This window comes from Mustela lutreola, chromosome 6 (genome assembly GCF_030435805.1).
Source record: "Mustela lutreola isolate mMusLut2 chromosome 6, mMusLut2.pri, whole genome shotgun sequence".
Classification (NCBI taxonomy): Eukaryota; Metazoa; Chordata; class Mammalia; order Carnivora; family Mustelidae; genus Mustela; species Mustela lutreola.
The window spans coordinates 78,056,306-78,200,484 of NC_081295.1; the positions used below are offsets into that span (position 1 = coordinate 78,056,306).

The following is a 144,179-nucleotide window of genomic DNA, read 5'->3' on the forward strand; positions in this document are numbered from 1 at the left end:
TTACAATGAGGAAGCCTTCATGATAGAGACAACAGTGGTTCAGACTAATTTCCACATCCATCTGCTTTCTCTGAAGGCTGAGGTCTGAAATGCTATTTCTTAAGCAACACCAAAAACCCAAAACCAAAATGTGAAGAACCTTTGATCTGAGGAAAGATTGCTTTTGTTAGGTTGCTAACTAGGGTAAGTTGGATTGGTAAGAATTAGATTAAGTGTTGTGGGAGGGAAATCCCTGAATGCTGAACAGTCATTTGTATGGACTGAGGGTTCTTACAGCTTCCAGATCTGGTTCTGATGGGGTGATCTGCTTGACAGATTCAGCTAGTTTGGGTTAGTTGCCGCCCATTTCTCATCTAAGAATGGAGCATAAATATTTTCATTTCTATAACCTAAAGTTGTTTGATAATTTTCGTCTTATGGCTTCCCTACTCAAAACAACAAACAAAAAACACCCTTTGAAGTGAGTTGCTATTGACTGGGTAGGAGCCAGATGACTTGGCCTGCCTTTCCCACGTTTCTAGAATCTGTCCCGAATCTCATTTCTGATCTTATTTCCCGTATCTCCCACTACTCTCTGCACCTCAAGGCCAACCACACCAGCCCATTTCTCTCCAGCTATGCCGTGTGCATTGCTGTCTCCTCTCAGTCTTTGGTGATGACTGGAATGCTCTTCCCATTCCACCAATCACATTGTCCATCATTTGCAGCTGGACCCATATTCAGGGAGCCAGGAGATACGCTGCAAAGAGCATCCAGAAAGGTAGCCAGTGAGGTTTTCCCTCCTCTCTTCTCTGACCATTGTTGCCAACAACTGCAAATTCCAGAGCCATTTAAGGATAGGGACCAGATGAGGTGAGGAGTCATTGATTATTCAAGTGGTGAAAGTCTTAAGAAAAAGAGAAGGATGTCCTTATGGTCACTGGCCACTCAGATGACAGATGGCTCCTTCCCAGGTGTAACTTTGTGTGACACCACATTTAGAGGGCTTCTAAATAACTTCGTTCTACGTATAGGAAAACCAGAATTCCAATAAATAAAGAATGCTTTTATTTGAAAAGAACCTGTCAATGAAAAAGAACCTCTTTTGGAGGTTCTTTTGGAGGTTTTCTGTCCCTTCTGGTGACAGACTCATCCAGCCAAGGTCCTCACTTTCTGCTAGTAGGTGAAGTACCTGCTAAACAGTGACCTTGGGTCTACAACTGTGATGAACCACCTGCCCCAACAAACCCTCACAGGATCTCCTAAGCAACCATCCACACCATTTCTGCAAGGAAGCAGTGGTTCTCACTGGCAGAGTGGGGTCATTCATTTTGTCACTTACCAGGGAGGGGACAAACATTTGGGAAGGGGCCCCAAGGCCATCTTAGCTGGAGGTAGGAATGGGTAAAGGAAGACTGGTAGGAAGACAGCATGTATGGAGGGCAGGCTGGAGGTGAGAAGAAGATAGGCTTATAGGAGGCTGCCCTAGAACTTTGGTCCGAAAGCAGTACTCTCTCAGCACACAGCGCTCAGCAGAGGACATTAGCGTTTCTTGCTCTCCTTATTGAGGGTGATCTTTTTAGGAAAACCCCAGTGGAGACAAGAAACATAAACAAAACAACAACAACAACAAAACTACTTCATCCACATACCTAGACCAAAACTACCAAAAGAGTCAGTGGGACTCGGGGACAGCCTGGAGGCGGTGGCATCATGGAGGTCAAAGGACCCCAGGGAAAAGGAGCTCAGGGTTCCATTCTGCAGCTGCCAAGCATTCTTAAAATGGACTTTGTTTTAAAATCTTGCTTTTAAGCACACCCTTGACTTCAATAACTATCTTAAACATTTTACTTGTCTGTGCCTCAGTTTCTTCAGTTGTAAAATGGGACGATAATGCATGCATCAGGGTTATGAGAATTAAGAGAGTATACATGGGCAAAGCACTCAGAAAAGTACCTGGCATATAGTAAGCACTGAGTTTGCTCTCCCTTTGAGAAGAGGGTATAATTCGTGGTTACAAGCACAGATACTGGTTTCCTGTCTGCTTTAGTTTGAACCTTGGCTTTGCCATTTACTAGTGTGATCTTGGGCAAGGACTTCTCTGGCCTGTTTTTTCATATGTTGTGCTGTTAAGAGAAATGAACACACAGAAAACACTGGTAACTGTCCTTAATGTACTGTTACATTAACTCTTAATGCATAGTAAGCAGTATCTCTCCCTTCCCTTCTCTACTACTCACCCACATGTGGCCTGTCACCCAATCTGGAACTTGTGTCCAGTGACAACACTCCAGAGGTATCAAGAAGCTGTGCTCAGGGCCTCTTACACCCAGCAGGGACCTTGCCAAGACTACTTGGCCAGCGTCCCCTTTGTGCACTCAACTTTCCCACACAACATGCAAGGAAGTTATGGGAAAAGGTTTCTCTGCTTCCCTTCCTGCCCTCGGGAGACCAGGAATAATCACTTAGTTAACCCACATTCTAGTTTCACGAGACACATCTTTATATGTCAGGAGAAACTCTGAAGTGTTGGAAGGTGTTTTTAATTAAATCAAGAAGAAAGCCACATATTCATAAGCCATTCACTTGATTGGGCTCAAGCTGCCAGGGGCTTTTCAAAGTCTCAAAGTCACAACTGAAAATAGTACTTTTAAGTTTAAAAAACATCAAAGGCCAATTCTGAATCCAAGATTGTAAGAGAATTCAAAACTGTTTTTAACTCGATTTTAATGACTAAGACATTTGTTCATAACCACATTAGATTTTTAAAAAAGAAAGCCATTCAGTCAACCCTGTTGTACAGAAAAAAAGAACTCTTTGTTGCATGGAAGAAAACGTTGTAGCCTTATTTCTAAGAAGTGTATTTTTAAGATGTATTAGAGCACCCTCTTTTGGTACCTAAGAACATGGGTGTCCTAAAAATTCAATAGCCAGAGATAGCACACTTTCTTAGCCCATAATTTCCTTTCTAAACTATCTCAGAAAAATTGTGTCTGAAATACTGTATTTTTTGTTTTTATTGTTTTATTTGCTTTTGCAATAATCCTGAACACCACACAGAGCAGAACTGATAAAGCCAAACAAAACAAAACAAATTGGAAACCTTGGGAAAACGGATTAAATTTGACGCCTGTGAAATCAGTAAGAAATATGGTGCTTGGCGCCACCTCGTGTCAATTTTAAGTAATTCTTGCACATTAAAAAAAAAAAAAAATTACCCCAAGGAATATAATTTAGGTTTTATTTAGGTCACAATTTTTTTTTTTAATTTTATTTTTTTTTCAGTGTTCCAAGATTTATTGTTTATACATCACACCCAGTGCTCCATGAAATACGTGCCCTCCTTAATATCCACCACGAGGCTCACCTAACCACCTACCCACCTTCCCTCCAAAACCCTGTTTGTTTCTCAGAGTCCACGGTCTCTCATGGCTCATCTCCCACTCTGATTTCCACCAACTCACTTCTCTCCTTCACCCAATGTCCTCCATGTTTTTCCTTATGCTCCACAAGTAACTGAAACCATACAATAATTAACTCTCTGCTTGTTAGGTCACAATTCATCAACCAAATTCAGATTTATTGACTGACACCTCCCTTCTCTTTTTCCATTGTTCTCTACAATCTTTATAATACCAAATAACGGAAATATTTTTAAAAAATATTTTTTTTTCACTAACAGAAATCCAATTTAGGTGAAAATTTTATTATAAACCGGGAGCATTTGGATGTCTACTATGTCTAAACTGCCATGAGACCCTTCAAAGAGCTATCAAAGCTATCAAAGTACATTCCATACACTCTAAGGTGAGGCCAGACTTTTTTGGTGTGAGGAACTTTTCAGTGCAGCCTGATTGCCCCTGCCTCATTTCTTAGGTACTACCTCCCACCCAAAAGAGCCATAAGCTCCTCACCAATTTCTGTGCCTCAGAGTCCGGCAGGTTACTATGAATTAAACGGCAGTTGCACTTGCCATATCTTTTCTGGAATAAGTTAAAATATAAATGAATAAATGAATAAATGCCAAACAAAATTCCTGTTGTTAAGACAGAAATGTCTCATGATGGCTAATGTGCTATGCTACCTAGATACAACTTCTCTGTACTTTTTAGGAACCCTGAGTGGAATTCAGAACAACTTAATAAGACCGGCAGATGAGATGGTTTGAACAGTGTGCCTTTTTGTGCCAGAGGGGCAGGGCACATCCTGGCTCTGAGACCCTCACCCCAGGTCACTGTTGCTACTTTCTCAATTGTGTGAATTCCCCAAAGGCACTTCCTGAAACAATTTTCTTCATCTGTAAAATGGGTAACATTAGCGCCTGTTTTGTATGATCATGTATGCTACTTTCTCAATTGTGTGAATTCCCCAAAGGCACTTCCTGAAACAATTTTCTTCATCTGTAAAATGGGTAACATTAGCGCCTGTTTTGTATGATCATTATCTGAAGCTTCAGAGAATCTTCTAGGCTACTTAGTAAGCATCACTCAAAGAATGGCTACATAATAATAATTGTTATTATCATTATTCCTATTAGTATGTGTGCTCAATAAGAAATCTGTCCTAGAATTTTAACAGAGAGCAACAACATCTTCCCAACCTTTTGTTTGAGCCAATGCTTCCATTTTTAAATAGCTGCAGATTATCAATGTCCAGTAAGAATTATCATTAATAACTCTGGAAAAAATGGGATCCATTGTGATTAATCTATCCTGGTTTTAGCTAAAGAGGTGCTGCTCATGGAAAGAAAAGAGAACAAAGAAATAGGAGGAAAATGTACTTTGGCAAATAACATAGAAAAGAACATTCACCTTAAAGTTTCTGCCACTCTTTATGCTCAGGAAATTAACAATAATTTTGATAATAATAACAGGTGTTCTATATATCAGGCACTTTCCTTAGCACTCTACTAGCGTTCACGCATTTGATTTGCATAATTCACCATTTTACACGCTGAAGAAATTGAAGCACAGAGACTAAAATAACAAAGTCATGACAGCAAATGGCGGAACTGTAATTTGAATTTGAGGTGTTGGATAAGGCAATAGGCTAGTGTGCTTTGGTAACTCTTCCTTCCCCCTCTCTCTCCCTCTCTCTCTCTCTACCACCATCATCTCTCCAAAGTGGCCAAAGCCAACTGAGCTGGCAAAACTGAAGCTAACATACCATTTCCTTTTGCAAATAGGACACCGTGCTGTGTAGTCACTCACATTCTAAGACAGTTCCAACCTTTCCAGCCCAGAACACAGAAAGATCTCTTAGCACATGGAATAGAATTTTTTTTTGTTCTTGTTGTTCTGCTTTCTCCACCTAAACTTCAAGTTTCCAACTAGCCACTTTATAGCTTTATCATTCCCTCCTGTTCTGGTTTATCTGACAGTATTAAGGAAGACTTTACAGCTATTGACTAAAGCAAGTGGCTTATAAATAGACAACAGCAAAAATGGGCTTCGAGATTTTCTTTAGTGAGCCTCAGCTAGATAGTTTTGTTGACACTGTCTTTGACAGCAAAGGTTCTCCCAAAAGAACTTGATTTTTTCAAAAAGTAAGTAGGCAAATTCAATTTTGCCTTTAAACTACAACAGACCTCCCATTCTCCTTTGTCTGGACTCCATCTTAGCAAATAAATAATAATAACAATAAATCCTTTCATTAGTAAATACTCAACAAGCCTGATACCTTCTGTAACACAAAATACAAATATGTATATAATGGGACATGTATGTGTGCATTGCGATGAATAAGTGATTTAGGATATAAATTTTGGAATGTGTATCATTACCAGCAATAGTGAGGAAAGATATGGCTTCATTTCTTGTCTTCTAATTCTAAATGAGAAATAAATGCTATATAATACTATGACCAAGAGTTGTTAAATTTTTTTCCTTCTACATTTTCATGGAATAAGTTACTCATTTAAATAAACACTCAAAATTCTGTTTGGTTGCAGTAACTGTCATAAAACATTAGTGAGGTGACTCATTGTTAAAGGATAATACTTATCACCTGTCAGCAGCTCGTTAATGTGTCTGAATTGGCATTAACGTGGTAATTACTATGAATCATCAATTTCCCTTATAGTGTCTTCTCCTAGCACCAAGAACTGGGATGTTTGTGAAATCACACAGGAAGGCACAAAATAGCCAAATTAACGAGTTCAGTTGCCCACTACCTCTTCCATCAAAGAATAATAGCAAAGCATCTGGAATAAAAATGATGATGATGTTAACCAATATTTATTGAACAAATCTTTGCCTGGCATTTCCCAAGTGTCTTACATATATTATCTCACTTACTACTTCCACTCACCCTACAATGTATGTGCTATTCTTAATATCATTCTGAAGAGGATAAAGCTGAGACTTGGAAATGTATAGATATTTTTCCAAAGAAGACATACAGTTGGCCAACAGACATGAAAAAATGCTCAGCATCACTCATCATTAGGGAAATACAAATCAAAACTACAATGAGATAGCAGCTCACACTGGTCAGAATGGCTAAAATCAACAGTAAGAGAAACAGCAGGTGTTGGTGAGGATGTCGAGAAAGGGGAACCCTCTTGCACTGTTGGTAGGAATGCAAGCTGGTGCAGCCCTGTAGAAAACAGTATGGAGGTTCCTCAAAAAGTTAAAAATAGAGCTACCCTATGACCCAGCAATTGCACCACTAGGTATTTACCCAAAGAATACAAAAATACGAATTCAAAAGGATACATGCACCCCAATATTTATAGCAGCATTATCTATAATAGCCCAAGCATCCATTGACTGATGAAAGGATACATATATATATATACATATACATGTATATATATATATACATATACATATACATTCTAACATATATATATGTTAGAATATTACTGAGCCATAACTAAGAATGAAATCTTGCCATTTGCAATGACATGGATAGAGCTAGAGAGTATTATGCTAAGCAAACTAAGTCAAAGAAAGACAATTACCTTATTATTTCACTCATGTGAAACAAAACAAATGAGCAAAGGGAAAAAAGAGAGATTCAGGCTCTATACTTCGGAGAACAAACTGATGTTACCAGAGGGGAGGTGGGTGGGGGATGGGTAAAACAGGTCATGAGGATGGAGGAGGCACTTGTGATGAGCGTGGGGTATTGTATGGAAGTGTTGAATCACTATATGGTACACTGGAAACTAATACGACACTATATGTTAACTAACCAGGATTTAAATAAAAAGTTTAAAAAAAGAATGAGGCAGAAACAATACTTATTTCAGAAAATGAGCCTTTATAAATGTAAGAAAACAGGGGAGCTATGAAGATTCAATTTGATGCTGGCCATCATGTTTTTATAAAGAATTCAATGTGTATAATTCCCTCACACAGATCAAGAAATTATTGTATAAATACTAAACATTTGGACAAGAGGACGATCTAACAATTCATAGACAATGAAGTACTAATGCTTAATAAAAAAAAATCCACATGCTTAGCAGTTTACTCCAGGGTTTCTCAAGCTCAGCACTATGGACACACATAGTCAGATAATTCTTTGTGGGGAGTGTCTACCCACCCAGGATTGAATGATGCTTGGCCGCTTAGCACCATCTCTAGTCTCTGCCCACCAGATGGCAATAGCGCTTTCTCTCCCCCGCCCCCACACTAGTAGAGGCAGTCAAAAATATCTCCAGATATTGCCAAATGTCCTTTATAAGGCCAAATTGTCACTGTCCCGCAAGTTATAAAGTATTGTTATACTCTAATACTCTTTATACTGTTTGCATAATAGCATGTCATTTCATTCCATAATGCTCTGAAATACAGTTTTAATGGCTATATTTTATTGAAAATTTAGTGCTACACTGAAGATATTAATTTAGATTTTTCTATTAAAAAATTGTATTTGAGAAAACAATTGAGTTCTTTAAAATCTCCCCCTCTGGTGTATATAAGACATTAAGTTAGACTTTGTCAATGAAATAATACATAGGAGGTGATTTATACTGTAAAGTTTACTAACTTCCTCCTTTTAAATGTGTTGCCAATTTTCAGTTGGTATACTTGAGAAGACAAAATTAAAAAGACTTGTCTCAGTAGCAAATTTCTTGAACAGTGAAGAGTTTATTTGATAACTATATACAGACATGGCCTAAGTCAACAATCAAATAAAATATAACAGCATGCATATGTATCTGAAAATGAAAATAAATTTGTTAGCCCATTTTTAAAAAATACAGAATTTTGTTATTTCCTAAAATGTCTAATAAATCAAAATTTACTAAAACTTTGGTTTTGTTTTTGTCTTTCAAAATATATGCTTAAATATATATTAAAAGCAGATATTTTGCTATTTTTACCTACAACATTCACTAAATAGTTAGGTATTATGTTAGCTACTTTAGGAAAGATATAAAAATGAAGGTATGCATTCCTGAGGAAATCATTTTAGAAACATGTCACAATACACAAAAGCCCTAAGAATTAAAAAAAAAAAGACAGTATAAAATGATTAGTAAAGTGTTTTGTATTGTATAATTAATATTAAAGAAAGACATATGCATACACATACAGCCAAGTTAAGGAAGATAGTGAAATTCATTTAATAGTTATGTTCTATATAAACAATCTGTCACAAACTTTGTGTTCTAAGAGTCCACATGAAAGAAATCACAGTATGTATAGACTAGAAACAAAATGCATCAAACAAAAACATCCTAGAGATATTTAGGTTGTCCAACTTCTGTAATTTTTCTAAATCCTTTTAGGGTTTGGGGAAAAATGGTATATTTCTGGTTAGAAAACAAACACTCTCTATGTGTTTTCGACCATTATTCCTTCCTACCAAAAAACCATAATGTCCTAGAAATTCCAATAATTTTTAAATGAATGGTGTTTGCTTTATATTTACTAAGAAATAAGTCATCCATTACCATAAAAATGGAATTAAAAATACATCTGGCTAAGTAAATCCAAAAGAGAGCAGTGGATTTTGTGTTTCTAGATAATGATACGGATTTAAGTGACCATACATTCTTAGCCTTTTCCTTGGGTGCAATTTGGAAGTAATATGCTTTTTAATAACCTACACTGGACATCATGGTTGCATTCCAAGTGAGTAGCATCACAACGAAATTTTCTAATACATACATGTTGCTTAGGGCTACAATGTTACCATAGTTACTACCAGATCAAATATCTCAGGAATGCAGAGCCACTAAGTCTTTCAATGTACAGAAATTCAGTACTTTTGATAGTTTTTGAGCCTTCATTTTTCTTCTTTCTTCGGCGTTTCCAATTGCCTTTGTGTTGTTTCTTCATTTTTCTTTTGCACATCTAAAAAAATAAATAATCTCATTCACTTATAGCATATAGTGAAATATATTTCATATTATACCGTAATGAAACAGTTGGGATTTCCTTCATGAACCTTAATCATTTTCTCCTTGATTCAGACATGCTTTCCCCTCAATATAGATATGGACACTACACGAAGAAAAGACATAGGCATCGTTTGGGGAATCTACATTCTCCTAGTTACCTTTCTCTCCGACTCTCCAGAAGCATTACATACCAAGCAGTCTCCCGAGGTGGTATTACAATCTCCATTTATAGACTGGCCCATCAAAGCACAGACAGGTTAAGTGACTTACTCCAAGTCACAGAGCTTGTAAGCACAGACACACAATTTGGACCTTGCCAAATGGTTCCATAGCCCACCCCGTTAATGATCTCCCCATAGTGTATCACACTCTCTCCCACTTCCTCACACTTCTAACTCCATGGCTCTTAGGAGATGATCTGACTTTTTACTTCACAGGGGTAAAAATATCATTCAGGTTTATCATCAACTCCCTCGACTTTCTGCCAACAAACCTTTAAAACCCATGGTCTGTACTTATTCCTACTACCCTTCCTCCTATTACAGTGGAAAAGGTGAACCTCAGGACCAGCTACACAATTTATGGGGGCCCTGTGCAAAGTGGAAATGCAGCACCTCTTGTTCAAAAAACGTGGACAAACAACTTCAAGACAGGAACAGTAGAGCGTGACACCAAGTGCAAATCTCCTCTGAGCCCAGGGCCCTGTGCAACCGCACTCACCCACACCTGTGGAGCTGGTCCTGGTGCTGCTCAGACGTTCCAGGTCTATTCTTTCATGATGGGGGATCCTATCCGTCTCTGCCTCATCAGGAAGCTGCCTCTATCAATCATCCCCGCCTCCCTTTCACCTGACTCTCCCTTCTCCCGACTCCTCCTTTCCGTGAGTCACTACCAACCTCACACTAACAAGGCCTTCTTTCAACCGCAATTCCACAGGCTGTCTTGTCCTATGTGCTTTAAAATGTATTATTGTTTGCTGTCTCTGTTTTAAATGGAAATGATTAAGTTTCTACTGCTTCTCCAAAAGTGCTTACTAAAATCATCACTGGCATCTCTGAAGTTTAATCTGATGGACTCTATTCAGTTCTTCAACTTTCCCTCAGGAAATACGTGTGAAGCACGTATTATGTACCAAGCAGTTGAGCAGGGGGTGGGCGGGGATTTCAGCTCTCAGGAGACGTCTAATGAAGGACATGAGGAACAAAGAGAACAGGTAAAATGTGTGGTGTGTGAGGTGTCCTGAGTGCTACGGAGGAAATTAAAGAATAGGAGTTGTCCAGAAGTCTTGGGGCCTGGAGGTTACGGCTTTACGTAGGATTGGCTGGGGAGAAAGGGCATGCGAGCGAAGCATGTGAAGACCTGAGAAGGGGAGGGGTGAGCGATGTCAGTAGCAGGGAGAGTGCCCATCCCAAGCAGAGGGAACAGCAATTTCAAAGGCATCAGTGTGCAGGAAGAAACTGCAAGTGGACCAGAAGGGAGAAAAAAGACTGGAAGATAAAGTCAGAGAGGTACCAAGAGACCTTATATTTTAGGTGAAAAATGGCACCTGTCTGGACAAATGTGAAAGTAGAGCTGACAAGGTTTGCAGACAGATTAGATACAAAGTTGAGAGAAAGGGGACACAAGGATAATCCCAAGGTTTTGGCTCTAGCCACTGGACGCGTCAAACTCCCATTCACCAAGATGGAGAAGAGGCAAGAAGAGCAGGTGTCGGGGAGAATATCCGGAGTTCTCCTTCCTGCCCAAGAAGTTGGAGATTCCTGTTAGATAGCCAAGCAGAGAGGTCAAGTAGGCAGATGGACTTATGGGCGTGAAGTCTGAGGAGCTTCTGGATAGAGATAACAAATCTGTGAGTAATCAGGAAGAGGATATTATCCCAGTGAAATCAAGTGATACCTCAAGAGGAGGCAATGCTGATAGAGAAGAGGTCAAAGAGTGAGTTCTGGTACCATCTAATTCATTCAGAGGTAGGGGACATAAAGAACCAGCAGCAGGAATAAGAACAGTCAGTGAAGCAGGGAGAAATGTGGGAGAGGGGAGGGTCCAGGAAGCCAAGGGAAGATGGTGTGATCCACCAAGACACAATTCCCAGGAGATCACGTAGGGTGGAGACTAAGAACAGATCACTGATTGCATCCCAGACAATGTCATTTGTGATCTTGAAATAGAGGTGGTGTGGTGAGGATCAGAGAGAGAGAGAGAGAGAGACAAAGGATTTGGAGGCATGTCCACTCTAAGAGCTTTTTACCAGCTGCTCCTTCTGCCAAGACCACGCTTACTGCTGATCGTCATGTGCCTGCTGCTCCCTTCAGTTGTGATTCAAAACACACCTTTTTCATTCCAGTTTCCGTTAGGGCTGCCCTCATTTCTCAGTCTAAAGCCATGCTGTAACTCTACCCCCAAATCCTACTTAAATCTCTGATAGAACATATCACCGCTGACATATATTTACTTGTTGATAATTTTACTGTTCCACTGGAGATATAAGATCCATGACAGCAAGACTTTGTCTGGTTTACCACTACACTGTTAGTTTTTAGAATGGTGCTTAGCACCTGTTGGACATTAAATTATAACGATGGATCAAATAAATAGTGACAAAGGGTGTTAAGACCCTTGTCATGTGCACCCGAATGTTTATAGCAGCAATGTCCACAATAGCCAAACTATTTATGTAGTAAATAGTTTTCACTATTTACTACGTAAATAGGACTGGCTCCACAGGTGTGGGTGAGTGCGGTTGCACAGGGCCCTGCGCTCAGAGGAGATTTGCACTTGGTGTCATGCTCTACTGTTCCTGTCTTGAAGTTGTTTGTCCATGTTTTTTGAACAAACTATTTATGTATTTCCAGCCAAACTGGAAAGAGCCTAGATGTCCGTCAACAGATGAATGGATAAAGAAGATGTGGTATGTATACACAATGGAATACTATGCAGCCATCAAAAGAAATGAAATCTTGCCATTTGCGATGACATGGATGGAACTAGAGGGTATTATGCTGAAGAAAAAAAGTCAATCAGAGAAAGACAATTATCATATGATCTCCCTGAAATGAGGAATTTGAGAGGCAGGGAAGGCTGTCCTGGGGGTTATGGAAGGAAAAAATGAAACAAAATGGGATCTTAAGATTAAGGGACTCAATCTCACAAAACAAACTGAGGGTTGCAGGTCGGGGGGGAGGTGGTCATAGGGATAGGGTGGCTGGAAGATGGACATTGGGGAGGGTATGTGCTATGGTGAGTGCTATGCGTTGTGTAAGACTGATGATTCACAGACCTAGACCCCTGGGGCAAAGAATACATTATATGATAATAAAAATAATTTTTAAAAAAAGGCCCTTTGTGACATTTACAACTGTCACCCTCTGTCACTTTTTGCTGATATGTTATCAGGCATCATTGTCCTCCCTATCATGGTTGTTAATTTATAAGAGATAGATTAAGACAAATTATGGGAGACAAATTTTAGGTAGGTTAATTTCATGCAGGATACAGGACCTTTGAGATTCTACAGATCTTCCCACCTAAAAATCCTTATCAAAAACAACACCAAAAACCAAAGCGGACAGATCTGATGGAAACCACCTAATAGCCACATAGTAATCCACCTAATAATCCCCTTTCCCTTCCCTCTAAGGGCATGTGATCTCGCTTGGAACAATCCTTTCTTTCCTTTTGCTAGTAACTTCCCTGCTCCACTCCTTTTCCATTTGTACAGCTCCTCAGGGCTCTCCTCTGTTTGCTAGATAGAATGCTGCCCGATTCATGAACCCCTTTATAAAGCCAATTAGGTCTTCAAATTTACTTAGTTGAATTTTTGTTCTTTAACATATAAAAATAGTGACAATATTCTTTCAGATAACAGTCTCTTTAGTGGCCAAAAAAAATAATGAAGACTACTAACTCTCCCACAGAATATTTTTTTTCTGTTTCACTTAATGAGGTAATGTCAAGAATCAGTAAGGTTTTGTGTGTGTGTCCAGGAAATGGACACTTTAATTAGGCCTGTCTTACTAACAGGTAACTTAGCTTCTCTGCCACTCTAGTTGAGGATGGCCCTTCAACAGCAACATCACAGTCTGATAACCACATTCCATTTTCAGACTTAAAAGGCCAAAACCATTACACACATTTTTTATTTATTTTCTTTCTTTCTTTCCCTTTTCTCATCTTGTAATAGTTTGTATGGACATAGGCACTTTTTTGCTCTTATTTGTAGGGTCTTATATGAGAAAGGCAATGACCTCTGGGAACACATGAGGTGTGCCTGGACAAAGACATCCACATTTCCTAGGGATCAAACAAGGAACATCTGTAACTTTACCAGGTAACAAATAATGTCCTGAGGCAGAGGACCAAGAGCCTTCTTCTGGCACCTGCATGAACAGAGTGGGCGTGCAGCAGCTGCTAGCCTCTTTTGCCTCCTTGGCAGTGGCAATAAATTTCTACTCATACTAAAGTCCACCTTGGACTAAATGGGGCACAAGGCCCAGGTATCTTGGTAATGACTTGGAACTGAAATTTTCTTTAACCTCCATGAATGTTTTCTGACTAAAAAGACTTCTTTAAAACTCTATTGAAAGTATCTTTATGTTTATTTCCAGAAGACTGGATTCTGGAAGCTAGATGAACTATATATAAGCAATGAGGGGACAAACCCAAGTTTTCCTCCATCGGTTTGACAGCTCCCCTTTGTCCTTAATGCAACTTTTCCCACTGAAGAATGGTTACCTTTTATACAAATACTTGCCTTCAAGCTCTCATCTTTAACTGACCATAAACTTCTTAGATCTGAGACGTAGAAGGGCTCATAGAATACTATAGCAAAGCACACGCCTCCAGAGCGGTTTGCTAAGGGGATGATAGGAGGGAAACTACTTTATTTCGGAGCATTTCTCAATGAATTTAAGTTTATTGAGGGAAGGAATTATATTTGTTCACATTTTATCTCCGATTTCGAGCACGGTGCGTGACTAGACATGTCCAACAAATACATAAATGTTCAGCTTGCACATACACATCGGGAGAGAAAAAGATAAAACTGTTCACTTTCAGAAAGCCTAAAAAATGACACTTAGCCTGCAACAAAAACAGAGGTGTTAGTCCACACGTAAGAAAAAAAGAGCACTTATAACCAGTTATAAGAGAGACTGCTCCAGAGGCAAGGAGAGAACTTGGGCATTACCTTCCTTCATGGACAGGGCCTCCAGTTTGAGGGGCAGCTCTGCGGACCCGCCCATCCCGGCCGAGCCCTGGATGTCCGGCACGGCATTCCGGCGGCCAGTCCTGGCCGAAGAGGCAAAATTGTTGACCACAGACTCCACATCAGTCATCTCGGACGAATCTGTCCTCATAGCAACATCTGCAAATAGAAGGTGCACATGAAGAGGAGAATGAGCCTATTGGGAGGTAAAGGTTCACAGAGGTGGCAAAGGCATGGCCGGACCGAAACCACTACAGGCCTGCGAACGGAGTCGTTGGTCACACCTTGCATTGATGCCTCTGTTTGCACGTTCCACATTCGCGGCTTAGACCCTGGCGTGCTCAGTGTGAGCCGGCTCGCTATAAATAACCCCTGAGCCGAGCAAGCCACTAGGATGCTTTAGGGGGCAGTGATCTCTTGCTTTTTGTTCTATTTTTCTGCGGATGCATCAGCCCAACCAGGGCTTGGAAGGAAATGAAAACTGACTTGTTGGGCCACTCCTGTAGAGAGCCTGCCTGCCAGGATTTGTTTGTGGTGCTTGTTCAGGCTGAAATCAAATCACTATAATTTGCAGGCCCCCAACAAAACACACTCGGCTTCAACTCCTTAGAAATAAGAAATCCAACTTCATCTCAAAGGTGTTGTGCCCCAGTGACAGCTGTGTATTTCGGTCTGCTCGAGTCTCACAGCTAATTTTCAACAGCCTCATGTTCGTGTTTAGGAGAGTAGAACCTGTATCGCCTTCTCTCGCATTTAAGGGGACCTGGTAATTACTAGTACTTTCCAAAGCATCCTTTATCTTTCTAGTAATTGTCTCTGTGAAAGAAGTCTTGGGAAACCATTTATGGTATGGGTAGGCAGGGAGCCAGCAGACACAGTTTATTCTAAAACTAACCCTCGTTCGTAGGTTGTTTTCTAACGAATCTTCCCTAAGAAGTCAATGCTATCACAAATGATATCACAAAAGCAGCAGCAGCAGGGACAAGCATCTATGGAGAACCTATGAAGCCCTCGGCTCTCCGCCGGGCCCGGAGAGTACAAAGGGACACTAGACTCTCCGTTTTTAGGGGACTTGTGCTCTCAAAGAGAAGAAAGAAGGTACACATGCGAAGACATACCATCATGCCACAGAATATGCTGAGTATCAACCCAGGGATGGAGACAATCACTTATGGTGCTTGAGGGCAGAAATAGCTAAGTCTTGACCTATACAGAGCAAACCAAGCTTTTCACCATTATTGGAAGGGAGCCCTTTCCAACTGCTTAACTTCGATTCAGGAAATGCTAAAAATAAAGTGAAATAGTCACAAAACACGGTGCGTTTCGTATTAGAATTACAACTCCTTTGGTTCTGCAGACCCAAGAAATGCATGCTGAGCTTAGCGTGGCACTCGGGAGTCCAGGAGTAGGCGAGGCTCCTTCCCCAAATAGGCGCATTTTTGCAGGAACCTGGGAAATTTGAGAACACAGCTAGATTTTCAGACACAACTTTGGAACCAATTAGACTTCTCTCTGTTTAGTATTTGCCAACTGTCTGGCATTGACAGACAGCATAGAGTAATGTAAAGAGCACTGGACTGTTAGTCAAAAAGAACTTCATTCCATTACAGGCTAGCAGGTGATACTAATTCACTTAATTTCTCTGAGTCACAGTTCCTCCCTGTGTAATGGGTGTAAAAATATTAGCCTGATTCACAGTATTCTTGTGAAGAACTAATAAAATAAAGCATATTGAAATTCCTCGTAATTCTAAAACCATGTTTGTTTATTGGTATCATCATTCACGTTGCAAAGTTTTATTTACCCCACCGCCATTCTATGTATCCCTTTAATCCTACCAAGAAACATCTTCATAGTGGAAGACCATTTAAGTTTCCCAAGAGGGAAACTAGGTTTATTCAATTCAACATGAACATTTTATATCTATTATCTCATTTTAAACCTCCTAATAATCCTATGAGGTAATAAGGAACAACCCTCCCTACATGGATATGGAGCCCAGGGCTCAAGGTTAAATGATTAACTGGGAGTCGCGCAACTGCTACTGTAGCACACAAGCAAGCAAATCCAGTTTCACATCACTGTTAAGGCAAGATGACATGGATTACCACAAAATTATCTTTCCAAATCCCTGTGATAGGTATAGACAAGACATACAAGAGCTACTTATGATTCTGTCCTTCATTACTCTTTAAATAGGGAAAATTATGTATATGCATATATATGTACATGTGTGGGTTTGTGAGGGAGAGAGAAGGAGGGAGAGATTCCCTATCTCTTCATAGGTATTCCTTTCTGGCTTAAATGTTTAGTTATCTATAATACAGGAATGTCAGTTATAGAGCTCTTCTCTATAGTTCGTGAGAGGTGCCTGACACCAAGTTTGGAAAGAGACCCCATTTAAAGGCTTCTAGTGTGTCCTCAGCCAGTTAACAGCACATCAGGAGCCATGGCCATGATCAAATGTTTATTTCTGTGGAGTACTTTCCTGTACACAAGTAAGTTAACTATGCTAAAACTCGAGGACCAGTTATATGAATACTTTGATGACTACTGACCTGAGAGTCTAAAATCTTAAAGTTGAAGATAACAACACATATAAAGATATTAAGATATGCTATTTAGAATACTTAAATGCTATATATTTTATATTAAACGAAGTGAGGAAACTTCTTTAGTAAGAAGGTCTATGTTAAAGAAGTATTAAAGAAGTATTAAAGTATTAAAGAAGTATTGAATTAGAATTTGTATATCAAAAGGGAACTTCCAAAAGGTGACCTGTAGAGTAGACATGGAAGAAGAAATTCTGGTCTCCAAATTTATATCAAGGCTTCTTGGCTATTGGCTGCTATCTTAGAAGTTTTGTTCTTACCTTTACATTATTACTTCAGACATGGTCTTTCTAAATGACTCCTTTTTTGCCTATTAGTGTTAGAAAATAAGATCATCACAAAACTCTCTAAAAGTCTGTCAATTTATATTCGTTAACTACCATTTTAAGATCAGAAACAGAATTGGATGTGCGGGGAGGCCAAGCCATGGGAGCCTGCTTTACCCCAGAGTTTTACTTTGTCATTTCAAAGCTCTCCCTCTTCCCAGGATGCTCTTCCTTTCAGAGCCTGCCACTGACACCAGGGCTAAGTGGTGCCACTTAGCATCCTGACACCCAGGATGCCAGGCTCCTCCACAAAACAGCAGTTCACCCAGCCCGGCCCTCCAGGGCTGTGGGGAGACGGAGATGTCTGCTGTGAAAAGTCATCTCATCTTCCTGACAGAACGTGTCCATCACTTAGAGATCACTGCGTGGCGGGAACTCTGGAACCCACAAGGTCATTCTCAAATGGGCTCTTCTGATTTCTCTGGCAAGGAGATTTACTGTAGCACTGGAAATAATCTAAAAGTCTGTGAGGGAAGAATGGTTGAATAAACTATGTTGTGTTATGGAACATTATACAGCTACAAAGAATGTGCTAAGTTTAGTTAGATCTACCTACAGAGATGTGTCCATGACACATTGCAAAATGAAGCAAATTTTAGAAGTGTGGGGGAGGGGAAGCAATGAATGCAATATGATCTCAACTTTGTAAAAGTTTGTAAAAAGAATAAAAAATCCTAGTTGAAAAGGTAAGAGAGAACAAGAAGAATGTTAACCATTTGTTGGTACTTCCTTACATATGTTAACTTGTAATAATGAGCATATATTATTATTGTAACTTAAAAGTACTGAAATACAGTCACCTGACAAAATTAAGAATACACAGGTATTCTAGCACAGAAAGTCTCTAAAAGTCACACGTTGACAATTTAACTGAAAATAGTGTATCTGTAAGTGTAAGTTTCTTCCTGTAACAAAGAGTCATCTTATCTGCCTGTCATTATTGTTTTATGCAACATTGATTACATATGTCTGATTTTTTTTTAGAGGCATGATTATATACATTGTAAAAGAAGATTTCAAAATAGAGCAAGCAAGCCTAGTTAAGAGAGTCTCCTTTAAAATAGGGTTGTTAGGGGGCACCTGGGTGGCTCAGTGGGTTAAAGCCTCTGCCTTCGGCTCAGGTCATGATCTCAGGGTTCTGGGATGGAGCCCCGTGTTGGGCTCTGTGCTCAGCAGGGAGCCTGCTTCCTCCTCTCTCTCTGCCTGCCTCTCTGCCTACTTGTGATCTCTATCTGTCAAATAAATAAATAAGTAAAAATCTTTAAAAAAAATAAAATAGGGTTGTTAGGAGGCCATATGAGGAGAGGAATTTACGCACACCCTCAACAGAGAAACTATGAAATTTTTCTTAAAAATTTATTTATTTATTTGACAGAGAGAGTGTGAGAGCACAAGTAGGCAGAGCACCAGGAGGGAGAGGGAGAAGCAGACTCCCCACTGGGCAGGGAGCCCCACGCAAGGCTCTATCCCCCAGTACCCTGGGATCAAACCTGAGCCAAAGGCAGTCACTTAACTAACTGAGCCACCCAGGTGCCCAAACTTTCTGAGCTTTAAAGCCAGCTGCAAGCCCTCAGCGTGGACTTAACTTCCTTCAAACCATAGCAACTGGATCACCCGTGGTACTTCACTTCTAAAGGAGCCAATTCGGTTTAAAAAGCTCGGTCCTTCATTTGCATACACAACCAATCCCAGTTAATTTTTCAATTCCTCTTTTGCACAGAGGACCTAAATGAAAGCTACACTCCTATCCTTCCATCTTTATATCTCTGCCCTCCCCCACCTTTGTCTTCCTTGGAACGCAAGTTAGGTGTCTACCTGAATCTGTGTTTCCTGAATTGCAATTCTAACTGCCCAAGTAAATGTCTGTTTGCTTTCATTTTTGGTGAATCCTTTCTTGGTCAACGTTATAGGGAGAGAGAACTGCTCTCTTCAAATGCTTTGTAACATAACCCATAGAAAGATGAGGAAATAGTACTAATAAACACAGAAGAGAGATTAACTTCCAAGTTCTTCTAATTTTCTGGGCTTGAAAAGCTAATTATGTTTATGTTTGCTAACTAAGGCAGCTGACTCACTAGCGACTCTTCCTCTTTTTCTTCTACAGAATTAGTAGGGAATCTGGATGAGTTCTGCTTTGTCAACTGTGGATGATTACAAGAGTGGAAACCATTTGGACATTTGGAGATTTCACAGAAGTCCTTGCATGCCCCTAGAAAGGTGATGTAATTTTCATCTCTTTCATCTCTTTTGGAAATACACAATTTTCAAGGTGCCTTAACAAAAGCCCATTACCCAGTCATAGATACACACATGCCAGCATCTTCAGCTCTGTCAAATCGAAAATGCAACATCAGCATGAAAAGGATAACAATGTTCAAGCTAAATAAAGCACTGGAAGAATACATATCTATAAGACATGTGTACTTATATATATGCATGTAGGTATGCATGTGTATTTATGTATATAAAATCACTGGTCAGCTCGCAGTGAGCTAAGAAAGGAGTGTGTTAGTAGGTTAAAAGCATAACCAGGAACCAAAGTTTTTGCAGCCTCTTTCTCTCCAGCCTCAAAGCTCACACTCACTCTCTTCTCAAGTTCCCTTACTTGAACCGGAGACTGCAAGGAGCTGGTTACCTTTTCTCTAATCTCTGGATCAGTATCACTCACTTCACCTCCTACAGCGAAACTCATTCTGCATATATGACTTGAAATAAACTTCTTACCTGTTAATCAGTTCCCTGGAGGTGTGAGTCAGGCTCTCTGAAAAAAGCACTTAGAGTAACAATGAAGAACATATATTTTGGAAAATTCGTGCTTTTCCTGGTCATAAGAAAGAGAGGATGAGATAGAGCGAGACACAGACTGGTCTCCGTTGATGTCTCTCTCTCTTCAGGTTTCAGCACCTTAATACTTCATGCTATATTTCTTCAGTTCTCTGCCTACAGCTCTTATTTTGCAAGATTTTCTGTTCTGGAGTGTGAAAACTTCTTCCAAACAAGGTCAGAGAAACCTAGTAATTGCCTCTTAATGTGGACCAACAAAAACAGATAATTATTTATTCATCCAGTCGACATTTATCAAGCTCCTGCTAAATTATTAAGTGCCAGGCCCTGTGCTAGGCCCACAAGCTACAAAGAGGAACCCACAGTCTGGTGAGATCAAACACATTCTAATCTTTTCAGTAGCTTTCCTGACCTCAAATCCTGTTCTTTGAAATTAAGTAAAAGTATCCACCTCTAAAAATGGGAATCCTAACACATTTACTCACCTAAGTACTAAGACCATTTTAGGCTAAACAGAGCTAACATGAAACATATACCTGTATTAAAATGATTTTTTTTTTAAACTTAGAGACCTTCCTTTTTTTTGGTAATTCCTCCACATAGGGAGTTTCTGTGCCTCAAGTACAAGCCAAAGGAAATTCAGCTTCTTGTCTGTTGACACACATACTATTTTTCATGCTTAGACTCTTTCCTGATAATGAGTTAAACATAAACAAATGATTAAACCCTTCAATATACATTTGTAGGCACATGAAAACTATTTCTACCATGAAGAATTTTTGGACAACTGAAACCTATAAAATTCTAAATATAAAGGCAAATTGACTTTCCAATAATCTTCCAGATAAAGTAATTCACATATCTGAATACCCTTCTGACACAATGACATTGTTATGCTAAGATAGGGTCACTTAGAATAATAATGTGGACTGATATGGATAAAGATAAGAACCTCAACTTGACTAAGCACTCAGCCTCCTTGAGTGGAGGGGTCCACATTTAACTGGTCATCCTACTTTTTCATTTCCTGCTAGAAAAATTTACCGGAAACACACCTTCCATCAGGACTATAGGGAGTTCGCTTGCCACAGGCCTCCCCATGCCCCTTGCAGCTTCCCCAAAAGACCATTCCACATAAATGGTATAGACCCAGACACTTGAGTGGTTTACCATAACGCAGCCAGTTTGTGTCAAAATCTTTTCTAAGGCCAGACAGTCCTCTTTCTGCCATTATCATGACTCCCCCTGCTCCTCTCCAAAACAGATTTCCCTAATTATCAGTACATCATCTTGGGTAGCACATCTGTGCATGTGGGTGTTATGCGTGCTGGGTGGTATCCAGGACACACAGGGATATTTTCAGTTCTCCTTTAGATGAACGTCATTCTAAATGGTTGTAAGTTGTAGCAGAGCATCCCTCCTATCTTATGTCTGACGTAGTTTGGCCTTTTACTTCCCACCTTTTTATTTCCATCTTTCTGAGTGATCAGAATTGAGACCATTTAGCTTGAATTAGAACAAACCTTTCTCATTTTTTCCTCCACTTTACATCACACCCTGCCTGTGCTCCTTCATTCTCACGTATTTCTCACATTCTCCTTTCTATTCAAGGGACACAAATATCGTTGTTTTCTTAGTTTATTAAGGTACTGCAGGCTACAAAAGGAAGTACTTGTATTCAACTCAGAACGTACTTATTTAACACCAACTGTGTGCAAAGCACTCTGCTGCTTGCCACAGTAAGGATTTCCCATGCCTTAGCTGGAGACCTGGAAAGGCCACAAGCCAGGCAGCTCTGGGACGCACACAGGGGAGGGAGTGGTTAGTTCCAAAAGAGAGGATGTGGCAGAACTGCAGAGGGGGGTCCGAGAGAGAGAGAGAGAGAGAGAGAGAGAGAGAGAGCGCGCGCAAATTCCAGCAAGAGACTGCCTCTCATCTTCGCCTTTTCCAACCGTTTTAGGACACAAAGTGTTCTTAGATTTCAAAAAAGGCATAAAGAGGGGCGCCTGGGTGGCTCAGTGGGTTAAAGCCTCTGCCTTCAGCTCAGGTCATGATCCCGGGGTCCTGGGATCGAGCCCTGAGTCGGGGTCTCTGCTCGGCGGGGAGCCTGCTTCCTCCTCTCTTTCTCTCTCTGCTTGCCTCTCTGAATACTTGTGATCTCTGTCTGTCAAATAAAAAATAAAATCTTTTTAAAAAAAAAAGGCACAAAGATTCTCCAAACTCACAAAAGCCCAAGGACTGAATTTGCACTACTGAGAAAATGAATTTTGAGGATTCTATGGTTTGCGTGCCCCATTCCCATGTCAGAGTGAACACAATCTGTGCAGGGGGGTTCAAAGGAAGTTCTAAGAAGTCAGTTCCTCTTTTAATGAGACAGTGGTTTTAAAATGTCAAGTGACTTTTGATGACATCAATAGGAAGGAGAAAAAGGGAAGTTAATCTGACCAACATGGTCGTGGTAGAAATGCCGTTGTATCCCTCTACCTAGTACATGGGCTGACACATAGTTATCTAATAAATTCAGTAAATACTGAATTAATAGCTGATATCTATAAATTTTGGGCAGGCAAACATAGCTAGTGATCATGCTTTTAATTATTAATATTCTTAATAAAAACTGAAAGTTCAGTTAATCATATACTAAAATGAATTTTATGACATTACCAATAAAGTAGCTTTAGAGGCAGGATGTAGCCTAGTGGCAAATACAATGCTTTGCCATGTGAGTAACATCAATTGTCACATGCAGAGCAGAAGTTAATGCAAAAACTCTTCTGGAATCACCCTCATCCAAGGCATCTGAATAGTTACACTCTTCAGACTCTGGGTCTCTGGAAGGGATTCATAAACATTAAACTGAAGACTGCCCTACCAAAGTCGGTTAGACACAATTCTATCAGCTTTCCCTCGTGCAAATATGCAGTCCTCTAACACTTTTTTTTTTTTTTAGGATTTTATATATTTATTTGACAGAGATAGAGATCTCAAGCAGGCAGAAGACAGACAGAAAGAGACAGAGAAGCAGGCTCCCCGCTGAGCAGAGAGCCTGATGTGGGGCTCGATCCCAGGACCCTGAGATCATGACCTGAGCCGAAGGCAGAGGCTTAACCCATTGAGCCACCCAGGGGCTCCAGTCCTCTAACACTTTAAATAGCCCAGATCCTATAATTTTAACTCATTCAACAAATTCTCTTTTACCATTTTCATTCTCAACAAGGGGGAAAATAGAGCCTATTATCCTCTGGGCTTATTTACTTTCCTGGGATTATTATTGAGAGTGGTACATCTATGACAAAAAATAGTTCTATAATTTTTCTTCAGTGTGAAGGTCATCTAAAGGAATAGCTTAAGCTTGGACAATTTATTACTTTTTAAAAGATTTTATTTGTTTATTTGACAGAGAGAGAGAAAGAGAGCACAAGCAGAGCAGCAGGCAGAGGGAGAGGGAGAAGCGGGCTATCCCCAGAGCAAGGAGCCCTATGTAGGGCCAGATCCCAGGACCCTGGGCAGACATTTAACCAGTGAAGCCACCCAGGCACCCCAAGCTTGGACACTTTAAACTGCATGCTTTTATTTCAGAAAATTTTTGTATATATGCTCATTTGTCTTCAAAAGGAAAAATGCAGTGATACAAAAGAACTAATTTTACTAACGTATACAAATGTTATATATTTATGTGTGTGTGTGTGTGTGTGTATGTGCACCATATTCATCAAAACCATTCCTTTAGGAAGCTACACATGTATTCCACCACCTAAAGTATTTTTGTGATTTCATCAGTGCAACCCACTTTATACTCTTATCTAATATAATGGAAGAATAATGCTACATTTAAAATATAACATTATATTTTTACAGTAAACTGTTTTAGTTAAAACCTATCCCAACTGGGGTGCCTGGGTGGCTCAGTGGGTTAAAGCCTCTGCCTTTGGCTCGGGTCACAGTCCCAGAGTCCTGGGATTGAGCCCCGCATTGGGCTCTCTGCTCGGCGGGGAGCCTGCTTCCTCCTCTTCTCTGCCTACTTGTGATCTCTGTCAAATGAATAAACAAACTGATCACACAGTTTTTTGTACAGAAATGACTTCAGGTTTTTTTCAAAGCTTCCTTAAGTAATTTAAATTTGCATATACTCAAAAGAATTCTATTTTGAAATTTCAAAGCAGAGGTTTGAGCAATGACAGCATTACTGAACTACCTTAATATACCCTTGGAATGACTGCCCTTAAATTAGTCCTCATATTTATTAAGCAGTCCAAATGGCGCAATGGAAATTTGGTCACCTAAAAGTGAGCATGTAGTGGAATCTTGCATTGCCTTTTAATAAACTTGCAACTTTCAATAAGACATTTAACTTCTCTGTTAATTAAGTTTCCACATTTATCAAAAGTAGAATTAATATTACCTATTTTACTACCTTGGAACCCAGCAAACTAATGGATATAAATGTGCTCAGTTAACGACCACACAAATGAAATTTGTTTAGTAATCGATCATATCAATTCATAGGCACTATAATAGATTATCATTATAAACATTGATTATCCTGTTAAAGTAGGCTTTTCCTTTGGCTCTAGAAACAGCCTCTGACATTGTAAGTTATAAAGACAAGAAAAGATTAACGCAGAGATATTTCCAGAAATTTGGTGTTTAGGCTGGGAAAAGAGCATAAAAAATTACATTCTGCTCCCCGAAGCCCCTCCAAGTTGGCTACCTTTCTGCAATATCTGTTCTAGATAAGCCACCTGTCACAGAAGACCAAATCTCCCTTACACCATTCATCATGGTTTCTCCCTAAGGGTGAACATTTTGTGTAATTCCAGCAACAAACCATGTTTGAGTGTTTCAGAAGTTAAGATGTGATTGGAATTATCAATTTCTTCATGACACCTGAAAAACAAGTCTTAATCTGAGTAATAACATAATGACACTATATGGTGAGGAAAGAAGAATCACAAAATTCGTGAGACAATTCTGCTTTCTCAGTAAGCCTCCTCAGCCCATTTGAAACTGTCTTCTCCCTGTTGCTCCTAACCTCCCTTAACTTGCTCTACTTTCCCTTGGCACTTAGTAGCTTGAACGCATATTATAACTTGCTGTGATTGCACTGCTGCCTTCTGACTCTCTCCCTCTACTACAATGTAAGTCCCATTAAGGCATAGGTTTCTGTAAGCACAGGTTTTGTAGGCATAGGTTTTTACAGGTTTTTTACTGATGTACCCACAGCACTAAGTCATGCCTGTCATTCACTCAGTAGGTACTGATACAGAGTTTGTTTGCTGAATGAAACCATTCTCCTTCCTTGTCTCTCTTTCAAAAGGAATTATTTTCTTTTTGCATATGAAAATAATATATGCTCATTGTTGGGGAAAAATGATAATTTTTCTGGAAGGAAAAAAAGGAAGTTGCCTTTTACCCATTATCCAGTGACAGCATGATTATAATTCTGGCGCATATCTTCCCAGAATTTTTTCAGCATTCACATATATAGATGGACCAAATATCATACAGGTCTGTATTTTGAAGTTAGAATATATTTATTTTATCTCATTTTTTCATATCTTCTATAAATCATTTGATCATATCTCTTAAAAATATAATTGTTTTCAGGCCAACACAATTCTGAATTTTCAAAGTTTGAAAAAAGAAAATTTTCTAGAAAACCAACATTCCAGGGCATATACCAACTATTTAAAATAGACAGAGCCACAAGCTCAAACATGAAAAACATGACTGAGGCTGAAATCATTCACAGACCTTTCCTTAATTAAATTGGATAAAGTTGATTTATAGGTAAGATGCTTTTTTAAATGTAAACAACTTAAAAAGTTCCAGTAATGTCTTTTTCTCCTAAAAAAATTTTTTTTGGGATGTCTTTTAGTCCCTTTTTGAATAGATTTCATTTTCATCTCTTTTTTTTTTTCTTCCAACTGAGAAAAATGAGAAAATGATTGGGCCTTTTCAAGCTCTGATTTGTTTCCTAAGTTCTTTTCAGTATTTTATTTTTCTTTGCAGAAGAAGAAATCATTTTAGTGTTTCATCAAGCAAAAAATTCAATCAAAATCACAGTAGCAAAAATTTTTAAGCTGTTTTGAGGATTTTCTGGGTCATATAGGCAAAAGAAAATTCCCAACCAAATAGCGAGTAACTTCAGAAAGAAAAGTTATACCATTGAAATATTTTTGTTCATCAAATTATGTATATTGATGTTTGTCTACAATTAATTTAATAGAGGTGAAATTATTTATATGGATGCATCTAACTTTTTACAAAAGCCTTTTGAAAAAATGATACATTCTGTTACTATGTTTCTTTAATATTATATAAGTTCATTAGAAAAAAAATAAATCTTCATGAAAAATGGTATCTAAAATATATTCAATGGGCATAATAAAAAAGTTCAAAGCCAGTATATACAATAATTCTCAAAACAGTTGCACAGAAAAACATGATAAGGGAAATATCCAAAATTTTAACAGTAGTTCTTTGTGAGTGGTGTTATTCTACATGATTTCTATTCTCTTATTTAACTTTGTGTTTTCTAAATTTCCTATGATGAAGATTTTCATTATGTGAAAAAAGGCATAAGCAAGTTTTGAGCACACACCATTTTAAATCACTTTAGTGAGATACAACACATGTGATTCTGTACCGTGGGGTAATCAATATTATCTTTGTTTTAAAGGTAAGAAAACTGAGGATCATAAAAATGAAATGATTTGGCTAAGGAACGGAGCTAGCGAGTGACAGAGGCAAGACTAGAACCCATTTTATCTGACACCTTATACATTGCTCCTTCTATTACATCTCATCAAATATTTGTTGAACAGAGACTCAGCCTTCACTCAGTCAACTGTTATTGAGCATCCTTCATTCAGTGCAAGATACTAGAGAAATAAGACCAAACACTGTAATTACCAGAGTGGGACACACACAAAAAGCATGATGCATGGTCTTTACTCTGAAAAAGTATGTGACCTCACTGTACAGATGAAATACATGTACATGAAAGGGAATGTAAAAACAGAAGTCCACATATGATATATCCACATAAATAGTATAAATGAAAAGCGCCATGGAAGTATAAAAGGGAAATGGCTATTGAATTTTGATAATTAAGAGAAACTTCATAGAAGCTATAGAACACACATCGGACCCTAATATCTGGGAGGGGTTCATACAGATTAAAAAAAAAAAAAAACATGAAAGACTTATCAAGCCAGGGAAATAATTTAAGCTAACTCATGAAGAAGTGAGTATACAAAGCAACTTCTAAGTAAAGGAAAAGGAAACATCTAGCTCTGATGGAATGTCAAGCCACATAGAGTTGGAAAAATAAGTTGGAGCACAGTTAATCACTGGAACCCAGATTGCAAAGAAAATGAATGTCATTTAAAAGGAAATTGTGGGAGCACCTGGGTGGCTAAGTTGGTTAAGTATATTCCTCACTCTTGATTTCAGCTCAGGTTATGATCTCAGGGTCATGAGTTCAAGCCCTGTGTTAGGCTCCATGCTCAGCAGGGAGTCTGCCTTTCTCTCCTCTCTCTCTCTCCCTCTCCTTATGCCCCCACCCCAACCATCGCTCACATATACAAGCTCTCTTTCTCCCTCAAAATAATAAATAAATCTTAAAAAAAAAAAAAAAGAGGAGATTGTGTTTGTCCCTCTGATCACTGAGGAACCAGGAACATTTCTATGTCACATAATAAAAGTATGCATAAGATGCACTATGTTAGAGACTACTGTGAAGGAGTCTTGTTCGAAGGCTATTAAAAATGGAAATTCTGTAAGCAAATCCACCGCATGAGTGATATGCTGATTATAAAATTTATATGTAAATGCAACATACCCAAGAATAACTTCTTATTTAAAAAGGAAGGAAAAAGGTAAAAGGACTTACAATGAGGACTCATTATAAAGTTTAAGGACTTAGATCATCAGATATAAAGATTCATTATAAATATTAGGTATTAAGATAGAGTGGCATTCTTCAAGGATAAACAGCATAATAGAATAAAATAGAGATTCCAGAAATAGACACATATACACATGGGTCCTTGATTGCTGAAAAAAGCAAAGCTAGTGATGTGGTCACTGAACTACTGCTGGTGATCTTGGAGGATTCACAGAGAGGAAACACCAGAAAACTAGATATTGACATTGATGGGAAGATTGTTCATCATGGAAAAAACAGATGGGGCTTATAATAATTTGTGACAAAATTCTAGGATTATTAAATCAGGGACTTCAAGTTATGGTGTCTTCCCTTGAATTTTGTATTTAAATACTGTCATATAGATAAGTTGAAAGAACAGTGTGTAACCTCCATTTGATTTCAAGAATTGTTAACAGCTATATTTACTCTTTCTCTGTAAACATACAACAATTTTTGTCAGTCATTTGAAAGGAAGCTTCTGATAAAACACTCACATCAAATATTTCAGCATGTATTTAAGAACTACTGTCTTCTTTATATCCATATTTCCACTGTATTTCCATGACATTTTTTTTATATACATTGCAATTCTGAGATAATTCCCCCTTTCCCTAAAAGTGTTGCTTTTAGAAATTCCTTTGGGGAAACCAATGGTTTTGTATGTCTGAAAAGATCTATTTTATCCTCATCTTCATGCACTATTGCAGGCTGAAGTTACCTTCTCCAGGCACTTCACAATATTAACACACTTTATTCCATTTTTGTTGTTGAGAAGTTGTGGAATAAGATAATTTTATGTGGCAACTTGGCTCAGCCATAGGGTTCCTAGTGGTTCAAACAATATTCTGGGTATGACTGTGAGGGTGTTTCTGGAATTAACATTTGGGTCAACAGACTGAGTAAAGAAGATTACCTCTCCAATGTGGATGGTCATCGTCCAATCCACTGAATTCCTCTATATAATAAAAGACTAAGTAAGGAAGAGTTTTCTCTCTCTGCCTGTCTCAGGCCCCAGCTAAGGCATCAGTCTCTCTGCTGTCTTTACACTCAGCCTGGGACTGAAACTTAAATCATCACTCTTCTGCTTCTCAGGCAATTCAGACTTGGAAGGGAACTATACTATTGTCTCTCCTGGGTGTCTAGCTTGCTGACTACAGACCTTGGAATTTCTCAATATCCATAATAGCATGAGCCAATTCTTTATAATAAATATATACCCGATTGATTCTGTTTTTCTAGAGAACCCTAATATACTGATGGTATAATTGGTATACCATTTTTTGTATAATGGTATACCATTTTTGGTAGTTTTTTATTTTTTATTTTTTATTTTTTTAAGATATTTATTTATTTATTTGATAGAGATCACAAGTAGGCAGAGAGGCAGGCAGAGAGAGAGGAAGGTAAGCAGGCTCCCTGCCGAACAGAGAACCCGATGCGGGGCTTGATTTCAGGACCCTGGGATCATGACCTGAGCTGAAGGCAGAGGCTTTAACCCACTGAGCCACCCAGGCACCCCCCATTTTTGGTAGTTTGTGGAGTCTATTTTTGTGGCTTATTTTGAGGATTTACTCTTTGGTGTCCTGAAATGTCATACAAGGTGCCTATGAACCTTTATTTTTAATCCTTCTTAAGATTTGTTAGTATTCCTGAATTTAAGACTTTCATCGATTCTGGAAAATTCTCAGGTGGTATTTATTTGAATACCACTTTAATCCTTTATTATTTCCTTGGGAATTCCAATTAGACACATGAGATAGACAGTCTATTAACCATGCCTCTCAGCCTTTCATAGTTTCCCTTTCTTTCGTTTCTATGGGCTATATTCTGCATAATGTCTTCCGACCTATCTTCCCATTCACTAGTTATCACTTCCTCTGTGTCTAACCTGCTACATAAACTACACATCAAGTTTTAATCTATATTTTCCATTTATAGACAACCTGTTTTGCCTTTTTTCAAGTCTGCCTCACTGTATTATATTTTGATCTTTATTCACACATAAATACCCTCATTTATCTTTTCAAATATATTGTCTATTTTTAAAAAAATTTTTATGAATAATCCTAATATCTGAATTCTTTATACTGTGATTGTGTTGTGTAATCTGTAAACTGTATAATCTAAACTGTAATTATGCTGTATAATCTACAAACTGCATAATCTATCTCATTGTAACTTATTTCCTTGCATGTTTAATGATTTATGGTTGTAAACTTACATTTTTAAAAAACTTTTTCCTAGAAATTACCTGAGACCCTAATTAAAGTGTTTTCCTTTATACAGGCTCTGAATTTGCCTCTACTGGGGTCTGGGAGCACTACCAAATTGGTCAGCCTTAAATTCTCAGCATGAAATTTTTCACACTACAAAGTTGCAAACCTGCAACCCCTTGTAATAAGTGATCAAGAGAATTTTCCCTCCTTTTCCACACAAGTCAAGGACAAGACTGGCAAGTATCCATACTGTTTTCCTTTGAAGGTTAGGGTTTTGCCACATTGTCACTGAACTGAGTATGTCACTCTTCAATAGCCTAAGCCTTATACTAGGAACTCAGTTTGATCTCCCAACTTGAGTGGTTCTTAAGTTTCTTTCCTTGTTCCCAGAGCATGGCTTTTTAAAACGGAAATTGTGAATTACTGGGGAACTCAGGGAACTGAGTACACCATTCACATGCCTCTAGATTTGGGATTTTTCATTGTTCTGGGATTATGACAAATAATCTTGTCAACATGAGCATCCATTTTAAAAAAGTTTTGAAGAGGGGGCACCTGTGTGGCTCAGTCAGTTAGGTGTCTAATTCTTGATTTTTGTTCAGTCATGATCTCAGAGTCATAAGCAAAAGCCCTGCATAGGGGATCCATGATGGGCATGGAGTTTGCTTAAGATTCTCTTTGTCCCTCTCCCTCTGTCCCTCCCCCAAGCATGTGTGCATGCTCTAAATAAATAAATAAGCAAAATCTTAAAAAAAAATTTTTTTTAATATATCCTACATTGTAGAGCATTGTGTACTAGGGCTTTCTAAAGGACATTAAGTTTTCCATTATTTTATAAAAGGGAGTTCTAGATAAGTTTCAATATTTTTTTAAAATAATGCTCACTGTCTTGTTTGATGGTATAGTGGTAGAGACAAAGGGGTTTTGTTTTATTTTTATATTTTTTATTTATTTTTATTTATTTTTTATTTTTTATAAACATATAATGTATTTTTATCCCCAGGGGTACAGGTATGTGAATCGCCAGGTTTACACACTTCACAGCACTCACCACAGCACATACCCTCCCCAATGTCCATAACCCCACCCCCCTCTCCCAAACCTCCTCCCCCCAGCAACCCTCAGTTTGTTTTGTGAGATTAAGAGTCACTTATGGTTTGTCTCCCTCCCAGTCCCATCTTGTTTCATTCATTCTTCTCCTACCCCCTTAACCCCCATGTTTTTATATTTTAAGTCATCTCTATATCCAACATGGGGCTCAAACTTATAACCCTATGATCAAGAGTTGGATTCTCTACCAACTGTGCCAGCCAGGTGTTCCTCAATAATTTTTTTATCCAAGTAATAGCAAGATACTCATTTTATTCAGTCAAAAAACAGATGTACAATGATATAAATGCATTATTCTTTAACGGACCTGATTTTAATCCACAGATTCCTGTTTTTCCTTCAGAGAAGAAAACAGTCTTGTGATTTCAAGTGTAATCATTCATTTCCACATTAAAATTTATTCTCTCTAGGGTAAATTTCCAACCAATTCACAATCATACACAGAATTCATTTCTCCATGTGGTGTAAAGCCTAAAATTAAGGCTCAATATTATATGCTGCCTTGACATATGGTAAAATTGGGAGGGCTTCAAATAGCCTAAATATAAAAGTTTCCCTCCCCACTCTGTTCTCAAGGATAAGGTATGCTAGCCAAACAATCAGAGGGACCAGGCACAGTTCCTATTTATCCTTTTGCAAGCCTGTGGAATATTCAAACAAACCAATCATATCACCTTGTAAGAACCAGGAGGCATCACACACTCATATTACTACAAAGTAGGCCTCCTATTGTCCTCGGTTGGTTACTCTGTGTCTAAGTACAATCCCTGTGAAGCCCTGCATGGCCTTCAGTATCCTTCTCCCTGAGCTATAAATATATGTGACTAAAAATTTGCTGTCAATCTCATCTGTCCAGTGGCAAGTGCTGAGTGTCTGGCTATTCCCATACCCACAGGGCAGGAATCTCTCCCTTACCAATGGGGCGAATAAGAAACCACTGTGTCCCAAACCACATGACATGCTCCACCATGACTGAGGACACCTGGTCAGCCTCAATTAACTGCTCTTGGTTAACTAAACTGATTCTGTGATATGGTAAGTCTGCCTGGGAAGGAATAGCTAATTGCTGGCAGATCTGGGCCATGTCCTGTGTGGTATTCTGTTGTCTTTGCTAGGCATTGCCATCACTTTCCACCCTAAAACTCTCTTGTCCCCAAGATGAGAATCATTATTTCACTGCATCCTGCTATAACCTGGTGATGTCAGGTTTAGTCTGTTTGGGAGGTCGTCTTTGTTTACCAAGGATCAGCCTAAGTCACTGTGGCTGGCCTGGTGACTATCATCAGCTGCTTGGGAAGCTATACAGACATTGTAATTGTGCACCTCTGGGACAGGCCCACAGATAGCCTTTTTGCGATATTTGTGGAAAGAAAGGAGATCACCACCCCATAGAGAATTAAGCATGGTATCCCAGTTGTTCATGCAAGGGTAGTGACCTTGCTGATTTCCTGTGCTGCTGCTCCCCTTGCCACTGTTGCTTGCGCTCTCCTGACCCTCAGGAGTATCGAGGTGCACATCCATCTTGGCCTGTGGCCCAGGGGCTGGTGAAAAAAAAAAGGTGGGGGAGGAAGGAACATTGGTACTCAACTGCTCTCCCAAAATAAAACTCACAGCCAGTGTACCTAGGCTTTGCTCAGTATTTCTGTCTACCAACACACCAAAGGACTAATCTTGCAATCATTGGCCTTATGGTCTCCATCCAAGTTTACTGGATGTGGACCTTGATTCCAGGAAGACTGGAATTCCCTGGACAAAGAGGCACCCCCGACAAAGAAGGCTATCAAGCTCCTGAAACTTTCCCCATAAATACCCCCGAAGGTGTGCACTATAGGTGATTGTGCAGACAGAAACTGAAAGCTGCAACTTTACATGGCTAAAAACCTAAAATATTTCAAATTTGTGGAATTTGAACAGAGGAAAAAAAGAAAGAAAGAATTCCACATGACAGAGGAGGTGGGGCCACAGCAGAGTAGGGTTTTGATCCAACAAGCCTGGTAGTAGACCACTCTGCTGCTCCCCATGTGTCTGTTGCAACAAAGACCCTAATCCTCCACAAAACACCCACGGCACCCTTGTGGCATCATGAAGGGGTTAATTCAAACTGAATTTAAGCCCACGGTCTATAAACCAACTACTGCTATTGGGGATGTCCCCAACCTTGATGATACTGATTTGAGGTTCTCTGGGGGAAGAAATAAGTATGATGGGAGTAGAGAGCACCATTCCCCACCTCACCCTCATTCCTCACCTATATCCGGTGACCAAATAATAATAATAAGATAAATTAAAAAAAAGAAAAGAAAGAAAGAATGCTGGATACAAGGAGAGAAAACCAACAAGAAACAACTTAAAACAAAGGTCCACAATTTGACCTCACTGGAAATCCAAAATTTACTAGAAACATTTATATAGCAAAAAATAAAAGGACACTGATTTGTGTGCCTTTATAATATATATTCTGAATTAATTTTCCAGAGATTTATTTATTTATTTATTTAAGAGAGAGAGAGAGAGAGAGGTGAGGGAGGGGCATTAGGAGAGAATCTCTAACCAGACCTCCTGCTCTGCCTAGAACCCAACATGGGGTTCAATCCCATGACCTTAACTGAAACCAAGAGTTGAATGCTTAACTGACTGAGGCACCAAGGCACCCCTGAATTAATTTTACTATCTGCAGAAATTCATCGATTGATCTTAACAAATACTAAGGCTAAAATTACAGTTATACCTTGAATCCCACTATAATAAACATGGTATCCCCTACCATGAGGGAGTTACTAAATATAAGGTAGAACACAAAGAGGTATGACTCTCCTTAACTATAGGAAATTCCGTCTAGCTTAAATTCCCTATGGCTATAGTACTCATTGCCCTAAAATATCCCATAGTGAGCATGGATACTCTGACCCAATAAAAAATAGATGAAAATTACTGGCTTAACAAAATAAGAACTCAGGACCCATCACTTACTCTTTACTCTCTCAACCTCATTAAATAGTTAACATGACTCAATGTAATTTAAAACAAGGTCCTCAAGGATTAAAAACTTGAGTGAATCCTTCCCTGATTCCATTGGTATTCCATTTAACAGCCTTATTTGGCTTGTTCCTTAAATCTGGAACAAATGAATGGTGGCCTGTAGTTGATTGCTGCAACTGTGATGCCACATGCCATCCCATTAAGGTCTCTACAGCCAACAACCTAATTACTGAAATTGCTGATTCCATCCAATCAGCACTGGGCTCCATGTTCAGCGAGGTGTCTGCTTGGGATTCTCTCTCTCCCTCTATCTCTGCACCTCCCCACTCCTATGCTCTGTAAATAAATAAATAAAATCTTAAAAAAAAAAAAAAAAGAAAAAGAAAAAAGAAAAAAAAGAAACAGGTATTGACCTTCTCAGCACTCACATGGCTAAGACAATTTTACCATCTTTAGTCCCTTTTGGGTTCTGGAGGTAACATATTCTTCAATAACAAATTTTACTTAATGTCACTAAAGTTGTTATTTAAAAATTAGTTCACCTTGAAAGGGGATCCCACCAATAAAAGTCTCTAAAAATCTGTCCAAACTGAAATCAACAGGCACTCCAGTTTGTGCCCTCAGAAACCTCTTCACCAGAGAGGCTTTAGTAACCATCTTTCACAGCTCCTAGAGTTTCTGGACGACCTATGCTGGCCATAAGTTGCCCATGGAGTTCTGATGTAAGAAAGTGCCTTTCCTGGCTTGGCACTATATACCATTAAAATGGCAATTATTGGCCATATAGTAGGTTTTTCTGGAAATAAAGCTCTCATAAACTTTGAGCCTGTGACCCGTTGTACCTGGCTAGCCATTAAGCCTTGAGTCATTAAAGCAGCACTTCAAAAGCTCAGCATAGCTTCTGAGCCTTCCTTGCTACTGGATAAAGTCAAATCTGGACCCTCTGATATAACCCACCTGCAGAAGGGGTGTCCTGGCTTCAGTCTCTCGACAGATGCCACAATGCTGATGGAGGCCATCTCATTCCCAGAGCCCTAAGCTACTTGGCAAGTCCGTTAGAATCAAATGAATCAGCAGCAGTGGGAGTTCATACATTTTACTGATGATATCACCACCATCATACATCAGTGGAGAGCCGCTGTTTTCATCCCTTAACCAGAATGTCCCTGATAAAGGGAAAAACCTAAGGGTCAGGATGATTGGTACACCTTAGGCAGTAACAACTGGCCCCATCTGTACATTTTTGTATATTGCCTAAGAGTTGCCTCCTTTTTTGTAAAGAACTCTGGGAATCGCTTCACAGATACCTAAAATAAAAATCAAGGTAACAGATTTCTCTACACGTACCAAGACTACAATACAAAGCTTCACGAGGATACCCCTTATCCCCTTTGGAGTTCTAAGTACACTAATAGTGACCAAAGCACTCATTTCACTTGTCAGAATACATAATACTGGGATCTTGAAGAAAGCATTCAAACTTTCAGCTTCTCTATAGGACCCAGGCAGCGAGCCCCAGGCAGCAAGTTCAATTGAGAGGCTGAAAGGGCTCCTCAAAGTACTATTTAAGTCACAAAAAATTCATGCCTGCCGACCCCTGAGGATATCCACTTTTTACAATAATGCCACACAGATTTCTGCCTTGCCATGTGATAAAATAGACCGCACATGGCCTAACCACAAGTTCCCTCCCCACACTGCCCTTGTAGATAAGGCCCCTTTGCCAAACAACCCTCCCTCTATCAAAGGGACCAGACACAATTCCTCTGATCCCTGAATAGCAGATTTCAGTTTCCTGACTGCCTGCAGAATTATTCAGACAAGCCAATCATATCTTCCCACATGAACCAAGAAGAACCCCAGATTCTTTTTTTTTTCTTTAAGATTTTTATTTATTTATTTGACAGAGAGAGAGATTAAGCAAGAGCAAGGGGAGAGAGAGAAGCAGGCTTTATCTCAGGACCCTGAGATCATGACTGAGCCAATGGCCACTCAATCAACTGAGATACCCAGGTGCCCTGGAACCCCACTTTCTTACTACTATAGAGCCTGCCTCCCACAGCCCTGTTGTTCACTCTGTTCCCAAGTACATGCCCTAGGTAGTCCTGAATATTGTCTGCCTACCCAAAGCTGTGAATATATGTGACTAATAAACTGCTCCTGATTTCATACAGTCTCCTCTGTCCAGTGTCAGGTGTCATGTGTTTACCATCCCCACAATCCTCAGGAGGGAATCTCTCCTTCAACAATGGGGTGAATATGAGGCAACTAAAACACCAACAGCAATACCACTCTCCTTTCTCTCTTGAAAGGGAGCCTTAAGTATTAGGGAGGAGAGACATCTGGTTTGCAGATGGCCTGTGACCAGGCATACCCTCATAAAGTTACAACTTGTCTTGTTCATCATTGTGCACTGAGATCCACTGCCATCATCTCATGCATGACCAGGACCTCAGATAGAGGTATGTGCGTCTGCATCCTTGTTGTTCCAACCCTAGGGTATTTAGGGCTTAGGGTCTATTTAAACCACCCTGTGCCCTTCTTGAGTTCATTTCAGTCTTTCTCCTGCACCCCTTTGGGGCCTACATGGCCCATCTGCTGAGGCGCTTCTCCTCACCATTGCTCCTCTATCTTTCTAGGGTTCTACTAAATAGGAAGCTTCTTGAAGGTAGCATGTTTCCTTGAGAATTAAGTCACAGTTCTGTCTATACTTGGATTTCCTAACCACATTCAAATTTCTATTGCTTAATTCCTCTGTAACTCAACCCAGAAAACGGGTTCTGGGCATCTTCCCAGAGACTCAGATAACACCCAGGGCCTTGTCCCATCTTGAATTGCTCTCCCACCAGCTAATGAAAGACTCAATTCTCTTGCCAGAAACAAAAACTATTATGTTTTCATGTACTCTTTCCCACTCTGAAGTCTGTTTTCAACTCTCCAGGTTCAAATGCATTAAAAAATCCTTTCTCTCAGAGTCAGGTTATTTCCGGAGATAACTCTGATTTCTGACACTTCGGCTTTTGGTTTGCATTTTAAAAAACTAATCAGGGCTGCCTGGGTGGTCCAGTTGGTCAGTCAGGTTATCCATCTGACTCTTTGTTTTGGCTCAGGTCATGATCAGGGTCATGAGATCAAGTCCCATGTTGGGTTCTCATGCCCAGCATAGGGTCTGTTTAGGATTCTCTTCTCTACCCCTCTTGCTTTTGCTCTTTCTCTAAAAATAAATAAATAAATCTTTTTAAAAAACTACTTGGAAACTTAAGTGAACATGTATCATTACACAACAAATAATGTCTATAGAAAACATTAAAGGAAGTGTAAAGGAATAATTATTTTAATTATCAGCTGTACACCTTTAAAACAGCCACTCTTAATTGAGCCTTTATTTACCTAGGTATAATGGATTGCTTTATATACATTATTTTATTTACTCTTTACCACAAATGTTAGAGATACAAGGTCAGATGAGATAGGGTGGGGATTATACCCATAATTCAAACGAGACAACCAAAAATTGAATCTTCCAGATATTTGGAACTTGCTCCAAATTAGGATTTAAGCCCTGTTATGTGTGATTCCAAAACACGGTTTTTCATCATTTCATTTTATTGCCTCCCTTCTAGAATCATCAACCCTTAGAAGTTTAGAAGAGATTAGATAGCATAGAAATATGCCCAGAATTATAAAGTTAGGGACAGACACCACCTAAAATTTGCCTACTATGCCATATACCATTCCCATGAATCATCTTATCAAGAATATTTTCTTGATTTGAACTTCATATTCTCCATAGTGTTGGACCAAACTCATAACATTTTTCAAACAATTCATCTAATATAAAAATTTCCATTCAATTTTGAGTCTTAAAAATAAAGATCATATAATTGCAATAATAAGCACTTTGAATGAAAATCAATTTTTTTGTTCTCTTTGTACGTCTAATTAACTATTACATGACTTACAATATACAGTATAATTATATAATCTGTGAACACACACATTCAGATGTCTTAAAATTCTTTTCCAGAGTAAAATGAGAGCAAATTCTTATTGCTGGTGGTATAATATTCTCTATAATCTAATTATTGCTATTTTCAGGTTGTTACTTTTACTTTTCAACTTATCTTATATCATAAGTAGCAGAATTCAATGAAAATAGTAAGAGGTCAATATAAACTTTTATGTAAAAACCATAAAACTTTTTGTTAGGGGGGAGGGTAATTTTAGACTATTTAATTGCTTATTTATTTATTTTTCCTGTATCCTATCTTTGCGGTTCTAGTTGGCATTTTGTGGAAAGACATTTTATGATTACAAAGGAGAGGACCCCCCCAACAAATGCAACAAAGGAAATCTACTATTAGATTCCCTGGGGTAATTGACTAGGGATGGCAATGTATTTATCAGGCTGTTTAGTCATTTTTCTTTTTTTTTTTTTTAAAGATTTTAATTATTTATTTGACAGAGAGAGAGATCACAAGTAGGCAGAGAGGGGGAAGCAGGCTCCCCGAAGAGCAGAGAGCTCGATCCCAGAACCCTGGGATTATGACCGGAGCTGAAGGCAGAGGCTTTAACCCAGAGAGCCACCCAGGCGCCCCTGTTTAGTCATTTTTGTACAGTAAGACAAGTATGCATTTTACTATAAAATTCTGAACTTTCCCCTTGAAAGCTGTAACTATGATTTTGTGACCTTCGTCAAGCTGCCCCAGCTATATACACCTTGGCTCAAAGATCCTTTAGCTCAGTAGCTGCTAAATGATCAGGCACTCTGCTTCACCCATCTGCTCTAACAGGGACCTCCATGGAATTTTTTAATAAGCTTTGGATACTTTCTTTTTATAGCTTTGCCAACATAATCATAACACATCCTAACACCAGACAGTGTAAATTAATTCCTCTTCTGTCTTATGAGACACTTCACAGAGAAGAATCAGATTTTCACCTTAACACTTGATTAAATTGTGGAAAGAAGAAGACCAAAAAATAGGTCTCTTGGAGAACTGTATCTCACTTATGCCAGCCTGGAGATTAAAAGTAAATTTAAAGCAAATTAGCTCTTTCTAAGATTTATTTATTTTTGTAAGTCTTGATGGGGGGAAGGGAGAAAAATAAAGAGAGGGGGCAAGGGTGGGTAAAAAGCCTATTTAACGAAAATTAATCTTATGCCAGATGAACTAGAGATTCCCAAATTTACCTGCCCATCAGGCTCACCTGGGTAATCAGTTAACAATACAGACTAGAACCTCCAACTCAGTGTGTTTAACACCACGTGCATTGTAAGCACCCAGGGAGATTCATGCTGTCACACAAATCTGAGAATGACGGAACTGGAATCGAGGTTATTTATAAGCTATTGGGCTTCAGGGTCTAACAGCATGTATGACCCCAAAGAATGGTTGTTTTAGCAAAGTATACCAATGCATATGCACAGCCTTAGAGATCTATTCATCCAATCTCCAAAGTTATTGCAAATTTTCTTGTAGCAGATTAAAAATTAAATCACTAGATTTTTTCCAGACCTGCTCTATTAGGACATATACTGATGGTCTTGGCTGTATTAGTCATCCCCTGGGCTTTTTCACCATTCACTCTAACAGTCAACCTTAAAGTCCACCTCTAAATAAGTTTAATATATTTAAGTTTATATATATATATATATATATATATATATATATATATATAAAGTTTAATATATTTTTCATGATGCATTCTGTGTGGATGATTTGTTTTACCCCTAGAAGACCATAACTCCTGGAAGGAAAGAAAAATACATTCTACGTGTGGACAGTGGATAGTAGTTGTTCAATGAGTGCTTTCCAAATGAACCTCACATCGATCTGACTTTGCAATCCACATAATTTGTAAATCCTGTCTGAGCAGATAGGAAGCTTATGTTATCAAACCTGAAAGCAGTCTTTGGCATTTCAAACATTAGTACACTTATATTCTAGGCCTGGCAATATTTCTGAATCAAGAAAGATGTTGTAAGTCAACCGAACACTCTGATCCATTTCACATCATATTTCTTTTTATCTTTTTTTAAGATTTTATTTATTTGACAGAGAGAGAAACATAAGCAGGGTGGAGGAGCAGACGCAGGGAAGAAGCAGACACCCTGATGAGCAAAGAGCCCAATGTGGGACTCCATCCCAGGATGCTGGGATCATGACCGGAGCCAAAGGCAGACACTTAACTGACTGAGTCACCCAAGGCACATTAAATTCTGGAAAGAAGAAGACCAAAAAATATGTCTCTTGGAAGGTTCAAAAGAAGGTAGACCTTTTGCACTCCAATTTCACATCAGATTTCTCATTGTTATACTTTGATATTTTTATAAGGATGCTGAAGAATTTCAGTATAGAAAAATTCTCCCAAATCCATCATTAAAATAACCGAAGAAAATATTAAAAAGCTAGTTCATTTGTAATAATCTGAAAAGTAGTGTAACTATAGACACTTTTAAAGATCTTCACTAGCAGGGGAAGCAGAGGAGGAAGGAAGCATGGAAACATGGATACACTGAAGATAGCAAAAACAACCGCTCACCAAAGATTGTTTATCTGGAAAGTCAGCCTGAGGAGCCAGAACACTCTGTACAATATTGACCAAGATATCTTTGGATCTTTCAAAGAGATTGTAAAAAACAATGGACTAAGAAAAAGCTAGGGTTGAAGAAGAATTCGCTTAATTCAACTAATATTTGGAGAGCATCATTTATAAATGTGCATCTTCTGAATAAAAAAATCAGAAGCAATCTTTTGAATTGCTTCAACAGCTGTTTGTAAGAGGATAAATACTCTGAATGAATCTATGAAGGCAGTGAAGTAAGGGAAACAAACATTACATGATTACATTAAAACACATTTAGAGCACAATTTCATTACAACAGGCAGCACTGCCTTTAGTCAATTGCAGACTCTCCCAAACCAACAGCTTTGCACCCTTCACAATCTTCCTTCATCAGTTTTCTCCTCTTCTCCTGACCCCACTGTAGACCTTCCAAAGTCCTCTTCCTTTTTATCCTATTCAGACCAACTCTTGGAAAAATTTGCTTAATTCATTCACAGAAATATGCTGTGTGGTTCCCTACAAGAAAAACTCCAAAGTCTTAGACCAAAGAATCAAATTGTTAATGGCGGCACTTCTGCAAATTAGTTAATAGAAAAGAAGTTTTATTTGGGAAAGTGGGGGGAAGACTTTTCTGAATTATCAGCGTTTTATCTTCTGCCCAAGTTTAAGTTTGGGGCAGGGAGGCTGAAGTTGCATCTGTGTTTTTAGCAAGACCAATTACACACCATCAGGCAGATTCCTCAACCTCTTTGAGCCTCAGTTTACCCTAACCCTGTCTTGTTATCTCTCCTCAATGACTAAATCCTTTATCTTCCATTTGCAGTGCAGGCAGGAGAACCTAGATCTTTAGGGTTTTAAGTTGCTTTTAGCTGTCTCCTCTTTCACTCCTCTTACCTTCACACAAATCTGCCTAAATCCACCTAAGCTTCCCAATCACTCATCAAAAGCAGCCAGAAACTAAACAGGAAAGTAGTCATTAAAGCATATTGTAATTATAAGGATTTGTAAACCAATTTGTTTCACTTTCAAGACCTATGGACTAGGTACATTTATTGCAACAACTTCAAAACTTGGGATTTTTTTAGCTAAATGGATAAAAACTAAAAATATATTTTACTTGCACTAACAAGTATAAGCTTAAAGAAAAACTAATCAGTATGTACACCATAGCTCTTGTTTCATTTGAATGAGGAATGTTCTTATTCAAGTCACTCTTGTGTCACCAGGAGACTGTCCCTGGGTCTTTGAGTCTCCGAAGAGATGACGAAGCTACATACTCCACCTCAGAGTAGTAAGGTTTCTGAAAACCAGGAAGTCTTGCATATTGGGGACTGCAGGATGGTGACAATAATCATGCACATAATAATCATACATCACATTGTATGGAGAGAAGAACATTCTGGCATTTTCAGAAGCCCCATTAGGAAATAATGAAAACAATACAGATGTTCATGAGTCTTTTTTATACCTACCTATGTGTGTGAATTTCCCCAGCAAATCATCCATGAGGCATGGAGAGAAAGCAGAGCTGCCTGTCTTCTGTTAACTTAGTCTTCATATTTTAAAATATTAATTGCCAAAATTAAAATTCAAAACCTGTTTCCTAGTAAATTCTATATCAGAAGGCTTTCTGTAGTCTGAAAACATGTTTCTTTGATGTGTTTTTAAGCAAGACCAATCATAACAATATTTTCATTGAGTATTTTTTTCCCATAAACATCAAGTTGAGTGGGCATTTTGCCTCTAGTTAATGCATAGAGTAAACTCTTTGGAGTTTAATAATCTTCCTTTTCTTTTGATACTTTCTGTAATTTGCCTCAAGATTTATCTGGGGAACATATATTGAAATAGTCTCATCTTTGTTTCTCATACACATAGTAATAATTATAAATGTAAGTAGAATTTTTGGTCTCTTTAAAATTGCATTTTTAAAATATTATCTGCACCCTGACACAGTTTCTTACTTTAAATTATCTTAGTGTTAACTCTTATTTTTAAAGTTAAATGTAGTAATGGAAACATATGATTCAACTCCTAATTCTATCACCATCTATAACTGGGGACAAGTGACTAATTTTTCATAACACATTTTTAATGACCTGTGAAGTTCAGTAGCTGGGTGGAAATTAATAAGTGTGTTTCCTGCTTTTAAGGATATATAGAAATATTTCAATAGGCTAATTTAAAAAATCGAGAGGTAACATTTTGCACAAGGCATTCAAATGTTTATTCTGACCTTGACCACAGCAATCTAGTTTTTTTCTCTATTTTTCAGTTTCTTTTTTTAAAAAAGATTGTATTTACTTATTTGTGTGTGTGTGTGTGTGTGTGAGAGAGAGAGAGAGAGAGAGAGAGAGAGAGACTGCATGAGCAGGGAGGGGGCAGAGGGAGCTGAGCAGGGAGCCTAGTGCAGGGCTTGATCCCAGATTCCTGGGATCATGACCTGAGCCAAAGGTAAACCCTTAACTAACTAAGCCATGCTTAACTGACTGAGCCACACATGTGCCCTCTATTTTACAATTTCATAGAGTTGATGCAAAGCCAAGCTACTCAATGCTACTGAAGACAGTCCAGAGAAAAGCAAAACAATAGACATTCCATAAGTAACTTGGAGATACCTGAGAATTTTGGAGTCAGAAGGAGTTTAGTCATCAGTAAATAATAAACAAAAATTAAATTAATGAGAAAGCAATCCTGATTTCAAAGATGAGAAAAAGGAGACCAAATTGCTGGTATGACAGAGATCTCATTAATTTCAGAATCAAGTCTAGACATCATGTCACTGGACATCTGGGCTTGTATTTATCCCACAATAATTATGATTTCTAATTTTTTCAAGGACAAAACCATTTTTTAACATCAGATCACCTATGGACATGGTGGATGTAATTTGCAACAGGAAAAGACCAAGCCTTTGGGTGCACGTAGGAGAAGAAGGTAGACCTTTTGCTACCCCATTCCATGAAGGTTATGCCTTCATGTGCGTAAGGGAAGGTTTCTGATTGCAAAATCTCTTAGAGAAAGACGTCTCCATATCCCAACTCTGTTCTGTGCTTAGAAGTCAATCTATGTTCTTCTGAGACTTTGTGAAACTAATCATTTACCCTTTCAATTAGAAAGCCCTCTTGCTTGGGAGTAGATTGTTGGGGTAGAGGGCCATTAAATGATAATCCTACCTGGGAAGGATGATATTCAGACAATAACAGTTACTTATTGTAATTTTAAAGTTGTATATGCTAGGGTCTGAATGACATAATAACTTCTAGGATATAAAATCACAACATGTAGTGATTTCTTTATGTGCAGAGAGAGGGATTCTAGCCTAGAGCCCAGGGAGGCAACTGCCAGTAGAAGGAGGATAGAAACCTGAAACAAGGCTAGACATTAAGAACAGAGCCAAGCAGTAGGGATCTCCCATTAATGGGCATAATGAACTGATTCTAGTAGTAATGATGTTGAATACCTAATACTAAGTTTCCCATCTCTGCACTATAATTCTCTCATATTATCCTCCAGTCTTGGGTGAACTTTACTATACACCACAACCATCCTAATGATATCTTTGCTTTGGGCAACAAAGAGAGGACCCTGAGGACAATCCTAGTCTGATTTCAACTAGAGAGTTTGGCAGCAGCATCAAAAAAATTGTGGGAAACATTAGAAAGTGGTGAGCAGAGAAACCAGAGCATCAGATGAGAAAAGTGAAGATAGCACTCAGGATGGAGTCCTAGAATCTGAAGATTCTCAGAAATACTAGGTGTGGAGAAAAAAACAGTTGGTATACCTCATAGTACGACAGATATAACTTGTTCATTGAGATTTAATGCAAAATGATGTCTCAGGATTGAAGAACCACATTTTTTAGATATCTGACTGAGAAAATACATAACAGATGAAAAGATTCTATGAAACACAAATTCTCATTTTTATAACAATAACCTATATATATTTAGAAAATGGTAATATATATGATATACAACAGTATTTATTTAGACACAGAGGCACAGATGGCTTGTGGACCCCTCTAATAATTCTGTAGAATCCCAGAAGACCAGGATCCCCATGTTGGTAAATGCTGGACTATATCATAAATTGTTGTCCTAGTGGCCAAAAACCTATTCCCTGTAACAGCTGGAACTTTAATCTCTAATAGATAAGCCTTCTTCCACCTGCCTTTAATTTGTCCCTTCCTCCATGTAGTATTACAAGCTATTCAAGCTAAAGAACTTTGTTGGGTGCTCATGTAATCTAATCCCTTCAGTTGGCTCTTCGAGATTCAAATGCTAGATAATCATAGTCAATGTTCATAGACAATTTGGGGGTGGGTGGGTCTCAGCAATGTATCTGTAGAATACATTGCAAAAATATCTTATGCTAGATTCCATCCCAGTCCAGCCCAATCATTTGTTCAGTCCTGAGTCTTGGTAGCCTATTTTGAACACTGACAGTCCACCACCACTTGAGGGCCAAGGGCTCACACATTAGTGGCATTCTTCACTAGGCCTAATCCAAGCCTTATTTGTTAGATTATGATCATCACATGGCAGAGAATCAATCTTGAGTGAAAAAAATAAAATATCACTCCTGAAAATTCCAAATTATTTTCAGCAAGGCTGGGATGGAAAAGTCTCATTTAATTAGCAAGTCCAATAAAGATGTGTCATTTACAAACTAATTATAACACATTTCCATTCTTCATTGGTACACTGAATGATGACATATTGTTCTTTTATAGTTGCAATTTCCAAGTCTTAATTGCTTTGGTTTAATTGGTTTAATCCAAAAAATGTCAATTCAGTAATTACCACTATGCTGTTGGAATTAGCTTCATCTATCGTGTAAAAGAAAATTGACTTCAGAAAGGGAAAAACAATTATAATATAATACCAGGGGAAATACTATATCAACAAGATATTAAAAAACAATGTTGGGTGCCTGAGTGGCGCAGCGGGTTAAGCCTCTGCCTTCAGCTCAGGTCATGGTGTCAGGGTCCTGGGATTGAGCCCCACATCTGGCTCTCTGCTCAGCAGGGAGCCTGTTTCTTCCTCTCTCTCTGCCTGCCTGTCTGTCTGCTTGTGACCTCTCTCTGTCTGTCAAATAAATAAAATCTTTTAAAAAAGAAAAACACAAACAATGTTATATATAACTGAAATTAGTTTATTTTATGGGAATATAGAAAATGTTCTTTTTTCAATTCTAAATAATATACCAAACAAATAATCAAATATAAATTAACTAATCCAGAAATGCATTCATTCTTTTGTAAATTTATTAATTTGCTTAGAAAATATCTATTGAGTGCCAATTATATGCCTGGCAAAACAGTTGTGGAACTACTTTCATGGAATCTAATGGGTGGGAAAAAAAATGAACACAAATCCATGTATAAATACAAATTGCGGTCTTAGGTGAAAAAATTGTTTTGTGAGTGTATCAGAACCTGATTCGTTGACAAGATTAGCTGAGATATAAAGAAAAGGCACTAGCTGGTTGATACAGATACGGAAGACAAGTATTTCATGCAGAGGAGAAGAGCATAGCACACTTCAGAAGCTGAGGGAAGTCCAGTATGGCCTAAGTACAGAGAAGAAGGTAGAAAATGGCACAAGATGAAGTGGGTCAGTTAACAGGGGCTACACATCATTGGGGCATGTTAAGGTTTGTTCTATGCTAAAAGCAATGGAAAGTCATTGACATCTTTTAAGCAATAGCGCGATGATCAAAATTGAACTTTAAAAAGATCACTTCGGCACAGATTGAAAAGAAGAGTGGATTCAAGAGATGAGTTTGGAGACAACTGCAGTATTCCAGGTGAGAGATAATGACCGGTTAGAAGGTAGAGTTTATGCCTTCAATTTAACAATACATAAAGTCTAAAGTTATTTGTGTTCTACAAGTGACCTATTTTCACAGAGTTACACATATCAGGCTCAAAGGGAAAGGGGAGTGATAAAATAGAAGGTGTGGGTGCTTTAGAATGAAATGCACCTGGTTTAGCTCGGTCTGAACTTTTGGCTCCACTACTTATTAGCTAAGGGACCTTATACAAGGCATTAAGCTCTCTGAGCCTCAGCTTTCACATCTTTTGAGCACAGAATACTACCTCCCACAGCTGAGAAGACTAAGTGTGACAACGTGTGTGATATTCTCAGCATGTGGAAGGCCAGTTAGTATGAGGAGCCCCAGGACAGATCTGCTGGTTTCATCCCCTCATGTTAGAGATTCCCGAATTCCTTTTGAAGCCGGTTCCTCCGCCTGGGCTTCTTTCTCCATGAACAGACTAAAATTTACCCAGTTGCACAGGCCAGAAGCCCAGCAGGCATCCTTTTCCCTCACCTCTCTGACCATCAAGTCATATAAATTCTATTCTCAAATAGCTATTTAATTGATGGAGCAACTTCTCTGCTCACTTTTCCTAACCTAGTTAAGGTCACCAACAACTTCAGACTGGAGTATCTCCTTCATCCTGCCTCAGTTTTCTTTTCCTCTTCCACTCTTTATGCTAGCCACGCAAATCTTACTATTCTTAGCTCTTCGACTATTGCCCTTAAGCCAAGAAAAAGTAACCAAGTTCATTAGCACGACTAACAACACCCTGCATGATCTACATTCTGCTTATATATAAACCTTGCCTTTTGGTTCTCCTCCCCTGTGGTCCAGCAGCTGAAAGAAACCGCTCCTCACTCAGGACTTGTAGCTCTCAGAAATACTCCCTTCACCTCCAGACTCAGGCCAGTGGATGGATGCAGTTCTCCTGGCGGGAGCATTCTCCTTCCAAAGCTTCTCTTCACTCATTCAATACCTCAAAACTGAGGTATTGAGGTAAGCTCAAAACTGAGGCTTTGGCTCAGATAGCACTTCACCTGGGAGGCACTTTTCTTCCACCTGACTGTATCTCAAAAATGTAGGGCAGCCTATAACTTGAATTTCATTATTTGAATGAATTCAGTGAGCACTCAAGTGGGGCCAGGGAAGTCTTACTGGATTGATGCAAGTCACATAGGTTGATATTGGAAGTGTGAGCAGAAGACCCAGGTCTCCTGCTACACGTTGCAGTGTCCCTTTCTCACCATCATGCCAACACCCACCTTATTCATCTCTGATGGCATTAGCTCTCTTCATTAAGCCTTAGGAACATTCTCTTCAGGTGGTTGTAAAATGTTGCACATTTATCTTATGGGTTATGATTTTTTCACTCAAAAAAGACTGATGTCACTTCCTTTCCCAATATTTCTTTGACTCTCCTGATATGGTATCCTTGGCTACTGTAACACTCTCAAACACTCCTGCAGATTTGTTACATTGATTCCCTCCCCCATGATACTGAAAACTCTTCTGAAACCAGGACCACGCTAGCTTCATTTTGCATTTCAGGTACCCAAGACTGTTCTTGGAACATAGTAGTATTTAATATTTGTTGAACTTAATGGCACGCCAGAGCTAAATGGTGTCCAAATGAGGGCAAGTAACACGATGTAAAGAGTGCTAAAAGAAAATGATGCAAGAGTAAAATTACAGACAAAAGCAATGATGGCTCTGCCATCTAGAGATAAAGATAGAAAAAGCAGATGACTCTGGCTAAGATAAAGAATCAGGAAGGCAACTGAGAAGATGGTGCCACTGCTGGGACAGGCTGCCTCTCCTGGGGAGTACCTTCAGTCCTTCAGTGGCCTTCCTGCCTCTTTGTTATTCGAGAGAGAGAACTGGAGATCGGAAGAAGCTGTCACTTTCAGAGAGCTGAACAGTTAAGTAGGAAAGCTGAATCACACAGCACTTTCTATGCCTGCCGGGAAGCCCACAGCCAGCACAATAGTAGCTGGTTTCACAGGCTGCACCTCATCGAAATGACAGAATCAAAGTCAACCAACCGCAGTGGAAATGGAACCGAGCTGGGAACAGAAATCCAAGTGTCAGTTTGGTCTTGTCCTCTGGCCTTCGGTAGACCTCGGAGCCCCACTGTCCTCTTCCCATGAAACACAGGCTCAAACTAGGTGGTCTCCAAAAGTTCTTTCTCATTCAGGGGTTCCACGATTTATGGGCTTGACTTGATTTACTTAAAGCAGCTACACAACCAAGGTAAATAACACTGTCAGCCTTGTTCATGTATGCAAATGCAGACATCCACGCTCATCCCTTCACTCCTGGAACTTGACCCGGACTAGTTGAAGCATTGACCCATAATGATATCCCCTCATCTACGTATGGTAAGCACGACTATAAGCTTTATCAAAAGTTAGAATATGGTGAGGCCGTAGAGCAGTGGTTTGCGAATATAAAAATCGGCATGGCAAGTTATTGAAAAGTTGCAAAGCCTTGCTCCAGATCTGCCAAATTGGAATCTCCAAGATGGAACCCTAAGAATATATATTTTGCACAAAATTCACTTGTGATTTGATAAATCGACTACTCTGAGGCTTATTTTTAAGAGAAAATTTGTGTTTCTCACAGGGTGGCCTGTAGGTCAATTTCATGTGCATTATCGGAGATACTTGTTAAAAATATCTGGGAATGTGGCCAGAAATCTCCATTCTCACAATTCTTTCAGTGATTTTATAAATAGTTTATATACTCGGACAAATGAAATCATTATGTGGGCAAAACCTCAAAGTCTATGAAACAATATAATAAAGATAGGAAATTATGATTGTAGTAGTTTATTTCAGTATTATTATTTATATTATACTGTTTTATCATTTTACTTAATCCCCAGGCAAGCCTATAAAATAAGCATTTTTAGTTTCATTTTACTGATAAATTGAAGCATTAGAGAATTCAGGTAACTTCCTCAAACACACAAGATTAAAATATGGATGCATTGGAACTAAAAATTAATGTCACGTAGGTAGGAAACCACCTATATTGTGACAGCGTGTGTAATTAAGATTTCAGTACACCTTCTAATTAAAAAATTTGTTGAGATCTTATCTGATGAAGCAAGCTAGAAATATCTCTCTGTTCCTGCTGGCTGGTTTTATTAGCTACTACACACATGTTAAAGTCAGTATAATAAGCATAGATTACCCAAGATAAAATGACTATTAACTACTAAGCAACAAAATTTCAAGGATGTCCTAGAATCATAAAATAATCTAAGGTAGTCATCAACTCTAGTCAACACAAATATTTACAGTTGAGAAGCCCAGAAGTATGCTAATCTCTTACCACCAGTGAAGAACCTCTCAGCTCCAGACTTTAGCTACTGACTGCTTCATTGTCTGTGTTTACTAAACGGGCCCTAGACTCTGTGCTCTTCAGCTCAGTATGACGATTATTTGTCTTAGTGCTAGAAGAGGACTACATGAGATGTCAAATGTCTTTCAGGGAACAAAATATTAAATGCTGTTGCTACAGATATGCTTTTAAGACAAAGATTTTTCTTCTTCTTCTCATTGAGTCTTCTCAGTTTATCTGATAAAATACCTGCTTGTGAAAAGATATGCTTGTCTTGGCCTCTTGTTAAATTGAAGCAGGAAGGGTGTCCCCAGTTCCCTGTTCCTGAGTTGGCCAGTTTTGCATCTAGCAGAGTAACAGACACTTCAAAAATATGATGAAAGTGACTGAACCTTAGCTATTAGGAGACGTAGGTCTGATTTTGTACAAAATTTCCCTGAAAGTGTGACTGGAAAATACAAAGTCGTCCAAAGCCATGTAACTTTTTCTTTTCTTTTCTTTTTTTTTTAATTTATTTGACAGAGAGAGAGAGACATACACACACAGCAAGAGAGGGAACACAAGCAGGAGGAGCGGGAGAGGGAGAAGCAGGCTTCCCGCCGAGCAGGGAGCTCAATATGGGCCTCCATCCCAGGACTCTGGGATCGTGACCTGAACCAAAAGCAGCCACTTAATGACTGAGCCACCCAGGTGCCCCAAAGCCATGTAACTTTTTTACAGAATACAAATTCTTCCCTTTCCTGTGTTCACACCCTACCCTTTTCCTCTTCCTTCTCATTGATGTTACAGACTTCCTAAAATATGCACACACACAGATATTTTCACAAAGGGGAAAAAAGTAATGACAGTGACATCAAGACAGAGAAATTGCCAAAAAATAAGTCAAACGTTCACAAGCTATAGATAGATTTGATGGTTTTCTAACAGCAGTTTTGATTTCTTTGTTTTGGGTTTTGAGAGGTGATTTTCTGTGTGTTTTACTCTCACTCAAATTTTGCATGCCAACTCAGATTGTTTAGCCATATCCTGTCAAGAGTATTCTTGAAGGAGCCAATTCTTCCACAAAATCAATATCTAATTTTCTAAATAAAGAAGAAAAGGATACTTACAGGTCTCTGATTAAAATATGCTGTTATCTCTAAGAGGTTTAGGAAGAAACTCTGATAAACTTTCTTTCCTGTAAATTAATTTAAAAAAAACTATTAAGTACCAGAAAAGAAACAAATTCAGTTATATTAACAAATTTTATGTATTTTTAAAAAAGATTTTATTTATTTGAGAAAGAGAGAGAGAGAAAGCAAGCAAGCATGATCAGGGAAGGGACAGAGATTGAAGAAGACTCCCAACCAAGATAGGAGCCTGATGTGGGGCTCCATCCCAGGATCCTGGGATCATGACCTGAGCTGACAGTAGACAGTTAAATAACTGAGCCCCTACATTAATGCAGGTGCCCTTACATTAACAAATTCTAATCATTTTGTTTTTATAGAGTTACAACTGGTAAACACCATGACTTGACTTTCTTAAGAAAAGCAACGCCTCCAATTCTACAATAAAATTTTCTGTTAACAGTCAAAAGGCCTTCCTCTCAAGTAACAGGTGTTAGTACCTAGAATTGCCAGCTACAAAATGCAGTGGATAATTACTGCATCAGTGCTGTTAGGGATTAATGTCAACTTGAGAAGGTCATCATCTAAAAGTGACTGTCCATTACAACAAATACTTATAGGCACAGAAACATGCAAGAAAATATTTGGCATGGCCACACCTTTGGGAAACTATAGAAACCTATTATACTTTTGGAATAGGACTGTAGAAAAATTTTTAAATCTTTCTTAAGTGCCCTGAGGCATTGTACCAATATTCCACTACCCAAATGGGGACCATGCGAAAGGAATTCAACAATCTTGCTCCTAAAAACAATGATAAACAATGCACATATAATTTCTGTTCAAAAAATGGGCCCTGTATCCCAGGGTTGAGCACCTGACACAAGAAGGATGAAAAATAATAGGGGCATGAACTATCTGTATTCACACTAGCCATTGAAAGCAAGAGGGCACTTTGCAAATTCCCTCCACCACATTCCTACCACCTTCGGCCAGCCTGCCATTTACTCTTCTCGGACTATTGCAATGACATCCTAAATGACTCTTCTCTTATGCATTCTTGCTTCCTGCAAATCCATTCTTTACTCAGATGTCAGATGGAATTATTTCAAAGTAAATGTGCTCATGGCCATTCTCTAATTAATCCTTTACAGCCTTCTCATCACCTACAGGATCAAATCCAAGCCCTTTCACAGAATGTATGGTGCCCTCCAGGAGCTGGCCCCAATCCACCTCTCCTTCATTTTCACCCATGCTCAACCTGCATTAATCCTAAAGCTCTGAGGTCATACCCAATGAATGGCACCTCTTTGCCTTATTTATACTGCCCTTGTGACTGAGGTCCTTTGCCCGTGATCCCCTCCCTATCCCCTGGCTAGCACACATTCTCCCATTCAGGGTTAACTTGGGCACCCCTATCCCAGAAGACTTCTATGCCCTTTGGGCTAGTATGCTCGCTCCCCTATGCTCTGAAACACTCTGGTGTATCTCCATTATTGAACTTACAAATTTCTGATTACTGCCTTCCCATCTCCACCTCACACAATTTTTTTTTTTTTTTAAAGATTTTATTTATTTATTTGACAGAGAAATCACAAGTAGATGGAGAGGCAGGCAGAGAGAGAGAGAGGGAAGCAGGCTCCCTGCTGAGCAGAGAGCCCGATGCGGGACTCGATCCCAGGACCCTGAGATCATGACCTGAGCCGAAGGCAGCGGCTTAACCCACTGAGCCACCCAGGCGCCCACCTCACACAATTTTTAAAGCCTTTTGAGGACATTGGCTGTGACTCATTCTTCTTGCACAACATTTTGTACATGGTAGGAGGAATAAAATAAATATCTGTTGAATGTCAAGGTGCATGAGGTATTTTTCAAACTCGGAGCTGCCTGAATGCATACTTTATCACTGTGAAAGAATTTTAAAATCCAAAATGGATATCTTTTAACTTGTTCCTGTACGCAGCTTCCCATATGGTTTGCACTGTTCCTCTCACTCTGTATCTGGGACTATTTCCCTCCAGTTGAGTCTAATTTTTCAGGACAAATATAGGGAACTGAGAAGAGGAAGAGGAAAACAAATGAAAACATGATCATGGGGGAAGTAGTAATAAAATTAAAATGTATACGCTTCAACATTTATGTACTATAATATAAATATTCACCCCTAAAAACAAATTTACAAAAACATACTTTTGTAGTTCTAATTTTCTCAAACATCTGTATACAGCTCTTGGCAAAGATCTAGTAGAAACTGCAAACAGGAACTCAATTTAAACTAAGTTTGATAACACTAAACATTGTTATTTGTGTCTTTCAAATGCATGTTTTAAAAAATCCCCTTTGTACACCTATACCATATTAGTGTTTTCATCTTATGAATTTCCCCTATTCCTGCCCATTGTAATAGAACCAAGAAACAAAAAAAGAAAGAGTATGCTGACAGAGTTACTTTTCCCTCTCTACCTCTTCGCAGTTTATGTTATATCCAAGTATAGTCACAGGACGGACTTTGATAACTCACACAAATCAAAATTAAAGATTAAGAGACTGGGGGAGTCTTTACTTGTCTTAAGTTATCAACCGTCAACAATTTTACTAACAAAAGAGCAGTAATTTCTGAAAGGATTTCAAGAACAGTGGCATGCCCTTAATAACAACAACAAAATTGTTTGAGTAACACATCTCCTATTTATGAATATTTATTTTTATAAATTATAAGTATCACTCTACTAATAGACTAATGTAAGTTATATGTTATATTATAAATTATTACATATACTAGATACATTGACAGAAATTTAAAATGAAATAAAAATATAACTGGCTATTCTACTGTGTTCTTCCTGAACTTCAGTATAAGATGCAGAATCTGTAAGACATTGCTACTGCACATGGTCTAATTCTCTCTACTCTCTCTCTTAGAACAGCTATTAAATCTAGAGAAAACATAGTGTTATATACAAAGGCTAGGAGATACTCAAGGCGAGAAGGCAGCAGTCTCACCAAAGGGTATTTGTTGCAGGTTTGACAAGAGGAGCAGATCAAGGTGTGGGTAGGTCAGCAGAAATCCATCATATCAGAACCATGTACACTCAGAATTGTAAATCATCTAGTCCAGTGGTTTTCAAACTTTTTTTTTTTTTTCCCAAATGAACTCTTTAGCAGATGGTCAATATGTAAGACAGATCCACGCAGAACTGCTCTGGTTAAAGCAGCTCCCAGGCTCTACCCACTCTCTCCTCTTCCTCCTCTCCTCTTCCTCCTCCAAAAGATGTAGTCTGAAAAGGACATAACCACACTGCCATTAGAGATGAGGCTACCAGGCTGGAGATGGAAGGAGAGCAGCCATTTCAAGACAGAATTTAAAAAAGCAGCTAAAATTACTCAGACTGGGCACTTGTTCATCTTCCCTTTTAATGCCCCTGTCTTTTTTTAAGGAGAGGCTTCCCTGTGAATCCTGATCTGATCTCAGTTGTAAATGTAAATACTTAAACTATGATGATCCATTAGCATTTAAGATAATTTTTGCTCCTAGTGTTTGGTAAAATAATGAGTATTTATTTTCTCTTTGAAATATATATTCCCTAACTTGCAAGCTTTGATGACTCAAGCAGCCAGCCATGTCGATATACAATTAATTTACATAAAGAAGGAGGATCTGGAGCATCTCAAACACAAGATTTTAGGAGGTCCTTGAATCCTCAGAAATCAAGATAATAGTTAGTGCATTTTTTTAAAAAATCAAAATTAGTTTGAAAACTCTGTGATGAGGGATGCCTGGGTGGCTCAGTGGGTTAGGAGGCTGTATTCTGCTCAGGTCATGATCCCACGGTCCTGGGACTGAGTCCCAGATCAGGCTCCTTGCTCAGCAGGGAGCCTGGTTCTCCCTCTGCCTGCCAATCCCCCTGCTTATACTCTTTCTGACAAATAAATAAAATATAAAAATATATATAAATAATAAATAAAAACTCTATGATAAAAAAAAAATCAAACATTTAAATAAAGATTTGATCTGTATTTGTGCAACTCAGCTTCACAAACCTTGCCTGGACCTGGACCTGCTCCAGTATCTTCTCTGAAAGAATAAAGAACTAAATTTAGGGGCGTCTGGATGGCTCAGTGGGTTAAGCCGCTGCCTTCGGCTCAGGTCATGATCCCAGGGTCCTGGGTCGAGTCCCGCATCGGGCTCTCTGCTCAGCAGGGAACCTGCTTCCTCCTCTCTCTCTCTCTCTGCCTGCCTCTCTGCCTACTTGTGATCTCTGTCAAATAAATAATAAAATCTTTAAAAAAAAAAAAAGAACTAAATATAAATATAATGTCAGATTACTTGTATTAAATAAATGTCTGTCTCTACATTACCTAGGATTATAGAAAAAGAAGCAAATGTAATCTGGAGGACAAAGTCCAAACCAGGTGCGTTCTGTGATATATACCTTTACACCTCAGTCTGAAGGACTGAGGACGAGGTTAAGGCGTTTGGGAACAAAGAAGCAGCTGGACAACTGTAACACATGAAGTAATCCTTAGCTCATGCTTGCATTTGAGCAATTTTACAATTTCAGTGAGCTACTAAATCTAGTTCTAGTTGATTCAATAAATATTCTTCTATTTTCATTTTTTTTAAAGCAAATCGTAGTTCTAAAATGCATAAAAACCTGAAAGTTGAAATGGGTCAAGTGAACATCATCTGATTCCTAAAAGCAAATTAACTACTTCAACTGCAAGACCTAGTTTCAAAAGGCTGCTCTTAAAATGTATTTAACCTCTCAAGCATGACAATGGTGAAAACAAGCTTCAAAGAAGTGAATCATCCTGACATTAGCAAGTACGTGCATTCATGAAGATGTTTCCATCCACAGCCCTAGTTTAGGAAAATAAATGACTCCATGTCTGACACAGAGCAGGCACTCAACACATATTTACTAAATATATAAATGAATCAATGAATGGATGAACTTTGAAAAAAAGGTAGAAACAGGTAGACTAGGACCAGATAATAAAGAGCTTTAAAGGTTAAGAGCAGGAGGTTAAACAAGGGGTGGGGGAGTAGCTCTTTAAAAGAAAGAATGGGTGGCTTGATAGAGCGATCAGTAAATCCAGCTAAAAGTCTTCTCGCAATAATCTTGGCAATGGGCAATAAAGGCACACCAAAGGGTAAAGACAATAAAATTATAGTAAGGAAGGTGTAGCAGCTGCTGCTAGTTGGCTCCCAAAGTTCTTCTCCTTGTCTTCTGTAGAAACAGGAAGTTTACCTGGGCACGTGGCTAAAGACCATATAACCAGACCTCCCACACTGCTAAATAAGGCCCTGGATTTTGCCATTTGAAGATGGGCTATGAGCAGAAGTAATGTATTTCATTTTTAGGTTATTTCCTTAAAAAAAGGAGAATGTGGCCTCTGCCTCCTCTTGTCCCTTTGTTGAACACCCGTCTGTGCCTGCTGTGCTGAGCCATCACCCATCAAGCAGACAAGGACAATCAAGACTTTGGGGATGACAAAGGATGGAAGGAGCCTGCATTTTTAGCAGGGCTATGCCACTATTCCACCCCTGTACTATTGACCTGACCTCTCCACAGTACAAAACTACATTTGCATCGTGTTTAATCCAGCTATTTTGGCTCTTTGTGACAACTGGCAAACATCTCTTATCTGATACAGATGAATCTAAAAAACACTTCAAAATGGAAAATTCCATAGAACATGGTGATAACTCTAGTGAATGAAGGAAAGCCGTGAGCTGAAACAATTCCAAGGTTTTATGTTTGGGGAACTAGGAGAGTGGAACCACTAATACAATAACTGATGAGGAGGAGAGCTGGTGACAATAGAGCCCAGGGGACATGGACAGTAAGTCATGTAACTATGGACTCGGGCAAGAGAAGAAAATTTAAAATGGAAACTTCAGCAATTTTGTATAGAATATAGTTGAAAAAATGAGAATTGATAGAATGTCAGACTCAGAGAGATCAGTGTGTCAGAAACTTTATAGGTGTTCTCCCAGAAGGCAGGAAGAAGAATCAGTAATCAGCTAAGGCCAAAATAAATAAATAAATGAATAAAAATGTTTATTCTTATCTTAATAAGGGTAGTGATTTGAAATCTGAAGAACAGAATTAACCTTAATCCAAGAAGACAAACAAATTTAAAAGGGATTTGATATAGCTTATAGTTCTTAAATCTATTTAAAGTTCTCATGAAAAATTAAAGCAAACATTTCTTGAAATAAAAAAGCATTTATGAGGGTTCTGAACAAGCCAAGCCTCAATCATGCCTTAGTTTCCATTTAAATGTCCAGAAGGACAAGACAGGAAAAAAAAAAAAAAAAAAAAAACAAGCAACAGGTACTTACACCATTTTCTCTTTTCCTTATTCTCACGGTAGAGGAAGGAACAAGAGGAGAGGAGCAAAGGGAAGTGGAAGCAGAAGTGTTTTGTTACTGTTCTCATCCTTTCTACAAGGCTAATATCTGGAAATGACAAAATGAAACAAAAGCCTCCCCAACTTTGACTAAGTTACATTCAAAGACGCAGTAGATCTGGATCTAAATTTAATTCACAGTGGATCTAAATTTTTGTTTTGAAGTTAATACAAGGTTGGCAGAGGGCAAGTCAACTGTGACAATGTAAGAGTCTGGGAATCTGTTTCACTTGCCAGATGCATTCCTATTATTGGAAGATCACCAGCGTTCCAGAATATTCAGGCAGCCTTGTGTGCCATGCTCTTAGATAGCTCATCCTCCCCACCTGGCCTCTGCCACCAGAGGATATTTTTTAGGGAGCCATCAGACCAAAGATTTCTGTTCTCCATTCCACTGGTTACCACTATCCACTTCAGACTGATGACAATAACTATATTAGCTTTTTCTTAAGATTATTTTCCTCCCTAGCTTTAGGCTGCAGAATGTACATTGTAGTTACCCAAGGACATCAAAATTCCAGGATTCTTTACCATTATATTTTTACTGAAACCAATCATACTAATTCACTTTGTATGAGGAATTGATATTCCCCTCCTTTCCTTTGAAGAGAAATCTGTTAGTAATCTTTTCCTCTTCACATAGTGACTGCATTATCCATGGTCTTTAAACTGTGTGTGTGTGTTTGTGGTGGTGGTGGTGGGGGGGGGGGTTTGTCCTTATTGTTCCTAGCATTATACTTGAGTTTCATAATCTTTTTAAAGTTCTTAATACTGGCTCAAATTGTGGGATTACACCCCACCTTTTTTTTTTTTTTAATAATGACCAGACATTACTATTTATTCATTTAAGTAAATCAGGGTAGAAAGGCTTGCCCTAAAATAACCTCTCCTTTATAAATGGTTGCAGAATACCTGAACAAAAGTTACCATACACCATCAGGTTAGCTTGTGGCAAAAAAAAAAAAAGCTTATTATTCTAATCTTGAGTTGATATAAGGGAAGAAGGTATATGTGTATCAGGGGCGGGGGCAGGAAGGAGGATTGTGTTTCATGGTACTTAGTTAGCGTACAACATGCAAAACTGTCATGCTTCACTCCCATCTGTCCTGCCCATCTCGTCAGGTGTGGCTTATGTGGTTCTAAAATTCCTGGCATTGAACATATAAACTGAAAGCCACTCTGATAACTCAGGAAAGCCCCTTTCTCTACCTCCTTATCATGTGTCATTGGAAAACCACATTACTAAAGCACCAGTTACACATTTATTATAAACTACTTACTGTTTTTTAATGTTTGCTTGCCAAGCTTCAATAAAGGAAGTTATATTTTAAATTTTTTAACATTATATTTATTCATCTGAGAGAGAATGAGAGAGAGCATGGGGGGTGGGGAAGGTCAGAAGGAGAAGCAGACTCCCTGCAAAGAAGGGAGCACCCCCCCCCCCCAATGTGGGACTCGATTCTGGGACTCCAGGATCATGACCTGAGTCAAAGGGAGTTGCTTAAACAACCGAGACACCCAGGCACCCTATATTTTAAAATTTTCCAACAATATTACATTTCTTAGCCTATAGTACTTTCTTGCTTATGTCACAACCCTCAAACACCAGGAAATCATCTCATAAGCCTCAGATGTGCTCTAAATGATTTACATTTTAATAGTTATATCTGGAACTAAAGAGAACACTGTCCACCATCACAGTTAAAACAGTAATTTCAGTGTTAATAAAAAAAAGAATTAAAATTCTGAGACTAGCCCCAACACTCTTACATTCATACTAGCATATTTAGATCTGGCGTTTATGTTCACAAAGAAAGCCAATGAAAACGATGTTATATAGGAACGTGAATATACCAACACGGGAGCTAACAAGGGCTGAGTGTTCATGATTTTCCAGATATCTCACACTGGACATTCCCACACTGAATCCTTACAAAAGCCCTCAAAAGTAGATACTAATACTACTGGATACCTGACAGAGACTGTGGTTATAATAGAACCAGCACCAAGCGGTGTCAAGATGGGAACCCAGTCTGCCTGACACTGAGACATACTGTCGCATGAACAGCAGTGGAACTTGATTCATTCAACCCACAGGAGCCCCCAAAAGTAAATACGTGGAAAATATGCGACATTATGTTTTCAAAGTGGTTTTTGCAGGACATTGTATTAGCATTGCATTTTAATACCAGATGCTCCATCCTCACCTTGATGAGATCAGTGACCTGCTCAAAGGAGCCAGCTCGGTTTTTTCAGAAGCACAACAATATCCTTGAGGAAGTTCAGGACAACACTGGGTGATGGGACATGAAGGAGGACACATGATGTAATGAGCACTGGGTATTATATAAGACTAATAATCATAGGCCTCTACCTCTGAATCCAATAATACACTGTATGTTAACGAATTGAATTTAAATTAAAAAATAAAGACAAATTAACCAATATTAAAAAAAAAAAAAAGTGTTTCTATCCTTCCATATCTACCAGAAAGTGATTTCAGGGACTTATAGAGTAATGGGTATGAAGTGGAAGAGGAGCACAATAAATGGATTCTCAATTTTAAATGATATATATTATTAAATATAAAAATAATACAATATATTATTCTCTATAAATACATTTATTATTGTTGTCGTTATTGTTACTGTTACTATTTAGTGCTCTTTGGGGTAAGACAAGATGCTTTTATGAAACGGACACAATGACTTGTGACAGGACAGTAAAGCCTTCGGACTTCATTTTCCATATTTGCTCAGATAGCCTGTGGGAGCTTTAAGGGCTTCTGCAATGTAACCCTTCCTGAGCCATGTTGAGAGATGGTGTCAAAGGCAGGAACACTAGGCAAAGGAAGTCAGACAGTCCAAAAGGTTTGGCCAGAGAAGGCTAACGCTGGGAAAGAGTCTAATACTAAAGACAGTATAATGCTACACACATGGGCTTTGAAGCCAGATGGTCTCTAGAAGTTAATAGCTATAACTTGGATAACTTTGGCCCAACTTTCTGTATTTATAATGTGGAAAGAAAACTTCTGCCTCACAGAATAGGTTATGAATGTTAAGTGAGACAATGTCTGAAAAGTACTCAGTATAATGCCTAACACGTAGTAAGTGCTTAATAAATGATAGTCATTATTAGATGTTCCTTGTACCCAAGGAGAAACTATACTTTAGAAGGTTAAGTGACTAGCACAAGATCTTAGGCCGTTTCTTTATTGTGGGGGGAAGGAAGGGAATACAAACTCAGCTGCATCTAAGGCCAAATTGCTTCTAAATAACCAATTACCACCCAGGGCACCTGGGTGGCTGTCAGTTAGGCATCTGAATCTTGGTTTCAGGTCAGGTAATGATCTCATGGGTCTTGGGATCAAGCCTTGGCTAGTGGTCGGCGCTCAGCAGGGAGTCTGCTTGAAGACTCTATCCCTCCGCCCTTCCCCACCTGTGCACATGCTCCCTTGCTCGCTCTCTCTCAAATAAATAAATGTTTTTAAAATTTTTTTAAATAAATAACCAATTACCAACATAGGACCAGAAAAGGTCTGAGAAAATTTCAAATGCACTCTAATTATTTTTTTTCCCACTAACAAAACTGACGTTATAGCCAACTCTTTTTTTCTCTTCCTGACCTCCATTTCCTTTCAAATCTAACTGTGTGAATTCCTATGTGATTTGATTCTGTTAGTTCTTGGGTTAAAGGTCTCCTTGCATCTATTTGACCTGATATTCTCAGTTATAGCTATTTCTCTTTCCTATAGCCTAGGAAAAACACACATAAAAGAGAAATCTACAGAGGAACATTATTCAATAGGCATTTATCTTTGCTATTTAATTTGCTGCAGATTTAGAGATGTTTCTAACTGAATAAGATATAGAATGTCAGTCTCAGATTTTAGAATAATATTAAGAAAAGAAAAAACCTGAAATAGCCTTTTGAGATAAATCCATTCTTGAAGGGTCTTTCAAGAGTTACTTGTAAGCACCAACTGTAAAAACAGTCTCTAAAAAGCAAAGCAACCAAGTAAAGACTTCATACCCAGTTCGTCAGTAAAGAGACGTAAGCTGTAATGCTCATTTCCGGTTTCCTGTCTATCCTTGCTAAGGGATGCAGCCTAGTCTTGTTTCTTTTTGACATTGTTGTTGCTTGTTGTCGTTGTCATTTTAAAGAGTTTTCTTTAATCCAGGTATATGGATCAACTAAGAAAAAACTTTGCTTTTCTAATTTTTGGTGTGTCTAGAACTGGAGAGCTATTTGGAGCTGGCCACTGTGTTAGGCTGTGTAGACTGCGCGTCACAGCTACCACTCATACCGTAGTCCCACACTCACAGCTGAACTTAAGACACTGTTGATGTCATTGAAGTACAAATTTAGAACAAAGGAAAATCTTAATACTTTTTATAAGGATTTACTTTTTCCCCCAGTATTGTTTACTAGGCCCACTCAATTCCTCATATTAAATATATTTGCTTTTTAGAAGAATTAGCTGATTTACATATGCTTCACTTGAACTGATGGAGATAAGCTTCATGTTAAGACATTAAATTCAATGCAGGGTTACAGACAGGATCAAAAATAAAGAGCCAAAATTCCACAGAAATATATTTAATGCCAAAATCATCCCCCCTTCTTTGAATTTGCGAGTGTGACTACATATCTCAGACTTAGGCCAGTGACATTTATTACTGGCTGCATTTACATCTCCAATAACAGCAGCTTATTCACGTCAGGATTTATCTGGCTCAGAGAAAAATGGCAGCTGCGGTGGTGATTCACTAAAACCAATTCTCAGTGAAGCAGCTGCTGCCGAAAGCTGTGCTTCTCACATCAATCATTTGCTGATTGTCACAGCTAGTTGAGTCACAGCATCTGCTCCGTCTATTGATTTCGTGGTTGTTGATATTTGCATTGCATTGTAGCACTACTGTTGTCACATCACGCTGCACTAGTTGAAATAACATCAGCTTGGGGACCCTTCAAATATCAGAAAATTCACATCATCATGAAAATACGACCATTCTGTGAAGGAGCTGGTGAAAGAGCAATCATTCCAACTACTAGGAGACAAACCTATTTTTAGTAGAATGACCCCCCCATCCCCCACTTCTGGGCTTCTCTGGGGGATTGGCCTTGGTAGATGAGACCTCAGCACCCAGCAGTGTCACAAATACTGGATTTGGTGTAGTAGGTTGATTTGTGTCTCTTAAAAAGACACATTGAAGTCCTAACCCCCAGTACCTATGAATATGATCCTATTTGGAAATAGGATCTCTAGGGGCACCTGGGTGGCTCAGTGGGTTAAGCCTCTGCCTTCGGCTCAAGTCATGATCTCAGGGTCCTGGGATGGAGCCCGGCATTGGGCTCTCTGCTCAGCAGGGAGCCTGCTTCCCCTCCTTTCCCTGCCTGCTGCTCTGCCTACTTGTGATCTCACTCCCTCTGTCAAGTAAATAAATCTTTAAAAAAAAAGAAAAAAAGAAAGAAAAGAAAAAAAAAAAAGAAATAGAATCTCTATAGATATAACCGAGTTGAGATGAAGTTATATCGAATTAAGATAGGCCCTTAATCCAATATGACTGTATATCCTTATAAAAAGAGCAAAGACAATGTGAAAAGGCAGCTATAGAGAGAAACCTCATGGCAAGATGGAGGCAGAGTAATGCATTTACAAGCCAAGGAGTACCTCGCCCTACCAGAAGCTGGAAGAGACAAGGAAGGATCATTCCCTAGAGGCTTTTTGGAGGGAGCACAACCTTGCCGACAGTTTGATTTCAGACTTCTGGCTTCCAGACTGTGAAAAATAAATTTCTGTTCTTTGTAAGCCACTCAGTTTGCGGTACTTTGCTATGGCCGCCCTTCTGGGGTATCGATCTGGGGACGGTAAAAGAATCTCAGCTGCTCCTGGAGGGCACGGGTATAAACAGCGTTGACCCAGGGAACCACAGTGCCTACATAGACTTCTCTCCAGGCTACGTTTACTCAGATTAGAGACTTTTCTCACATTAAAGCATCCTTAAGTGTTTAGATAATTCTGAGGATAAACAAAATCAAGACACAACTAAAAGACCTTAGACTTTAAAATATGTAAAAATAGCTTGAGAGGAGCCAAATACCCCATAACACCTTATGTTTCTAGTGCTTCCTGGTGTTATCTCATGACCTGTCAGTATTAACAGATGTCAAGCTGTCACCACATTTATTCATGCCTGAAAGTTTCAACACACTCAAAAAAATGAACAGATGTATTAGAATCACTAGAGTACCTACTTCCATGAAGTTTTTCAAAGCAAAGGAAGTACAGAAGAAATGGCACAAGGAGGATAAGAGAGACAGAAATATGCTCAAGGGACTGAGCCATTAAATTAAATCTTCATAATTCTTGCTTAAGTTTTTCTCTTGGAAGGTAGAAAAACATGGCAGCTAGATTCAGACACCCTTGAGTTATGCCAGCCCCACCACTAATGAGCTCTCTGTCTTTGGGCAAGTTACATAACCTCTCTAAACTTCAATTCACTCATTAGTAAATGAGACCAATAATCCTACCAACTATATAAAGAAAGTATTTGGTAATTATTAGCAATTATTGTTATTATTATTATTATTATTACTAATGTCCATGTTAACTTGTCACTTCAGTCATGGTAGAGTGTGCCTCCATACCTCTGCCATCTATTTTTAATCCAGAAAGAAATAAAGTCAGCTGCAAAATGGGTCGACTTTAAAAAATACCTAGAGTGCTATAACCTTACTTGGACTACATGCAATTGGACAGAAAGAGAAAATTATTTGCAAATCTTGTTGATAAGAGTTTCTCTAAAATATTCTAATCCTTTTCTCCTGCTTGGTAAATGGAAGATACTGGATAATCACTGAGGCTCTCACAGCTTTTGATGGTCATTACATGCCCTGAATATCAAATATTATTAGGATGATCTTTTTTACATAATACTTTAAACTAATAAATATATCAGAATTGTCTTCTATAATGTACAAAGGATGCTCACTGTGCTAAATCTATACCCTTACAATGTTATCCTATTCTTTGCTTCATTTTGTTTCATCTTCCACAGGTAGAATTTCAGATATCTAAAAAAAACATTTATCATGCCCTCTTTTCTTATCAAACTAAAATAAATATCAACTACCTATAACTTATTTTTAAAACCTCTTCTGACATGTTGTTGAACAGTTAGGTTTTGAATGTAAATATAGGTTTTGAATGTAAAAAAGTTGAATATAAAATTTACTTTTTAGGCTGACAATTTTAATATTGTTGATTTCAGTTCACCAGTCTGGTCAGAAATAAGTATCATTTCTACCAAATGCTATCCCTTCCTATATTGTGCTATCAACAAAGATGAAAAAAAAATGTCTTCTAGTATTAAACAAAGCTCACCCAAAAACAGTGCTAAGGAGAATATCACTAGAGGTTTTTCTCCACCTTGAAATGGGTCCATCCAAGAAAGGAACATAGAGTTTATAGATAGATTTTGGATCTGAAGACTTAAGATGGCTAACATGGCAACACTCCCCCCTCCCCCGCCGCAAACTGACCTATAGATTCAAATATAAGCAACACTAAATCCCAGCTTGCTTTTTTCTTTCTTTTTTTTTTCTTTTGGCAGAAAACTGATTCTAAAATTCAGCTGGAAAGTAGAAAATGTGAACCAGCCAAAACAATCTTGAGAAAGAACAAAGTTGGAGGACTTACAGATCTTGATTTCAAACCCTAACACAAAGCTCTAGTAACCAAGTCAGTGTGATGCTGACATAAAGATAGATATGTAGATCAATGGAACAGAATTGAGAGTCTAGAAAAACACACACACACATTTATGATCACTTGATTTTCCACAAAAGTGTCAAGCCAATTGAATGGGGGTAAGAATAGTCTTTTCAACAAATGGTGCCAGTACAACTGGATATCCACGTGCAAAAGAATGAAGTTGGATCCATTTCCCACCACACACAAGAATTAAAAACGGATCATAGACCTAAATGTGAGAGCTAAAACTGTAAAGCTTTTAGAAGAAAAATAAGTAAATTTTCATGAACTTGGGGTAGGCAAGAGTGTCACAGATATAACACCAAAAGTGCAAGTGACAAAAGAAAAATATATATATAAATTGAACTTCACTAAAATTAAAAACTTTTGTTCATTAAAGGATGCCCTCAAAAAGTAAAAAGGTTATCCACAGAACCGAAGAAACTATTTGCCAATCATATATCTGATTAGCAACCTAGAATATATAAGATCTATTACAATTAAATAATAAAAGATAAATAACCCAATTTAGAAAATGGGCAACAGGCATTAATAGATGTTTCTCCAAAGCAGATATGCAAATAGCCAAAAGGCACATGGAAAGATGTGTAACATCATTATTCAATAGAAAAATGCAAATTAAAACCACAATGAAGTATATCACTTTATAGCGGGATGACTGTGGACAATGACAAGTATTGGCAAGGATATGGAGAAATTGAAAGCCTTATCTAATGCTGGTTAGAATGTGAAGTAGTGCAGCCTCATTGGGAAATAGTTTGCCAATCCCTCAAATTGTTAAACATAGTTACTATATGACCCAGCCATTGTACTCCCAGGCATATGCCCAAGAGAAAAAAAAGCATATACTCATCTGAAAACGTATACAGGCATAACATTTTAACATTCCTTCACAGCAATGTCATTCATAATAACCAGAAAGTGGGAACAACATAAATATCAGTTGATGAATGCATAAACAAAATGTAGTCCGTCTTCACCACTGAATATTATTCAGCAATAAAAAAGGAACGAAGTACTGATACATGATATAATATGCATGAAACCTGAAAACATTATGCTGAATGAAACAAAACACATGTACATTTCCATTTATATAAAATGCCCAAAATATGCTAATTTATAGAAACAAAGTAGATTTGTGGTTTCCTAGGGCTGGTGTGGAGGGAATGGTTTGGGGAGACCTGGCAAGTCACATTAACAGCTTTAGAGTTTCTTTTTGTGGTGATTAAAATGATCTAAAGCTGTTTGTGGTGATAGGGTATGAATATACTAGAACTGTATATTTCAAATGGATATATTTCAAATGGCTCTGCATATTTCAAATGGATCACTTTTATGGTATGTGAATTTAATGTCAGCGAAGTTTTTTTTTTAAGTTAAATAAACTTACTGGGGCACATGCGTGGCTCAGTTAGTTAAGTGTCCAACTCTTGATTTCTGCTCAGGTCATGATCTCAGGATAGTGAGATCCAGCCCCACATCTGGTTCCACACTGAGCATGGAGACTGCTTAAGAACTTAAGATTCTTTCTCTCCCTTTCCCTTTGCCCCTCCCCCACCTCTCTTCCTCCATCTCTAATACACAGCAACAACAACAACGTAAAACAACATTAAATTTACTGCAAAACATGCTCAGAGGATGTTAATGTTCAGTGCGAATACTAATATGAGGGAGGATTTGTGTGCAGTGTGCCACCCAAGTTTATCCATACAGTCATTTATTCTTAAAGAATTTTGGAAAAACAGATCTCAACTTGAACTTGATTCTTTTTTTGAAAAAGAGAATGTAGAATTAGGATGCCCCTTTGCTACATTTAATATACCTTGTATATGTTCTCTATCTTTTGATTATTTTTCTAAAATAGTAAGAAATATCTAATATGAATATTCAATCTACAAGTCTAAATGTTCATATATAGAAAAGTTTATTAAAGGGGTAAGTGTTTTAGGTAAGTGATTGCAGGAATGCACAAATCACTGAGATTTTCTCCTCTTTTTACAGCTCATGTCCAAAACTGTTTTCCTGAAGAAATCACACATTTCCATACAAAAGCATGCTCTCTTTGGTCCCGGAATCATAGATACAATCATCCTTTTGAGCCTAAAATTGTATGGCGAGGGGGTTGCCTTATCTTATTTTGATCAATCAATAAATAAATACAAAAATACATAAATAAAAAAAAAAGAATTTGTGCTTGATGGAACCAGAATTTTTTGGCATAAGTAACCATGAAGTTATTTAATTTCAAGATATTCAAGCCTTTCATGCTTTCCAGTGATTACTGTTCTAAACATATAGCAAGCTCTCTTTGCCATGAACTTTATGCAAGGAGGGTGTGACTATGTCTATGGTTTAGATTCTAAGAGAACAACCAATCACAGAGCTACAGAATGCTAGAGTGGGAAGGAGCCTTAGAGAAGAATATATTTAACTCTCTAATCTCAATTCTCTAATTTCAGAACAGAGGCCCTCTATGCCATAGTTCCTGAAAAAGTTGCCAAAGTACGGAGCAGAGGCAGAATTAGATCAGGTCTTCTGAGCGCCTCCCCATTGTTCTTTTTACCACATTAGACTGTCTTTCAGCCCATAACCCAAGATGGGCTTTTTTGGTCCTGACCATGTTGTCAACAACAGTGTGCCTACAAGTATGAAAAACGGGCCATGTTTTGTGAGGCTTATCTTACGCGTGTCAGAATCCTCTGGGTTCTGCTGTGTTCAGAAAACACCTGCAAAATGATTCAGTGTTTAGTTTTCTCATTCATCCAGAAATTTGACATTTCTAGCTCATTTGTAAGGCAAACTGAAGTACATAATTAATTTTCGTGTTCTTTCAGAATATTTTAATATGCTGGGCAGGAAAAATGTTTTTCTCATTTTCTTTTTCTTTTGCGCAGTGTTTCTATTTTGAAAATGACTCAACTGACTGTCGTTCTCTGCCTTTTTACTTAAAAGTTTCTTGTATCTTACTTTTTTCCTTACTCGTGTCCTCCAAAAATAGTCTGAGCAGAAATCTCTCAGCTAATAGATTTTGAAATTACTTCTTTTGCATTTACAGATTTTCCTCTTGCTATTTCATTTAATCAATGCCAGTCTGTACATAGACAACTCGCCCAAAAAAAGTTTGAGACAGAGAGTTCATGAAATTGGAATTTTAGACGTTAGTTAAGAATATGACTTCTTTCAAATACGTGAAATTCTTGCCATGAACAGTAAGGAGACAGAATAATATACCCTTCTACTGAGTTAAAGCTTACTTAGTGTTTGTGTGGAAAAAAAGTAAGCCAACTACCTATAGTTAAATCATATGACAGCCAAATAGTCTTGCAGAATGATTTCACACTTTGATTTATCAAAAGATTCATGATTCACAATGTCTTTTAAAACCATAATTAAATTTTGCATAATCTCTGAGGGAAACAGCATGGTAAGGGCTGAATATTCTTGATATCAATAAATTTGAAAATATTTAATAACTCTATGGCTTGAAATTTAAACTACATTCAAGTATATTTTATGTATATATATAGTCTCATTAATTTTGCTATGTACATTTATGGAGTAAATAAAATTCTAATAAGTCTATGCAGCCATCAAAAGAAATGAAATCTTGCCATTTGCAACAACATGGATGGAACTAGAGCGTATCATGCTTAGCGAAATAAGTCAAGCAGAGAAAGACAACTATCATATGATCTCCCTGATATGAGGAAGTGGTGATGCAACATGGAGGCTTAAGTGGGTAGAAGAATAAATGAAACAAGATGGGATTGGGAGGGAGACAAACCATAAGTGACTCTTAATCTCACAAAACAAACTGAGGGTTGCCGGGGGGAGGGGGTTGGGGAGAAGGGGGTGGGATTATGGACATTGGGGAGGGTATGTGATTTGGTGAGTGCTGTGAAGTGTGTAAACCTGGTGATTCACAGACCTGGGGATAAAAATATATGTATATAAAAAATATATGTTTATAAAAAATAAAAAATAAAAAAAAAAAAATAATAATAAATAAAAAAAAAAAAAAAAAATTCTAATAAGAAGTAAAGATCTTCAAACTTGTCAAGTAAACAAGTTAACTTAAAGTATTTAGAAGTATCTATTTCCGTCTAAATAATATGCAGATAAAAACATTTTATTCATTTAAATAGTCCATATGACTTCTCTTTGGTGAAGTCTAGTTTTTGTTCCTCATGAAAAAATTGCTTTGATTAAAAATATTAAATAGAGCTTACTGTTTAATATTATAAAATATTAGTAACTTTAGGCCATGATTCTATTGTATTCAACACTATGTTCCCAGTATTTAAGAGAGTCCCTGGCAGATGGTAAGTAGGTGCTTCATAAAAATTTGTCAGAGTGGTAAATAAGTGAGCAAATATCATTGTTAATATAAACATCTAACATTAAAAAGTGCTTTGAATGTGCCAGGAACTGTGCTAAATTCGATTTCATTGCTTCCATCCTCTAACAGACCAACTGCAGACAAACTATTGTCCTCTCCATTTTATAGATGAGGCTAATTTCAGAAGGCTAAGTAAAGCCACAGGGTGGACCATTGAGCAAGTTTAGGGGTATAAACCTAGTTCTCCCTGACCACAGAGCCTGACCTTCACCCCTACTCTACGGTAACAATAATAGTACTAATAATATTAACAATGTTGTAATAATAATATTGTTGAGCCATTCCTGTGTGTGTTACACATGGTTTTAAGCCTTTACACATGTTAATTCATCTAATCCTCATAATATTCTTATAAATCAGATACCACAATTCTCAACTTATAGATAAGCAGACAGTCTGTTAGTCTGTTTTCCCCTCAATTATTTCCAATTATTAGGCTTGTTTTTATTGTGGCTTTTTCAAGTAATAAGCCAAAGAAGAAAAGTATAGTTACAGTATTTCCATACTTTGTTCCAAGGCCTGTTTCTGGTGGGACTCTGGCTAAGGCATAAACATATAATAAAATTAACTTCTACCGGGCAACTGAAATATGCTTGGTAGCTAATCTGAGTTATTATCACAGTCCTCCTAAAATCCTGAAGATAGATATGATTATCCTCATTTCATTGATGAGAAAATTGAGGCTAGGAGAGGTTGCCCAAACCACAAGCTGGTTGGTGCCATGGTCAAGATTCAACCTCAGGTCTTGAGTCCAGTTCAAACACACTAACCAAATATTATTGGTACTTCTCATCTTCTGGGGACAAAAACTTTCCTAGAACTTTGGTGAACTAAAATTGACCCATTCCTGACTTTGCTCCCCAAAGCAGCCTCTCTCTATGAGCTTCACCTCTGTGATACACTTAGATGTATCAAAGCAATAGAAACAGAAGGGTTAGGTTAGCATGTTTGGATGGGACTCGGTACTAACATATTTCTGGAATTCTTTTCCACGGCAGACCCAGAGTAATTCCTGGACAAGAAATCCATTGATGGCAACCTGATTTGTTTTCACTCCACTCTCTTGTGGAATATAAACTCTTCCATTTGTCTTTAGTAATTTAGTGCCTTATGCTTATAATACTGAATTTTTCATGCTTTATCCAATTCAAAGCTGACCAAATCCATTCATTAGAATATCTCACTAAGGGGCATCTGGGTGGCTCAGTCAGTTGAGCATCTGACTCGTGATTTCAGCTCAGGTCATGATCTCAGGGTTGTGAGATGGAGCCCCATGTCTGGCTCTGTGCTTAGCGGGAAGTCTGCTTGAGATTCTCCCCCTCTGTCCATGCCTTTCCCTTCCTCTCCCTGTCTAAAAATAATTATACATATGTATAAATAATTAATAATATAAATAATTTATATTATTAATTGCACATTATATTATATATTAATTATTAAATATATATTATATTATATAGTAATTATATATTATATATTATAAATATAATAATTATAATAAATAATTATTATAGAATACATAATTAACCAATTGTGTATTATATAATTAATTAATGAATTATCACAGTTTTCTGAAATAAAAATAAAAGTATTTTGTGACAAAGTATAGAGGCAAAGGCACAATTAGAATGAATGCTGAGAAAAGGAAAACTTCCAGACTCTTTTTATGAAGCCAGCATTACCCTGATCCCCAAACCAGGCAAAGACCCTACCAAAAAGAATTTCAGACCAATATCACTGATGAATATGGATGCTAAGATTCTCAACAAGATCCTAGCAAACAGGATCCAACAGCACATTAAAAAGATTATCCACCATGACCAGGTGGGTTTCATCCCTGGGCTACAAGAATGGTTCAATATTCGCAAATCAATCAATGTGATAGAACAAATCAATAAGAGAAAAGAGAAGAACCATATGGTCCTCTCAATTGATGCAGAAAAAGCATTTGATAAAATCCAGCATCTGTTACTGATTAAAACGCTTCAAAGTATAGGGATAGAGGGAACATTCCTGAACCTCATAAAATCTATCTATGAAAGATCCACAGCAAATATCATCCTCAATGGGAAAAAGCTTGCAGCCTTCCTACTGAGATCAGGAACATGACAAGGATACCCACTCTCACCACTCTTGTTCAACATACTATTAGAAGTCCTAGCAACAGCAATCAGACAACAAAGAGAAATAAAAGGTATCCAAATTGGCAATGAAGAAGTCAAACTCTCTCTCTTCGCAGATGACATGATTCTTTATATGGAAAACCCAAAAGACTCCACCCCCAAACTACTAGAACTCAAACAGCAATTCAGTAACGTGGCAGGATACAAAGTCAATGTACAGAAATCAGTGGCTTTCTTATACACTAACAATGAAAATACAGAAAGGGAAATTAGATAATCGATTCCATTTATTATAGCACCAAGAACCATAAGATACCTGGGAATAAACCTAACCAAAGAGGTAAAGGATCTGTACTCGAGGAACTACAGAACACTCATGAAAGAAACCGAAGAAGACACAAAAAGATGGAAGACCATTCCATGCTCTTGGATCAGAAGAATAAACATTGTTAAAATGTCTATCTGCCTAGAGCAATCTACACTTTTAATGCCATTCTGATCAAAATTCCACCAGTATTTTTCACAGAGCTGGAGCAAATAATCCTAAAATTTGTATGGAATCAGAAGAGACCCCAAATTGTTAAGGAAATGTTGAAAAACAAAAATAAAACTGGTGGCATCATGTTACCTGATTTCAAGCTTTACTACAAAGCTGTGATCACCAAGATAGCATGGTACTGGCATAAAAACAGACACATAGACCAGTGGAACAGAGAGCCCAGATATGCACCCTCAACTCTATGGTCAAATAATCTTCAACAAAACAGGAAAAAATATACAGTGGAAAAAAGACAGTCTCTTCAATAAATGGTGCTGGGAAAACTGAACAGCTATATGTATAAGAATGAAACTCGACCATTCTCTTACACCGTACACAAAGATAAACTCGAAATGGATAAAGGACCTCAAAGTGAGACAGGAATCCATCAGAATCCTAGAGGAAAACATAGGCAGTAACCACTTTGATATCAGCCACAGCAACTTCTTTCAAGATATGTCTCCAAAGGCAAAGGAAAAAAAAAGCGAAAATGAACTTTTGGGACTTCATCAAGATCAAAAGCTTCTGCACAGCAAAGGAAACAGTTAACAAAACAAAGAGGCAACCCATGGAATGGGAGAAGATATTTGCAAATGACAGTACAGACAAAAGGTTGATATCCAGGATCTATAAAGAACTTCTCAAACTCAACACACACAAAACAGATAATCATATCAAAAAATGGGCAGAAGATATGAACAGACACTTCTCCAATGAAGACATACAAATGGCTATCAGACACATGAAAAAATGTTCATCATCACTAGCCATTGGGGAAATTCAAATTAAAACCACATTGAGATATCACCTTCTACTAGTTAGAATGGCCAAAATTAGCAAGGCAGGAAACAATATATGTTGGAGAAGATGTAGAGAAAGAGGAACCCTCTTACACTGTTGGTGGGAATGCAAGTTGGTGCAGCCATTTTGGAGAACAGTGTGGAGATTCCTCAAGAAATTAAAAATAGATAATCCCTATGACCCTGCAATTGCACTACTGGGTATTTACCCCAAAGATACAGATATAGTTAAAAGAAGGGCCATCTGTACCCCAATGTTTATAGCAGCAATGGCCACGGTCGCCAAACTGTGGGAAGAACAATGGACGAATGGATAAGGAAGATGCGGTCCATATACACTATGGAGTATTATGCCTCCATCAGAAAGGATGAATACCCAACTTTTGTAGCAACATGGATGGGACTGGAAGAGATTATGCTGAGTGAAATAAGTCAAGCAGAGAGAGTCAATTATCATATGGTTTCACTTATTTGTGGAGCATAACAAATAACATGGAGTACATAGGGAGATGGAGAGGAGAAGGGAGCTGAGGGTAATTGGAAGGGGAGGTGAACCATGAGAGACTATGGACTCTGAAAAACAATCTGAGGGTTTTGAAGGGGCGGGGGGTGGGAGGTTGGGGTAACCAGGTGGTGGGTATTAGGGAGGGCACGTATTGCATGGAGCACTGGGTGTGGTGCAAAAACAATGAATACTGTTAAGCTGAAAAGAAATTAAAAAAATAAGAATTGGAATGCTGAGAACCTCCCTATCAAAGAAACCCACGTTTTCTTCACACCCCTGTCTTCAATGACCCCTGGTTCCAGATTTAAGGCAAAAAAGATGTAGCAGCCAGTGATGGTCCTGAGTCAGATCTGCTCTTGCCAAGAACATGAGGTACTCCCTAATTTAGAAAGAGTTCTGCATAGAGGTTCCCCACTACTAAGGTAAAGTCACGCTTGAACTCCAACTTCATTAAATTTCTATAGTAATATGCACATTACATCATAATGAGAGCAATAATTGCAAACTTGGAAAAAGAACAAATGACTTTATAAATGAATGAAGGCAATTATTGAAAAGTTAGACATCAGGCAATTGGATTTATTGTATCTCAAAGGATAATACTTATGTCAGTCTTAAAGGATTCAACAACCTAAGCCAATACATTTCCTATTCCATGAATAATACATAGCCAAAAATTTATAAGTGTATATAAATAATTACATATTATAATTATACTAATTATAATTATATAAATATATAAATAATACACATATACATAAATATATATGAATAACCACTTTTCTAAATTTGTAAATCAAATTTGACTCATCATTTATTAAGGATTATTCAATTATCATAACTACATAGCTAATCCAGTGCCTAAATGCAAGGTGTTGTCAAGACACCATAGAAATGACTTCACCCAAACCACTTCTGCAAATATAAGTTATATCTAACATTTTCTACTAATAACTCCAGGACCAGCATAAAACTAACCTTTTCCAAAACTATTTCAGCAACCTCCAGAAAATTAGAACTATATAATATTTCTAACAATTCTTACTTCACAAAGTAAGTTTCCAGGCTCATTTTTAAATTTGAAATTTACATGAAAGATTAGTAAATTTAATGTATATCCTAATCAACATGTAAGGATGTAAGGAACTTAATCTAGAGATCCAGGACAACAGCCAAGAATTAGGATTTGTGAGGGGCACCTTGATGGCAACAAACTCTTGATTTCAGTTTAGTTTATGATCTCAAGGTTGTGAGATCAAGCCCCACCCTCCCTACCCCTCCCCTCTGCTCTCTTTCTCTCTCTTTCTCTGTAAAATAAATAAATAAATATTTTTTTAAAAAGTACTTGTGAGCATTTCTTTGGGGTTATCATATACATCACCACATATCTGATAATCGATAAGCCTCTTATATTTATTCATTTCCCTTACTTGCTCTAGCAAGAGCTTCAGATTCCTGCAGCTGTGAAGCTGGACTGAGAACTTTTACTGGCTGAGTACACTGAGATTGGCTCAAAGTTAGTGTTTAAGTTGAATTACTCCCTCATCTTTCAAAGCTTAGAAACACACAGTTGAAAAAAAGAGCTCAATAAATGTCAACATAGTTTGTTGAAAACACCAATGTAAGAAAGATCCTAAGAAGCTCTTGCTTAACTATGGAAAAGAAGGAAGCAGGATGCAGATATGCAAGAGACAATCCAAATACTTCTGTAATCAGTCACTCATAAACTCCCCTCAGTAACAACTCTCCATATTAGCCTCAAAAAAAGCTAAATTAGCTCTAAAACATCATCTTAACATCAAATAAAAATAATTAACAACAGTAACACGAATGGTGACACTCTGTAAGGATGGACAGCTGCATTTTGGATGGGAACAGTCACCAATGTCTGACTGCAAGCCGACTGAATGATTTTTCTGAAGAAAAAACCAACAACACGAACATTTCCAAGCATGTTAGTGATGCTCATGAGAACGCCAAATGAAGAAATAACCAAGAGCAGCACTTTTAGACTGAAGTCCTAGTGGACAAAGGGGGAAGCTGAGAGCAACTAATCAAAAGCTTTGATTGTCACCCACTGCTTTAACAAATAAGTGTTAAACAATTAGACCCTGAAGGTGGGTAATGGGATCAAGAAGAAAGATAATATCCTACTAATCTACAGTTCTGATGAAGGCTCTGAAGGGGAAAATGAGAACTCAAGGACAGTCTAAATCAGGTGGAGAGATCAGAGACAGCACCCTGAGGCAAACTTGGTAGAGCTGCACGTGCCAAATATACCAACAGCACCGTGGGGCAAATGCTTGGGTCCCGCGACCTTGTCTTCACTGATAAAATGATACATCTTTGCCTATATGCTAGTTCTCCCTCTGCACCGTCAACTCTCTCTGCACCGTCAGTACCATGTCTACAACTGAGGTATGCCCTTGTTTCCCTTTTCTTCACTCCTGGGAGTCCAGGGTCCTCCATCAACCTCTTTGACCCTTTGCCACCTCCCAGTTGCACTTCTCCTAGCTGGCTGTCGGGGTAAAGCTCAAGCTCCCCTGGTCCTGCTGCCCTCTGGGGTCAGGCTCGGAGGAATGAGAACCAGCCAGGTGATAAGGATGCCTGGGGACAAGTCTCAGCACTGATGAGTGAGTGTGGCTAAAAAGCTTTTCCTGAGGTTACAGGAGCAATTCCGTACCACAATAGCCAGGCCTTATTTACTCTTCTCAAATTCAAGCACTACATTTAAAAATCTAAGTAAACAAATTTCATCTAATTTTCCATAAACTGGTTCTTTCCAATTATTTAGGGATATGCTTGAGGTCTTAGTGTTCAGTCCACCTAAAATAAAAGTGAGGTTTATGTTATTGCTATTCATCTTTAAAAAGGCATTGAAAATTTGATGACATAATGTCTATAACACAATAGTCTTTTATATAACAGATTTTCTAGATCTATTATTTAATGGAGATAAACATTACCCTGGTCAGATTCTCCTGACTACACAATAGCTCAATAACCAACTGTTGCTTTTAGGTATAAACATTTGCAGGTGTTAAACCTGAAGATTCCTAGTTAGGAAGAAAAAGAAAAAAGAAAAACTAACAATATTATGTACCTAGGCAAACAAACCTCATAATACCACAGAAGACAAATAACTATCAAGGGCAGAAAAAAATATGAAAATAAGTACCTTCTTAGGTTTCTAAATTTCAAAGTCCTACAGCTGAACAGACCATAAATAATTGTTTCTTCCTGACTGTTTTATAGGTAGAATCAAGCTCAAATGACTATTTTCCCAGGAACTTTCTAATACAGACTTTTAAAAAAATTAAATTACTTTTATTAGCACTGTTAAGCATTGTCTACTCTCTCCAATAACTTATATTTTTTCCATAATACTCGTCACGATTAGTAGCTGTATATTTCCTGTTTGTCTTCTCTGCTAGACTATTACCTCCTCCATGAAAGCGGGTACCATTTCCACTTCTGTTCCCTGTCCCTAGGCCCCAGTAGGCCCTCAATATATTTTTATTGAATATATCGTATTTGTAGGTAAGAATTTAAAATTCCTGAGTGAAATGCAGGAAAGGACACACGGAGACCAAAAGTTATTTTGATTTTTCACCATATTAGCAGTATAAACAAAAAGGGAAACTGACATGAGCCATGTTTTTCTTGTACACAAGAAAAATAAATCTAAAGTATTCAGATGTCAACATTTCTTTTCCCAAGACTGAATTGTGAGAGAGTATAACATTTTTAAAGATAATGTAATATATTCCAATAGGTTATGAATAAATCAACACAGAAAAACAGAACACTGATAACTGGGAACAAGGCTTACATCTGTTTTTAGAGTGTGAGGAGAGAATACCAAAATGTAGGCTACATTCTTAACATGTATAATCACACAATAATGCCAGTTGGTATTCATGGTTCTCCTTAGCCTTGGCTAACAACCCTGAACATAGTCGACTTTCAATAAATGTCTTTTAATACAAGTAACATTCTCGAGGTAAAAGTAATGATTATGGGTTTGCCTTCAGAATATAAATTATGGAGACACAGCTGAAGGACTAGAGGAAATGTCTGGAATGACATCTCTCATCTCCATCCTTTGTGTATACATTTTTGTCCACATTTTTATGTTCAAAAGGTAAAGTAGGGGATAACATCAAGAACCTTCTGTTAAGTGCCTACCCTGTACCATGCACTTTTCATACACATGATCTTATTCCAACATAATCTGAATTATCTCCATTTTTTCCTTATGAGAAAACAACAGTTTAGAAAATTTAATCTCTCAAGATAGAAGAATTCCAATCCTGGTATAACTAGTTAGTCCCCAGAGCTTAAATTCCTCATACCACATCACACTGCCAGAACAGAACATCAGGAGTTGAGCTTGGGCAAGTCTAGGAGAGGCAACAGAGGGAATTTGGATGTCCTCAAGCACTAAAATAATCTGGTCTAAATTAAAACACAGGTAATGTCCCACTCATACATAGAGATGGGGAAAGGCACCCAGTGGAAGAGAGGACTGCTGATCATTACCAGGAAGTACCCCCCACCCCAGTTTATTTTCTTCAAACCACCCTATTCAGTTGTACTAAATGGCACAGGGAATTTAATATAGAGGGAAAAGTACATGTTTTGAAACCAGACTCCTCCTCCTCCCATTCCTTCCTACACCCCTGCTGACTCCCCTGCCATCCCTCAGTTTGAACTGTAACACATCAGATAAGCTGCCTTCAAGGTTTCCTACAAAAATCTCACAGCCATAGATTGCAACTGAAATCCTGTCAGAGCAATTTATTTCCTACCTTTTGGCCACTAGAGCATATGTAAGAATCCAGAGTAGCCTAACACACATCATTATTCAAGTAAACAAGTCACACAAGCTTGGTTAAAGGTTGTCGTCACCTGGAAAAAACTAATCCAGGAGGACCTGTTACTTTGTTTTGTGACTGATAACCGAACTTTTTTTAGGAATTGAAGGAGGGGAAGGGTTCCCTCAGAAGAGATAGAATTTTAGTCACATATCAACCTTCTTTTTCTGAAGTATGTTTTAAACACTCAACTACGCAGGGGCCAGCTTTCTGGAATTTTTAAGTTCTAGAATCCTTAGATAAACAAAACTTAATTCCAAACCTGTTAAAAGAATCAGCCCTCAATAGGCAGCAATAAATGAACACAATGGAAAAGACTCCTGGACCCAAAGATCAAGACTGACCCATTTAAGGATATTTTAATAGCACTGACACTTCTTAAAGTGTCTATAACTTAAAGACACTAATAAACACAGACTTCAAATAAGATGATTTTCTGGAAGGTGAGAAAATCTGTTGAGGAAAAGTCACTACAGCTACCTCTCTTTGGGGGGGAAAAAAATCCGAAGCTCAAGGTGCAAAGTGTGGCCTGTGAGAAAGCATGCTACATACGAAATAAGAAGCACTGTTTTTCTAACTTGTTGGATAACTGTGGCAGAAAACATAAAGTTGGATCAGAATGAGTTTATTGATATGGGTTCCCTAAGCAGATTCTGGGTTCAATGTTTTAGTTCAAGGGTTAGAAAAAAGTCTAACATTTTGGTTGGTTGGTTGGTTGAAACATGAACATTAAATGAAATCAAAAGGCCAGAACTGATTGCCTTGGTATACTATAGAATAATTGTTAAAGTATCTTATTATGTAATACCTGCTTACCTCCCCAAGGAGAACCCAAAGGACACAGCTTTCACTATGACCTGAGAGATGCATTTGTGAGGGGAGCTACAGTACCCTTGAAGAAACCTGGGGTCACTCTTATAGGTCAGAAATTAGTGAGAATTTCTGCCACTGAACTGGATTCCCTAAATACAATGAGGAAAATTGGATGCCAGGGACAGGTGGCAGCACTTAGTCATCAAAGACAAAGTAGATGTGGTTACCATAATGGACAGCAAAGCCAAAACTAAGAATAGTCTGACTTGCAGAGAGAAACCAATGGCATTGGGTATGTGATCATGGTACCCCCTCGTCAATGGATGGGCTATCTAATAGTTGATCCAAATAAGCCTAAGTGTTCTAGGGCTAATGAACAGACATTTCTCTTTAGTCATCAAAACAGTGTCATGATCTCTCAAACAATCCCTAGCCTTCACCTATTTTACAAACCTAGAACCCTTTGAATGAAGGGGAGACCAACTCCCCCTGAGAATGTATTGTACTTACAAAAAGTCATATGGTTGATCTTTCTCACAGCCTATGAGTGCCATTGGCAGGCAGGGACGTTGTCTGGAGTTGTGGCAAACCCTGTTAGTGAATTACAATGCAATTCCCTTTTGAGAAACAGTTTTTGGCTTACTATGGGGCCTTGGAAGAAAATGAACACCTTGTCATGGGCTCCCAAATTGCCAAGACACCTGGGCTACTTATCACATGGTTGCTGACCCAGCAAGCCATAAACCTAGGCATGCGCAGCAGCACTCCAGTATCAGCCAGAAGAGGCATATATGGGAACAGGTTCAAGCAGTCATCAAGGCATAAATAAATTATAGGATGAAGTGACGCAAATGCCCATGGCCCACACTCCGGCTACATAACTTAATCTCTCTCAGTCCATACACTACTGTCTCATAAGGACTTCCCTAAAGCTAGCCGATTACAGAAGAGAAAACTTGGGCCTGGTTTCTAGGTAGTTCTGTGCAGTATGAAGGTCCCACCTGAAAGTGAGCAGTTGTTTCACTGCAGGACTTTCTCAGGTATCTTGGAGGCACAACGGTGAAGGGAAACCCTCCCAGGGGGCAGAACTTCCAACAGTGCAGCCGGGTGTCCATGTTGCTCAGAAGGAGATGTAAAACTATCCTGACTCCTAGGCTGTGGCAAATGCTTTGACTGAATGGTCAGTAATTTGAAAAGAAAATGTTCAGATTATTGGTGATAAGGAAATTAGGGGAAGAGGTGTATTGGTACTCAGACCACTCTGAATGGGCAGCAAACAAGATGTTTGTGTCCCATGTGAATGTTGACCAGAAGCTGCCCTCAGCAGAGGAAGATTTTAATAATCAAATGGGTAGAATGACCCTTTGTGTGGATACTGGGCCTCTCTCCCCAGCCCTGGCTGTCATTGCCCAGTGGACTCATGAACAGTGGCCCTCGTAGCAGAGGTGATGATGATACATGAGCTCAGCTACAAGAGACTGCACTCACCAGGCCAACTTGGCTACAGCCACCACTGAGTACTCAATCGGCCAGCAGCAGGTATACACTGAGTTCCTAATACGGCACCATTCCCTAGGAAGCTCAGCCAGCTATCTGCTTCCACCACGGAAGAGGCCACATTTTCTTCTTACCATAACAGATACTCTGGATATAGAGCTTCTTTCTCTATAGGCCCTATTTCTCCCCAAATTAGCATCCATGGATTTATAGAATGTTTTCTCTACTCACGATATTCCACACAACATTGCCTCTGATCAAGGAGTTCACAGCAAATGATCAGCAATACTCACTCACTGGAAATACCACGTCCTCCATCACTTTGAAGCAGATGGCATGATGCAACAGTGGAATTGGCCTTTGAAGATTTAGTCACCATGCTAGAGAGGTGGCAGCACCGGGCCGGGCTCTGGCACGATCTTTCAATAGGTTACATATGCTCCAAATCAACATTTAATGTATAATACTCTGTCTCCCACAGCGAGGATTCATGAGCAGGAATCAAACGGTAAAAATGGGAATGGCACCACTCACCGTTACCAATCACTCACTATTAGCAATCAACTAGCCATCTCACTCGATAAATAAATGCAAAGTTTCTCTAGACAATATTCACCATTATAAAGAATATCTATTAGAAAGAACCATGGATTTTCTTCTATTGAAAACAGTACTTGGAGAAATAATGACTGAGGCTTTGGAATTTCATAGTAGTTAAGGAAATCTTAGCAGAAAACTGTTAAAAGCTAAGACACAGATAAAATATGCAATTTCCCATTTCCTCTTTTAGTCCTTGGAAGTAGAGGTTTTAGTTTGATGCTGAACATTTCCAAGTAACGTAAGTTGGCCCGAATTCCCCTAAATGATGATTGCCAGGGCAAGGCCAGTGATCACTCCATGTAGTTGTAAGGATATTAATTTCAGCCACTTCTACACTGTTTTCTCCTCCCTTTCAAGTAATTTTAGCAAAAAACAACCACCTACTTGCTAATCCTGTCATTTTTATACTCTTCTCGGATATATGACCTCTTAGAATAAATCCAAGGATAGGAAGGAATAACAACACCTCTACATTGTATGTTTGACTTAACCTAGGCCCCATGTGAGCAGTTCCAACTGCATGGAATTCAATCTTATCTGAAAGCCTTAAAACAAAAATAAAAACTAAAAACAACAATGGCAAGGTTCATTACATCAAAGATGCCTTCTAATCTAACTCATTAGAAATAAACCACAGTTTAATAATAACATGCTTGAGTTTTTCAGTTTTCAAAAGACAGTCACATGAGTCTATACCAAGGACTATCAAAGTCAGTACCTATAAAGACCTGCCTGGCTTCCTGCTCCTGCTTCCCTCCAAGCCACACAACTCCCAGATTCAAGATTTCACAAGTACTCTTTACTCTGAGGCCTCTCCTCCATGCCCCCATAACAGAGCCTCTGGTTTAATGCCCTGCATAGTACCCTATTCCCTCCAAAACAGACCTGTACACTAGTCTACCCGGTTTTCCCAGGGCCTGAATTTCAGGCCCCAACCCCAGCCCTAACCCTGGGGCCCCACTATCTGTGATCAGACCTCTCTGTTTATCTGCCTGGATATCACCTGCTTCCAGACTCTGTGTCACCATGGCACACCCACCTGCTGGGATACCATCTGCTGCACCTGGCTGGTCTTCCTGGACTCCGACCCCCTGCCTGTCAGGACAGCCTCCTGGAGCTGTCATCATCCTCCCTAGATAAGCCCACTAGCTTGACTAGATTTTTTTCCATCAACTGAAACAAATGCCAATGTCAGTAGCCTCTTCTACTCTGGCAGGCGTTGCTTTCCTGTCTTTAAAGAACAAACTAATCCATCCCTCTACCAAAAAGCTCTTATTCTGTTGTTAGACTGCTCTATGACCTACAAAATATTTCAGTTTAATAGGTTTCAAGCTTAATTAAAAGATATTGCGAGTTCCTTAACAAAGAGTCATGTACGTGTGAAACGCTTAAGAAGACAGAAACACTGTACCAACCTGCAATAAAGAAACCTGAGAGACAGTGGAATATTTTCACTGATACTACAGAGGTGAAAAGCAATCATCAAATTCAGTTTTCCACACAGCTTGCCATCTAATAGCACATTTATAAAGACAGGAATTGAAAAATGAAATAAATGACATTAACCCTTCAGAAGATAAACAAAATGTCTACACAGTGCAAAAAACAAGTTCTAAGCCCAATTATAGAGATGTCAGTGTATACCACTATGAGATAGAGAGATACTTTGCCTAGATTTAAAAACAATTCTTTAGTTATACATATGTGCTTTAATTTAAAACAAATGACAGGGGTACCTGGCTGGCTCAGTTGGTGCAGTGTATGACTCTTAAGCTCAGGGTTGTGGGTTCGAGCCTCACATTGGGTATAAAGGTTACTTAAAAATAAACTCTTTAAAATTTTTTAAAAATTTACTCTTTTGGGGTGCCTGGGTGGCTCAGTCGGTTAAGCCTCTGCCTTCGGCTCAGGTCATGATCTCAGGGTCCTGGGATCAAGCCCTGCATCAGGCTCTCTGCTCAGCAGAGAGCCTGCTCTGCCCCCTTCTCTTTGCCTGCCTCTCTGCCTATTTGTGATCTCTGTCTGTCAAGTAAATAAATAAAATCCTTAAAAAAATTACTTTTTAAAAAAGATTTTATTTATTTTTTCTTTTTTTAAAGAGAGAGAGAATGCATGCAAGTGGAGGGTGGGGCAGAGGGCAAGTGAGAGAGAAAACTTAAAGACGACTCCTTGCTGAGCATGGAGTCTGATGTGGGGCTCCATCTCATGACGCTGAGATCATAACCTGAGCTGGAATCAGTAGTCAGACGCTCAACCAACTGAACCAACCAGGTGCCCCTAAAAAAATTTTTAAATGACCCCCCCCCAAAAAATCATCCATGTTCAACCACAAAGCCACTAATATTCAGTACAGAAACAATGTTTTCAATAGCATAAATTTAATGAGTTAAAGGTGTGTTGAAAAATAAAGGCAAGAAACAGAAACTTTAAATGATACAATCTTCCAACTGAAGATACTCTCATAGAAATTAAACCCAATGACGACCAATCACAAAATTTTATTAAATAGTCATATGGGCACTAAGACTTTTTATAAATACCAGTTAATTTAATCTTAACAACTCTATAGGATAGGTACTATTGTCAGTTCCATTTTATAGATGAAAACACTGAAACAGAAAGGTTAAGTAAACTGCCCTAGAACAAATAGCTAATAAACGGCACAAGCAGGACTGAAATTTGGCAATCAATGATTTGATCCACTGCACATGCTCTATCTCTGAGTGACTTACTAAGACTCATGCAGCTAGAAGGTGGTAAAGTAAGGTACGGAGATTTCACTTCCAACATTCAGTACTCTTTCCACCAAATCTTTTGTGGCGCTCAAAGGCTCGCTTAGTGTCAGAGAGACCTGAAATGACATGCCACTGTGGCTAGTAAACTGCCACAAGCAAAACAGCCAAAGAATATTTTAAGTACTGTTGAAATTACAATTGCTGTGATGGGATTACATTATGATATGCATTGAAATACTAACAACAGACTCATGAAACTAACAGTAGTAATGTTAAGTGAAGTGGCTCCTTTTGGGGGACATTCTGGCAGTCAGCTCACAAAGTTGAGCCATGTTCCACATAATAGACAAATAACATATAACCACAAACCAGACTAAACCAAAGAGTATCTTTCGTAGTTCGGCAGTGTGGATATGACTGAGGGACGGTGTCCTTTTGGCCACCTACAGCCACAACATCCACACATACTGAACTGTTACACATGAAGACTTTAATAGTAATCAGCAGCTAAGAGATTCATGACGTCTTCCAGCAATGTGAAGAGAAGTCATCTGACAATAACCAGTTCATGTGCAGCTCTGACAATGATTTCATCTTTTCAAAAGCTGTATCTCTGACCTTTTAGGTTTTTTTTTTTTTTTTAAGATTTCATTTATTTATTTGAGAAGGAGAGAATGAGAGAGAGAGAGAGAGAGAGAGAGAGAGAGAGAGAGAACAAGAGGGGGAAAGTCAGAGGGAGAAGCAGAGACTCCAGGATCATGACCTGAGCCAAAGGCAGTCGCTTAACCAACTGAGCCACCCAAGTGCCCAGTGTTGTGTTTTAAAACAAGCACAAACACTTCCCTACCAGAGGATGTTTATTTTTTATGACTGTAGTTACAATTTCTAAGCTACTCACCAAGTAGAATAATAGACTGATGTTAAATTTAAAAAAATTATGTGTTCTCAAGCATCTGTAAATTAGAATTTTACAGGCTGAACAAATTTGTAAAATAATCAAATTATCAATTTTATTAAGAACCTACTTAGGTGAAACTTGATACTTAACACATGATGAATCTGTACTTTCAGAATACAATTTATATAAAGGACATTAGCAATTAAGTTTTATTTTCAGCAGGTAGTCAAGAATACTGGTTTTATGTACCTTACAGTTGCGTAAAACATCTTGTAAAAACAAAAACAAATTTGAAACAAGTAAAATTTAAAAACTATTTGCAAGCCTTTAATCCAAGGAGTTGTATTACAAGTTTAAAGTAAAAATGAAATGATGACTTCTTTGTCCTAACTCCATAGACTTTAAATGATCTAATTCAATACCACCTTACTATGGAGAATGCCAGAGAGAGAACCGCAGGCCTGAGTTGGAACTGAAAACCCTTGGCTAACAAGGGAGTGAGTACTCTGTTTCCCATACAATCGTGGCACCCCCAAACATTGCAGAAATAGACATGTCATGTTCATTAACTTGCCAGCTGTTAACAAGGAAACTATAGAATAAAGCAAAGCTGATAAGTAACTGGAAAATAAGTGACCGCTGATCAAAAGTGAAACCTGACTTTCCTAACCACATTTTCCTACCTATTGGGACAAAATGGACAGAGGTCTAACCCAGTGGAAAGAGGCAATAATTAGGTTCACCTGGGCAAGGGAGAGAGCAATCATAGGGGAAAACTGATGGATGAAAGTCATACTGTAACCAGCTATTCTGAAAGCAGGCTATCAGGCATTTCCCTGTTGAGGTGACCCTAAGAAGCCATTATCTTCTATCTTTCTTAAACATAAGAAAACATGATGAAAAGGACAATGGGCTAGAAAGCTTTATCTATCTTACCCCATGCAATTATTTGAATTTGAGATTTGGGCTTGGTATTTCAAGGACTTCTATTAACCATCTGTGTAGCCCAGAAAGTCATTTCACCTCCCAGAGCCTTGTTTTGTTGTTGTTGTTTTGTCTTGTTTTATTTTGTTTTTCATTTGTGGGCAAATTCTCCATTGTGATTTGCCTGGGAAAGTCTTAGTTTATTTACATTTTCCTGACTTCCCAACCGGCTTAGGTTTTGTCATTTTCAAAAAGTCTCAGTGTTGACAACATATAAAGACGTAAGTTAGAATGATGTTTTTTCCTAATTAATCCAGCAATAACATCCTGTCATCCATGAGCCCGATTTGGGAGGAAGGGAAGCCAGTAGATGTGAATAGCAAATGTCTTATCAAGGAAAACACAAATTTCACTAGGGAGAACAGAGCTAGAACTATATATAACTACACAGATCTCATAAACATAATGTTGAGAAAAGAACCGTGATATTATTTGTGTGAATTTTAAAAACACAAACCAGGACAAAATATCGAAATGGTCGCCTTTATAAATACATGAGTAACATGATAAAGTGGATTGGAACAATAGACACAAATGCGTAGATGCTTCTAAAAGGAGACTTGGGGCCCCTGGGTGGCTCAGTGGGTTAAGCCGCTGCCTTCAGCTCAGGTCATGATCTCAGGGTCCTGGGATCGAGTCCCGCATCAGGCTCTCTGCTCAGCAGGGAGCCTGCTTTCTCCTCTCTCTCTCTCTCTGCCTGCCTCTCTGCCTACTTGTGATCTCTCTGTCAAATAAATAAATAAAATCTTTAAAAAAAATAAATAAAATAAAAATAAATGAATAAATAAATAAAAGGAGACTTCACAAATTCTAGGCTTTTGGGTTTTTTTTTTTACTTCTTTAAAAAGAAAGATTAAGCAAATATTATAAAATGAGGTGTGATCATTCTAAGGAAGACTGGATTTTATTCTTTGTTGATTTTGTGCTCTGCGTTGCTGAAATGTCTCAAGATATAAATTTCAGAACATGAGGTGGAGCTAATCAAAGGCGGGCCTGGAAAAGCAAGCATACAGAATGCTTGTTAATTGCAGCTGGTACACAAGACGTGCGGTCAGCGGGTCTGCCGAGTTGGTATTCCAGGAAATCACTCATTGCTTTATTGGCTCATGTTGGCATGACTGGACTCTAGGACAACCACTTGAGGTTCTTCTGGCCTTCTTAATGGGTAATTCAAATCGTTCGGTGGTTGATATCAAGTACATAACTGTAACCCAGAACTGACTGCAACCCATACATGGCAACCAAAGCCCCTGCAACTTTCAAAGTCATCCAGTGTGCATAAGCAGCATCTCCTTGAACAGGCCATAACACATTGTCCAAAAGCCTTTATGATACAACAGACAGAGGCTGACAATACAGGTCCCTTAGCATAATTCAGAGAGATAGAAACTGAGCTTAAAAAAAAGAATCTTCCCAACATCTAAGAACAGATGAATAATAAGCAAATGCTAACAAAATGCAACAACTGACCCAGTGTGCTTTGTAATGTTGTATGTGTTTATGCGTTTACTATTTCTCACTGCACATTTTAGAAAGATTTTGTTTTTATAAATCCCAGGATAGGGCAAGAGGGACTTTCTACATTAATGGGTATCCTTTTTATTTTCTGGATTAAGGCTGTCCAAGTGTTTCCCAAGATAAGGCTCTAGGTTCCCATTATAACAGTACTATTTATCAAGTGTCTATTACAGGCTAAACATTTTAAATTAGTTCATTTACACTTACTTTATTCAATTCTCACCACCAAATATCTCATTTGGTGAGACAAATACTAATACTATCCCCATCTGTCTGATGTAGGAATTAAGGCCCAGAGATAGGAAATTTGGCCAAGGTCTAGGAGTGAAGTATAAAGCTGGTAAGCCCGATTCTAAAGCAGCTTTAGAGTCTCTCACTGAATTGTCTTCAGGAAAACCCTTATTATATCAATGATATCAGTAACAGGTCCTAGAACTTTTGTTCTCAGATATAGGTTAGTGAACAACCATCTATCCCCAGCCCCTTACCATCCCATATATTAATTCCTTGTGCTACCTTTTATCCTACTGGTACCTACTGGTACCTAACCTATTCTACTGGTACCTGACTGGTACCTAACTGGTACCTAACATTGAGAACCGTCTCAATGACCAGAGGTAGCTTATTATTAACTTCAGATAGCTTTTTCTTTGATTAAATAAAAATGGGTCTCCTCTGATTCCCAACCACTCAACCTAGTTTTCCTTCTCAATCATACAGAACAGATGATATTCCCCACATAACTGAAGAAAGTTAGCATGGCATCTGCAGGACCTCCCCAAACTATTAAATAAATGTCAGCTTCTCTTTTGAGTCTCCTCACAGTTCTGGTAGTTCCCACACTCTGGGGAATTGCAAAGTTTCTTCCACTGTGTAACCTCACTGCTCACAACAAAGCCTAGCACAGGGTGAAAGGAATAAGTGCTCAGTAAATACTCACTGAACCAAGGAATGAGAAAATGAGTTTTGCAAACACCACAAAAAATAAATGACTATGATTTTGATCATTAACAATTAGTGTTAAACTGTCAATGACCATCTTATTCTATGTACAAACTCTCTTTCCTCCCCTTTACAGGTAAGTCTGTATGTTGGTTGTTACTTGTTTGGTTGCCCATTTTCTCCTCCAGAACTAACCGCTTACAAGTAGTTTTCTAACAATCTTCAAAGGAGACAGCTAGCATGAAAATCAACAAGATTTATTTCTTTATCTTTTGGTTTGTATTTGTTTGGTTTTGTTACTCTTAACACAAAATGACTAAGGTTCTCTTTCGCTTTTACTATGGGGGAAAACATTTTATACATTTCTTTTGTCTACTTACGGGCCTTTTTCTAAGGATGGTCAATCATATATACATACTAAGTATATATTTATGAACAAATAAAATACATGCTTAAACAAATAATTGTTTAGCAGGGGTATTAGAGCTAGGACCTAAGTGGGATTAATTTTTTTTTTCTTTTTTTAAGATTCAGATATTTCCAGGCTTGTCTCATGAGCCAGTAGGATAAATGGATGAATCTGCCAAGGATATAACTTCATGAGTACCTAAAAGTTTTTATAGGAAGGACAATGGTAATGATTATTAGCCAATCCCTAGGACCAAGACTTCTAAGAGAAAAAGCCACCTATTAACAGCCCCTGCCCTTATGTCAGAGAAGGAGAAACCTCTTTAGAGTTGGCAGCTGGAGAGAGTCAAAGAAACAAATCTGATCCAAAGACAATGGTCGGGTTAGGAAGGAAGGGAAAGGTGGCTGAGTGGGGGAACACTGGGCAATTTGACCCTAGAGTCAAAAAGCCATCACAGATGCGGAAGAGGCAGCAGGAGGGGAGAGTGTCCATGTCAGCTGAGGAACCACTATAGAAATCCATGGGGTAGGAGGAGAAACCCGGAGGAATAGCAATGGCCAGTTGTCTACACATTGACCAGAGACACTGAGAAGGACTGGATATGAACAGAAAAAAAGACTAGGAAGTTCATGGGCCTGCTGTTTCCTCTTTCTCATGAGATATTTGGGGCTTGTAATTTAGCAACTTTTCTAATAGGTTTGGGGATAGAAAAGCACTGTTTTGTTGGTATTAATGTGAATTGTCATGGTCTAAGATGGTATCACCTGGATGTTTAAAATAAAGTAAAACTTTTTTTCTTTATCTCATTGTCCATTGATGACAATTAACTTTGCTTTCTCACTTGCCATAGGGTCCCAGCATTGAAGGAGCAAATCTACTCTAGAGGGAGAGTAGTACTATGTCTAGAGGGAGAGTATGTACTATGGTCTATAATAAAACAGTAAATACTTCTCTCCAAACTTGATCATTGTGACACCCTTCTGCAATTACCAATTATACCACAATCCAAGACAGGAAGCTATAATGATTTCATTTTTATTAGAGAAAACATATTTTAACACATTATATAAATTCAAAATTACTCAATGATGTTGTAAATAACTTCTATTGAAAGGAAATGCCTTGGCATATGTTAAGAATTATAAAACTGTCTAGCTGAAATCCCTTACTCTCTTGGATGGTATAACTCAAATTTAGTTGACCTTTTAGGTGGAATAATTCTAATTTCTATATCACTATTTGGTCATTTCTAGAATCTAGAATCATCTCTAGAATTTTTAGCTAAGACATATAATATATTCACTCTACAAAAATGTCAGTAATGCTCTGTGCCTACAGCAGGTACAATACCAAATGACTACTATTCCAGGATGGGCTCTGCTTTATCAAGCCTTCAGACAGTAACGTATTTGGAATATTAGTAAGAAACTGCGGATCTATTAATTCAAAAAAAAATCAAGAAAAAATAATTTTCAAATTTCACATTGCTAAGCATGCTGCTTGAGTCTTTTCTCTCCTTACATTTACATACGTTTTGATATGTTCATATTCAAGTCTATCAAGCTTCAATTATGGTTTCTACCTTTGATGTCTTATTAGACAAGATTATAAGAGTATTCGCCATTTTCTTCTGGTTATGTCTCACTGTTTTTTTCTTCTTTAATCAATAGATAATAGTATACTGTGTGAATAAAAGATCCAACTTTAGAGTTTTTCCTAACATTAACCAACTATTGGAACTGTGTTCAAGTAGTAATATATTCTTCCACCAACATGAAATGCTGTCTTTATTAAACATCTTAATATGTATGCTTAAATCTGGGGAATTTTCAAGGTTAGTTTCTCTAAGTCTCTATTTTAGTAAAAAGTACTATTCCTGGGGTGCCTGGGTGACTCAGTGTTTTAAAGCCTCTGCCTTCAGCTCAGGTCATGATCCCAGGGTCCTGGGATGGAGCCCCACGTCCGGCTCTCTGCTCAGCAGGGAGCCTGCTTGCCTTCCTCTCTTTCTGCCTGCCTCTCTGGCTGCTTGTGATCTCTGTCAAATAAATAAATAAAATCTTAAAAGAAAAAACAAGTACTATTCCATCTTAGTTATAACTTTATAATCTTTTTCAATATTTGGAAATGAAACTCCTTCTTCATTATTCTTTCCCAAAAATGTGTTTTCCCTTTCTTTCACATAATTTTAGTAATCATTTTGCCAACATATCACTAAAATCTCTTTGTTTTTAAATGGAATTGCACTAACTTTGTAAATTAACTTGGGGAATCCAACACAATTACAGTATTTGTTATTCTCATCCAGGAATACATTGTAAATCTCCATTACTGCTAATCTTCTTTTGTGTTTCTCAATAAATGTTATTATTTCTTCATTTAAGTCTTACACATTCTTATACAGTTTACTGATTGTAATATTTCATTGCTATTATAAATGGGATTTCTTCATCATGTTTTAGCTGTTATAGGAAAGTCAATGGATTTATTCACACTTATCTTTTGTATAACCACTTAATAAAGTTTCTTATTCCAATAGTCCTTCATTTACTTTTCTTGGGATTTTTAGTGAAAAAATGTAAACATTTTTAAGTAAAAAAGATGTCTCCTCTTTTCTAGAAATTATAACCTTTGAGAGATACATGAGTTAAACCACTTTAGTTCTAGTCAGCTCTACCACTTATTAGCTGTGTGACCTTGGCCAAGTTATTTAGCTCATATCCTAGGATTGTGAAGGTTAAATGATTTAATATTTGTAAAGTATTTAGTTTCTAGCATATATAAGAACTTTAATAATGTTAGCTATTTTTTAAATTTGTTGTACTGGATAGAATGTATAGAATGATGTTAACTGTAAATGATGAAATCGGTAACCCTCTAACATTTTTCTGTTTTCCTGAAATTGCTTTTTCACAATTTAATAATATCTCACTATTTCTAAATTACTATGTTGTATGTATGTGTGTTTTCTCAAAAGAAATACATTTGCATTTTATCAAATGTTATTTGCAATTCTATTAGGAAAAAAAGGAGGGGTTCTATTCTTTAGCCTATGACTATGAATTATTCTAATAAATGTTCTGATATTGAACTACTCGTACATTCCTAGAATAAACATCACTTGTATTACTCTATTTTGTTGATTTCTACATTTCTATATCCAGGTGATTCAATGAATTTCTGTGATTCTCCTTTTTGTCCTACTTTTATCAATGTTTTGGAGAGGGGTGTGTGTGTGTGTGTGTGTGTGTTATACTTTTTATTAAATGAATCAGAAATATCTTCATCTCTTTTGTAGAGTTCATAGAATATGGGATAATGTGTTCTTGAAAAAAAATGAGTATTTTCAACCACTGATTATAAATACCTGATGAAAACACCATACTTTGCTCATCTAAACAGAATATTTTAGCTCCTGCCAAATCTTCCTACCCAAGCTGGTCAAGAACATAGGCTTAAGTATCAGACAAAATTAGGCTCAAATCCTAACTTCGCCACCCACTGGCTAAATGTGTGCACTTGGCAAGGTGCATTTTTATCACAGGGAAAAATCATATTTTCCTTACCTTTCTCACATGTGAGGATTACAAGGGATTATGTTTATAAACCACTATACACTCCACCCACAATAAAGACTCAATAGATTATTTTATGTTAGTCTCAATTTTCCTGAAACAAAAAATTAAATTTTACAATTTTATTTGCTATTTTTTCTTTGTAGTTATTTGTATATAGAGAAAGAGAAATGTTCTTGATAAAGTTATTGGTATAAATTGCTTCATAATAAAAGGTAATTTCAATTAAGACATGTTATTCTCTATACTAATAAATTTAAAGTTGGCCATGAAAGCAAAAATGCTCTGATAATACATGAAAATGAACATATCGCCACTGTCTACACGAAACTACTGTGGGTTATCAAAAATAAAGTTGTACTGGTTTTGAGAAAAACAGGCAATGAGCCTAAACCAAATTTAATATCTTCCACTCTTCCCTGTTCCCTTGGAGCTTTTTGTTCTCATGGGAATCTGGGAGTGGGAGGAGAATGTTAGGCCCTTCACACAGTCTGAGGCTTGCTCCATGTTTTCTGATCAGCCCTCTGAACTACAACGTTGGGTGGGGTGGGGGGGTGTCAGTGTCTCTCTCTGGCAGGGAGAATGCATCCCTAAGAGATTGAAGTGGCCTCAAATATAAGCCCTATCAAAATAACAGCATTTTCGTGAAATTTTAAGATTGTGATATGAATGAAGCCTCCTTTTTAAAGGACCCGTGATAGATGTCTATAAGCATTATACAGATATAAATATAGATACATACAATATATATACTATATAGATATATGAGTATATACAAATATTTGGATAGAATTCATAGTCACCTGTACAAATGGGTGTCATTTATACATATATGCACCATTGTCATATATATATTTATAAATATGAAATATGTAATATATAGATACATAGACACATATCACCAGCACAAAGAAATCTGTTTCTCTAAAAAAGAGTATTTCAGATTTATGTCTACCAGTGTCATCAAGAAATATTTGCTTGCATTTACTATGGTCTCTGAGGAGATTAGAATTGACCCAATAGGTAATAGAATGACTTTCTCTTCTGTTTTCAAGGCTATAAATTTAAAACATTATTTTGGTAAGCTGACTTCCTCTGTTAAGAACAATTTAAATAAGCCCAGCTAAGAATGTAAATATCAAAGCAGGCTCCATCTCTGTACTGATCACTGGTCTCTAGCAAACACAGGATGAAAATGTCTATCTCGGATTCTCGCATGCATTGTTTGCTATTACTCTGACAATGACAATAGAAAGCTTTGATTAGACTGTATTGATTTGTTTTCTAAAATAAAGACCTACCACTGTAGCTCTTCTTTGCTGTCATCTGGGTTTATAGTAACAAAGACATTTTTAGGGACATCCTCTATAGCGGGATCAATGGATCAAAAGCTTACCTACGTCTGTCCTTCTGCTCCCTGTGTGGCCTCAATAACTTGATGGTTCCCAGCTTCCCCCAGATTTCTCTTGATTGAGTACTTTTCAGTATACTGTGATCCCTGAAAGAAACAAAGGGGGGAAAAGACTTATTAAGATTAACATCTCTCATTCCTCGTCTACTTTGGAAAAGAACAAATGGCGCCTTGGGCAATAACACTGTCTAATTTAACACCACAATGCCACACAATTTTAAAACACCATTCATTGTTATTTTTTCATTCCCCATCCTGATTTCTTTTTTACACTCTCCTGATTTATAGCATGAAGAGGATAAATTTCCTTGCATCAGCAGCTCAATACTCCCTTATAAATGAGGAGCGTGTTTCTTCTCATTTGTTCACTGTTCAAACTCATCAACTGTATTCTGCGTAATCTTTCTCCTGTTTTGCTTCCAAGACTGTCTAACAAGAGCAGTCACACACATTCTTACTAAATAACAAAATCAACAATATAGCAAGATACATATTTTTCTTCAGCTTTTCAAATTTCTATTGGAAACAGATTCATGAGTTGAATGACAACTTTTCTCAAATGTGTGATTTTGAAAGCAATAAATCCCCACAGCAGTTCATCTTTAAATTCCAATGCCAAGGAGGAAGGACCTTGTTTTTCTCATAATATTTGGAATTCTGGAAGAGAAAACAACCTCAATAAGATTTGGCCTACATGCATTGCCTTGACATCAAGAGGTAATTTGAAAATTTGCTGTGAATAAGCACCCGACCCACTTGTTTGGTTTTCCTGTTAATATCCTTTTCAGTACTTATATATCAAAAGTCCCTATTTTACAACTAATAATACAGAAAACAACTTGGTTATTTTCATTTCCACATAGATTCCTGATGGAGGTGGCTTCAACTGATCACTGGGCAAACCAGGCACCCCTTTCACGTATTTGAGCATGTGGTAAATGCCTAGTTGTTCTAGAAAAGCGCACCATGTTTCATGGTACAGAGATTTGTCTTGTTCCTTTTTATACAAAATGTGGGGCCAGTAACAATATTCCTATGCTTGTATGTTCTGTCTAACTTGATGAGGGTTATTCAGAGTAGGAAGGAGTCCAGTGCTGTCTGCTGTTTTCTCCTCTCCCCTCTTCTTCATAAACCACCAAGTTCTGTCTATTTCAGGCTCAGAAAAATCCTCAGCTCACTCTTCCGATTCCATTCCCACAGGCCCACACCTTCCTCCAACCCCTCAGTTCTTAGACATGTTAAGATATCTCTCACTAGGCTCTCTGGTTTGACACATGCCCCTTCCAGTCCATATTCCACAGATCATTCATGTTGGGACACTCACTGAACTTTCCATTTATATGAATCCCAAGAATTATACATAGTGGAAATATTGAATCATTATTCTGAAATAAAGTACCTTGTCTCCCAAGTGCCAACAGCACTATGCTAGCCATCTTTTAAGACAGTTTTCAAATAATGTCACTACACTTCTTTTTCCTTGCTTTCCATATTTCCTCATAGCTTACAAGTAACCCAGAGCACAAGAATGCCCTAAGGACATTGTAATAAAGAGGCAGAAGCAGTGACCTTAGTTCTAATTCCAGCTCATTCATTGTCACCTGTTGACTTTGACGAGTCATCTCTCCTTTCTTCTTAGGTAAATGGCAGAGCCTTGCTTATCACATGGGGATGGAAATATTTATCCTACTTATCTCTCTAGGTTGTTCTGGGAATCAAGGGTGATCCCATACAATAAAATACCAAATGTGCAATACTACTATTACCCTTCCTGAAGGACTGCAGAGATAAAAACTGTGCTTCTTGTGTGTTAACCCTAGATTCAGACTGGGATCCTAGAAAAGGTAGCTGTGATCACACTTTTAAGTCTTGCAGCTTCCCTTTGGGACTGCGATGTTCTAAAGAGTTTTGTTTTGGCTTCCAGAGAGAGAAAAATGCCAAAGGAATCATAATCTAACATATTTGGACTTCCAAAACATGATGAATCTAAAGAGGAAAGAAAGGGAGAAGGGCCTCAAAACAGTGACAAATTTTAATTGGCTGAAACTACCATAACTAAAATAAGCTGTCATTTGTGGCACAAATGCTCATGCAATCTCCTTAAAACCCAAATGATTACTCTAGACATTAGTGGACCCTTTTCAATATGAACTATCTGCCTATTCTCTATCTTTGTGCTGTAGGTTTTAACTGGAAAATGTGGAATATATATAACAGGATGAGTTTGTTTTGCTTCTAAAGAGGAAACACAAAATATCAACTCAAACATCACTTCATATATAAACAGCACTGTAGCCTCAGTTCAAGGATGCTTTTCTTTTAGACTAAAAAATAAATAATAATAAAATAAAGAGGGAGGAATATATTTGAACTCATGCATATAAACAAACCAAAGAAAGTAGAGAAGAAGGGCAGAGTGATAGGAATAAAGACCACAAGCTCTATTTTCCTAAAATTTAGTGAGATGAATGTTAATCAGAGTTTTACAAAGTTTAAATTCTCCTTTAAATTGCATAGATATAATCAGGTAAAGAAAATAAGCTTCCATGAAGTACAATTTTTCTTGAAATTATTGTCACATATTTAGAAGGATCTAAAAGTGTGTTCGTTTATTCCTTCAGATACTCAAAACCAATAATTACTGAGTACCTTCCATGCATGAGACTTTGCACAAGATGTGATAAGATGTGCTGGTTTGAACCCCTTGGCCATATTGGGTTAACAACAGATGCCAAAAGAACTGAACAAATAGGCCATATAAAAAACACACTGCTCTTCTGCCTAGAATGCATATCACCCTTTGCTCTCACTAGCAGACTCTGGACCATCCTTAAAGGATTCCAGCTCAAACGCTGCTCCTTTTGTAAAGCTCTCTGGAATTCCTCCAGTTTGACACTAATCATAATCCCAGCCACTAAATCACTATGTTCAAAACTCTGATGTGCTAACCATGGTCAGCTTTGCATTACGGCACTGTGTGTGACAATCTTCCCTAGTAGCCTGTGAACATCCTGAGAGGTAATGTTTTATTCATCCATCCGCAGGACTTAGCATGACATACTGTAAATACTCAATTAGTGATTACTGAATGGAAAATTCATACATCTTTACTTGCATGAGAAAAAGATACATCATAACTTTAAAGATTTGCAAATGTTTTGTGTTCACCCTTGCTCTATGTATTTCTAAAAAGAAAAATTTATACCTTGAATGTGAAAATATGGAAAACTCATGTATTCATATATAAAAGTCTTTACAATAAAATTAGCATTATTTTATTCAAATTCCTTTACTTACTTATTCTTAAGTTTCCCTCTCACTAACTCAACTTACTTACTAACTCAACATATTTTTCCTACTAGATAGGAGTGATTTCCTTTTTTTAAAGATTTATTGATTTATTTGAGAGAGAGGAAGAGAGAGTACCAGAGGGAGGAGGGTCAGAGGGAGAAGCAGACGCCCCACTGAACAGGGGGCCTGATGCTGAAGCAGGACTGGGTCCCGGGACTCCAGGATCATGACCTGAGCCAAAAGCATTCCCTTAACAGAGCCACCCAGATGTCCTATATGCTTGATTTCTATAACAGTTTTTAAACCAACCTGCTAATGAAATCCTTGGCAACTGCTATAATTTCAAAAGCTTTAGTAGCTATTGTACATATATAGAATTCTAAATAACCTGTTCTCCTAATTCAGTCAGCAAACATAGTTGTCTATCATGTGGTAGATACTGCAGAAGAAACCCAAACCCTTTCAGGAGAGAAACGGGTTATAGCTAGAGTAGTTGATAAGGAATATATACAAATGAGAAAAATAAAATGCTACCTACATGTCATATTTCTAATTTATCTGAAATTATTAAACGTTCTTAGAATGAAGCCTCAGTAGCTGAAGAATGAATTAATAGGACCCGATGAAAATGACTAAGAATCAGACATCTATTCATGTTTCCCATTCAGTTAATACAAATAGTTAAACAGTCAGCTGTCCTCTTAGATTCAAGTCGATATCATAAACATTTTTAATAGGCAAAGTAAAATGAAGTTTTCTAATTAAAAATGTACTGCCTGCACTGTACAACTGCTTTTATATAGGAATTTGGCAAAGTTGACCAATTTTGTCTTAATGTTGACAAATTCTGCCCCCGTGATCCCACTATGAAACTCCCTTAAACATTTTGGTCCCCAGGATAATTCTCTTTTTACTCCATTGTCAGTGAGCTGCTATGGGGAGGGAGAGGAGACAAAGGGGTTTTAACATTTAATAAACACGGGTTCTGTGTGATAAGCCTTGCTAGATACTTAACATTTTATTCCATTTCATCATAATCTACCACATAGACGACTTTTTTCAAAGCTTAGAAATGGGGAGATACCTCCCCCCAAGGTCACACAGCTGATAAGCCACAGAGACAGGATTCAAATTCAGTTCTATCCGACTCTAAAGCCTTTGATTGATCCACTATGCACCATGATGCTTCACAACATTCTTGGGATATTTTCTTTTGGGGCTTTTCCCCTATATTATTTTCCTCTTATGACTAAACAGTAGTTCCAAAATAAAATAAAATAAAATAAAATAAAATAAACAGTAGTTCCTTAACACATTGTTTTGCCTCGAAGCTGTAGGAAATATATTTTTTTGAGAATTGATGCAAAAACAATTCACTTATTCATTTCCTTTAATTTTTCTTTTAACCACTTCCCATTCTTGCACATCTCATACACCAATATATACATATATATGTATATATATACCTCTCATCTCATACTGAAGAGAAACAACTTCAATGCCAAGTGCCTGAATTTATCTTACACGTTCACAGAATTTGAGTGGATGTAAAGAAGCATAATTAAAAGGCTTCCTTCTGTGGACTACTGGCCCATAGCATAAAATAAGCAAACTTTAGTTATGTAAAGTGATTTCCTAGTTTGCATTCTCTTGCATTCTCTCATGATATCATTAGAACCTCAAACAAGTCTGTTGTGAATACCCACTAGGTTGCCCTCATGAAACAACATGGAACATAAAGTATTCTGTAATGATCAAGAGCACATATTCTAAAGACATACTTTCTGATTACCAATCTTCACTGTGTACATTTGACCCCATTACCTAACCTTTCTGGGCAGGCCTACACTTCCCCACATGTAAAATAATCTTAATAATAGTACCCATCATATACAGTTACTGGGAAATTTAAATGACATGGGTACTTCATTGAAGTCAAAAAGAATAAAGCTCAGTACATACTGTGCTTAATGTTTTAGATTTATTACTACTCTTCTGTAACTTTATATAAATAGAATACTCCTACCAATGATATATACAATAAAAAGAGCAAAATGATCACTTATAAATAGTAAGTAGCTATAAATAATACATCTTAGAAAACATTAAAACTTTCTATGTATTATTTCTATGATATAAATATCCAAGTAGTCCTCTAACTGAATGGCTTAGACACATTAGTGAGTATGCATTATGTGTGTAAAACAAAAATCTGTGTGAAATTTTTGAGAGGAATTTTTAAGCTTTTAACTTATTTTTTTTAACTCATTTATTTTCAGCATAACAGTGTCATTATTTTTTTCACCACACCCAGTGCTCCATGCAATCCGTGCCCTCTATAATACCCACCACCTGGTACCCCGACCTCCCACCCCCCCTGCCACTTCAAACCCCTCAGATTGTTTTTCAGAGTCCACAGTCTCTCATGATTCACCTCCCCTTCCAATTTACCCCAACCCCCTTCTTTCTAACTCCCCATGTCCTCCATGCTTTTTGTTATGCTCCACAAATAAGTGAAACCATATGATAATTGACTCTCTCTGCTTGACTTATTTCACTCAGCATAATCTCTTCCAGTCCCGTCCATGTTGCTCCAAAAGTTGGGTATTCGTCCTTTCTGATGGAGGCATAATACTCCATAGTGTATATGAACCACATCTTAACTTGTTATTTTTAAAGAAAATAGTTCCTTCAAAGAATATAGACACTAATGCAACAAAGAAGCTTCCTCTGTCCCCACAGCAGCAGGCAAACAGTGACAGCCCAAGGCCAGGAGCACTAGATGAAAACTAAGTGGGATGAAGGGAAACAAGGTTCATTCATATCATTTGTCTCTCACTGGTCAGTGTTAATTATTTCTCAAATCTGACAGCCACATGTTCCCCTGTTTCATACTTTATTTTTTAAAATATTTTATTTATTTATTTTACAGAGAGAAATCACAAGTAGATGGAGAGGCAGGCAGAGAGAGAGAGAGAGATAGGGAAGCAGGCTCCCTGCTGAGCAGAGAGCCCGATGCGGGGCTCGATCCCAGGACCCTGAGATCATGACCTGAGCCGAAGGCAGCGGCTTAACCCACTGAGCCACCCAGGTGCCCTCAAACACACTTTTAATCCTCCTCCTCTTCCTATATTCCCTCCACCCCTCAAATACTTATTTCATCGTAATATGCTATATAGCTGATTTGTTATTTTGTTGTTTTCGATCTGTTCTCACTAGATTGCTCTTCTAGAACAGGAATCCCTAGTGCTCAACAAAGGCAACTTTAAAACCTAAAAGCAGAACTCAGCCTTCTTATGAAAGCTGATGAGTTCTGACATTTTATCAACTCTCCTGAAGAGTCATTTATGCATCGTGTGAAATAGTAAAAATAAAACAAGATGTGGGCCTGGTGAATTATCTTCTGACTTGACCAGACCAGAGTTAGCTTGCTGATTTCTCTCAAATGTGAATATTTACTTTGGCTAAATAATGTTAATAGGGGAAGTTACATATTCCATGAGGCATAAAGAAAAATTACTTTTCTCTTACCCAGAAACCTTCCCGTGCAACTAAGCCTAAAGGAGAAAAAAACTGGGAAGGAAGTATTTGAAATGGGAACTCTAGCTGCGACAGCTACCTGACTTGCTCCCAGTTCATGTTTAATTAAATTTACATCAATAATTCCATAAATTGCTTGCATGTTCATAGAACATAAGTTATCATCTTTGATTCTAAGGTCAAATACTTACTGCTAACAACCCTTGTGCCTCTCAGGGAGACTTGGACCCCTGCCAGACTGTACTGTTTTGTCCATGGGGGCGGGCCCACTACTGTAAAACTCCGTGGGGGATAATCCACCACCATGGTCCCCTGGTTGCCTGGCAACAACCCCTTATGACTGCTCCTCGGGGACTGCTAGGCAACAGCAGCACTGAGTCTGACCCAGCTGCTCCCAGAGCATGGCTTCTCAAGAGGGTCAGGTTAACAGGAGGCCAAGGGCCCTAAGTGACTAATTACATAATCCGTACACATTTCTCAGAATGCTCTCCGACTGTCGCTAAAGAAAAATCAGAGCACAGCTAGTTCCTCCCCTGAAGGGTACTCTGGAATGTATCCTTAATTTAAACTCTATCCCTAGATCTTTAGAGAAACTGACAGAAAACTAACGCATCAGAGCCAAAATCTGTGGCCAAAAAAGTCTATTTAAAAAAGCGCACACACGCATAAAGGAGGTCATTCTTTTTTCAATCACATTTAAAATATGGCTTTCAAAGCTTTCATAATTTCAAAGAATTTTGCTATTTAGATATCATCTGTTAACAGACCAAAAAATGGGAAAAACATAAGAATTTTCCAAGCCTGTTCCTAAGATATTTCAACACATAACTCTAAGTACAGCTTCTAGGAAAGACTTTCAATTCTAATCAATAGTTAAACCCACATTTACATCTTCAATTTCGATATCTCCTTCTGCACTCAAGAAATCTAAATTGTCATATTTTTCCATCTACATCCAACCTACCTCTTAGGACAAAGGCCTAATCAATCTAAAAACTTACACATCAGTGCATGAGTACAGCCTCACCCAATCTTCTTTACTGTCCCTTAGATCTCTATCGTGAGGAAGAGGTAGGTGCTCCAAGAGACATGATCTTGTAGCCAGTACGCCACAGATACAAATAGGATTCTGCTGCTGTGCTCATTTAAAACCATCAGTCAAGTCCAAGCTATTTAGCAGGATATGAAAGGCACTTCTGAATCTACTTCCCATCAAACTTCCAGCCACATCTGCTCAGTCCACGATGCGATTTAATTATAGTTCCCTAAACAACATCACACATTTTAAGTCTCTTTTTTCTTCCCAGAACACATTCCCCTTTGCCTGGCAAACTACTGGTTAGATGTCAAGATGTAACAATAACATCACCTCCTCTGAGAAACTGTCTCTGATTTTAGAATTACTCATAACCACCTCTTAGCATCTTTATTCCTGATTCATACAGCCATGATGGCATTGGTCATACTGTTTCACAGTTATTTCCCTACTTAACATTAATCTCATGTTGCTCAAAGGCTGGGCCTTATTCTGTTCAACCTGGTTTCCTCAGTGCCTAGCATATTCCTTAACATTAAGAATGAGTTTATACTATAGTTTAATAATGATAAGAAAATTGTGTACCGAGGCTAAATGGTAAAATATACGAGGACTGGGCATTTTTAACCTCTTAATTAAACAATTTACTAAGAAACAAAAATAAACTAACCTCCTGACTTTGGGGCTGGTCCTCTTCTCCATAAACTATGATGAATCATTGAGGGCAAATAAGCAGCTATCTCTGAATTGATGCAATCCATTCAGTATTATGGCTAAAATAACCAGATTGTTTGTGCCCATTCTGTTGTAATTAAAATAACATGAAAGTCAAGGGAACTACATGGTCTGGCAACCAAATCACTAAAAGCTGGTCTGGAGCTAGTCTCTGGGAAGAAAACTTGCCATTCAGATTAGTAACTCTTAAAATGGCTTTCGCAGAGGAATGCCTGGGTGGCTCAGTCGGGTAAGTGTTCAACTCTTGATTATGACTTAGGTCATGATCTCAGGGTTCTGAGACCGAGCCCAGTGTTGGGCTCCATGCTCAGCAGGGAGTCTGCTGGAGATTCACTCTCTTCCTTTCTTTCCATCTCCCTCCACTCCTCCCCCCACTCATATGTGTGCGCTCTCTCCCTCTCTCAGTAAATAAATACATTTTAAAATTTTTTCACAGAAATCTTGGTGTAACTGAAATAGAGAAGAGAGTATAAAAGAAATTAACTAGCTAAAGGCCAAATAAAAGGCAAGGAAAAGTTATTCTAATTTTAAAATTTCCTAAATAGTAATTCACAAAACTTTATTTCCTCCACATGTGTTCCTCAAAGCACTAATTTTAAAGATAGGAACATGACCAAACAAAACACAAAAGCCCACAAATGTCACAACAAAGCTAGTATCTCAAAATTGTGCACCAAATATCTCAAAGTTGCTCAACCTCTTACCTCACCACCACAGGCGCTGGACATACAGCCCTCCATTTTCAAATATAACAATGCTTTCAGGATTTTTCTATAACAAGTTCACATATATGATTATGCAACCATATCACCAAAGACTTTAACATTAGCAGTAATATGACTGTCTAGGTTAACCCATGCAACACAAACCCTAATTAATGGAAATCTGCATTGTGAGCCTATGAATTGTTAGTCTATTAAGAGCTTGTGGGGTCTACACACTGCTAAGGCTGTGCACTTCTGAAACTAGGAAACCTGTATTCTTGGAAGTATTTGACTGTGTGTCAGAAAGTACTCACAACTGATAAATCACAACGTGATAAATTTTGCATAACAAAGGAGTCTTACTTGATAGTCTATATATTAAAGTGTATTTATATATTAAAATAAAATAAACACATTATTAAGTGGAATTAAGTAGAACAGGTAAGTACAAAATTTCAGGGAAACTGCCCTTTTCTATGGAGCAATTTGAGTTATGTCTCTAGATTTCTGGGAATTTTTTGGTGGAAAAGAAGAACAATTTGACCACAGCAGAACAGAGCTGGGCTACGACTTTCTTTGTTCTGGATAAGACACTGCTATTAATCCAACTTAAAACTATACTACTTTTGTTGGACAGCTACTTGACAGTATCAATTAATATTAAATTGGCCATAAAACAGAATCCTTTAGTATTCTATTATATTAAACCAATTCTACGAATAACCATTTTTTCTCTATCGGGTTTCTTTTTAAAAAAATGTACACCACTCCTGTATTTATCCTTATCTAAAGAAACTGTCAAAATAATTATTTTTGACTCAGAAAGCAGCACTGATTGTATGACTCGCTACTCAAAAACTTGTGAGAATGCAAATTAACTAAAAATTTAAGTCCAAAATCTTCATGCCAGCATTTAAGATTCATCACTACAACTCTAATGTATCTTTCTACACTTATCTTTTCCCAGTCCCTAAATAATTCTACATAAGACTCTGTCCCACTCTTCTCTGTATTTGTAACATTGTTCATGCTGTTTTCTCAATCAGGGATGTCTTGCCTATTCATTGAAATTCCATCAGTCCTTCAAGGATCATCCCAATTACTGTATGTTCCATAAAGTCTTTCTGATTAATCTCAAAGTTTATCTTTCTCTTCTTTGAAACCCCACAGCACTTTTTAGTTCTTTAGTTCTTTTGTGGTCTTTACTACTGTCTTCCCTGCAGGAAAGTTGTGTATATTATCTCACCCCACCTTCTCAAAACAGATATTTCTAAGTGTACATACAAGAGACAAGAGTCTCACTCTTTCTTGTATGTACTATATCACTAGCCACAAGTGACTGATCCAAGAGGTGCTTTTTAATAGATACTTGTTTATTTTAATTTAGTTAAGTATTCATATCAGAGATGCATGTGATGAGTTCCAAAATTCATTAAAAGCTTTTTCTATTATTATTTACTTTATTTTATTTAAAGATTTTATTTATTTATTTGACAGAGAGAGAGCACAAGCAGGCAAGTTGCAGAGGGAGGAGGAGAAGCAGGTTCCCTGCTGAGCAGGGAGCCTGACTTGGGGCTCCATTTCAGGACCCTGGGATCATGACCTGACCTGAAGGCACCCAGGCACCCAAAAGTTTTTTTTATTTTAAGTACTATCACACTTTATTTACTTCCATTTTTAAGTAATCTCTACACCTAATGTGGGGATCTAACTCAAGACCCCAAGATTGAGAATCATATGTTCCACCAACTAAGCCAGCCAGGTACCCCCATTAAAAGCTTTAATGAAGGACATCCATAACCATCTAAAGAAATGAACCTGAAAATGAATGGGCACATGTAGCATTAAAATATGGAATTACAGACTCTAATAGAATAATTCAGGTACTTTTTGCTATGTGCTGATTTTATGATGAAGAACTTAAATCCTATTATTCATATTAGTATAAGCAAGTTGACAAAAACCTGAAATCTGAAAAGATAAAGACATCTTCAGGGTCACATGACTAATTAAGATCTGAGTTGGTCTTACAATCAAGCTTTTTTAGTTTAGTTATAATTTCTATTGCTATCTCCCAAATCCTGCGTCAACATGTTTTCTTGTTTTCTATTAATGTCTTCTTAAATGTTAGCTGCAAAAGTATTTGTGTAAAGAAGGGTTCCCTTATCTATTTTTTATCCTCAAAATAATTATTTTAACAGACAGAATTTAAAATAAAATCCAGTAATGATGACTAAAGGGGATTACAACAAACAAAACTTATTTATACAAAGCTTAATTCTTTTGTAACCTAACTAAAAAGAATAGAGTCAAGAATCAAGATATTAAAAATGCTGCTAAGTAAATGTCACAAAATCTATGCACTAATAAGATTCACAGTCTTTACTCACAAGACAGTCTTACAAGTTTAATCAGCACCCATTTGTGCTTCCGTTTTAACTTGTGTGTCACCAGTTTAATGGATAGTAAAAATTTCTTCTCAACATCCATTTCCACTTTGAGAAGGCTTCCTCCTATATTTACTCCATGTGATTCAATTGTTTCCAAGAATAAAGTTGAGACTCATATCTTACAAATCTGAGCTCCAGATGCACCTAGCCACAGTGATTAGTTCAGAAGTGGTACGTGACTCAAACCTGCTCCAAAAAGCTTATTACATTTTTCCAACCCAGCAAATGCTTACAGAGTGGGTTCATGATGCAAGTTTGTCCATCTTAGGACTGGTACAAAAGCTACTAGGTAAAAATATTTTTTCTCTTTGAATCTGAATTTGAGAATTTAGGCCAGGGGCTCTTGATAGCTCTTTTGTCACTAAGCAGGGCATGAAGATGAAGACAGGAGATATATAAAAAGAAACTAAGGGATTTCAAAATTTTCAAACGTGTAGACTCTTTAAGTCAAGGATGTACTCTACATAGATAGCATCCTGGGAAACCTGTCAGGCCCAGAAAAGCCAGGAAAGTTGCTCATGTTCTTTGAGAGTATGTGGATTCCTCCAGTAATTTGCATAAACATGATGATATGGGGACATTAAGTCGTGAAGGACTCAAAACAGATGAGGGTGTGAAGGTGCTGTAGTTGTAGGGGAGAAGCTGGTAAGGGATGAGCCAGAACCACACAGAGTTCTTAGGTTCTTCACTGACTTGTGCTGATGGAAACATGGAATCCATTTTGAAACATCTTACTCTAGGCAGTAAGAGTATGGAGAGTGCAAATAGATGAGTCAAAGAATCAGCCACCCTAATGAACCCACAGGACAAGTATATGTCTGAATCTTTGGACTGGTGTTAAAAAAAAAAAAAAAAAAAGAATAGAGAGTGCTATGCCTAGAGAGTTTCTGAATTTGAAGTGGTAGGAAGGAATAATTTCATATAATAAAAAGTCCAGGGTGTGGCCACAGAAATGGTTGGGTGAGAAATAGTAAAGGTTACTGCTTGAGTTGTAGAGATCAAAAACTGAGAGGTCATGTTAGATGTAGATATGAAGCCACCCAGATTGAGAACAGAAGAAGGCTGGGAAAAGTTGACTGGACACCAGTCGCTAGAGTGTTCAGTGAAGGAAGGTTTTGTTCAAGTAGTAAGTAGATGATAGGAGTGAGTAATGATAGAGGGCAGTACAGCCAGATGGCTCCAAGAAATTGGGGTGAGTCAAAGAGAGTGGAGAAATAACGATTTAGAGGTGGGATATGGATATATGGAGGGCATGTGACCCACCTCTCTGCCTTGAGATTTGTGAACTATGAAATATTAAACAGTATCCAACAGAAAGAGCTCAGAGGAAGGGAGATACCAAGTTTCACAGCTAGGGAAAAAAGTGGAAGTAAAGAGAAGTTTACTTTGATTGAACAGGTGTTCCAGAGAGCATGAGCGAAGGGTTTTGAAGAACAAAAAGCAAAGATCAGGTCAAGGAAAGACAGCACAAAGCATAATAAAGCTTCAAGAAAAAAATGAGTAGACAAAAGATGAAAACAAAGCTTTGAAGCATTAGAAAATTATCTGTTTTGCAGGGCTAAAAAAAGTCTATGTTCCAAAACTAGTAATATGGAAATTTTAGAAGAGCTAGCAATTACGATACAGGGAGTGGAATTCTTTTTCCTTCTGGGGGTGAGGTGGTGAGTGACAGATGTGGATCAAGGCAGTTCAGAGAGGCAATCAAAGAGCCCGCAGTCATGTGCAAGAGCAGTGGCCAAAAAAGCATATGAGTGGCACGCTTGGGACTACAGGATAGTCAGCACAGCTATGAGGAATGTGGGCTCCAGGAGGTACAAGTATGAGGAGGCATGGGATCAGATTCAAATCAGTGGAGAAGGAATCAGTTATAGAACAAATGGATTCAAGACAAGACTAACCACTAAAAATAAAATAAAATAAAATAAAATAGTAAAATAATAAAGATCCCCTCATTCAATGACTACTAAAATAATTTCCAAAGGATTAAAATTTAAATTAAAAAAAATTATAAGTCCTACCAAAAAAAGTAGGTGAATATTTTATAAGTGGGAAGGTTCTTCTCAAGCTCAACAAAATAAAAAACTATAAAAGAAATGGATAGCTTTGACATCTGTAAAATGTAAGTTTTCTATAAAGCAATGCTCCCTAAATGAGTAATGGCTAAATAAATAAATAAATAAAGCAATTTTAAAATTGCTGTGTAATGAGTCAATCAGAGAAAGTCAATTATCATATGATCTCCCTGATATGAGGAAGTTGAGAGGCAACGTGGGGGGTTTGGGAGGTTGGAAAGGAATAAATTAAACAAGATGTGATCAGGAGGGACACAAACCATAAGAGACTCTTAATCTCACAAAACAAACTGAGGATTGTGGGTAGGGGCGGTGGTCATAGGGATAGGGTGGCTGTAGGATGGACATTGGGGAGGGTATGTACCATAGTGAGTTCAATGAAGTATGTAAGTATGATGATTCACGGACCTGTACCCCTGGGGCAAATAATACATTATATGTTAATAAAAATAATTAATTTAAAAAAATGCAAGCACCTGGGTGGCTTAGAAAGCAGAAACCATCTGCTTTCGGTTCAGGTCATGATCCCAGTATCCTGGAATCAAGCCCTGAGTTGGGCTCCCTGCTCAGCGGGAAGCCTGTTTCTCCCTCTCCCTGCTTGTATTCCCTCTCTCGATGTGTATCTCTCTGTCAAATAAATAAATAAAATCTTAACAAAAAATAAAATAAAAATTACAGTGTAACAAACATACAAGGAGTTAATATACTTATCAATAAAAAGCTTCAAAATAAAAAAGGATTAAAGGTAGGCAAAGAATATAAAAAAGTAACTTAGAAAAATTAAACCAAAATAACCAATAAACATATTAACTAAAAATAGTCAAAGACATCTGATCAAAGAAATACAAATATGAGCTATCTTTTCCCACTGATTTCTAAATTCTAAATTTTTCAAACATTATTTGTATATTAGCAAAAATGTTATTTTGAGTATAAATCTTATAGGCCCTCTGAAAGAAATTATGCAAAATGTATCAGAAGTCTTTAAAAAGTGAATATGTTATGACCTACCAATTCTATGTCAAGAAATTGATTCAAAGGAATTAATCGAAGAGGTATGTGAAGTGTGTAAAAATTATGAACAAAGTTATTTACTATGACACTGTTAATAAAACCAAACTTGGAGACATTCTGCATATTTACCAAGATTAGTTAAAAATGTAACAGAACACGATGCAGCCATTAAAAATATAATTTGTTGCCTAGGAAACATATATGAGATGATATATTAAGTGAGAGATATGGTATCTGTTACATTAGTTTTGGTTTTTTAAAGCTACATATGTGCAAAGGATTTTATAGTTCATGGTGGAAATATATAGAGAGCCTATTTTCTTCTTAATACAATTCTGAAATTTCTTGATTTTTCACTGCAATGTATATTGCCTCAAAAACACTTTAAAAATTTTAAAGTTTGGGCGCCTGGGTGGCTCAGTGGGTTAAAGCCTCTACCTTCAGCTCAGGTCATGATTTCAGAGTCCTGGGATAGAGCCCCTGCATCCGGCTCTCTGCTCGGTGGAGAACCCGCTTCCTCCTCTCTCTCTGCCTGCCTCTCTGCCTACTTGTGATCTCTGTCTGTCAAATAAATAAATAAAATCTTTTTTTAAAAATTAAGTTTAAAACTGGGTATTTTAAGTAGCAAACATTACCTGGTCTGGAAATAACATGTACAATAACTCATTATAATGTAACGAGGTATAATTGACAAAAAAGATGAGAGTACGAATCTGAGATTTTTGGTGAAGAATTTACAATAGTAAGCACATATTATTCTTGGTAAAACTGAAATCTACATTTGAACATTGCTAATATTTAAAGCAATGTATTTTAATGGATTGAGTATGTTTTTCCTTTGTTCTCTCATTTCTCAAATCAATGATTACCACAGGATGGAGCAAAATTAGAATGTACCCATTTGGAAAACTGGAAAATTATGTTTCATACCTAAAGTTCACCTAGCCAAAAACTACTTCATGGGTCACTTTGCATAAGGAAAAATGCCAGTTTTTTAAAAATTTGCAATAGGATTATAAAAGTATAATCTTATAAATGTGCCAAAACTGGAAGATAATTAATATTGAATGTTAAAATTGAAATTTAAAAATCTTTAAATATTCTTAATTACATTATGGCCTTATGATAAAAATATCTGAAAGAAGTTAACAAATAATGTAAACCTTTAACAATCTTTTTTTTTTTTTTCCTTCTAAAGATATTTATTTATTTGACAAAGAGAGACACAGTGAGAGAGGGAACACAAGCATGGGGATTGGGAGAGGGAAAAGCAGGCTCCTCTCTGAGCAGAGAGCCCAATGTGAGGCTTGATCCCAGGACTCTGGGATCATGACCTGAGCTGAAGGCAGATGCTTAACCGCTGAGCCACCCAGTCTCCCCAACAATTTTTTTTTATAAGATAATTTGAGATTTTTTTAGATAAAGCATAAACTGTTGTCGTTACACAAAATCCTTATTTCATTAAACCATATTTCAAGTGGCTCATATTTAGATAAAATCAGCAAAGTGAAGACTGAACCTATTGACTATTAAAACCAATACTAATTATTGATAAGTAATATAAAAAGTTTTCAACAAAAGAGGATAAAATAGGGTACTTATTTAAATTGATAAAAATAAACATCTATGAGGAAAAAAGTGCTTTGTTTCCCGCATTTTGCAATTAAAACTGAAAGATTTATATGTCTTGTCAAAGGATTCAAACTAGAACCCAAAACATGGAATCCTCAGAGTTGGAACAACTCATGCTGGGTTTTACCTGAGCCTTAATATTTTTTGGCAAAATTCCACAAATATTTCAGGGAGCTACCCTGTGAGGAAAATATGTCTCACTTCCTCCTGAAAACCTGCTTCCACTCTTCCCTGAGGCAAACAAATTTAAAAAATTGCACCCCATGTTGTAGACTGGTCTCATTTCTTCACTGTCAAATCCATATGGTACAAATGAATAAAAACCTGAAATAACCTGGAGTAGACCAAACCTGGTTCAGTGGTACAGGACTTTGACTATGTCAGGACACAGTGGATGGACTGCCCAAGTTATCACATTGCTTTTTTGTAACCATCTTTAACAACTAATAATGAGGAGCAGCACAGGACATGTGTCATGCTCAGCAGTGACTTAGGAATGTTCAGTACGGGGTGCCTGGGTGGCTCAATGGGTTAAAGCCTCTGCCTTCAGCTCAGGTCATGATCCCAGGATGCTGGGACTAAGCCCTGCATCGGGCTCTCTGCTCAGGGGGAGCCTGCTTCCCTTCCTTCCTCTCTGCCTGCCTCTCTGTCTACTTGTGATTTCTGTCAAATAAATAAATTAAATCTTTAAAAAAAAAAAAAAGAAAGAAAGAAAAAGGAAAAAAAAATGGGGTGCCTGCCTGGCACACACGATTCTTGATCTTGGGGTCACGAGTTTGAGCCCCACACTGGGTGCACAGCTTTCAATAAAACAACAACAACAACAACAAGTTAAAAAAAAAAAAAACTCACAGATGGCTAATTTAGGAAGATATAAAGTAAATAATGTGTTAATAAATAAATGGTTTTTTTTTTTTTTTTTTTTTTTTAAAGAATGTTCAGTATGAATGAATGAGCGGAGTATTTTGAGTTAGAATGGTAGGCTGTGAATTTAGGCACCAATCAAACCTGTCTTTTTATCTGAACTCTGCCACTTTCTATTAAATGACTGAATAGATGTTGTTTTCACCTACTTACTTAGAAAATAGGGCCATAAGGCCAACTCCACAGGTTGGAGAATAAATAAAATTTGTGAAACCACCTAGCCTGGGCCTGGTACATTGCTCAGTAAATAGAAGTTTCCATTCCCCCGAGGCAACTGGGTGGTGAAGTTGGGTAATCAACGTTGGTTGTTTACAACTCCTGGTTTCACCTCAGGTTGTGATCTCTGGGTCTTGAGATTAAACCTGCCTGGGGCTCTGCACTCAGAAGGATTCTGCTTGAGTCGCTTCCTCTTCCTCTGCCCTCCCCACTGTGCTCTCCCTCTCTCTCTTTCTCTCTAAAATTATCATTTTTTTTTTAAAAGAAGAAGCTTTCATTCCCTTATCATGTACAATCATTTCCACTGAAAGAAAAAATAATCATGTTCCCTTAGGAAAATTTCAATCTTGTGTTACTAATCGAAAAATATTATGTTGAAGACCTCTACTTTTGTTCTAATCCCATTACCTCTTTTGGAAATCAGCTTCATGAATTATCTTTTCTGTACCTTCTAATCACTTATTCATGGTATCTAAAGAGAGAACCAAGGTTCTCCTTGAAACAGTAACTAAAAACTAATTTGACCCTATGTTCTGACCCCCACTACCCACCCATCTATCTTTTTCTTGTATCTTTTGGCTATAATCCCAGGATGAGTACTTAACACTGGCTAACCCCATTCCCTTACTTTCCATTTCTTACCCAATAAAATCTGGTTTCTCCCTCCCAATCATACAGCCTTTCTACTTGTCAAGTAAAATATCCTTTCAGGCCTTCTCCTACTGGTTCATCCTGTGACTATGACCTATTGATTATGTCACACATTTTGATGCTCTACATACCTGTGTTGCTATGACAATGCCCTTTCCAGCTTCTCTTTTTGGGCTCCCAAAAGAACTTACTTTCCCGGCTTCCATTTTCTCCCATTTCCTTCCTCATTCCATGTGCTTGCCATGGAGGCCTCGTTATCATATTTACCTCCTGGTTGAAACGTCAGCTAAAAGTACGCTTCCTAAAGAACAGCCTCTTGGGCATCTTTACCTCTGATTCCTCTTCCCCCACTATAGTAGTTTCCTAGGGCTGCCATGACAAATTGTCACTTGGTTTAAGTGCCTTAAAACAAGATGAATTTACTCCCATACAGCTTGGAAGGCCTGCAACCCAAAATCAAGGTGTCAGCAGGGTTGGTTCTTTCTTGGGGGTCTCGAAGGAGGATCTGTTCCACGACTCTCTCCTAGCTTCTGGTGATGGCTGGCAAAGCCCTTGCAGCTACATAACTCCAATCTCCGCCTCCACTGTCATGTGTTTGTCTTCCTCTACGTGTCTCCGTCTCTGAGTCTTTTCTTAATCAGGCCAGCAGTCATACTGGGTTAAGGGTCCATCCCACTCTGGGATGACCTCATCTTAGCCAATTACAACTGCAATGACCTTTCCAAATAAGGTCACATTCTGAGGATCGAGAAGTACGTGAATTTTGAGGAGACATTACCCAACCCAGTAAAACTGCCAAATCTGCCCTCATTCTCGTACAGCCTCAAAACTCAAGCCAAAAATCTGAGAAGCACTCTTCACTCCCACCTCCCTCTAATTTCCTCTACCACTTATCAAGCCTCATCATTTTCAGTCTCTAACATTTCTAGACTTGAGGTACTCTTGTGCATCTCTAATTCTTTATCCCTAATTCCTGACTTACTCTTTAACATCTCTTGTTTGGGCTACTACAATCCCCTCAAATTCAGCCTCCTCAGAGCTAGAAGAGTATCTATAGGTACAAGTACACAGTGTCACGGCATATTAGAAAGATGTAGAATTGCTTTTTATTTTTGTTACTTCTCCCTTACTGCAATGAACACAATTATGACAGATGTCCTTTTCCAGGGATGTAGGAACTGAGAAGCAGAGTGGTTTCTGTGGAAGCCTTGGACTTTATAATATCTTCTTTTGGCTTAATGGACCCTTTAGAAACCTTTAGAATGTGGAAAAAATCCATCATCTCTACAATCTAGCTTTTTATTAGATTTCAAGGCCTCTTTAGGAAAGGCAGACAAGAGGGGTTTATTTCAATGTTTTGAAATTTCCATGTATCTGGCTCCAGAGACTCCATGAGAGAAGCACTTATTCTCATTTTTTTAAATAAACAAACATAATAAACTAATACAACTGCATGAGTTGTAAGCCATCCTTAGTTATGTGTGCACAAGTCCGTGCACACACATACACATGCTGATTTTTAAGATATTGTTTTCAGGGTACCTGGGTGGCTCAGTGGGTTAAGCATCCAACTCTTCTTCATTTCAGCTCAGGTCATGATTGCAGGGTTGCAAGATCAAGTCCCACATCAGGCTCTGTGCTAAGCATGGGGTCTGCTTAACATTCTCTCTCCCTTTCCCTTTGCCCCTCCCCCATTCATACTTGTTCTCTCTCTCTCTCTCTAAAAACAACTTAAAAATTTATGTATATATATTTATATACATATTTGTATTTATCTATAAATATATATATTTATAGACAATAGTCTATATATACATAAAAAACTATATATATAGTTTTCTCTTTTAAGATTTTACTTATTTATTTGAGAGAGAATGAGAGAGAGAGCATGAGAGGGGAGAGGGTCAGAGGGAGACTGAGTAAGGAGCCCAATTCAGGACTCAATTCTGGACTCCAGGATCATGACCCAAGCTGAAAGCAGCTGCTTAACCAACTGAGCCACCCAGGCACCCTATATTGTTTTATTTTGACACATATTAGCACAGCCCATAAGGATTAGTCTAGAAGTCCAGAAGTAAAGAATGATATAGCCATTTAAGAAGACACATGTTTGGGAACACTGCTTAACTCTTCCCTGTCTTCCATGGTTTTATTCCTGAAACTATCACATTGGACCTCAGTTTCCTCCTTTACTTCACCACTTTAAAAATGAAAGCCTTAGAGTTAACCATGGTGATTTCCATATTCCAAAATGGGGTTCTTTTTCATCAACATGGTGGATATTAGGGCTTAGCAGGAAGTAGGGTCTATGGGAAGAACGAATTTAAGAGATAGAAGAAAAATATTTAGTTCCACTTATTTTACCTGTAAAAGCTTCTAACAAGTGTTCAAGCTGTCTTGGCTCCAGACTACATAATCTTTATGTGTCTCTATATCCCTGATCTTCTTTGCAGTCTGAGAAATCCTATTCTAACTGATCCAGGATCCTAGGTGAGATTACCTCCTCCTGTAAAATGAATATATACAAGTCCAAATCATTTCATTCTTATTTAGACAGCTCTGAACTTCTTTTCTAACTAGACATCCCAACTCTTGGATGCCATCATATTTTAAAAAAAGGAGTGACTGAAGGACACAAACCTGCTCTGATTTATAAAGTCCAGAACATACAATTCCTGGGCATAACACTGCTTTTGCCTTTGAGAGCTAAAATAGTTTATCTTACTTCAGTGAAAAGTAGATTATTTGATTTCTCAAAATCAATTGTATTTCCAATAAAAATTAAAACTAATAATAACCACTTTTGATTTTCTGAGTATGTTCTCTTTATGTAATGCCACTAACTGATAATGACTTATAAAAAGTATATACAGCATATTAATATGAAAATTTCTGAGACCAACAAGATTCAGAAGAGCATTGCACTAATGGCAGAAGTTTGTTTTGTTTTGTTTTGTTTGTTTTGTTTTGTTTGGGGGGTGGGCAGAAGGAGAGGGAGAGAGAGTCTTAAACAGACTCCACACTGAGAGCAGAGCCTGATGCAGGACTGGATCTCACAACCTGAGACCATGACCTGAGATGAAGCCGAGAGGTGGACACTTAACCAACACCACACAGGCTCCCCAATGGCAAAAGTTTTAAAACAAAAATACAGAAATCCTAGATTTGTTCTTAATACATTTTTTAATTATTATGCATGATTTAAATTAATTAAATAATAATTTAATAATACATGATTAAATAATTAGTAATACATGGTTTGGATTATTTGATTATATTTAATTAATTCTTAATACATGATTTTTGTACCTTTCACAAATCAATCATGGGCCTTAGATCTCTATATCTAAGGATAGAATATGTTTAATTACTTAAAAGTTTTCTGTAAAATCATGGCTAAGGAAGCTTATTTTATTACAGGATTTATACAGGTTTTTTTAATATTTGGAAAAAAAGATTTTTTAACTCAATTAAAATCTTGTATTGAAGGAATGGAAAACCATTGAATTTACTACCAAGCCATTCAGTTCTGAGTCTCATCAACTTTTAAAACACAATTTTCAAATTGCTTTCTTTTCCATTTTCAGTGGACGCTAAAGGAAATTTAGTCTTCATTAGGCCTGATTTACATTCATTAAGCATCAAAACAAAAAAAAATTGGGGAGAGGTATGGATAGGCAGAGAACAGAGGATTTTTAGAGCAATGAAAATACTCTGTATGATATTTTAATGATGGATGCTTGTCCTTACATATTTTTCCAGACCCACAGAATATGCAAGAATGAATTCTAAGGTAAACTATGGATTTTGAATGATTACAATGTGTCAATGTAGGTTCATCCATTGTAACAAATGTAACTGGTAACAAAAAGATGTAACCAGTCTTGTGGGAGATTTTGATAAGGGAAAGCTATGCATGTCTGGGGGCTCAGAGTATATAGGAAATATCTACACCTTTCTTTCAATTTTGTTATGAATCTTAAACTGCTCCAAAACAACTATCATTAAAATATTTTATTTCTGAGAAGTACTACTTCTTTTTCAAAATTATTTAAGCTCTAAATTTTAAAGGAAACAAAGTGTTTCCTCTTCTAACCTTCTGTCTAAATGTTTATCAAATCATATATGATCCAGTCAGAAACACTTACTTCTCCAGAATTTTCTACACTTCATAAATATATAACTTCTACATAAATACCATTCTATAATGCTCTTTCAAAGTTATACATAAGTTTATCATATAACCCAGCAATTCTAAGTCTATTTACCCAAGAGAAATGAAAACATATATATCCACTAAGATTTAAATGTAAATGTCCTTAGCATCATGATTCCTAATAGCCTCAAACTGAAAACAATTCGAACGAGCACTCACTGAAGAATAGATAGAATGTGGCATATCCATATAATAGAAAACTATTAAATAAAAAGGAATGAAAGGCTGCTACATGCTATAACATAGATGACTCTCAAAAACATTATGCTAAGTGAAAGAGGCCATAAACAAAAGACCAGGTATTATGTATGACCCCATTTATATGAAATGTCCAGAAAAGGCAAATCTATAAGACTGAAAAGAGATTAGTGGTTGCCTGAAGCTGGGTATGAGAACAGAGAGTAACCATAAATGGACATGAGGGATCTCTTGGGGGTGATGAAAATTTTCTAAAATTGAATTGTGGTGATGTTTTTACAACTTGGTAACTCTTCCTTAAAAATCACTGAAAGGGATAAATTTCTAAAGATCTAAATTTCTAGTTTAAAATTGACTAAAGAGGAGAAAATTTGTTTAACACAAATAAAATGTGACACATTTTTAAATATCCTGCATAAAGTATTACATTAGCCTTTGATTTTTTTCCTATAGAAAGATGTGGCAAAGATAATACTAAAGTCAATCACTAAAGACATCTCCCTCTCCCAAAATCATACTTTGCTTCAAAATCCAATCATTTTATCTTCCAGAACATTTTTTTTTAAGATTTTATTCATTCATTTGACACAGAGAGATCACAAGTAGGCAGAGAGGCAGGCAGAGAGAGGGAGAAGCAGGCTCACTGCTGAGCAGAGCACCCTATACGGGGCTCAATCCCAGGACCCTGAGATCATGACCTGAGCGGAAGGAATAGGCTTAACCCACTGAGCCATCCAGGCCCCCCAGAACATCTTTTTAGTAAATAAACCCTTTTGAGATAGTTTCAACAGAGAGGCATTGACCAGTGTGGATCGTACTAGCAGGAAACAAAAAAGGTTTTCAAAATGCTGGTCTAACCAACCCTGATCCGGAATCTATCTACTCCATTACACTACTTTCTGTGAGCTATGTGACCATCACATCTCATTTTACTAATCCAAATTCTGAGCTTTCTAAATACTAAATCCCAGAAGGCTTTTTTTTTTTTTTTTTTTTTTTTTTTTTTTTTTTTTTTTTATGTGTAGCAATGTCAATATGAAGAAAGGCATCTTGGAGAGGAGTGGAGGGATGGATTTTGAATCTACATGTACACGAAGAGACATGCAGTGCTCATAGTAATTTATATCCACTACTTTTTCGTATCCAGACCGTTAATTGTTTTTAGTCTTTATTTTCTAAGTGTATGTTTAAGTGGTCTTCTGCCTTGAAAACTCCACTTTCCAGGGCTACAGACTCTAAAATAATACCTGCTTGGTTTGGAGCGGTGGGGGGGGGTGTCTTTTTGGCTTTGGGGGTTTTTTAGTGTGTTTCCCGTTTGTCCGGCTCATGCCAAGCGCTTCCCAAAGGAACCGAGTTCCGTTGAGCTTCCTGGGATGAGTTCTAAGCCGACGGTACTGGCTTCTCGGTCTCAGCCTCACTCAGGAGGGTACCGGCAGCGGCAGCTGGGCCCTCTTTCCCAGAAGATACATCTGGGTGCTTCCCCAAAGGGGTTGCAGCAGCAGCAACCAGGACCCACGCCCTCCATCTCCTAAACCCCCGAGACGACTTTTCACTCGTGTTCCTCCTGGGCAGGGGTCCTAGGCTCGGGGAAATCCCAGTAGCCGTAGGGGACCCTCAGGATCATCTGGTCTAACCAGGACCACATTTTGTCAAAGAATGAACGGAGACTAAGGGAGTGAGGCAAGTTGGCTAAAGCCACAGAGCCGGTTAGGGCTCGAGCCCCTGCCGGTGGCCGCGAGCTTGGAACAAGCAGCCCAAGGAAAACGACGTGGCTTTGCGGGCGAGAGAGACTAAGGACTCGACAACTTATGACAGGAGGTCACTAATGTCCACCTTCAGAGCAGAGCCAGCAAAAAGCAGGTGACCAGCCCTCCCTGGTTACCCCTGTTGACCTAAGCGCCCCCTTCCACTCTAAAGGTGCCTTAGTTTGCATAGTGATGCGGTCGCTCTGGCATACGGGGCACCTGCTTGTAATCCCCCGGTGCTAGCGCAGACTGAGCGGCAAATGGAAAAGTTGCACTTACCACATCTTTTCTCACTCAGTCGCCCCCGACTCCCCAAGTCCTCTCCCTCCTCCCACGCACCAGCCACACTCACTCCCGCTACCCCTCCACCTGGTACGTACCAGCGGCGCGCAGAGCTTCCCGCCGCGCCTGGGCCAGGTGTCCTCGCGCTCGGGCTCGCCCAGCCTCGCTGTGGCCGAGAGCAGCGATGCTGGCTCGGGCTCGCTGCCGCCTCTACAGTCCAGGGGATGCGGCCGCGTCTGAGCTGCTGAGCTGGGGCGCTGCCAGGAGGTGGCAGCTACTCCAGGGGCGGGGGAGCGGCCGCCCGGACCCGCCCCCAGCGCGGAGCGAGCCCCCGCCCCCCATACCCTCCGCGGTGTCCTTTTGCCGTACAGTCCCGGGCGACGTGGGACTGGAGGACAAGCGCAACGGAGGCTCTTTGTTGGCTGTTCTGAGCGCACGTAACAGACGACTGATCGTCGGGGATCGTTACAAGACCGATGTCCTCCCCGCCCGCCACTCTCAGTTCCCCTGGGTGACTGTTTAAGGTTCTGCTAAGAATTCGCTTGATGTAAGTGCGGGAATTTCGCTTCTCTCTCGCTTCCCAGACTTTGTGACTTGTCGGTTGACCCATCTGTGCGCGCCCAGAGGGTTTGTGCTCCAAGTGTCATAAGGTTGCCTTTTGATCTAATCCTGGCTGTTTGGAGAAGGTAGGAATGTGCGTAGTTTTCTTATCTGCACCAGGAATTTGGGTCTTCGTGTTTATTAGAAGATTATTTTAACAGACTGGGAAGCAATATACAATGCGGACCACTTTTGGACAAAGTAAAACAGATAACAATGCATATCCAGTTTCATCCAAAGATTCTCACGCAGGAAAATGAGGACCTTATTATTAGGGTTTCATTGTGTCTTTTAAAATCCATATTAAATGGATGACAATACTGCTGAAAAATTAAAATTAAGGTACAATTCTCTGCTTCCTGAGAAGGTGGTTTATCTTCACTGAAGTCCTGAGATCACATCTGCTTTCCTGAAAGTCATTTTTAGTGCTCAAAATCTTAATACCATGGTGCTCGTTGGTACTGTGCTCTGCCTTCCTACCCAAGGCCCATGATACTTGCCACTTCACTACTGACTACTTCTAAATTCCCTTTTTAGACAAAGACTATGTGAGATATGAAAATATAATCAGGGAAGTAATTCATTTAAGATACCTACTAATGGTGATACAATCATATCCTTTAAATTATTTAATATTTCTACCTCTACAATGTAGTAATAATCATTGCTTGCCATTTTCACCTAATAAACTGAAGCCCAGTAAGATAAGGTTTGAATGAATTGAAATAGCTAACAAGACTGCAAATGTTTCTGCCTTTAAGGTTGTTTAACTTTTGGGGCACCTGGGCTGCTTAGTCAGTTAAGTGTCCAACTCTTGATTTTGGCTCCAGCCACGATCTCAGGATTGAGAGACTGAGACCGAGGTGAAGCCCCCGCTTTAGGCTCTGCACTGGGCATGGAGCCTGCTTAAGATTCTCTTGCTCTCCCTACCCACTCCTTTTCTCCCCTTAAAAAAAAAAAAGAAGAAGAAGAAGAAGAAGGTTCGTTGACTTTTTTTAAACCTACACTCTGTTAATAAAGCTTGTGATTTTTCTAAAAGCCGACCTGTATGTTTTATTTTCTAAAAACATAGTTATTTGTGTGTTCATACAAATATTAATTCGAGAGATTGTTATTTATATTTTTAGTGTAACTTAAAAATTTACCATTTGACATTATCAAATATATTTATATAACAAAGATATTCTAAATATTATTACTAAAGGAAATTATTCTGAGTCTTAATTATTTTAATAGAGAATGATACTAAAATGTTTGGATATGTGAGTTATACTACCACGATTGGATTTTTATGATTCTGCAACTGTATTCCTTATACTCACAAAATTTGTCTTAAGACCTGTATTTTTGGTTAAATTTGATATGATCATTAGTCTTCATTATACTTTTAAATTATGTATTTGAAATAATCAGAAACACTTGAATGTATGTTCCATGAACACTGTAGCTTTAGTAGCTAGAATAGTACCTGTACAAAACAAGTGCTTAAAAGCAGTTGTTAAATGAAAAAATGTAATCTCATTTCCTTCAATTAAGACAAAATAATGACTTAAGAAAATGCTATTTATAGAATGCTATTGTCTACTTATAGTGGATTGAAGGTTTTTGGTAGTCTCTCACTTCTATTAAGCAAGTAAGGGAGATGATGCAATCAGGTAGAAAGCCTAAAGATTTGTAGCAACCGTTGCTAGGAATGGTGGAGAGATGACCATAAGCCCAAAGAAATACTTCTGAGTCAAAGAATTGAAAGTAGTAGTAGCATACCATTGTGTGAATTTGTGTAATTGTATAAAATATATGACTCTAAATACAGGAAGCTTAATCAACTTTAGGGTCTTACCAAGTGATCTGATGAAAAAATAAGGAGAAAACTTGGCTGCCTTTACTAAGAAGTAGTTGAAGGATAGAGCTATGAGATTCATGCAGTATGACATAGGAGAATAGGTGAAGACATAAATAAGGAGAGAAAAAGAGGTCAAGGAACTACAGGTGAGTCAAATGAAGGAGAGAGGAAAATAAATTGTGGTCAAGGTGGGATAGTTTTCTTGAAAGTGATGACATGGTTTATGGAAGAAAAGTGGGTGAGGCTAGCTGACATAGAGTGAAAATCAAGAAATTGGAGACTAAGATGCTGAAAAGGCCATCCACATGGACACTGCAGCCACCCACAGTGATGATATCAGAAGCCATGACAGAGAAGGAGTGAGGCAGATACCAATGATTCCCATAAATGTGATGGAATGATCTGGAACTGAATGAACGACAGTGCAGAGTTGGGGCAGAAGGTACACATACAGCGAGCAAGACGCTAAACAGATCGAGGGCTGTTATAAGAGGTGGTGCACTGTTCAAAAGCAATACTAGGGAGCTAGAAGGACGCCAATGCTGCCTCCCATGTCCAGGAGAGTTAAAATTATAAGTATTTTATACTGAGGGAAGATCTATGGGAAACTATTCTCAGAAGAAAGCTGATTTTTCACATGAAGCAAGAAAATGGATAAAGCATAGTGTGAATAAGTTATGAAGGTAGTGGGATTTATCAGCATTGAACAAAGACTCTGCCAAGTCAGAGTGGATAAATTTAGGAGGCAGAGCTGGACTCGTGAGCTTGCAACCTGTGTAGTAGCACAGGGTTCTACTTTTAAGAAGGCCCCGTGCTTGACTCTTTGGTTCTTGTCTTGAAATTCTTCATTTTAAAATGACCCCACATTTCCATTTTCAATGGTTCACTCAAATTATGTAGCCAGTCCTGTTTGGAGGAGGTGGAGAAATGGAAGCATGGTGAAGCAAGAAGCCGTGCAATCCCATCAAGGATTAATGTGGAAGAGACTAAGGAGATTGCATTTTGAGGAGAAACCAAGAATGGTGCAGGAAGGGGTGTGGCTGCAAGGTTTCAAACAACCTCCGGTTTTGCTGTCTTCAGGGCCAGGCTAGCTGAGACCTGGGCCAGAGAGGCATACAGCAGTCCCTACCAGCCTGCTTTACATTGACATTGGCTAGTGTGCTCATTTCCTAGGGCTGCTATAACATACCTCCACCAACTTAGTGACTTGAACCAGCAGAATTTTATTTTCTCACAGTCTGGAAGCCAAAGTTCAAAATCAAGGTGTTGGCAAGACAGTGCTCCTTCTGAATGCTCTAAGGAGAATCCTTTTTTGCCTCCATAGCTTTTGGCTATAGGTCATCATTGGTGCTCCTTGTAGTATAGCTGCCTAACTCCAATCTCTGCCTGCACCTTCACATATTCTCTGTTTCTTCTCTGCGGTCTGTATTTTCCTCTTATAAGATAGTCATCTGATTTAGGATCTACCTGGTTAAACCTGGGTGATCAAATCTGGAGCTCCTGATCTTAATTACATCTTCAAAGACCCTTTTTCCAAATAAGGTTACATTCACAAGGACTGAGTAGGATTCAAACATATCTTTTCGGAGACTGGCCTTCAGTCCACACAGGAAGGTTGGCTGAGTCAACCAGAAATAGAAATAGCCATTCTGAATGACACTGGGGGCTGATAGTTTTTCAAGTCTATTTGGAAAACCAAGATATATAATAATGTGAAGCTTATCAATGTTCTAAAGTTTTCCAACCATGAAATTTAATACATATGAAACTGTCTAGAGAGACTTGACATCCCTAGAAGTGGCTATCTGTCTTTGGAAACAAGATACACTGAGAAGTTGTGTACTTGGGACAGTGTCCCACTTGGTTATAGAGAATTGACCAAATGCTACCTTCCACTCCTCCTCTTCAGCCATCTTCCTTTCTGGAGGACATATGTGGTCCCTTGCCAGATACTATGGAGAGTCTACAGGATGATTGCATTTCATTGCTCCCTGAAAATATAAGATTCAGGACTGGAAGAGTGAACTTGTGAATCTGTAGCAGAGGCTGAGCTAGCTTCCCAAACCATAACTTAAAAAAAAAGTCTTAAAAATTCTTAGAGAAGGAAGAAAGAAATGTTGAAACTGCTTATAACTGTACTACCCCATCCTCCTCCTCCAGCTGACAGGCACTCAGAGAAATGGTTGAGTAGCTACCAAAATCAAATGAATTCCCCTTAAAAGGAGTCACACTTTTCTGCTTAAAATAGAACAGGAGCCATAAATTCCATCTAAGGTTCCATCGATTATTTTCTGGGTGATAATAGTGAGAAGATCCCAAGTTCTAGCAACGGAGCATCAACATAACTGGGCTGAGATACCCAGCAGGTTAGAGAGGCATCCATCTTTGGGTGACCTTGAAGGAAGTTGCCCTGAGACAGAGCTTGGATGACATAGTGGCGTTGGCAGAAGGGAGTAGAGCCTGAATTGCCCAGTGGTGACTCTGCTCCTATTGTGTGGAAGAAATGATATCACAGACCCACATACATCAAGGGCTGGTAGTCCAGCCATCTGAGACTATACAGGGAGGCAGAGGGAAGAGGAAGAGAGCGCTTTCATCTTAGTATTTAGAGTAGAAATTTCATAGCAAAGTATTCCCATGATCATTACAGTTTCTCTTGCTCCTAGTCAATGGATCATCCTTTCACATAGTAACAGTATATACAAAAACTAACAAATATTGAGAACCAGGAATCTTGGATTCTGATCCCAAGTGGCAATGCCATTAATAGTGTGTATTCTCACTGAAGTCAATTTTCTCTGAAGGGAAACAGAAGTTTTATGATCAAAAGATGGTCCTGATCTAAAATTCTATAAAAGTCTGAATTGACTTTCTTAATCATTCCAAACTCCTCAGCTCAAAATCTAGAACACCGTACAGACCCATCTCAATCTCACTTCAATTCTTATAATTTCCCAAAACAAATCCTTTTTCCAGACAAGCTAGTCAATTTACCAGTCCCTGTGACTCACTTTTGTGTTCCAGTATTCATAATTGGTGTAGGAAATATGCTTATTTTCATCACCTTTTATGCTTAGGCAATGTCATTTAATTTCTTCAAACTTCTGTTTACAAATAACCTACTTATGGAGACCTCTTGAATTTTTTCCATCTCTGATCATTTCTTCAAACATATGCCATGAGTTTGAGGAGTACAGCATTTTAAATTAAAAGAAAAATGGTATTTTTCTCAAGTTTTTGGCATGTCCTTAAAACACTTTCATGTATATTAAGTCTTCTAATTATATTGCAAGCTTCTTAGCAGGAAGTTCTTATATTCTGTAATAGTAATTTCCAACTTCATCCAGGAAACGAGACAATGTTTTAGAACCAATAAAAATAAAATTGCTAACCATGGAGTCATCCACTGGTACAACATCAGCAAAGTTCTTGGCCCAGAGTAAGCATTCCATAATTTTTTTTTTGTAAATATATAAGTTAATCAATCAATATCTTTCTATTCAACCATGATTTTATACACACACACACACAAACACACACTTAAAAACACCAACCATTCTTCATCTTTTCAATATTATGACATTTCCCCAGTATGTGGTAGTTTATTTGGCCAAATTAGCTTTATTTTTACAACATATTTTAGAAAGAGCTAAAATATTTTAATACTTTTATTTGAATTGCTTCTGTATACATTCATAAAATCAGAGATGAGAGCTTTAAGATTAGATCATCATAATTTTAAGAATCAATTAATAACTAACAGAGGGGATCTCACCATCTCTAGAATTGTCTCTGTCTCTCTCTCTCTTTTTTTTTTTAAGTAAGCTCTATGCCCAGTGTGAGACTTGAACTCATGACCCTGAGATTAAAAGTCACATGTTCTACCAACTGAGCAGCCAGGTCCGCTAGAATTTTCTCTTATACATTTTATCAGAAATCTGATAGCATTTGCACAATACCTATTGTATTATTCATAGTAAATATTATTTATTATGGCCCTGTAGATAACTATATTAAATCTAAGTTGTCTTATAGAATGAGTAGAGTCTTTTTTTATTTGGGGCAAACTCTAATTTAACATAATTTAAGTTTCAATGATGGAAGTTAGGGTGGAACTTCCCAAAAAGGGAGACTTCTGAGCTGTTCCTGGGGCATTGGACTTGAATGCTACCCTCTTAAAAATTTCCTTTTAAACTGTGAATTTAAACAACTCAATTGTAGCCCTCTTTATTTATTTATTTTTTAATTTTCCTTATACAATACCAGAGTTAGAAAAGCTGTAAAAATTAACATGTATATATAAATCTAAAGCAAATGCAATATTGTGATTTGTAAGAAATAATATATTTTGGTCATTCAGATGAATGATGACAAAAATGTATTTCTCATCTGTATTTGGTTTTCTTCCATGGTTTCTGGCTCATTGTTCCTAAAACCTTTGGAACTTCCTGTGATAAGGGTGATAAAGGTACCTTTTGTTATGCTAATCACTTTTGGACCGTTCTTAAGTAACCTAAGCACAGGGAGCTGATTTCTAGGAGAACCAGCCATGTGATTAGAGGTTTGGAACTTTTAGTCCCAGCCCTAGACATCCAGGGAAGGGAGAAAAGCTGGAGATTGAATCAGCTACTGCCAGGGACTTAGTCAATCATGACTGTGCAATGAAGCTTCCATAAAACCCCAAAATACCCCAAAAAGGATTGGGAGAACTTCCAGGTGGGTGAACACATAGAGGCACCTGGAGAGGTCATAGATACTCCTCTCTCTTTCCCCATACTTCATCCTATGTATCTCTCCATCTGGCTGTTGACTCACATCCTTTTTCATATCCTTATCAAACTGGTAGATGTGTTTCCCTGAGTTCTCTGTGTCACTCTGGCAAATTAAAAGAACCTAAGGAGGAGGTCACTGGAACCTCCAGTCCACAAATAGGTCAGATGTATAGGTAACAGCCTGGGGTTTCCAACCAGGGTCTAAAGTTGAAGGATACTTGGAAGAAAGGTAGGCGGGGACAAGGGGGGCCCCCACCCTAAGAGGAAACCGCCTTAAAAGGATATTACATCACCCTGAAAGGAGCCCTCCACTGCTTCGCATGTGATAGATGACAAAAACCTTATTGGATGACAGGCACAGGGAGGATTAATCAGATTAAAACAGCCTACCAACAAGCTCATAGAAACCCCTAGACTTAGAAACTACAGTGACAACCCTCTTGGGTCCCCTCCCTCTTTGGGAGCTTTGTACTCTATCATTCAATATACTATCACTCAGTAAAACCTTGCTTTGCTGTCCACCACTCTGTCTGGTCTAACTCTTCATTCTTCAAAGTGGCATGACCAAGAACAGCAAGCACACAAGGAGAGGGAAATCTTATAACAAAGGGGTGGGAGTGGTGTGGAGAATAACTTTGTAGGACTGAGCCCTTAACCCATGGAATCTGATGCTATCTTCAGGTAGACAGTGTCAGAATTGTGTTGAATTCTTGGACACCCTGCTAGTGTCTGAGAATTGGCTGGTGTTGTGGTGGGAGACTCCCTCACCACATTGGAATTGGGTCCAGGAACCCAAAAGAGTTAATGTCAGTAGAGCAAATAACAACAGAAAATCGTATGCTTTAATTTAAAGTATCTTAACAATTGAAATATAATCTTTAGCAGTAACAGTTGTCTGGGTTTCTTGGATGAGATCTATTTTATCCATGACTCTTCTTATTAGTTGTAGCCCTAGACAAAAATTTAATGTAAGTAAAGCCTGTCTCCTTTCTGCATCTTTTTCATCTTCTCTTCCCAACTATTTAAGTTCTCCTGTGAGCTGTGAGTAGGTTTATAAACACACTGACCCCCTCAGGACCATTGTGTGCAACATTCTTTGAGGTCAGCAGTAAAGGAGTAAAGCGGAGTAATTGACATTGCTGAAGAAAACTTTAGAGAAATAGTAGAGAAATAGAAATAGAGACATTTAGGGAAAGAGAACTAAGAGAACTTAAGAGAAATAGAAAAATATCTGAAAATGAATAATTGATTATCAAAGGTTAGAGTTTAAGCACCACTCTGATACCTATGAGGGGACATCTTCCTTTACAAATGAGCTATAGCATTACCAGTTAATAGAAATGCATATGATAAATCTTTCCCCCAACCTTGTATTGATTAAAATAAAAGAGGGGAGAGGTTTGGAAGGAACAAAGAGTGACTGCAATCTTTGCAGACCTTGAGGACTTACCAGACAAGGCCCATACTTTCCTAACTTATTCCAAGCTATTTAATGAAAATTCCTTTTCTTAAGTAATAAGGAAAGTTTGATATAGAATTCTATATTGGTTGACAAGTTCTTTTTCCCAATACTTTTTAAAAGTTGTTATACTTTGTCCTAAGTACAAAATGTGCTTTTTATTCTGTTTTTAAGATTTTCTCTTTGCCAGTGATTTTAAGTAATTTTATCAAGTCTTTGGTGTAGGCTTCTCCATGTTTCATGCACTTGAGGTCTGTTGCATGATTTGGGTTGGAAACATTTCAGTAATTTCTTCAAATAATCTTTCTTCCTCCTACATCCCACCACACTCCTACTCCCGCACCCCCGCCCCTTGAGGATGTCAATTAACATATATGCTTAAGCTAGTTAACATTTTGCCACAGATCACGGTCACTCTATTCATTTGGTTTTGGTCTTTTTCTTCTCTCTCTTTTATTTTGAATAGTCCTTTTGCTGTCTTCAAGCTCACTGATTTGTTTTACTCTGTAGGTTTAATCTCCTGTGAATTCTATACAAGTGTCCATTTCATCCCAGATACTGTATTTTACATCTCTTGCAGTTTGATCTGGGTCTTTTACATATCTTCCTGTCTCTCTTTACTGTGGTCCATCTTTCCTCTACATGGGATATAGCTACAATAACTTGTATGATTTTATCACCTATTAATTCCATAGTCTATGTCAATTTTGGATTGTTTCAATTGGTGGCTTTTTCTCTTCACTTTAGGTCATATTTCCCTGTTTGTTTACATGTGTGGTAATTTCGTATTAGATGCCAGACATTGTGATTTTGCCTTGTCAAGTGGGGGATGGATAGTTTTGCATTCCTGTTAGAACTCTTTAATTTTTGTTCTTGGCCATAGTTAAGTTACTTGGAAAGAGTTTATCCTTTTGAGGCTGTCCATTAGGTTTAATGAGGTAGGATTACAGAGATTTCATTAATCTAAGGCTTATTTTGCTCCACTACTGAGGTAATAAGTTTTTGAGTACTCTATCTAATGTGTTTGAATCATGACTAGAGTTATATGTATAAGAACATGAACTATTCTCAGCTCTGTTTGAGCTTTAGTGATTGATCCTTATGTTCCTTTGTGTGGTTTTTGTTTCCTTACATGCATAAATTGGTTTGTACCCAACTGAAGACTTGAGGGTATCTTGTGGAGATTTCAGGAGTTCTTGGTCTGTGAAGTTCTCTCTGTGCAGGGACCCTGCCCTGCAACTTATAACAATGCTGTCCCCTCACATGACCAGTTTCATCTCCTCAACTCTGAGATAAGACCAGACTCAGCCTGGGCTCCCCCTCCCTGAACTATGACCAGGAAGTCCTCTTCAGACACTGAGCTGAGGCAATCATAGTGCTTAACTTGTTTGTTTACTCTTTCTCAGGGATCACTACCTTGGTGCTGTCTGATGTTCAATATCTAAAAACATTGCCCCATATATTTTAATCTGCTTTTAAATTGTGTCAGACAGGAGAGTAAATCTGGCCCCTATTACCCCACCTTTGCTAGAAGCAGAAGTCCATTTAGTAATTTGTTTTTTAGTTTTAGTTTTAGTTTTTGCTTTTTTCATATAAATCTTTTCCATAAAACACTTAGTAATAGTTCACCACACAAAATGGACTTTTTTATAAATGTTTTAGATTGAATGAAATAAATATTAAAGAGAAAGGAGAAATTCTATTCACTTACATGTTGCTCAGAGAAAAATTCTTCTGCAGAATTTAGTGAAGGACACGATTCTAAGATAACAGTTCTATTCTCAGTTCTATTTGTAACAACTTCTCTGGCCTTAACTTTTTATGCCTACATTTTCATATAAAATGGTAATGGATATTGACAGTTCTCTCTAAAATTAAGAAAGGTTTTTCTACATTATATTGAAATAAAGACAGTCTTAACTAGGATAATTTTGGAATTCTATCTATATTGCTTCTGAAGGAGTTTAACAATTGTGAATGTTATCTGTTTATAAGTTAGCCATTATCAATAAGGAAGCTGATTCCAAGTCATGCTCTGGAAATCATCTGATAAAGTCACCACTAATAGTCACCATATATATCTCAATAGTCACCAATATATCTCAAGGAGGGGGAAAAATAAAAATTATTTCTCAGTTCAATAATAATAATCTCAACTTTCACATTAACTGAATGACTTAATGAGTCTTATTAATAAGTGTCCCTATTTTTCTACAAAATATCTCTATGATAGTTATATATAAGCAGCTTATGCAAATTTCTGCTGTATTTCAAAAGTAAAAGCATATAACCTTGCAGCATCCAACTCCTTTCCTATCATTCCTCTTGGTTCATATCAAGCCCTATCAGGCATTCAAAATAAAGAAGATTAAATAGCACAAATACATGAAAATATTCTGTATTTACCCTAAAACCCATGTGTGCAGATCTGTAGACACATTTGACCTAATGTGTTAAGAGATTTAGTTTCATTCCAGTAAACAAAGTCCCTCAATAAAGGGACAATTTATGGCTGAATATGTTAGTTTGGCACCACACACCTTTACCATCAATGATTCTTTTAATCTGTGAAAGTTCATGATAGAAAGTGACCTCCAAACATTCTTAAATTTCAAACCAAAAATACTAACATTACCTGGCCCTAAATGTCGGAGTTATGTACGTCGTCGCTATGCAAGATCCCCAGACCAATAGAATTCATATTCATTCATATTCATATCCATTCAACAGGCAAGGAGCTTGTTAGAAATGTAGGATCTCAGACATTACCCCAGACCTAATGAGTCACAGTATGCATTTAATGAGACCCCCAACTGATTTGTACACACATTAAAGTTTGAGAAGCACTCGTGTACATCACCTCGCATCCCTAACTCAGTGGCTAAACTCAGGGTTTTACTCTAGATAAACTATATTTTTCTTACTCTAAGAAAAGTCAGACATCTCACCGTTGTACAGTAATCCTGGCATTGAATCTAAATTCTGTAATGACAAATGCAACTTATAGGCAAAGTTTCATGTGCAAGAGTGAGGTGTTGTAGAAAATCATTCAAGAAAGCAAGGATCTTTCTTTCCTGAAAATATGTCCCATATCTCTTGATTCTGACCTGTAAGGCAATGCATATGACTATACAATATTAAAAAGGCAACTCCTTCATGATTCTTTCAATGACTAGAATTTTCCAGAATTTATACAAGCTCCTAATTTAAAATAAAACCAATTTTCTTGTTCTGATAGAAAGGCTGGATAATTGTTCAAAAACCCAATCATAATAACAGAAATTTAGATCAAGAAGGGATGCTAGAGGTTATTTAGTTCTCCTATTTCAGACGACCTCCTGTTATTTAAAGGGAAGTAATTTCCAATAAAAAAATGCAGAACTCATTATCTTCTGTATAACTGACACTGCCAACTTCCAGAAATAACTGATTATAAAATACCACTATGGGGCGCCTGGATGGCTCAGTCGGTTAAGGCTCCCGTTCTGGGTATCCACTCAGGTAGTGATCTCGGGGTCCTCCTATCAAGGCCTGTGCTCAGGAGGGAGTCTCTTGAAGATCCTCCCCCCTCCTCCTCCCCCCGGTGTGCACTCACTCTCTCTTTCCAATAAATAAATGTTTTAAAAAATAAAGGAAAGGGGTGCCTGGGTGGCTCAGTGGGTTAAAGCCTCTGCCTTCGGCTCGGGTCATGATCCCAGGGTCCTGGGATCAAGCCCCGCATCGGGCTCTCTGCTCGACAGGAAGCCTACTTCCCTTCCTCTCTCTGTCTGCCTCTCTGCCTCCTTGTGATCTTTGTCTGTCAAATAAATAAATAAAATCTTTAAAAATAATAATAATAAATAAAGGAAAATACCACCGTATAACATAAAACTGTTAAACTAGATTTATTTTTTTAAAATGTATAAAGGGAATGAAATAAATTTATCAGCCACCTGACCTTTGTTTACTGAGATTAAACGTTAAATTTAGCTCTTCACTTCCTGGAAATTAAGTCAAAAAAAGGGAAGCAAAACAGAATATATAACCAGTTAGCATTTGCAATCCCATGTATAGAATCTCAGTTGAGGATATGAATAACCACATAGTTCATTTTGCTTTTTAAAACCTTCTATATAGATGATCAATTTTTTGAACCAGACTTTTATCTGAAGAGGTATATTCCTACAGCAAATGAAAGATGGCTGTATTTGGTTCCATGTCATTCTAACTGTTGAAAAAAGCCTAATATATGGGGGGAAAAAAAATCTAAATCCTACTGGCTAAATCCTGAGTAAAGGAAACTGTTAAGAATAAAGATCTGTTTAATTTTTTAAAAATGAAAAATTTTGACTTCCTAATGTTTAATAAAGTCATATTTACCTGGTCAAAATCCTCTAGTTAGGTATCCATGAAACAACCTGTATTATGTAAATAAATTGTTTTTTACTCAATACAAATAGTCAATCCTTCCTTATATGAAGATACTTTGAGTACTAATAGTTTTCACATACATTTGATATTGGCTGACAATGTTGGTATTCAGACCAGAAACAGAACACTGCATTCTTGACTTGGGTTTCAAATACTGTCTTGAAAATTGAATTTGAATAAGTTCAGATCTATGAGAAGTTATTTTACAAAGGATAGTAAATGGATGTTTTTCACTTCTAATAAAGGAAGTAGTAGAAATCAGTCTATTGAAGAAGAAAAAGAGCCAAATAGTAATTTCCAGTAGTCGTTCAGTTATTCAGAGGAAAAGCATACAGTCATTAAAAGTTTGTCTAACCTGGCAACGTGTGTGTACGTGGCAGGGTGCAGGGTGGTGGTATGTGTGTGTATGTGGCAGGAGTGGAGGCTGGGGTGTGTGTGTGTGTGTGTGTGTGTTGAGAAATAGAAATTACATGAAAGACCTTCCTAACTATAGAATATTTAACAAGGAAAAAGTGGATCATGTAGAACCCCTCCCCCCACTTTAGTTATCTCTAAAGTTAGGGATAACTTAGATAAACCATAACCTCAAATGGCTGAGATGTACATGTTTTGTTTCGGTTTTTGGTTTTTACATTTTTTTTCCTTAAAGTAAATGTTGTGACCGATATGCCCATGAAAGGAAGGGTCGATTCTAAAGGAACCATGCAGCTGGGGAGTAGTTTAGCATTGGCAGACTCTCTCCATGCTTTTATCTACTTCAATCTACTCCCCCAATCCTTGTCAACTGAAGTCAGTTATCTGTCCTCTGTGTGCAGAGGACAGCCCTGTGGGCAGAACACTGAGCAGCTTCATCTTCCCTCTATCACTTTTATCTCCAGTCTCTCCCTAGCCATGTTCTGTGTGACTGTCTTTTCCCCTTTGGCCACACTAAACCAAGAAAAACGGCTGATTGTTCTGTCCTTACGAAAACCCTGAAAAGCTTGCCCCAGGGTTTAAACTATCATCTCTGTAAGATATACGTCTATATTGATCAAATTAACTAAAAAGCTAAATAATCTACACTTTTTTTGTAGGACACTGATAAAAACCTATCATTTTACTGTCTGCCTACATTTATAAACTTCTACTGGAGGGAGAAAAAAGTAATTCCTTTTCAGCTTACTGAGTACTCCTAAGCTAAGTGCTTTTCCTTCCTTACATAATCCATACAACATGCAAGGTATGCAGTATCATTGCCTTTAACATAAGAGTAAACTGAAGCACAGATAGATTAAGAAATTTACACAAGATCTTACAACCTTTAAGTGGCAGAATCAGGTTTCAAAACTTAGGTATGTCTAAACATTAGGCCCACGATCTTCACCTCCTTACTATATAATTTCCCATAAACAAACCTTACAAAGTTTTCTTTTGAATCATCTTTGATATAAAATAGCTATTCATGACATTTTTCTACCTAAACTACACTTTAAGATGATATCATATTTCCTAACAGCCCGCTCAGATCTCAAGAAGATAAATATTTTAATCAGAACCATTCTTCCTTACCAAGAATTTAGCATTTTTGTATATTTCACTGTTTCTTCTCTACATATGTTTAAATATCCCTCCTTTTTTCCTCCTGATTCTGATTTTTACTCATTTCTGCTGATTTCCATTGATGTCAAGACACATGTAATAATTAAGTGCAGAAGCAACAAAAGATAAAATATTTCAGAATAGCTAAACCCTGAAAATTCTGATCTTTTCCAGAAACTATGACATAGTGAATACTTGAGTATCTGGAATTAAAAGAATTGGTTTCTTATTATTAATGAAATAAATTCTGTTTGCAAAAACATGATCTGTTTCATTATCTTTTTTTCACTACTGCTCTCTGTTCTTTATGATTTTCTTCATTTTCTGTAATAATTAGATATCAATAACTCATTTATCTCTTTTATAGAACACTAGCTGGCCTAGGACAGCCTTCTCCTGCACATCTGCATATTCTCTTCCAGTCCCTGGTGTAAGGTGAGGTCAAAACAGAGGCATATTGAGTTTTTAATTGGGTCCTGTGCTTTTAAAAACTTTTCTTATATTACACAAATAGTTCATGAACATATTCTGTTTTTTTTTACAAATTAAACACGGAGATGATATCAAGCCACCTTTGAAAGCCACCTTCAACTTTTAGTCCTAAATTCCTCGTAGGCAACTATCTCTACCACAAATTTAATTTATTTATTTCCCATCCTTTCTTAACATTTCTGTATACATGTCATGTAGATCTAGAACTACTTTATATATTTTTACATGTTTGTGTGTTTTACATACTGTAGATATTCTGCAACTTTTTTTTATTGTACAATGTCTTTGAATTCTATTGCTATTACCAAACATGAATGTGACTCATTCTTTTTAACTGTTTGCAAAGTAACAATTTTGTTTCATAGAATAATATTAAGATTCATTTAACCACTCCTCCTACAGAAACATTTAAGTTCTTTCCAGGATTTTATTGTTATAAACATTGCTGGATTAAGCATTCATTTTTATGAATCCTTACATACATTTATCATTCTAGGGTAGATACTGAGAAATGGAATTTCTGACCACATATTACCCTAAGAATATGGCTGTGGTAGGAAGTTGTATTAGGATCATAAAGGCTCAGGCATTAAAGTAAAAACCTCCTCAATCCTGAAGTCAAGAGTTATAAAAAGTCTAGCAACTTAGCAGCTGTTGTATTTTTGCAATGGAAAACATAATGTAGTGGGAATCAAAGGAAATGGGACACTAACCACTCCTTCAGCTAATTAGAAGTTGTGCAGCCTTTCCGGACTTCCATATTCTCACTCACAGTACTAGGGGATGGGACTAGATGATTTATTTCTCAGAAATATTCCATATCTACATGGCATATTTCTGTTCTTCCTTTATTCATTCATTCAGCAAGTATAAACAAGGCATATATAAGAATCTACAATGTTTCTATGCAGACAGAAAAAGAAATACTACCAGGAAGTAAAGCAATGCATAAACAGATATTCCTTAAACAAATTTATCTAGACCACAAAAGGTGTGTTTTCTAAAAGAAAAAAAAAGAAAAAGTACAAAAATTAAACACTTCTCATTTTCTTAGTTTGCAGTATTTGTTTGAATTAAGCAGCTGCTTGGTATACCTTTATCTGCAAACAATAAAATCTGGAGTAAAGATATTGCCCTCTCTTAGCACCCCACTCAGGTGAAAGCATAAGAAGATTTGTTCTAACAGGTGGTTACATGTTTTCAGCTGCCCCAAAGTGGTAATTGACCAGAAGAGGCCAATACTGGGACATGGCCAATACTGGAACATGGAGTTCTGGTGGCTGTTTCTTGTGTCTCCAGATTTGTAGCTGTCCATTGAACTCAAGGTCCAGCTGCTGGATTGTTTTCCAAAATACAAGAACTCCTATCTGCTGTATCATAAATTGCACATAGCATGCACACACAATGAATTAAAAAAGGATGTTAAGAAGGGGAAATATGGGGGAAGGGCTTCTCAAGAAGAGATCTTTGAATTTAATACTTACGAAAAATGAATAAAAATATAGCCACTTTTATCAAGGTCTTTAAGATTTCTCCCCTTGAGCACTGAGCCTATACATCTCTTCATTTATTTAAGCTTTCTTTGAAGTTACAGTAGCTTCAAAGGCAAAAGAACTATGTGAGGACACAATAAAGATGAATCACCATAGACAGTGTAAAGTAAATAATGACACTGAATTATCAGCCTGCTGAGAAGACAGCCAAAAGTAAATTATTATAAAGTATAGCTATATTAAAATGAGGAAAACATTTGACATATCAAGACTGCATCTAACAATTACAACATAAATAATGAAAAACCTAAGTAGAGAAGAACCGTAAGTAGGACCCTGTTTGTCAATACCACCCTTGGTTAAATAGATCAGTTTATTTTCAACATAGACAATGTCTACACATACAAGGTGGGAAATTGAAACACTGAGTAAGTGACTTCAAAGCATGATTTCACTAACCCTTTGTCGATTATATCACTTTGGTTAAACTTAATTTAGTTCAGAGACTATTTATGATGCACCAGACATTCTATTAATTGCTAAGAACATAAACATGATCATGTGATTCCTACCAAAAAGAGTTTAACTTCCACTGGAAATATTTCAAAGTTCTCAAAACTCAAAAGCAAATTAATTTCAAAGTGTGCCATCTTTAAACAAAGAAAACAAAGGGGAAGAGACACAGAAATATAAAATACATAAATATACAAGATAGTTACAAAAATATAAAATACATATATGTTTTGCAAGATCTCAGCATGATTAACATCCTAAGAAAGTAATAACTCCAAAAACATTAGGAATCACTGTTCTGGAAAATCCAAGAAAATATATTTTAACCAAGTTTTAACATTTTGTAACCAGTTGTTGGAGGGAAGCAGGATAATAGCACAGAAAGGACACTGGAATTAGAGTTAAGAAACTAGATTTTAGCTATGCTCTTCCATTAACCGTCAGTGTTGTAATTACCTAATTTCACTTGTATAGACTTGACTTTCTTTAGCTGTGAGAGAGGGAGGAAATTAAATAATGTATGGAAACGTTCAGCTTTAACCAGCTATTAGGCTTCCAGTTGTTTGTGTAGAAAAGTTGCAAATAAAGATGGGTTGGATAGGTGAGTTCAACAAAAGCCAAGTAACCTCAAAAGGTATTCAATTATTCAGTGGACCGTCTGCTGTTCATTGTATATCCTACCTCACTGTATTGGATAAATACTCCTCCATTCATCATAATACTTTGAGATGAAGGTATTTACTGAATTTAATTTTTTGAAATAATAGTAATTTCACTAGATAGCTCATACTTAGTCTCAAATTTCCATTTTAAAAACCTTTCTTACTAGATTCAAGCCACTTTTCTGACCATGAACAAATAATGTGGTAAATGTAACATTTCCTTGGCTCTGTTCACTTTTTAAAGCTATCCTTAAATCTCCATGGTGTAAAAGTTAATATCTGAGATAGGAGATATTTTGACCTAATATTTTTTTATCTTTCCCCTAAATGTGGTATTTAGGGAAAAAATTCACTAGATTGTTAATCAGTGTTTTATAGGCCTCTAACATGTTGCTGTGTGGTTTACTTATTAAATTCATTTATGCAAAAATAAAACATCTGGTTAGAATTCTATTCATGGTGGAGCTAATCCAGGATTTATTATAATTTCTAAATGATATTTCACTTTTGTACAGACATATTTAACCCGTGGTTTGTAGATGTAAATTTTAATTTGACTTGTGCATTTGCTGTTCACCTGAGATAAGACAAAATGATACTAATTTGGGGAAATATGTACCAAAAAGTTAGGGATATTGCCCTATCTTATACATATAACCATTCTTATATTCTTCCCATTCCTGATATCTTTTCTTAATGATGAACTGTAAGCACTTTAATTAGATCTTATTCATACTAATTGTCAACCTATACTTTAAATAGTCATTTACTTCATTTCTAGTTAATAGTGATATATCATCTCTTATAGGTAAGATTAGGTCCTTCAGTTCTATACGTACTTTGTATGCTAAGTGATTCCTCATATATCAAACCTTATAAAGAATTCCACTCAAATCATTTTTCATCGCTTCCAAGTACAGAACTGGGCCCAGCGTTATGCATTCAAGTGAGTGCTGTACACTCATCATCCAAAAACTCATCTCAGGTAGACAAGTAAAGGTAGCACATATAATTCAAGGCATAAATATAATCTGATGTCCATCAGGGGCAGGACTGGTGACAGCAGTGCTTGTTAGATCTCTTCCAGCAGTACTGCCATCTCTCCTCTCATTTATCAAATTTCCCAAGTAACCTCTAACAAGACATTCCAGGACTGTGGAAAAGCTATGAAAGGTTTAAACTTAGCTGACACTCCCCCTGATGTCAGATATGGTATATTCATACATTTCAAAATAGTGGGGCGGGGGTGCCTGGGTGGCTCAGTCCTTAAGCACCTGCTTCTGGTCAGGTCATCATCCCGGGGTCTTTGGATCGAGCCCCACCTTGGGCTCTCTGCTCAGCAGAAAGCCTGCTTCTTCCTGTCCTACTCCCCCTGCTTGTATTCCCTCTCTCTCTGTCTCTCTCTCTCTCTGTGTCAAGTAAATAAATAAGATCTTAAAAAAAAAAAAAAAAAAAGTGGGGCAGGGTGTCAGGCCACCAGAAAAATAATAGCTAAGACCCTCCTTTCATTCCTCTATGACTTCCCAGGTTAGACTCATTCCCTGTGGCTTCCCAAGTTAGATTCTCCCACAGTGCAAAGACACAAAATACTAACTCTACAGCTCTCCATCCATGTGAAACATCCATCTTACATCCAAATGAAAGTCTGTTAATCCTAACCATAGGCCTTTCTGCTCTATACTCACTGGTCTCAGAGAATCTTAAGGAACTGTTTACCTCTCAAGTTGAAAAAATTGTTTTTAAATTTTAATTTGTGAAAATAAATAAATAAACTAATCCAAAATGACTGTTCCTATTGTTATTAATATGATCAGCATCATTATATGTAGAATAAAACTAAAAAGACACATTAGGATTATATCTGCAGAATGCGTGTGTGTGTGTGTGTTTTAATTAAGTAAATGGTGGGAAGGGGTCTAGGGCTAACCTAGCATCCTCAAGTAATAGCAGCAAATATTTAATGGAATAACCTGATAAACAAAGGAAAATGTTAAAGAGGTATTTCAGGGAATCATTTGTGAACAATTGTATTCTCCAGGATGAATTATATGTTGGGAAGAATGTAAGAATAATTATATGGACATATAATTAGTTTATGTCCTACTGGTTTATTATCCATATCATTACTAGAATAAAAATTCTCAATTCTAAGAATAATTGAATATGACTAAGAATGTGTAAGTCCTTCCATTGAAGTGCTTTAGCACTCTTGTGTCACCATTTATTGTCTGCGTAATGTAGAAGACACTATTAATATTTCTGTTTTAAAGCTAGTAATAAAGTTTTCTGAAATATATTCTCAAAATTATTAAATACTATATTAATTTGTTCAAAATAATCTTCACCAAAGCTTAGCTTGTTTGATTCCTACACGTATATTATGCAATGAAATCAAACAGCAGCCCATATAATCAATCTATTTGAGAAAAATAGCCAAAAAAGAAAAGAAAATATTAATTATGGGAGTATTTTTCTGTCATGATTGCTAAAACTATTCCATATCTTAATCTCTTCAGATTATCTAGTATTAATACTCAGTTGATGATTATGAAGTCAGGAAAACAAAACATAACTTGCAGAGTGGAAGATGATAAAACGCAAGAATAAGATGTCCAGATTTCTAATACCTTATTGAGTAACTGTTTCTTTCATAACTACTGTGTGTTAAGTACCATTTTAAGTCTTAGGATATATAAAAACAAAACATGAAAATCTCTGACCTTGTGGAGCTTCTATTCCAATTCTACTTAAAGATATTCGTGTGTAAGGATACATTAATATGGCCATCATTGCCTTTATCGCGGACTGTACAAAGATACTGCACCTCTACAAATATCATCCATCACCAACTAGAAGGCAGCTAATCATCCCAGGCACACAGGGTGGAAAACACGGCTGGTCATCTATTTCTCTGTCTAGCCTCTTCTGCAGGTAACACCATCCCTAGCTTTAACTCCTTTTAAAGATATTATTTACAAACATTAGTACATTGAGGGGGGGGACCAGACTTTATATTCAGAATCTGTTTGTTTAATAATATAATGTGGTATAAAACTGCTTTTTGCCCTTTGGAATCATTCCCACTCATTTGCATCTGAATGAGAGCCAAAGCCAACAGCTGAGTGAGTTGCTGGGTGGTAACCGCATCTCCTTATTCCTCTGTCACGTTCTCTTATTCACCTCTCTTTTTTCATGGCAAATAGAAGAAAATAAAGAGAAGCCCAGGGACATGACTTGTAAGTTTAGCTTTCTGAAGAACATTTACTGAGGGAGACAGTAAGGCTCAAGGATGACCTGGAAGACTCAAGGACTTCTTTTTTGTTTAGAATGTTAACCATAATAGTTTTAGTTCCATGGAGATGACAGAAAATAAACAATTACAGAGCCTCTTATCTATCATCAAGATGCACAAACGTTTTTTGAGCATCTACTCTGTATTAACCATGAAACATATATTGTATGGTTCATAGTGTAAAAGACAATCTCTGAAAAACAATCTGAAGGATTTGAAGGGGTCGGGGGGTGGGTGGTTGGGGCAACCAGGTGGTGGGTATTAGAGAGGGCACGGATTGCATGGAGCACTGGGTGTGGTGCAAAAACAAGGAATACTGTTATGCTGAAAATTAAAATTAAAATTAAAAAATAAAAAAAAGACAATCTCTGCACTCAAAGAAAGAAAACCCTCTCTCTCTCTTTCTATATATATAACCACCATGAACAATGGATGACTCACAGTTCACATGTATATATACATATATATATAAATGTATGCATATGTACACCTACATATATGTTCATGTATCTGTATGTTTCATATGTAAAAGGAGGGCATAAACATTTTTAAAATATAGAATGATGTCATATTTTACATTCCACACCCACTACCTGCCCTATATGCAGACCATTCTTGCCCATAAAGACAGAAAGCTAGAACAAAAACTTCCTAATTGTGATGTACAGAAAGATGCAATCATGCAAACATATCTTCATGGCTCAATCAGCTAATATTTACTCAGCAGTCAGAGACATCTGGCACAATTAAAGTTCTGCAGTGAGCTCTGTCCACAAAAAGAGATTAAGATGTAATAAGGAAGAAAAACAGAACAGAAGTATGATAAAAATCCAAATGTACATGGGTAAATCACAGAATTGTAAGAATAAACACATTAAGAGGAAGATTAAGTTTGTGTAAGAGAAAATTAATCTCTTTTAAGCCTTCAATCTTGATCTCAAAATTTCAAAGATTTGGTCACTGTTTTTCAACATTTATCTGGCAAGTTAGTTACATGTAACATAGTCTTGCATCTTCCATTCCTAACCTAAGTCCTCTGAGAGACTCTCTGACCAAGCGATTTGCATGACTTCTTTTCTGCTCAGTCTTTCCTGATCATTGCCTGATTTTGATAATAACTAGCAATCATAGGTCAAGATGGAAAGGAATATCTTCCACTGTTAAAGAAATGTTATAATAAAAACAACTCTGACATGGGGCACCTGGGTGGCTCAGTGGGTTAAAGCCTCTGCCTTCGGCTCAGGTCATGATCCCAGGGTCCTGGGATCGAGCCCCGTGTCGGGCTCTCTGCTCGGCAGGGAGCCTGCTTACTCCTCTCCCTCTCTCTGCCTGCCTCTCTGCCTACTTGTGATCTCTCTCTGTCAAATAAATAAATAAAATCTTGAAAAAAAAAAAAAAAAAACAACTCTGACATGACTGATAGGGGGAGAAAATTCTCTAAGCAGAAATCTGCATTTCCTAGGAGACCTTAAATTTCAATACCAAGAAACTGCTTTAGAGGTGAAAAATCTATTTTATCATTTGGATAGAAAAATTATCTTCTAAATCGATGTGATATAGTAGTTAAATTTATATTTCCACAAAATTACTAGGTCTATTTGAGGAGTGAGTTGATATTCTGGCTGTGTGATTTCCAACGGTCCTTGGCTCTAGTGTGACCCTAGGTATGTCTCAAACCTGTGATTAATGGATGATCTTCGACATTTGGCAGCCTAGAGTCTGTAACATAGATCAGCAGCCCTCACCTAGTGGTAGCCAAGACAACAAGAATTGCTGATAATGATTGTTTCTCCATCAGCTACGATTTATGCATTTTCTAGAGGGAGTAAAAAAGTAGATTTACCACAGACAGTGTCAGACAAGATACTGAGTAAAATCCAGTAAAAATAAGTAAACCTTACTCGTCCATTTATCCTTTAATTTTTCATTTTGGAAGCTCACTAAAACAGAGTCAATTGAAAAAAAAAAGAAAATGCTAGTGTGCCAGGAAATGAGAAGATACCAGACCAAATCAAATCCTCTGTTGCATTGTGTGATACACGCAGATATGGCGCAGGAAAATTCTAGGGCCAGTGTTGCAGCAGCATGAAAACCCTGGTGTACAGGGAGACCGATCAGCATGAAGCTGGGCAAACCCCGCCCAGGCAAAAAATTTACTTCATTAACAGGCTAACAAAGAAAATTAATTTTTTTAAAGATTTTATTTATTTATTTGAAAGAGATCACAAGTAGGCAGAGAGGCAGGCAGAGAGAGAGGTGGAGGTAGGCTCCCCACTGAGCAGAGAGCCTGATGCAGGGCTCCATCCCAGGACCCTGGGATCATGACCTGAGCCAAAGGCAGAGGCTTTAACCCACTGAGCCACCCAGGAGCCCCAAGAAAATTAATTTTTAAGAGAGAAAAAGAGAATGAGGGAAAAAGTGATGTAGGAGAAATAGAAATATTTATATTTCACTTAGTAAATAACATGCTAATGACAATAGACTTAATAATGAGTTATCATTTATTTGAAGAGATGAAAGCAGATTGTCGTTACACGCCAAAATGTTTTCTGGAGATCCCAGTGTCCCATCAGAATCAACCAAATTCTAATTCCTAAAGTTTTGTTTTCTATAATTAATAATTAAAAATACTACAAGAATGCTTTTTCATGCTTAGATTCCACTTGAAATAGTTCAGTCTACAGAAGAATCTTCAAGAAAATGGCTTTAGTGTTTGAATTTAAATGTACTCACATAAAATCCTCTATTCTCAAAGAGGAAAACACATTTTAAAACCTTTAATATATTGGACTAGTAACACTGGTCAGATATAAAATAGTTGTTCTATAATTTCAGTATAAAGTCACTGAAAAATATTTTTGTATTGTGAAAATTAAAATTAAAAAGTGTTAATTTTACTGAATAGAAAGCATTTTAAAACCAACTTTTAATAATTTCAGGGCAAAGCTGACAACATTTTCAGTCTATACACGCTGTCTTTGCACTTGAATCTCTCTAAATGAGAAACATCTGGTTGTGCTTAACATATATCATTTATTTGACGTGGATCCTTGTGTAAGAATAATTCTGATTTCCTCAGGCTGAACTATGGAGAGGTTGCCACTTTATTATCAGCAATAATATTCATTATTTACAACCTGATCTTGAGATATAGGGCCCAGAGAAAACACCAGAGGATAACTTTCGTTATGTGGTTTAATACTTTTAAGAGATGATATGTCTCAAATTTTAAAATTTGAATGAATAAATGATCAACTACACAAATACTTCATATTTTTGTAAATAGTACTTTGCTTAGTTACTAATTATTCATTAATATTCATTCACTTCAAGAAATATGTACTTAGTGCCTAATCTGATGTAAAGAGCCATAAAGATGAGTAATATACAAATCCCTCCTCTATAAAAGTCTAGTACAGGAAATAAAAATAATTCATATGTTCTTGTAAGAGAAGTTACAGTAAAGGAAGGGGCACAAAAAATAATAGGAAGAGAATTTAAACGAGAAAAGAACTCCAAGGAATTTGATGTACCAGGAAAATCTTCATAGAGGGATATAAAGATAGCTCTTGAAGAATAGGTTAAGGCACAGGGACTAGAAGAAGAAAAGGAGGCTATTCCACACAGGGAAAGCACAAATACAAAGATATGGAAATGAAAAAGCATAAGTTGTATCAGTGCATCAGTGAAAAGTCCAATTTCACTAGAATATAAGACGTTCTCCTAGGGTACAATGGGAAATTAACCTGAGAAAGTAAGTTGTAGATAAATTATGGCAGCCTTAACCTCCTGAGTATATGGAAGGGGTTTGAGCGTGTGGAGTGATGTGATCAGATCTGGCCAACAGAAGATTACATCACAACCATGTACACTGTGGGAAAGAGATGGCAGGCTCAGAGATCCCAGGCAGGAAAATAGAGACCAAGATTAGGGTGGTGACCTTGGAAATGGAAGGAAGTAAAGGTTCATCAGAGAGAGGGACCGTGGACGACAAGGCATATAAATGAATGTAGGAAATGGAAAAGACAAAATAGCAAAATAAATAGTTTGGCATCTCAGTGACTACAAAATCAGTGTTGTAACTGATAGTAACTGGTAAGGCCAGATGAAAACGAATTTTGCATGAGAAATTGATGAGTTCCATTTTGAACAAGCAGAATTCAAGACTTTAGGAAGATGTCAAGGGAGAGAGGT

The 144,179-nt window shown here is 37.7% G+C and overlaps 1 protein-coding gene across 7 annotated transcripts; it reads right to left on the reverse strand.

Moving 5' to 3' along the window:
• Positions 1-8,058: 8,058 nt before the first annotated feature.
• Positions 8,059-119,378, reverse strand: PKIB (cAMP-dependent protein kinase inhibitor beta). Of its 7 annotated transcripts, none has more exons than XM_059177695.1 (6): positions 118,970-119,344; positions 94,151-94,252; positions 51,351-51,418; positions 32,958-33,062; positions 14,523-14,699; positions 8,059-9,290 (listed from the first exon to the last, which is right to left on the reverse strand). In XM_059177695.1, exons 4-6 carry the CDS (start codon positions 33,040-33,042, stop codon positions 9,223-9,225), a joined length of 330 nt encoding a protein of 109 aa, XP_059033678.1. In that variant the 5' UTR covers positions 33,043-33,062; positions 51,351-51,418; positions 94,151-94,252; positions 118,970-119,344; the 3' UTR covers positions 8,059-9,222. The 7 variants fall into 7 exon arrangements, with proteins under 7 accessions (XP_059033678.1, XP_059033672.1, XP_059033676.1 ...); XM_059177689.1 differs by lacking the exon at positions 8,059-9,290 and adding an exon at positions 13,917-14,188 and having other exon boundaries at positions 118,970-119,376; XM_059177693.1 differs by lacking the exons at positions 8,059-9,290; positions 118,970-119,344 and adding exons at positions 13,917-14,188; positions 109,446-109,557.
• Positions 119,379-144,179: the final 24,801 nt, after the last annotated feature.

Bases quoted from the DNA above. Each gene is read 5' to 3' on its own strand.
- PKIB (XM_059177690.1), bottom strand. From the start codon at position 33,042: ATGGATGTGCACCTCGATACTCCTGAGGGTCAGGAGAGCGCAAGCAAC. The intron at 14,700-32,957 runs GTCACTACCCTT...TTCTATTTGCAG, and splicing joins CAGCACAGGAAATCAGCAAG to ATGTTGCTATGAGGACAGAT. The intron at 14,189-14,522 runs GTAATGCCCAAG...TCATCCCCTTAG, and splicing joins GGCCCTGTCCATGAAGGAAG to CAAACCGCTCTGGAGGCGTG.